Below are 144179 nucleotides of genomic sequence, written 5' to 3'. Positions count from 1 at the left end.
CTGGGGTAGAATGCTGGAGCTGGGGTAGAATGCTGGGGATAGGGTAGAATGCTGGAGCTGGGGTAGAATGCTGGAGCTGGGGTAGCATGCTGGGGATAGGGTAGAATGCTGGAGCTGGGGTAGAATGCTGGGGATAGGGTAGAATGCTGGGGATAATGTAGAATGCTGGGGCTGGGGTAGAATGCTGGGGATAGGGTAGAATGCTGGGGATAGGGTAGAATGCTGGGGATAGGGTAGAATGCTGGAGCTGGGGTAGAATGCTGGAGCTGGGGTAGAATGCTGGGGATAGGGTAGAATGCTGGAGCTGGGGTAGAATACTGGGGATAGGGTAGAATGCTGGGGATAATGTAGAATGCTGGGGCTGGGGTAGAATGCTGGGGATAGGGTAGAATGCTGAAGATAGGGTAGAATGCTGGGGATAATGTAGAATGCTGGGGCTGGGGTAGAATGCTGGGGATAGGGTAGGATACTGGGGATAGGGTAGAATGCTGGTGATAGGGTAGAATGCTGGGGATAATGTAGAATGCTGGGGCTGGGGTAGAATGCTGGGGATAGGGTAGAATGCTGGGGATATGGTAGAATGCTGGGGCTGGGGTAGAATTCTGGGGCTGGGGTAGAATTCTGGAGCTGGGGTAGAATGCTGGGGATAGGGTAGAATGCTGGGGATAGGGTAGAATGCTGGGGCTGGGGTAGAATGCTGGAGCTGGGGTAGAATGCTGGGGATAGGGTAGAATGCTGGAGCTGGGGTAGAATGCTGGGGATAGGGTAGAATGCTGGGGCTGGGGTAGAATGCTGGGGCTGGGGTAGAATGCTGGGGCTGGGGTAGAATTCTGGAGCTGGGGTAGAATGCTGGGGATAGGGTAGAATGCTGGGGATAAGGTAGAATTATGGGGCTGGGGTAGAATGCTGGAGCTGGGGTAGAATGCTGGGGATAGGGTAGAATTCTGGAGCTGGGGTAGAATGCTGGGGCTGGGGTAGAATGCTGGGGATAGGGTAGAATGCTGGGGCTGGGGTAGAATGCTGGAGCTGGGGTAGAATGCTGGGGATAGGGTAGAATGCTGGGGATAGGGTAGAATGCTGGGGCTGGGGTAGAATGCTGGAGCTGGGGTAGAATGCTGGGGATAGGGTAGAATACTGGAGCTGGGGTAGAATGCTGGGGATAGGGTAGGATGCTGGGGATAGGGTAGAATGCTGGGGCTGGGGTAGAATGCTGGGGCTGGGGTAGAATGCTGGGGCTGGGGTAGAATGCTGGGGATAGGGTAGAATGCTGGGGCTATGGTAGAATGCTGGGGATAGGGTAGAATACTGGGGCTGGGGTAGATTGCTGGGGCTGGGGTAGATTGCTGGGGATAGGGTAAATGTTGGGGTACAATAGGGTTGGGGATAGTGGGCAGAGGATAAGCGTTGGGCTTCGGGGATGGGTAAGGAGCGGGGTTGGGGGATGGAGTATAAGGGAAGAGGATAGAGTTGGGGCAGGGAATAAGGCTTGGGCCTTTGGGCAGGGTCTATGGTCTGTGGATGTGGATAGGCCTTAATGCTTTGGTGAGGGATTTGGCTGAGCCTAAAGGCTGGGGACAAGGCTAAGGCTTGGATCCGTGACGTGGCCGGGACTGGGGCTAGAGATATAGAGTCGTACTGGCTGGCTGCAAGGAGAGTTTGCTGCCGATTTTTACAAGCTAGAGAAATCTCAGCAAAGGACTTAGAAGCATTAAGATGAGGGAGAGAGAGCGCAAGCCAGAATTGAAGAGAGACAGAGTAAGAAAGAGAGGGAGAGAGGGAGAGAGAGAGCAAGTAGAGGCAGAGAGAGAGATACGTAGATCAAAGATATAAAAGATGAAGAGGGAAAGAGAGAGGATGAGAGAAAGTGTGTGTGTGTGTGTGTGTGTGTGTGTGTGTGTGTGTGTGTGTGTGTGAGAGTGAGAGAGAGAGGGAGTGAGGAGGAGCGTTGATGGACAGGGGCTTTCACACGTGGTGTGATTGAGTGTCTCCCGTCAGGCCGCAGCTGTGAGGAGGGAGGCAGGCGGAGGCTGATGGAGACAGATGGGGGCACGGCCCGGTGCTTAAACCCTCTGCTCGCTCTCCTCTGAAAGAGGAAGAGAGGAACGGGAAAGAGAGACAGAGAGGGAGAGCAAGAGAGACGGAGAGGGAGGGAAGCAAGAGAAGAAGAGGTGCTCTGGCTGTGAACCAACGCATGGACCTTCCCCGCTTATTGTCAAAGGGCAGTGAGTTGAGACAAGAGGGAGCGGATGCGAGAGAGACAGGGAAAGAGAGAGAGAGAGAACGAGAGAGAGAGGAGGAAGGGTGAAAGGCGTTGTGCGCCACTCGCTGCTTCTACGGGAGAGCAGCAGTTGCGGCAAGGATCTTTAAAGTGTGTGTGTCTGTCAGCGTGTGTCTGCATATGCATGTGTGTGTGTGTGTCAGCATGTGTGTGTGTGCTCAAGTGTGTTCCCTCCCGAGCCTGACTCTACTACACTCTCTGAGGCTCTCTGAAGCAGAGCGGCATATCTCAAAACAGTGGTCCCGGCTGCAACAGTAATCCGACACCCTTCAACGCTTGTTTACTCCAGCTTAACCCGGCCGCCAAGCGCCCACCAAGCCTCCTCCCCAGTAACCTGAGCAGCCAGTCGGCCGGCAGCAGCAGCCCCCCCCAACCCCCCCAGCACAGCACTAGGTCCCCGGCCCCCGCAGGGCTCATTCATTTTTCATTAGCCTAGCACTAACACAGGAACAACACTGTCTGCCTACTGCCTTGCTTCTCGCTCGCTCAGGTTACAAAGCGTAGTCTCTCTCTCTCTCTCTCTCTCTCTCTCTCTCTCTCTCTCTCTCTCTCTCTCTCTCTCTCTCTCTCTCTCTCTCTCTCTCTCTCTCCTCTAATTAAAGCTGTTCCGTTGCCATGGTGCGGCGGAGCCAGACGGACGGCCGCTCGCTTCCTCTCCCTGTTCGTTGTCCCTAGCAGTGAGCTACCCGCCGCTACAGCGACGGAGGCTGACGATTGCTCACCGCTCTCTCTGGTTTCCTGATAGTGTGTCAGTGTAACCGATGTGAAATGGCTAGTTAGTTAGCAGTGGTGCGCGCTAATAGCGTTTCAATCGGGTGGCAGAGGGTCCCTGGTTCAAGCCCAGGTTGGGGCGAGGAGAGGGACGGAAGCTAAACTGTTACATCTGGCTGTTTATATCTGGTTCTAACTTGCGTCCTTTGTCCTGATGTTGTCCACATTCTGACTGTGCCCACATTTTTGATAGGTGTAGACAATCAAAAGACACATTGTGATCTGATTGCGATCAGATTATCCTGCCCACCTCCAGAGGTAGTCAGACATGCATTGTGTCCTCATGTCTTATAAGTGTAGATAGATCTGGACAGAGAAACCATTTAAATAGTCAGTATTCAGCCCTCTAAAATCATTGACAGGTGGTACTGTACCATTGACTGATTACATCAATATGCATCTTAGAATGAATAAATAAATATTATTTTGAAAGAATAGCTGTGAAATAATTTGCATAAAGGAAGGGACCAGGAAATCTGGTCACAATGCAGAGACAGTGGACAGATAACAGACATAATTCTGGAAATGTGGTCACAATGCAGAGACAGTGGACAGATAACAGACTTAATTCTGGAAACCTGGTCACAACGCAGGGACAGTGGACAGATAACAGGCATAATTCTGGAAACCTGGTCACAATGCAGACAGTGGACAGATAAGACATAATTCTGGAAATTTGGGCACAATCAGAATGTAGACAAGATCAGGACAAAGGACCCATGTTAGCACCAGGTATAAACGGGGCTACTGAGGCACAGCACTAGAATAGAACCTAGTCTCTCACCGCGGCACGTCGTTCTACGGGCCAGTATTACTGCTATTATGTCACTGCTGGGTGATTTATGTTGGTTGAATGGGGGATGTCAGCGTTTCCCTGTCTCTGCCCAGATACAGCATGCAGGGCAGCGTCTGTGGGGTGGGCTGGGTTCGACCTTCCATGGATAGGTGTCAAATGTTTTTTTCAGATACCCTCTGATCCTCACAAAGCACAAGTAGAAAACTTTGAGGTTCTCCTCTGCCATAGAACTCTCTCACCGGTCGTTGCTGTAAACAGGAAGGGGTTCTCAGTCAATCTATCTGGCCAAAAACGTACGGTTAAATAAATAGATAGAACAGGAATGATTGCTTCGTAAAGGGACAATCAGCAGTTGAAACAATAAAACATTTCCCCCGCCACTGTTTTTTTGGTAATAATCTCAGGCACGGGGCTGGAGAAATACAACATAGACAGAGCTATGGATGCAAGGACTGACCACACATGATATCAAAATCATCGTTTTAACCATGTTGAGGTTTTACAGGGTTCATTTACATTTACTTTGTTTACAAACAAAGGAATAAAACAAGCTTATATTTTGGGTTCTGATGGGGTAAGGCAGTTGAATGAAGCTAATGAGGCATTCATAAGTTGGTCAGGTCCGAAATGATTGGCACCCTCGATAAAGATTAACAAACAAATTATACAAATACTGCGCTGTATTGTCTGCTTTTATACTAATACAATTGCTCAGAGAAATAGATTTAGTTTAACAAGTGATATTATTGGCACCGCTGTTTTCAATACCTTTCAATACCTCACATTGCGAGGATAATGGCACTGAGCCTTTTCCTAAAATGTTTTATGAGATTAGAGAACACATTGGGAGGGATCTTAGTCGATTCCTCCATAAAGAATCTTTCCAAATCCTTGATACCGTTTGTCTGCGCTTATGGACTGCTCTCTTCAATTCAAACCACAGGGATTCAATGGGGTTTAAGTCCAGAGACTGAGATGGCCATTGCAAAATGTTCATTTTGTATTCAATTAAGTTCTTTGTGGATTTTGATGTGTGCTTGGGGTTATTGTCTTGCTGTAAGATCCACTTTCGGACATGTTTCAGCCTCCTGGCAGAGGCGACCAGGTTTTTGGCTAAAATGTCCTGGTATTGGGTAAAGTTCATTGACCTTAACAAGGGCCCCAAGACCAGTGGAAGCAAAATAGCTCCATATCATCAAAGATGCACCACTATATTGTACAGTAGGTACAGGGTTCTCTTCTGCATATGGATCTTTGGTTCCACACAAAACACACCACTGGTGTGAATGGCCAAAGAGCTCTATTTTCATGTCATCCAACCAATGTAAACTTCTGGAATTTACTAAATGGCATTGGCATTTGTTTTGGAACCAGTGCTATGGTCAGGTGTCATGAAAATGGAGTTCTTTGGCCATGCACACCAGTGGTGCTTAATTTTTTTACATTGAAAGAAATATGAAAATGCAGAAAAGAACCACATACATGCTGTTCATCTTGCTTGTCTTTAGTAAGGGTGCCAATCATTTAGAACCTGACTGTATATTTTTCAAGAATGAATGGGTACATAAATAAAATAAAATCTTATTGGTTAGGGGCGGCAGGTAGCCTAGTGGTTAGAGCGTTGGACTTGTAACTGAAAGGTTGCAAGATCGAATCCCCGAGCTGACAAAGTAAAAATCTGCCATTCTGCTCCTGCACAAGGCAGTTAACCCACTGTTCCTAGGCTGTCATTGAAAATTAGAATTTGTTCATAAATTAAAAAAAATATTGTGTGTGTTTCACACTCACACACAGCAAACGGTACTGAATCACTGGCTTTTGGACCAACGGGCTCCAAGACAGCTTCCACCCCCAAGCCACAAGACTGCTAAATGGTTACCTGGACTTTCTACATTGACTCTATGCACAATCACAAGACTATGTATACACAAAATATCTCACACAAAACCCAAATACATTTACATAGCACACACATGTATACTAACACACAGACTTTTACACTCATCATATGCTGCTACTACTTTACCCTGCCTTCATGTACATACAGTGGCTTGCGAAAGTAGCCCTTTGGCATTTTTCCTATTTTGTTGCCTTACAACCTGGAATTAAAATTGATTTTTGTGGGTTTGTATCATTTGTACAAATATTTTGAAGATGCTAAATATTTTTTATTGTGAAACAAACAAGAAATTAGACAAAAAAACAGAAAACTTGAGCGTGCATAATTATTCACCCCCCAAAGTCAATACTTTTTAGAGCCAACTTTTGCAGCAATTACAGCTGCAAGTCTCTTGGGGTATGTCTCTATCAGCTTGGCACATCTAGCCACTGGGAAATTTGCCAATTCTTCAAGGCAAAACTGCTCCAGCTCCTTCAAGTTGGATGAGTTCTGCTGGTGTACAGCAATCTTTAAGTCGTACCACAGATTCTCAATTGGATTGAGATCTGGACTTTGACTAGGCCATTCCAAGACATTTATATGTTTCCCCTTAAACCACTCGAGTGTTGCTTTAGCAGTATGCTTAGGGTCATTGTGCTGCTGGAAGGTGAACCTACGTTCCAGTCTCAAGTCTCTAGAAGACTGAAACAGGTTTCCCTCCAGAATGTCCCTGTATTTAGCGCCATCCATCAGTCCTTCAATTGTGACCAGTTTCCCAGTCCCTGACGATGAATAACATCCCCGCAGCATGATGCTGCCACCGCCATGCTTCACTGTGGGGATGGTATTCTCAGGGTGATGAGAGGTGTTGGGTTTGCGCCAGACATAGCGTTTTCCTTGATGGCCAAAAAGCTCAATTTTAGTCTCATCTGACCAGAGTTCTTTCTTCCATATGTTTGTGGAGTCTCCCACATGCGTTTTGGCTTATTTTTGCTTATTTTTTACTTTAAACAATGGCTTTTTCTGGCCACTCTTCCATAAAGCCCAGCTCTGTGGAGTGTACGGCTTAAAGTGGTCCTATGGACAGATACTCCAATCTCTGCTGTGGAGCTTTGCAGCTTCTTCAGGGTTATCTTTGGTCTCTTTGTTACCTCTCTGATTAATGCCCTCCTTGCCTGGTCTGTGAGTTTTGGTGGGCAGCCCTGTCTTGGCAGGTTTGTTGTGGTGGCATATTCTTTCCATTTTTAAATAATGGATTTAATGGTGCTCCGTGTGCTGTTCAAAGTTTCGGATATTTTTTTATAACCCAACCCTGATATGTACTTCACCAGAACTTTTTCCCTGACCGGTTTGGAGAGATCCCTGTCTCTTCATGGTGCCGCTTGCTTGGTGGTGCCCCTTGCTTAGTGGTGTTGCAGAATCTTTGGCCTTTCAGAACAGGTGTATATATACTGAGATCATGTGACACTTAGATTGCACACAGGTGGACTTTATTTATGCATGCACCACTTTTCTGTTTTTTTTTTTATTTTTTGTTGTTGAAAGAAGTCATTTTTTCATTTCACTTCACCGATTTGGACTATTTTGTGTATATCCATTACATGAAATACAAATAAAAATCCATTTAAATTACAGGTTGTAATGCAACAAAATAGGAGAAACACCAAGGGGGATGAATACTTTTGCAAGGCACAGTCTCTACCTCAAATACTTGTAACTCTGCACATTGATATGGTACTGGTACTGTCTGTATACAGCTCCATTCTTGTGTATTTTATTCCTCTTGTGTTATTATTTGTTATTTTTGTCATTGTGTTTTTACTCTGCATCATTGGGAAGGGCTCGTAAGTAAGCATTTCCCAGTAAAGTATACACCCGTTGTATTCGGCGCATGTGACAAATACAATTTGATCTCTCTCTCTCTCTCTCTCTCTCTCTCTCTCTCTCTCTCTCTCTCTCTCTCTCTCTCTGCTTCCCTTTTTTGGGGTGCGTTCACAAACTTTGGCTCTGAAGACGTTCTCTCTCTCTCTCCCCTTCCCTTCCACATCCATTATAGATGCTGTTTGCGCTGCGTAAATGGGTCTTCCTTCTATTCAGCGCCCCTAGCAATCAGCCCTCGTTTTGTCTCCACGGGAGAGAACTGCAATCAGAGAGAGGGAGAGAGATGGAGAGAGAGGTGGGGAGAGAGAAGGAGAGCGAGGGAGAGGGAGAGAGTGATGTTTGTGAATGTGTCTGGGTAAAAGTGTTACTCTCTGTTTCTCCCTTTTAGTCGTCAATGTTTTTTGAGATGTGTAGAAAACGATGCTTTCAGCGACGGCTGATTCCTTGTCTCGAATTGGTTGCAGCCATGTGTTGCGTTGTGTTGTGATTTTTGTAGCGTGATATATTTAAGCAATAATGCCCGGGGGGGTGTGATATATGGCCAATATACAACGTCTAAAGGCTATTCCTATGCGCGACTGTCACGTTTGTTGTAAGAAGGAGACCAAGGTGCAGCGTGGTAGGCGAACATATTTACTTTATTAAAAATGAACACCGTCAAAACAAAGGAAATACAAAAATGAACGTAAAGTTCTGCAGGCTTCAAAGCCGCTATACAAAAACAAGATCCCACAAAAACCCAGTGGGAAAAAGCTGCCTAAATATGATCCCCCAATCAGAGAAAACGAAAGACAGCTGCCTCTGATTGGAAACCATATCAGGCCAACATAGAAATACAATAAGGTAGAATGCCCACCCAAATCACACCCTGACCTAACCAAATAGGGAAGTAAAAAGGCTCTCTACGGTCAGGGCGTGACAGCGACGCAACGCGGAGTGCCTGGATACAGCCCTTAGCCTTGGTATATTGGCCATAAACCACAAATCCCTGAGGTGCCTTATTGCTATTATAAACTGGTTACCAACGTAATCAGAGCAGTAAAAATACATGTTTTGTCATACCCGTGGTATATGGGTGTCGGATATACCACGGCTGTCAGCAAATCAGCATTCAAGGCACGAACCACCTGGTTCCTGCTTGTGTTACTGCATGCGGGTGTGTGGGGGGAGTGAGGTAGGTGATTATGATCATTTTGTAGAGTGCGCCGATCTCTACCTGGGGCGAGGCAGCAGTCAAAGTGTGTGTGTGTGTGTCTGTGTGTGTGGTGTGTTGCTTGCTACCCGGCGGCAGTGATGTAGCAGTCCGAACAGAATAATGAGCTAGGTCTCTTTGTGTTGCTTCGTAGTGCTAATCGTCTGTTAGTTTGCAAACGCCTTGGAGCCGTGCTGCTCTGCACTGAGCCACTCCGCTCTGCTATGGTCTGCTCAGGCAGGCACGTAAACATGCAGGCACGCACACACATTCTGCTCTTTAGCGGAGTAAGTGCAAGCTCAGGAGGCATCTGCTGCACACACACACATGCTCCTCTCTTTTGCAAAGTCCACAGTGGGCTGTATCGATCTGTTTTTCTGGCCAGCAGTAGGATTCTGTGATTGAGGATTTGGATAGAGCCAGGGTAGGACTAACAGAGGAGTTTGGATAGAGTCAGGGTAGGACTAACAGAGGGGTTTGGATAGAGCCAGGGTAGGACTAACAGAGGGGTTTGGATAGAGCCAGGGTAGGACTAACAGAGGGGTTTGGATAGGGCCAGGGTAGGACTAACAGAGGGGTTTGGATAGAGCCAGGGTAGGACTAACAGAGGGGTTTGGATAGAGCCAGGGTAGGACTAACAGAGGGGTTTGGATAGAGTCAGGGTAGGACTAACAGAGGGGTTTGGATATAGCCAGGGTAGGACTAACAGAGGGGTTTGGATAGAGCCAGGGCAGGACTAACAGATGGGTTTTGATAGAGTCAGGGTAGGACTAACAGAGGGGTTTGGATAGAGCCAGGGTAGGACTAACAGAGGGGTTTGGATAGAGCCAGGTTTGGACTAGCAGAGGGGTTTGGATAGAGCCAGGGTAGGACTAACACAGGGGTTTGGATAGAGCCAGGGCAGGACTAACAGAGGGGTTTTGATAGAGTCAGGGTAGGACTAACAGAGGGGTTTGGATAGAGCCAGGGTAGGACTAACAGAGGGGTTTGGATAGAGCCAGGTTTGGACTAGCAGAGGGGTTTGGATAAAGCCAGGGTAGGACTAACAGAGGGGTTTGGATAGAGTCAGGGTAGGACTAACAGAGGGGTTTGGATAGAGCCAGGGTAGAACTAACAGAGGGGTTTGGATAGAGCCAGGATAGGACTAACAGAGGGGTTTGGATAGAGCCAGGGTAGGACTAACAGAGGGGTTTGGATAGAGCCAGGGTAGGACTAACATAGGGGTTTGGATAGAGCCAGGGTAGGACTAACAGAGGGGTTTGGATAGAGCCAGGGTAGGACTAACAGAGGGGTTTGGATAGAGTCAGGGTAGGACTAACAGAGGGGTTTGGATAGAGCCAGGGTAGGACTAGCAGAGGTGTTTGGATAGAGCCAGGGTAGGACTAACAGAGGGGTTTGGATAGAGTCAGGGTAGGACTAACAGAGGGGTTTTGGATAGAGTCAGGGTAGGACTAACAGAGGGGTGTGGATAGAGTCAGGTTTGGAATAACAGAGGGGTTTGGATAGAGTCAGGGTAGGACTAACAGAGGGGTTTGGATAGAGTCAGGGTAGGACTAACAGAGGGGTTTGGATAGAGTCAGGGTAGGACTAACAGAGGGGTTTGGATAGAGTCAGGGTAGGACTAACAGAGGGGTTTGGATAGAGTCAGGGTAGGACTAACAGAGGGGTTTGGATAGAGCCAGAGTAGGACTAACAGAGGGGTTTGGATAGAGCCAGGTTAGGACTAACAGAGGGGTTTGGATAGAGTCAGGGTAGGACTAACAGAGGGGTTTGGATAGAGTCAGGGTAGGACTAACATAGGGGTTTGGATAGAGCCAGGGTAGGACTAACAGAGGGGTTTGGATAGAGTCAGGATAGGACTAACAGAGGGGTTTGGATAGAGTCAGGGTAGGACTAACAGAGGGGTTTGGATAGAGCCAGGGTAGGACTAACAGAGGGGTTTGGATAGGGCCAGGGTAGGACTAACAGAGGGGTTTGGATAGAGCCAGGGTAGGACTAACAGAGGGGTTTGGATAGAGCCAGGGTAGAACTAACAGAGGGGTTTGGATAGAGTCAGGGTAGGACTAACAGAGGGGTTTGGATATAGCCAGGGTAGGACTAACAGAGGGGTTTGGATAGAGCCAGGGCAGGACTAACAGATGGGTTTTGATAGAGTCAGGGTAGGACTAACAGAGGGGTTTGGATAGAGCCAGGGTAGGACTAACAGAGGGATTTGGATAGAGCCAGGTTTGGACTAGCAGAGGGGTTTGGATAGAGCCAGGGTAGGACTAACAGAGGGGTTTGGATAGAGCCAGGGCAGGACTAACAGAGGGGTTTTGATAGAGCCAGGGTAGGACTAACAGAGGGGTTTGGATAGAGCCAGGTTTGGACTAGCAGAGGGGTTTGGATAAAGCCAGGGTAGGACTAACAGAGGGGTTTGGATAGAGTCAGGGTAGGACTAACAGAGGGGTTTGGATAGAGCCAGGGTAGAACTAACAGAGGGGTTTGGATAGAGCCAGGATAGGACTAACAGAGGGGTTTGGATAGAGCCAGGGTAGGACTAACAGAGGGGTTTGGATAGAGCCAGGGTAGGACTAACATAGGGGTTTGGATAGAGCCAGGGTAGGACTAACAGAGGGGTTTGGATAGAGCCAGGGTAGGACTAACAGAGGGGTTTGGATAGAGTCAGGGTAGGACTAACAGAGGGGTTTGGATAGAGCCAGGGTAGGACTAACAGAGGTGTTTGGATAGAGCCAGGGTAGGACTAACAGAGGGGTTTGGATAGAGTCAGGGTAGGACTAACAGAGGGGTTTTGGATAGAGTCAGGGTAGGACTAACAGAGGGGTGTGGATAGAGTCAGGTTTGGAATAACAGAGGGGTTTGGATAGAGTCAGGGTAGGACTAACAGAGGGGTTTGGATAGAGTCAGGGTAGGACTAACAGAGGGGTTTGGATAGAGTCAGGGTAGGACTAACAGAGGGGTTTGGATAGAGTCAGGGTAGGACTAACAGAGGGGTTTGGATAGAGTCAGGGTAGGACTAACAGAGGGGTTTGGATAGAGCCAGGGTAGAACTAACAGAGGGGTTTGGATAGAGCCAGGGTAGGACTAACAGAGGGGTTTGGATAGAGCCAGGGTAGGACTAACAGAGGTGTTTGGATAGAGCCAGGGTAGGACTAACAGAGGGGTTTGGATAGAGTCAGGGTAGGACTAACAGAGGGGTTTTGGATAGAGTCAGGGTAGGACTAACAGAGGGGTGTGGATAGAGTCAGGTTTGGAATAACAGAGGGGTTTGGATAGAGTCAGGGTAGGACTAACAGAGGGGTTTGGATAGAGTCAGGGTAGGACTAACAGAGGGGTTTGGATAGAGTCAGGGTAGGACTAACAGAGGGGTTTGGATAGAGTCAGGGTAGGACTAACAGAGGGGTTTGGATAGAGTCAGGGTAGGACTAACAGAGGGGTTTGGATAGAGCCAGAGTAGGACTAACAGAGGGGTTTGGATAGAGCCAGGTTAGGACTAACAGAGGGGTTTGGATAGAGTCAGGGTAGGACTAACAGAGGGGTTTGGATAGAGTCAGGGTAGGACTAACATAGGGGTTTGGATAGAGCCAGGGTAGGACTAACAGAGGGGTTTGGATAGAGCCAGGGTAGAACTAACAGAGGGGTTTGGATAGAGCCAGGGTAGGACTAACAGAGGGGTTTGGATAGAGTCAGGGTAGGACTAACAGAGGGGTTTGGATAGAGCCAGGGTAGGACTAACAGAGGGGTTTGGATAGAGTCAGGATAGGACTAACAGAGGGGTTTGGATAGAGTCAGGGTAGGACTAACAGAGGGGTTTGGATAGAGCCAGGGTAGGACTAACAGAGAGGTTTGGATAGAGCCAGGTTAGGACTAACATAGGGGTTTGGATAGAGCCAGGGTAGGACTAACAGAGGGGTTTGGATAGAGCCAGGGTAGGACTAACAGAGGGGTTTGGATAGAGCCAGGGTAGGACTAACAGAGGGGTTTGGATAGAGTCAGGATAGGACTAACAGAGGGGTTTGGATAGAGTCAGGGTAGGACTAACAGAGGGGTTTGGATAGAGTCAGGGTAGGCTTACAGAGGGGTTTGGATAGAGCCAGAGTAGGACTAACAGAGGGGTTTGGATAGAGCCAGGGTAGGACTAACAGAGGGGTTTGGATAGAGCCAGGGTAGGACTAACAGAGGGGTTTGGATAGAGTCAGGGTAGACCTGATGAAAAGAGATGTGGGAGGTAGTTATTGTTGTTGCTGTTTTCTAAGCTGACAAATAGCTATATGTGGTAGCACTTTACATTACAGCATGGAAGGAAGTGGCAATAACATGGTAATAGTATGCTATATGTAATGCACCCTGTTACACAAGTTGAGACATGCAGGTGTTTAAGGTTTTCCAAATAAATAGATGTTGTAATTGACAAAAAAAAGAGTGGACATCTAGCTTGTATTGAATACAGAGAGGATGGTATCATAAAGTTAGAAGATGAGGTCACATCCCTCAGATAAATCAAAACATCCCTTTGTCATCCGTCAACTGCCATTCAGAAACGAAGCAGAAGCCGGTGAGAGACTGAACCTTAATGGTGGATACTAGGGTCGTGTTCAACTGTTCTTCAATCAACGCAGGTGTCCACAAAGGGAAAATCCTGGCAAACTTTTCAAATCATCCTCCTTCCATCTCATCTTCCATCTGTCTGAGCAGAATACAACGAGACAGCCTTGGCTTGAATACAGTCCTGATGACTCATTGATCTGAGCGTGTGTGTGTGTGTGTGTGTGTGTGTGTGTGTGTGTGTGTGTGTGTGTGTGTGTGTGTGTGTGTGTGTGTGTGTGTGTGTGTGTGTGTGTGTCAGCATACATATCAGATAGAATCCTCTGTAGGCCTTATAAATGGAGAGTACACAGAGAGGTTAGAAAATAGCAGGCGTGTCTCTCTGGAGTCAAACACTGCTGTCCTAGGCAGGGCTGACCGCTGCCTCCACGCTTCCATCGCTTTGTCCCACAGACCTTCACATAGTAAGGGGGAAAAGGAGTGAACGGGGGGAGGAGAAGGCGGAGAGGGAGAGAGGGGAGGAGATGAACCCACCGCCATCACCGCTACACACATCGTGTCCTTATAAACACAATTCACCCACTGCCAAATGCTGAGGCCAAGAATGTGTCAGTTGGGACGGGCGGGTGAGGGAGCAACTACCGCCTCTAAAATGTTGCTGTGAAGCAGCGATTTTCACTGAGAGGAGTGGAGCTCCGTGACAAAATGGAGGGAGCAGCGGAGAGAGAGAGAGAGAGAGAGAGAGGCAAAGAGCGGACACAGCCCTGTGACCATCACACTAATACACACACACACACACACACACACACACACACACACACACACACACACACACACACACACACACACACACACACACACACACACACACACACACACACACATATGCTCACTAGCCAAGGACAGAGCAGCACAGAGAAAGAAGGAGAGAGAGAGAGAGAGAGAGAGAGGAGACAGAGAGAAGGCAGATATAGAGAGAGAAGGCAGATAAAAGGAAAACAAAGAGGCAGCCAGACGAGAGAGAAAGAGAGATTTTCCAGGTCTTTCGCGACTCATTTGTGGTGGTTTTCCTCTTCTGTGCTGTACTGCTCACAGGGGCACAAAGCTTGCAACTTCCGTCCTCCTCCCTTCTCTCTCTCTCCTTGGGCCTTGCAACTACCGTTATCTGCCTTTCTCTCTCTCTCCTTGGGCCTTGCAACTTCCGTCCTCCTCCCTTCTCTCTCTCTCCTTGGGCCTTGCAACTACCGTTATCTGCCTTTCTCTCTCTCTCCTTGGGCCTTGCAACTTCCGTCCTCCTCCCTTCTCTCTCTCTCCTTGGGCCTTGCAACTACCGTTATCTACCTTTCTCTCTCTCTCGTTGGGCCTTGCAACTTCCTCCCTTCTCTCTCTCTCCTTGGGCCTTGCAACTACCGTTATCTGCCTTTCTCTCTCTCTCCTTGGGCCTTGCAACTACCGTTATCCTCCCTTCTCTCTCTCTCCTTGGGCTGCAAGACATAGGGGTTTGGCTGGCCTCACTGCCCCTCCCCAACACACACGCACACACTTGTTTCTCTGGTGGCTGAGTCACAGGATAGACACGCTAGCCAGGCAGCCCAGCCAGTCAGCCCACTCTGTCTGTCTCTCTGCCTGTCTCTCTGCCTGTCTGCCTGTGAGTCTGCCTGCCTGCCTGTCTGTCTATGTGCAGCGTGGAAACAGCTCTTTGTGTCAACAAATAAATAACGTCTCTCTATATTTATTTTCCAAGGCTGCGGAGGCGGAGGGGAAGAGAGAGAGACAGACAGAGAGAGGGAGGGAGAGAGAGACTGACAGAACTAGAGAGAGGACAGCGAGAGTGACAGAACTAGAGAGAGAGAGAAAGGGAGTGATAGAGAACTAAAGAGAGAGGAGAGAGAGGGAGAGAGAAAGGAAGAGAGAGACAGAGAGAGGTAGGGAAGCGAGAAACAGGCAGCAGCAGTGTTTTCACGGCTCTGCAGAGGGCTGATCCGACCGTCTGTTGTTGCTGTTAAATCAAACAACACGTAATCACAGGGGAAGTGTGTGTGGATCAGAACATAACAGGATGGGTGTGTGTGTGTGTGTGTGTGTGTGTGTGTGTGTGTGTGTGTGTGTGTGTGTGTGTGTGTGTGTGTGTGTGTGTGTGTGTGTGTGTGTGTGTGTGTGTGTGTGTGTGTGTGTGTGTGTGTGCATGCATGCCCTGCGTGTGTGTGTGTGTGCGCGTGCATGCGTGCCTGCGTGCCTGCGTGTGTGTGTGTGTGTGTGTGTACAGCCTCTAAATGGAGGACGGGGAAACATAGGAGGCTCGACCAGGCTCGACATCTGTTAACAGGGGACTATGGTGATGCATTATGACAAGACTGTACAAACACACACACACTCCGAATACTAACACACATAGCTCGAATGTTAGTCAGTCAAATCTCCCATTGAAACCATTGCTGGATTTCAGTGAAAGTCTGTGTTACCGTGACAATACAGACAGTACCTTACTATTCCAACAAAAGGGACACATTAAAAGCTGCAAAGTAGTCAGGAGAAATTGTTCTAGGTTGAACGTGGAGCTAAGAATCAGGAGAGAGGAGAAACACCGCTCTGATGGGAGTAGTGAGAGAACGTGTCTCCACACGGAGTTACCTCAGCGGTAACGTTTTCCAGACGCTTCGGTTTGGCCCGCGGCCCACGGCCATAAACCCCTGGCAGTGCTGCGCTGCGTTCTTGAGTGGCGGCCCGGCTTGAGCCCCCGATAGCACCCGGCGCTAACGGCTCACACAGCAACGCGCCAGGCAGGCAGGCGGACAGCCCAGAGAGAGGCTATGAGTGCTGGCAGGCAGGGAGGGAGGCAGGAAGGCAGGCAGGCGGACAGCCCAGAGAGAGGCTATGAGTGCTGGCAGGCAGGGAGGCAGGGAGGGAGGCAGGGAGGCAGGCAGGCAGGCGGACAGCCCAGAGAGAAGCTATGAGTGCTGGCAGGCAGGGAGGCAGGCAGGGAGGCAGGCAGGGAGGGAGGCAGGCAGGCGGACAGCCCAGAGAGAGGCTATGAGTGCTGGCAGGCAGGGAGGCAGGGAGGGAGGCAGGCAGGCGGACAGCCCAGAGAGAGGCTATGAGTGCTGGCAGGCAGGGAGGCAGGCAGGGAGGGAGGCAGGGAGGGAGGCAGGCAGGCGGACAGCCCAGAGAGAGGCTATGAGTGCTGGCAGGCAGGGAGGCAGGGAGGGAGGCAGGCAGGCGGACAGCCCAGAGAGAGGCTATGAGTGCTGGCAGGCAGCGAGGGAGGCAGGGAGGGAGGCAGGCAGGCGGACAGCCCAGAGAGAGGCTATGAGTGCTGGCAGGCAGGAGGCAGGCGAGGCAGGCAGGGAGGGAGGCAGGCAGGCGGACAGCCCAGAAAGAGGCTATGAGTGCTGGCAGGCAGGGAGGCAGGCAGGGAGGGAGGCAGGGAGGGAGGCAGGCAGGCAGGCGGACAGCCCAGAAAGAGGCTATGAGTGCTGGCAGGCAGGGAGGCAGGCAGGGAGGGAGGCAGGCAGGCGGACAGCCCAGAGAGAGGCTATGAGTGCTGGCAGGCAGGGAGGGAGGGAGGGAGGGAGGCAGGCAGGCGGACAGCCCAGAGAGAGGCTATGAGTGCTGGCAGGCAGGGAGGCAGGCGGGAGGCAGGCAGAGGGAGGCAGGCAGGCGGACAGCCCAGAGAGAGGCTATGAGTGCTGGCAGGCAGGGAGGCAGGCAGGGAGGGAGGCAGGGAGGGGGAGGAGGCAGGCAGGCGGACAGCCCAGAGAGAGGCTATGAGTGCTGGCAGGCAGGGGAGGCGGGAGGGAGGCAGGGAGGGAGGCAGGCAGGCGGACAGCCCAGAGAGAGGCTATGAGTGCTGGCAGGCAGGGAGGCAGGCAGGGAGGGAGGCAGGGAGGGAGGCAGGCAGGCGGACAGCCCAGAGAGAGGCTATGAGTGCTGGCAGGCAGGGAGGCAGGCAGGGAGGCAGGCAGGCGGACAGCCCAGAGAGAGGCTATGAGTGCTGGCAGGCAGGGGAGGCAGGCAGGGAGGGAGGCAGGGAGGGAGGCAGGCAGGCGGACAGCCCAGAGAGAGGCTAGTGAGTGCTGGCAGGCAGGGAGGCAGGGAGGGAGGCAGGCAGGCGGACAGCCCAGAAAGAGGCTATGAGTGCTGGCAGGCAGGGAGGCAGGGAGGGAGGCAGGCAGGCGGACAGCCCAGAGAGAGGCTATGAGTGCTGGCAGGCAGGGAGGCAGGCAGGGAGGGAGGCAGGGAGGGAGGCAGGCAGGCAGGCGGACAGCCCAGAAAGAGGCTATGAGTGCTGGCAGGCAGGGAGGCAGGCAGGGAGGGGAGGCAGGGAGGGAGGCAGGCAGGCGGACAGCCCAGAGAGAGGCTATGAGTGCTGGCAGGCAGGGAGGCAGGCAGGGAGGCAGGCAGGGAGGGAGGCAGGCAGGCGGACAGCCCAGAAAGAGGCTATGAGTGCTGGCAGGCAGGGAGGCAGGGAGGGAGGCAGGCAGGCGGACAGCCCAGAGAGAGGCTATGAGTGCTGGCAGGCAGGGAGGCAGGGAGGGAGGCAGGCAGGCGGACAGCCCAGAGAGAGGCTATGAGTGCTGGCAGGCAGGGAGGCAGGCAGGGAGGCAGGCAGGGAGGGAGGCAGGCAGGGAGGCAGGCAGGCGGACAGCCCAGAGAGAGGCTATGAGTGCTGGCAGGCAGGGAGGCAGGGAGGGAGCGAGGAGGCAGGGAGGCAGGCAGGCAGGCGGACAGCCCAGAGAGAGGCTATGAGTGCTGGCAGGCAGGGAGGCAGGGAGGGAGGCAGGCAGGCGGACAGCCCAGAAAGAGGCTATGAGTGCTGGCAGGCAGGGAGGCAGGGAGGGAGGCAGGGAGGCAGGCAGGGAGGCAGGAAGACAGCTAGGGAGGCAGGCAGGGAGGCAGCTAGGGAGGCAGGCAGGGAGGCAGGTAGGGAGTGAGGCAGGCAGGAAGGCAGGCAGGGAGGCAGGCAGGCGGACAGCCCAGAGAGAGGCTATGAGTGCTGGCAGGCAGGGAGGCAGGGATGGAGGCAGGCAGGCGGACAGCCCAGAGAGAGGCTATGAGTGCTGGCAGGCAGGGAGGCAGGCAGGGAGGCAGGCAGGGAGGCAGGCAGGGAGGCAGGAAGGCAGCTAGGGAGGCAGGCAGGGAGGCAGGTAGGGAGTGAGGCAGGCAGGAAGGCAGGCAGGGAGGCAGGCAGTCAGGCAGGACCCCCCTTCTTCTTTCCTTCCCTTCCTCCGCATCACTCTTCCTGACAGTCATATTGATTGTTTTCCCTTGCTGTGCTCATGGCAGCGCAGCGCGCTGACTTGTTTTCCCAGGGGGAAAAAGGGGGGGAATGCATTTTCAAGTCATAACAGCTCGTAAAAGCAAGGGGGTTGGAGGGTGGAGGTTTGGGGGGCGAAGGAGTGGGATGTAGGGTGCGAGCTGGCTAGGAGGAGACGTGAGGTCAGGTGTATAGAGTTGAGAGAGAGGAGACATGTGGTCAGGTGGGTTGAGTTGAGAGAGAGCAGACATGAGGTCAGGTGGGTTGAGTTGAGAGAGAGAGGAGACATGAGGTCAGGTGGGTTGAGTTGAGAGAGAGGAGACATGAGGTCAGGTGGGTTGAGTTGAGAGAGAGAGGAGACATGAGGTCAGGTGGGTTGAGTTGAGAGAGAGGAGACATGAGGTCAGGTAGGTTGAGTTGAGAGAGAGGAGACATGAGGTCAGGTGGGTTGAGTTGAGAGAGAGGAGACATGAGGTCAGGTGGGTTGAGTTGAGAGAGAGAGGAGACATGAGGTCAGGTGGGTTGAGTTGAGAGAGAGGAGACATGAGGTCAGGTGGGTTGAGTTGAGAGAGAGGAGACATGAGGTCAGGTGGGTTGAGTTGAGAGAGAGGAGACATGTGGTCAGGTAGGTTGAGTTGAGAGAGAGGAGACATGAGGTCAGGTAGGTTGAGTTGAGAGAGAGGAGACATGAGGTCAGGTGGGTTGAGTTGAGAGAGAGGAGACATGAGGTCAGGTAGGTTGAGTTGAGAGAGAGGAGACATGAGGTCAGGTGGGTTGAGTTGAGAGAGAGGAGACATGAGGTCAGGTGGGTTGAGTTGAGAGAGAGGAGACATGAGGTCAGGTGGGTTGAGTTGAGAGAGAGGAGACATGTGGTCAGGTGGGTTGAGTTGAGAGAGAGGAGACATGAGGTCAGGTGGGTTGAGTTGAGAGAGAGAGGAGACATGAGGTCAGGTGGGTTGAGTTGAGAGAGAGGAGACATGTGGTCAGGTAGGTTGAGTTGAGAGAGAGGAGACATGAGGTCAGGTGGGTTGAGTTGAGAGAGAGGAGACATGAGGTCAGGTGGGTTGAGTTGAGAGAGAGGAGACATGAGGTCAGGTGGGTTGAGTTGAGAGAGAGGAGACATGAGGTCAGGTGGGTTGAGTTGAGAGAGAGAGGAGACATGTGGTCAGGTGGGTTGAGTTGAGAGAGAGGAGACATGAGGTCAGGTGGGTTGAGTTGAGAGAGAGGAGACATGAGGTCAGGTAGGTTGAGTTGAGAGAGAGGAGACATGAGGTCAGGTGGGTTGAGTTGAGAGAGAGGAGACATGAGGTCAGGTGGGTTGAGTTGAGAGAGAGGAGACATGTGGTCAGGTGGGTTGAGTTGAGAGAGAGAGGAGACATGTGGTCAGGTGGGTTGAGTTGAGAGAGAGGAGACATGTGGTCAGGTGGGTTGAGTTGAGAGAGAGGAGACATGAGGTCAGGTGGGTTGAGTTGAGAGAGGAGACATGAGGTCAGGTGGGTTGAGTTGAGAGAGAGGAGACATGAGGTCAGGTGGGTTGAGTTGAGAGAGAGGAGACATGTGGTCAGGTGGGTTGAGTTGAGAGAGAGGAGACATGAGGTCAGGTGGGTTGAGTTGAGAAAGAGGAGACATGAGGTCAGGTGGGTTGAGTTGAGAGAGAGGAGACATGAGGTCAGGTGGGTTGAGTTGAGAGAGAGAGGAGACATGAGGTCAGGTGGGTTGAGTTGAGAGAGAGGAGACATGAGGTCAGGTAGGTTGAGTTGAGAGAGAGGAGACATGTGGTCAGGTGGGTTGAGTTGAGAGAGAGGAGACATGAGGTCAGGTAGGTTGAGTTGAGAGAGAGGAGACATGTGGTCAGGTAGGTTGAGTTGAGAGAAAGGAAACATGAGGTCAGGTGGGTTTTAAGATATACTTTATTAGTTCACACGAGATGGAAATGTCTTCTGCTTTTATCCATCTCCCCCGATACACAAACACACACACATTAGGTTGGAGAGGCTGGAGCAGAGGGCAGCTGCAGTGCAGAACCCAGTGAGCAGTGTAGGGGTTAAGTTCCTTGCTCAAGGGAACATGGGCTGAGAGAGGACAGAGGTAAGAGGGGATCAAAGGGCTCTGCCGCTAGACTGAGGTTTCACATTTCAGACTTTTCAAGCAACTCCCCACCCTCCACACACACACTCCGCTGCATATCCTCAGGGGGCTCATCAAGCCCAGACCAAACACCTGTGCGTATGCATGCGTGCATAGCCTACTCTGGGGCCCTGGAGAGGGAGCGTGTATGTGTGTGTCAATGTGCATGTTTACGTATTCTGGGGTTGTGTGTGTGTGTGTGTGTGTGTGTGTGTGTGTGTGTGTGTGTGTGTGTGTGTGTGTGTGTGTGTGTGTGTGTGTGTGTGTGTGTGTGTGTGTGTGTGTGTGTGTGTGTGTGTGTGTGTGTGTGTGTGTGTGTGTGTGTGTGTGTCAGGCGGGACCTGCATTAACATGGTGCTTGCGGTCGCTGTGTCTCCAGAGGATAATGAGGACAGGCGCTGGCTGGCGTCAGGTCGCTGTTCCATCACACACACACACACACACACACACACACACACACACACACAACCTCCCCTTGCCACTCGTCAGCGGGACAGGAGCACCCTCTCCGTGTGCAGCCAGTCTAATATCATCGTTTTTTCTGCCCAGAGATCCTCTGATAAGCAGGCAGCCTGGTAAACACAACACTTTGATACGCAGCCTGGCTCTCTCTTTCTCTGAGAAAAGAGAGGGAGGGCAGGGGGAGGGGAGGGAGAGGAGGAAAAGGAGAGGGGGGCTGCTGCGAAATTGTCTCTGAGAGATTACCCTGGCGGCGTGGCTGTGGAATCAGATTATGCGGAGAAGAGGAAGAGGAGAGAGAGGGAGAGAGAGCTGAAGTTTGTGTATCTGGAAGGTCTAATCCTCGTCCTTTCCTCCTCAGCAACATATGAATCTGCCTAATTTAACTGTCTCTTTCTTTACCTCCCTCTCTTTAGCTCGCTCTCTTTCTCTTCTCACCGTCCATGTTTTATCATCCATAACCTACATCTCAAACTGGCAAAGGTAGTTACTGCCAACCATCTACACCTCTAACAGAGACCCATGCTTCACATTATGCTAGTTAGACCAAGGTTTATATAAAGGAACATTTAGAATTTGACAGTATATTTGTTGTACATTGTTCACGACCTGTCATACTTGAGCACGTAGCACTTTGGTTCTTGTTAAGATGTTGACAGAGTAATGAAGACTGATAGCAGAGCTCAACCAATAGATGAGGACTGATAGCAGAGCTCAACCAATAGATGAGGACTGATAGCAGAGCTCAACCAATAGATGAGGACTGATAGCAGAGCTCAACCAATAGATGAGGACTGATAGCAGAGCTCAACCAATAGATGAGGACTGATAGCAGAGCTCAACCAATAGATGAGGTCTGATAGCAGAGCTCAACCAACAGATGAGGACTGATAGCAGAGCTCAACCAATAGATGAGGTCTGATAGCAGAGCTCAACCAACAGATGAGGACTGATAGCAGAGCTCAACCAATAGATGAGGACTGATAGCAGAGCTCAACCAACAGATGAGGACTGATAGCAGAGAGAATGTGTTATGAGACTACCTGGGTGTATTTTACATTTGTGTGTTTCTAAATGTTTGTGTGTGTGTTTTCTCACATGGTGCAGACAACGGTTGGAAACACACTTCAGTGAGGTGACAGTGAACAGATAAGGCAAGAGTGTGTGTGTGTGTGTGTGTGTGTGTGTGTGTGTGTGTGTGTGTGTGTGTGTGTGTGTGTGTGTGTGTGTGTGTGTGTGTGTGTGTGTGTGTGTGTGTGTGTGTGTGTGAGAGAGAGAGAGGTTGACACAGACGGGCTGCTCACCCTCCCCTGACCAGACTCAGGAGGACAGGGACCCCCTGGGGGATGGTCTCTGGAGAGGGGAGGGAACAGGGGATGGATGGAGAAAAGACAAGAGCAATAACAGAGAGAGGAAGAGAGAGCAGGACAAAGGGAGAGAAAGAGAAAGGCCAGGGAGTGGCCTTTGTAGAACAGCGCACACTCATCCGTGTGTGTGTGTGTGTGTGTGGCAGCAGAGCCAGGCAGACACTGGGGACGAGCTGTCAGACTCCATTATTCATGGAAGCCTTTTAATATTTAATATCATCAAACTGCAGCTCCCCACGCTACCGCACAGCCATCACACACACACACACACACACACTCCACCATCAGACATACAGGACACATCACCATCACACCCAGAAAGAGAGAGAGAGAGAGAGAGAGAGAGAGAGAGAGAGAGATGGGATGATCCAGCAGAAGCCTATTCACCTATTCACAGGGCCGTCAGCAGACACCTTGACAGACCCTACAGCTGCTGCTGACTGACAGGCTGTTAGAGAGAGAGGGAGGGGGGGGGTGTAAGACAGGAGGTAGGAGGAGAGGAGGGATAGAAAGAAAGCAAGAGCGAGAGAGAGATAGAGGCTAAGCCCTTATTGAGAGATACATCCTCAGATATCCCTCATTGGAGAGATTTTCCTACAAAGAACGATGTTTTTCACTCAGAATAAGCAAGGCTTAATCACATCTAGCTGTCACAAAGAAAGAGTTATACCTTCCGTATCGCCGCATGTGCTGTAATTGGATACAATTGAACATTCGCGGCAATGCGCCTGTCTGCACACACACACACGCACGCACGCACACACACACACAGACTCTATGTACTTTGCACTGATGCTGAATTATAGGAAGCATTGAATATTCTTTTATGCTCTCTTGTCGCGCACGCTTTTACTAGGTAGCTCCCTTACCTTAGCTGAACACACTTAAGTCGCTCTGGATAAGAGCAGCTGCTAAATGACTAACATGTAAGTCCGTGTCGAGAGAATGGTCTGTATGAGTCTAAAGCTCAGAAATTACACTCCTCCCCCAAAGAATTCCACTCCCGGCCTCTGCTTCCGCAGCAAGACATGCAGTCACGGGCAGATTGGAAAATGAGGGGGAAGGAAGGGATCTTCTGAAAGCAGCGGCAAGGGAAAAAACAAAGTTGTATAGAAGCTCTTCAGGAGACTAATAGGCTAAGCTGTGCCATCCTCCCATATCTCCTTTGAGTTGATGACACTCCAGCTAGCACATTTGGTTCCTTGGAAGTTGTGAGAACATACGTTTTTGGTTATCTGTTGGTTCTGGGAATGAAACCAGTAAAATGGAATGTTTTAAACATTCCGAGAACGGAAGTGTACATTTCGCTTGTTCTGGGAATGTTTTACTATGGCCCCCTGGACATTCAGCCTGCTCTGGTAATGTTTTACTATGGTCCCCTGGACATTTAGCCTGTTCTGGGAATGTTTTACTATGGTCCCCTGAACATTTAGCCTGCTCTGGGAATGTTTTACTGTGGTCCCCTGAACATTTAGCCTGTTCTGGGAATGTTTTACTATGGTCCCCTGGACATTTAGCCTGCTCTGGGAATGTTTTACTGTGGTCCCCTGGACGTTTAGCCTGTTCTGGGAATGTTTTACTGTGGTCCCCTGGACATTTAGCCTGTTCTGGGAATGTTTTACTATGGTCCCCTGAACATTTAGCCTGCTCTGGGAATGTTTTACTGTGGTCCCCTGGACGTTTAGCCTGTTCTGGGAATGTTTTACTACGGTCCCCTGAACATTTAGCCTGCTCTGGGAATGTTTTACTACGGTCCCCTGAACATTTAGCCTGCTCTGGGAATGTTTTACTGTGGTCCCCTGAACATTTAGCCTGCTCTGGGAATGTTTTACTGTGGTCCCCTGAACATTTAGCCTGTTCTGGGAATGTTTTACTACGGTCCCCTGAACATTTAGCCTGTTCTGGGAATATTTTACTATGGTCCCCTGGACGTTTTGCCTGTTCTGGGAATGTTTTACTATGGTCCCCTGGACATTTAGCCTGTTCTGGGAATGTTTTACTACGGTCCCCTGAACATTTAGCCTGTTCTGGGAATATTTTACTATGGTCCCCTGGACATTTAGCCTGCTCTGGGAATGTTTTACTATGGTCCCCTGAACATTTTCCTGGGAGGTTTTATTTACATTCTGAAACAGAATATATGGGATATTTGGAGGTCTTTGTATAACTTCCTTAAAACATTCACTGAATGTTTCAGCAATAACTCTGCTAGCTTAGGTTAACTTGTTGAACTGATAGGACACATGGTTCATGTATTTGCTTAGGCATTAATCATGCAAACGCATTTCTTTTTTTATTGTGGCACGGCATCAGTGAGATTCAAACCTATGATCTTCTGTTCTCTAACCATGGAATTAGTTCACTACACCACCAGGAGGCAGCTAGCATGCAATGTTTTTTACTCATACAAGCTGTTCATTTTAGCCTATTCAAACAGACTCCACTTTAAAGGAAACAAGAACTCATTAAGACGAGGTGTGGCCAAATATTGGCCAACACACCTAAACACAATTAACAAGGTAGAGGATAGAGTTTTGTTGACGCTGAGAACCAAAAGTATATATTTTTAAATAACATTCTTTGAACGTTACTAATGTTTTCATAATGTTCTGAGAACATGACATTAAATAGAACCACGAAGAAAATCCCACAGAAGAGCATTGTTTCTTAACGTTTTCTGAACTATTCCCAATGTCAAACCAGTTGGAGAAAGTTCCTTGAACATAACCAAAAAATGTATTACATTTAACCAGGTTTACATTTTTAGGAAACACTCTGTTAAAGAAATGAAATACCAATAAAATACATTATTTTGTCAAGTTCCTTAAATGTGCTGAGAATGTTCCAAAGCCAAGCAACTATCTTGCACCAGTCCCAGATCTTTGTGGGAAGGTTGTATGCAAAATAACCATGAGACAACCACGCTCTCACCAAGCTCTAAGAAAAGTATGGTTCTCAGAACGTTATGTGCTAGCTGGGACATGAGGTGGAGGAGGACTGTTTGCCTACTCAGCATATGACCCACTCTGCTGTCATATGACCTCTGAGAAATGCAGTGTTTAGTAATTTGTAACCACTTTCTCTTCCAAAGAGAGGTCAGAGCTGAAGGTTGTGTGTGTGTGTGTGTGAGTGAGAAGCGGAGGTTGTTCGGTGTACTATGCTCGAGTGATGAGTAGCCCAACCTTGCGTGAGAACTGAGAAATTGTGTTAGCTCCTAGACCTAGGCTTTAACTCAGTAGGCTAATACTACAGTGCCTTGCAAAAGTATTCACCCCCTTGGCATTTTTACTATTTTGTTGCATTACAACCTGTAACTTACATTTATTTTTATTTGGATTTCATGTAATGGACATACACAGAATAGTCCAAGTTGGTTAAGTGAAATGAAAAAAATTACTTTATTACTACAAATTATTAATACAAAATAAAAACAGAAAAGTGGTGCATGCATATGTATTCACCCCCTTTGCTATGAAGCCCCTAAATAAGATCTGGTGCAACCAATTACCTTCAGAAGTCACATAATTAGTTAAAGTCCACCTGTGTGCAATCTAAGTGTCACATGATCTCAGTATATAGACACCTGTTCTGAAAGGCCCCAGAGTCTGCAACACCACTAAGGAAGGGGCACCACCAAGCAAGCGGCACCATGAAGACCAAGGTTCTCTCCAAACAGGTCAGGGACAAAGCTGTGGAGAAGTACATATCAGGGTTGGGTTATAAAAAATATCCGAAACTTTGAACATCCCACGGAGCACCATTAAATCCATTATTAAAAAATTGAAAGAATATGTCACCATAACAAACCTGCCAAGAGAGGGCTGCCCACCAAAACTCACGGACCAGGCAAGGAGGGCATTAATCAGAGAGGCAACAAAGAGAGTATCTGCCCATAGGACCACTTTAAGCCATACACTCCACAGAGCTGGGATTTACGGAGGAGTGGCCAGAAAAAGCCATTGCTTAAAGTAAAAAATAATCAAACACGTTTGGCGTTTGCCAAAACGCATGTGGGAGACTCCCCCAACATATGGAAGAAGGTACTCTGGTCAGATGAGACTAAAATTGAGCTTTTTGGCCATCAAGAAAAACACTATGAATGGTGCAAACCCAACACCTCTCATCACCCTGAGAACACCATCCCCACAGTGAAGCATGGCGGTGGCATGCTTCCAGCAGGACAATGACCCTAAGCATACTGCTAAAGCAACACTTGAGTGGTATAAGGGGAAACATTTAAAGGTCTTGGAATGGTCTAGTCAAAGCCCAGACCTGAATCCAATTGAGAATCTGTGGTAAGACTTAAAGATTGCTCTTCACCAGCAGAACCCATCCAACTTGAAGGAGCTGAAGCAGTTTTGCCTTGAAGAATGAGCAAAAATCCCAGTGGCTAGATGTGCCAAGCTTATAGAGACATACGCCAAGAGACTTGGAACTCTATTTGCTGCAAAAGGTGTCTCTATAAAGTATTGACTTTGGGGGGGAGAATAGTTATGCACGCTCAAGTTCTGTTTTTTTTTTGTCTTATTTCTTGTTTGTTTCACAAAAAATATTTTGCATCTTCAAAGTGGTAGGCATGTGTAACGACTGTCGTAGAGAGGGGACCAAAGCGCAGCATATTGAGTGCTCATGATGAAATGTATTTTAACACAGAACACTAAAGAAAATAACAAAAGCGAAAACGATCAGCTCACAGTTCTGTCAGGTACATAGACTAAACAGAATACATCTACCCACAAACACAGGTGGAAAAAAAACCCTACTTAAGTATGATCTCCAATTAGAGACAATGAGGACCAGCTGCCTCTAATTGGAGATCATCCCAAAAAACAACAACACAGAAATAGAAAACTAGAACTAAACATAGAACTACAAAACATAGAAAAACACCCCCTGTCACGCCCTGACCTACTCTACCATAGAAAATAACATTTTACTATGGTCAGGACGTGACAGCATGTTGTGTAAATCAAATGATACAAACTCCCAAAAAATCTATTTTAATTCCAGGTTGTACGAAATAGGAAAAATACTTTTTCAAGCCACTGTACATGTAGGTGTGCAGAGGACCCAGGTGTACACTCATTGGCCTTCCAATAAATGATATCACAATCATGCTGAAGAAAACTTTTTCAGCAAACATAAGGAATCTTTTCAAATGACCAAACCCATTATTGCTTAGCTTTAGGCAGGAGTTAAGGTGAAGCGACCATCTATTGCAACTACTTCAAGTTGCTGTTGCCGATCTTTGTTCCATTCTGCAGCAGTTGAATCAGTCCAAGGCTCTGCTTTTATTCGCTCAAACGCATGTAAATGCAAGCACACACACACACGCACACAGTCGGAGCAAGCGTAGAGGAGAGAGCGGGTGGTGGCGCTGTGTATTCAGTGCTGGCACTCGCATTATCACAACTCCCCCTCCGGCCCTCTTTCCATTTCCCCCTCGATCTGCCGCGTTTCTGATTGTTTTTGAGCACAGAGGAAGCCGAGCCAGCGTTATCTTGAAGACGGAAAGAGATGCCTGCGCTAACTTTCTTATAAACGCCTTTTGTTTCTGAGGTGCCTGTAAACCGCTGCTGCTGTACAGTCATTCATATCAGTATGGTTGTCCAACGCAGCTCTCAAAGAAAGACCTTTACTGACCTTGTCCTATTCACATAGAACACCCTATTGGTAGACGATCAGTAGATTAAGATAAAATAGCCTTGATTAGAACACAGTCTGTGAAGAGAGAGACAAGGAGAGATGATATGGGGGGCAGTAAAACAAAGGGGGACAAAGAGGGAGCTAAGAGATGGATGAGGGAGCAGGAGAGAAAGACCGAATGAGTTAGTGAGTGAGAGATCACGAGTGTGTGAGAGAGAACCCTTACTCACATATCATTACCCCTACTGCTACCACCACCACTACTACTACTATTACTACTGTTGGTCCCACCATGGTTGTTATATGTGTACTTTGACAATGTAAGTGATTTAACTTGCCATGACAATAAAGTCCACTAAATTGAATTGAGTAAATTAAAGAGAGGGATGTAGAGGGGAAGACTGGTCCTGAATGCATTAAGGGGCTTGTGATGACTGACAGAGGTCAGAAGGTCACTGGGATTAGGGTAATGGTCCATTGATAATAACATTATTACAAGGTTATAATAGCGAATAAGCACAGAGCCTAGCGTGGCCTATTGATGGGGCTGACTGGTGCTAGGGTAGGTGGAAGGATGAGTCATCACTAAGGCCAAATCAATCCAAATGACTACTGCCACCAACACATTTAATTAAGGTAGGCTTTTAATCATACACTGCCCCTGTTGAATCTGCGTTGGCCTAGTCTTTGGAGGCTTCAACAGAACAGGCACAGATCCTGAAGTTTCCTTCATTTTCTCGCACCTCTTCCCTCCGATCCTCTCCCATCCCATTCTCTCCTCTCCTGTCCCCTCCTCTAGACCTCTCCCATCCCATTCTCTCCTCTCCTGTCCCCTCCTCTAGACCTCTCCCATCCCATTATCTCCTCTCCTTTCCCCTCCTCTAGACCTCTCCCATCCCATTATCTCCTCTCCTGTCCCCTCCTCTAGACCTCTCCCATCCCATTCTCTCCTCTCCTGTCCCCTCCTCTAGACCTCTCCCATCCCATTATCTCCTCTCCTTTCCCCTCCTCTAGACCTCTCCCATCCCATTATCTCCTCTCCTTTCCCCTCCTCTAGACCTCTCCCATCCCATTATCTCCTCTCCTGTCCCCTCCTCTAGACCTCTCCCATCCCATTATCTCCTCTCCTTTCCCCTCCTCTAGACCTCTCCCATCCCATTATCTCCTCTCCTGTCCCCTCCTCTAGACCTCTCCCATCCCATTATCTCCTCTCCTGTCCCCTCCTCTAGACCTCTCCCATCCCATTCTCTCCTCTCCTGTCCCCTCCTCTAGACCTCTCCCATCCCATTATCTCCTCTCCTGTCCCCTCCTCTAGACCTCTCCCATCCCGTCCTTTCCCGTTCTCGTGTCTGTTAGGGGGAGCAGATGGTAGCTGTTACCTACCAGAGAGAGCAGCGATGTGTGTGTGTGTGTGTGTGTGTGTTTGTACGTAGCCATACGTAGAGCCTTCTGTCTCACACCCTAGCCTATCCTCTGTGTCCGACAATGTGTGTGGAAGGGTGTGTGAATACCAATTGGTAAGTCATAAAGATTCTAGACTTCCAGAGGTCAATTTGTGTATTGGATATCATTCTATAGGTTAAACCATGTATGGTATTAATGTCAGTTTACTATCTGGCTGCTAAATCATGGAGATGCACACTAGAGGTGTGAGACATAGACCCCCCCCCCCACACACACACACACACACACATAATTCACACTTCAACTCAGAATCCCTCTCTGTCTGCTTCTCTCTCTCTTATAATATGCAGCCAAAGGCCCCTAGAGACGGCACTCTCCGATTTCCTTTGTAGAGCAGAATAATGCGATCCTTTCAGTGAGGCTCCCTCCCCCGCTTTAGTCTGCGATTGATTGCAAACACCTTAGTCCTGCTTCGTACTCCCTCTCTCTCTGTAGGCCTAGTGCTTCCGCACCGCATTGCGTAGCGTCCTGAAAGGCCTCCGCTGAATTTATTAGTTTCGAGGTTATTTAATCCACTTGAAAGTTTTTTTCCCCCCTCTCCCTGCCCAAACTAGAAATCTGCGCGGTCTCCACTACAAGCACTTTACTCACACAGCCCGACCTCCCTCTTGACAGACACATGCACATAAATACTGTATATACGCCTAGGTTCGAGAATGTGTGTGCGCGCACGTCTTTATGACAGCAGTAAAAAATGTATGTAGAGAGCGTGCAGGTCCCCCTCCCTTCGTCTCTCAACAGATGCGCCCGGGCACTGCCGCCAAGGCTTCCTTTATCTCTCCCCCTCACTCTCCCCTCTCTATACGCCCCTCCGCGCTCCAGAGCCTCCAATGTCACAGCTAATAGATAAACGGGGGATTAGCCCACGTGGTAGCACCAATCTGATGACGGGAAGGAAATAATTACCCCACTAATGTAATTTATAGTTTTTTAATTAAGTAGTTTACACACGTTTCACCCCAAAAAAGACCAGGAGAGGGAAAATCTAGCCAAACCTCGCTAATTGGTGTGGCAGAAGAGAAAACGTTACCGGTTCGCTTAATTGATGTTAGCCTACATCAAAAAACGGTTGGATTATTTCTAATATTGATGGCTGATTTTGGATATAGCCGCTAGCCTACATTTCAAATAAGCATACTTTATCGGACCATGCTAGCACACGAATACATTTGGGCTATACATATAGTCATTATTTTTGGAAATCAAATATGACGGGGGAAACGTGTGTTGCCTAGGGGATACTTTCATATACGTATACTTAGGACATAAAACACCGGAGGTAAATCAACAAGACCCACAAGCGTCAGAGCAAAGGTTTATTTTGATGAGCTAGAAAAGGACAACAGATTAAACAACATGCATCTGGCGCAAACAGGCTTTCCTGCGGATAATCAGGCGCTGCTTTGCAGGGGTAGTTTGTCAATTTGTTGACGGTGTTTGTTAGTCTGCCTGGCTTTGTAAAACACTGATCTGGAAATTACGCAAATACAAACCAGGAGATATGACTAGCAGCACACCACACCGATAATTCATCTTTCGCTATTTCAAGGCCAACAACAACCACGGAATAATAGGATAGGTCCTATTTCCCCCCACATTGTGACAGACTTTTCTACAGAGAACGGTGTGTGAAGGGAAGGGCGTAGTAAAAATGTAAGCGTTTGCGATCCTGGGGACAAGGGTTAGCCTACTTAAGACTCGAACCAAACTATTCCTGCTGGCAAAAAGTCGCACCTTCTTCCTCTTTATAAAACAAGATCAACAAGGATGGAAAGTATAGTGAGCCGAGTGGAGCGAGAGAGCCAGCGTGGCAAGTTAAAACCAGGATTCAATACAAACAAACCACTAAACCGACTGCAAGAGAAAAAACAGTGAAAGCTGTGTGGAGCACTGTATTTCTAGACTAGATTATCCAAAATTGAGAGGTAGGTTATTCATAGCGGCAAATGTGAATAGTAAAGTATTTTTCAGACCAAAGAAATAGGTGACAAACTGTTTTTCCATAGCCCTGGTTGGAAGAGTCCCAGAACAGGGAGGAATCCTACAACCAGAATTTCTGGAAAAACTGGGAATTTGGGGGAAATTACCGGAATTTCACAAACCTAAAAATGGAAATGATTAAGATGAATAAAATACGATAAAGGTTAACTTTTATTGCGATTTATTTAAAGTAACTTTTTTGTAAAATATAAATACAAATAGTGTATTTAATTACAAAGTTTAAACACTTACATTGCCAAAACAAACAAATCAATCAAACACCCCAGTCAGAAAAACAGTTACTGAAATGGTCATCTTATTTACAAGTTCAAGCAAGAATCTCACTCTTCAATTGACATGTCATGTAGTATCTTACATTTATATTTGACAAAAAACCCACATCAAATATCTTAATTCCTCATTGTCATAAATAAGAGACAAATAAAGCTAGGTTTTTAGACACAATGTCGAAAATAAAAAATCCCCAAATCTTTGGGATGAGCCATGAGTGCTAAAATGTTTTTGTCACAGTTCACCTCTATATATATATATATATATATATATATATATATATATATATATATATATATATATCTAGCACCTGACAAAGTCCGATGGGTCGGTAAAGCTCAAATCAAGTGCACTGCCATGATCCAAAGTCAAACAATAACCTTAACCTCAGAGGTCCACATTCGACTCACATTGCTCCTGACCTGTTCACTAGCCTGGTCAACCCAAACAGTGTCAAAACCGACAACCTGACCATAACATGACAACCAAAGCAGCAGATATACAGTATGGATATACATACATATATATATATATAGAACAAATAAAATTGGCTGTTAATGTATACATATACATATATAATATATTTATTTTAAAAATGCAGTTTGTGTGGCGCTGGGGTCTGTTTCCTCTTTGAAGGGATATTGTCCAGTATTCAACGTCCAGTCCTCACAGGGCATGGGAACGTACACTAGATACACATGGAGCATGTGTGTGTGTTGGCTACATCCCAATACTCTCTCCTTCCTCCCAAAGTGTTCACTTCCCTTCACCGATTTGAAAGGAAAGGACTGGTGTAAGAAATATGGTGGAAAACTACCACTAGCCAAATAACTGCACCAGATTTGTGGGAACTAGTGAAGGAGTGCCCACTTCAGGAGAAAGTAGATCTTATTGAGTCACCCTCTGTGTGTGTGTGTGTATCTCAGGGTCACGAGCGGGCTTTAGCTTTGACCCGGGCCCCTTTGGGCTCCCATCGGTTGTCCAAACACTCTAGCGAGGAGCCCAGCAGTGCAGCCAGCTCCGAGCTGGTCTCAACCAGGTCCAGCAGCTCCTTGCTGTCGGGGAGGAAGGCGGCGAGCTCGTCGGGGCACAAGAAGAGCTGCGACAGTGACGCCTGCTTGTAGAACTCTGCCTCGGCGATGGTTGCTACCTCCAGATGGGCGAAGGCTGCCCTGAACGCCCTGGAGGACATTCTGAGTCTCTTCAGGACGTCTGATAGGAGCAGCCAGTTTCTGGGACTGAGGGGGGGGAAGGAGAGAGAGAGGGGGAACGGGTTAGCACGGCTCTACACTTGTGATGTGACACTAGTGGCTTCAACACTTACTGTAATTATGGGCTGTAGCACCGTGGTTGGGGTTTTCAACATCTGTCACACACATATAAACACAAAGGCTTTTCTGGGGGCGCTCTGTGAATTCAGTTGGTGTGTGAATAATCCTTATGTGAGAATGGATGTGTGTAACCTCCCCCTCTCACACACACACACACACACACACACACACACACACACACACGGTAGGGCATGTGACGAACAACAGGCGCTGTTCAATCGATAGCACTTGAAATGGTTAGCTGTGTAGCGCTGCGGCTGGGGAGCAGCTGAATGGGGAGAGGAGTGTAAATGCAAGCGCTGCCGAGAGCCTCCGTGTGTGTGTGTGAGAGAGAGAGAGCGCAGGCCGGCCTCACAGCCCAGGAGATCCATTAATACTGCATCAGCCAGAAGAGCAGAGCGAGCCGAGAGAGACAAGAGGGGAGAGAGAACGTGAGCAGAGCGAGAGAGAAAGAAAGAGTGGGGGAGGGGAGCTCCGCTGAGAGAGAGAGAGCGGAGCGGTGCTCAGACAGAAGATTACACAGAACAGTGCTCTGCAGCCAAGACGGAGAGAACGAGAGGGAGGGGAGGAAGAGAGGGTGAGTGACGAGGCCGGGAGGAAAACGGTGTGGGAGGCAATTAGCGCTGTCTGCATTCACACACGTCTCTAGCTAACGTCTCCAGCTAACGGCAGCCTGCCGTGCTGTGTAGCGTCAATCTCCATCTTCTCCTCTATATTTCTCTCTACCATCCTTCTACCAAACCTCCTCCCTCTACCATCCTCTCTTTCTCTACCATCCTATCAAACCTCCTCTCTCTCTGCCATCCTATCAAATCTCCTCTCTACCATCCTTCTAGCAAACCTCCTCTCTCTCTCTCTCTCTCTCTCTACCATCCTTCTATCAAACCTCCTCTCTCTCTCTACCATCCTTCTATCAAACCTCCTCTCTCTCTCTCTCTAACATCCTTCTATCAAACCTCCTCTCTCTCTCTACCATCCTTCTATCAAACCTCCTCTCTCTCTCTCTCTCTACATCCTTCTATCAAACCTCTCTCTCTCTCTACCATCCTTCTATCAAACCTCCTCTCTCTCTCTCTCTCTACCATCCTATCATCCTCCCATCGTTCTCTCTAAAATCCTCTATCCAACCTCCTCTCTCTGTCTCTTTACCCACCCTCTCTGTTCCTCTCCATCTCTCTAACCCACACATTTTTCTCCTCCCTCATATCAGAGCAACCCACAGTATTAAAGAGTCTCCCTTCTTCCCTCCACATAAATCATTTCCTCCTGTGGCGAGCCCCCTGGCTAATGACACCCCCCTCCTCCTCCCTCCCCCAGGTCGGTGTGACTAATGACCCTCCCCCTTCCCTCCCTCAGGCCGGTGTGACTAATGACCCTCCCCCTTCCCCCCCCCAGGTCGGCGTGACTAATGACTTTATCGATACCCTGATCATAATGATCCCTCCTCTCGTCTGCTTAATAACACACTGGAACGGGGAGAGGAGGGACGGATGGATGAACCCAACATGCAGTGAAGTGTAGGGTTACTGGTGAGAACAGCAACACTGTTATAATGTAGCTGGGCTGGGTAAGCGTGACAATAAAGTAATATAATGGCGGTCACAGGTGGACAGACTAAAGCTCATTATTTTGCTTACTGCAGGACAGAAACCTATTCAAAACTAGAGTCAGAACCGGAAGGAAAAACTCCACACACACACTTACCCCTGTGAGAGGGAGAGCTGAATGTTGTAGCAGGGCAGGAGGGGTCGGTCAGAGAACTCAAACTCAAACCCCTGCCTCGTGTCCTCCTCCTCCTCCTCTCCTGGGCCTGGGGGGTTAGCCAGGATGTCATAGGCTGCTGGGTCCTCACCTGACTCTGCAACACACACACACACACTGTTACAACACTATTCTGCATCAGTGGCGAGGACAGGTGAGTAGTCGACACGCCAGGTTACAGAACTCAAACAGGTGGGCACATACAAACATTCCAAATGAAACGCACATGACTGTCTACACCTGCACCACCCCCCACAACACACACAGCCAGGGTTGAGCTGGAGATAAATGGCTGTGGCAGATAAGGTCAGCCTCGTCAAACAGGCACAGTCAGAGCATTGTACTGCTGGCTGCACCCCCCCTCCCTTCCTCCCTCTCTCCAATGATCGCATGAAGCAGCCAGGTGTTGCCCTGGGGCGCCTAGCTCCACTCAGCCCACCGACCCGACCGCAGGGGTGTGTGTGTGTGTGTGTATCAGTGTGTTGAATAATGCAGGTGTGGAGAGATCCTAGCAGCCATCCACCCCCACTTCATCCACTGCTGCCTTCGCCGGACTAGCTGTGGTATTAGCATGGAATATCTAGTTGTGTTCTTGCGGGAAGAGGGAATGAACAATTAGCATTGTCCATTAGGCAACATCTGAAACGACTTTGAAGAATTTCCACAAAGTTGTCAACGGTGACACTCAAATCACAGAGAAAGATGAATTATGACCTTCAACTTCCGTTTGTAATATGATGCAGGAATGTAATGCGGTTGTCTGTCCTCTCCCTGCTGTTCTGTTCTAACACGGGGGTCGGCTGTGGTCTGAGGGACAGAGGAGGGAGATTCATTGGTAGTTTGTTGTGGGTCTCTAATAGACCCTCATGACTCACATTCCTGTGATTCCAGGACTGGAGAGAGGAGGACAGCGGGAGTGGAGAGAGGAGGCCAGCGGGAGTGGAGAGAGGAGGCCAGCGGGACTGGAGAGAGGAGGCCAGCGGGAGTGGAGAGAGGAGGCCAGCGGGAGTGGAGAGAGGAGGCCAGCGGGAGTGGAGAGAGGAGGACAGCGGGAGTGGAGAGAGGAGGAGGACAGCGGGAGTGGAGAGAGGAGGAGGACAGCGGGAGTGGAGAGAGGAGGAGGACAGCGGGAGTGGAGAGAGGAGGAGGACAGCGGGAGTGGAGAGAGGAGGAGGACAGCGGGAGTGGAGAGAGGAGGAGGACAGCGGGAGTGGAGAGAGGAGGAGGACAGCGGGAGTGGCGAGAGGACAGCGGAAGTGGAGAGAGGAGGACAGCGGGAGTGGAGAGAGGAGGACAGCGGGAGTGGAGAGAGGAGGACAGCGGGGCTGGAGAGAGGAGGACAGCGGGAGTGGAGAGAGGAGGACAGCGGGAGTGGAGAGAGGAGGACAGCGGGAGTGGAGAGAGGAGGCCAGCGGGACTGGAGAGAGGAGGACAGCGGGAGTGGAGAGAGGAGGACAGCGGGAGTGGAGAGAGGAGGACAGCGGGAGTGGAGAGAGGAGGACAGCGGGAGTGGAGAGGAGGACAGCGGGAGTGGAGAGAGGAGGAGGACAGCGGGAGTGGAGAGAGGAGGAGGACAGCGGGAGTGGAGAGAGGAGGAGGACAGCGGGAGTGGAGAGAGGAGGAGGACAGCGGGAGTGGAGAGAGGAGGAGGACAGCGGGAGTGGAGAGAGGAGGAGGACAGCGGGAGTGGAGAGAGGAGGAGGACAGCGGGAGTGGAGAGAGGAGGACAGCGGGAGTGGAGAGAGGAGGACAGCGGGAGTGGAGAGAGGAGGACAGCGGGAGTGGCGAGAGGAGGACAGCGGAAGTGGAGAGAGGAGGACAGCGGGAGTGGAGAGAGGAGGACAGCGGGAGTGGTGAGAGGAGGACAGCGGGAGTGACGAGAGGAGGACAGCGGGAGTGGCGAGAGGAGGACAGAGGGAGTGGCGAGAGGAGGACAGCAAGAGTGGCGAGAGGAGGATAGAGGGAGTGGAGAGGGGAGGATAGAGGGAGTGGCGAGAGGAGGATAGCGGCGGTTGAGAGAGTAGGATAGAGAGACGGGGATAGCACGAGTGGAGAGGGGAGGATAGAGGGAGTGGAGAGGGGAGGATAGGAGGGGAGGATAGGAGTGGAGAGAGGAGGATAGGAGTGGAGAGAGGAGGATAGAAGGAGTGGAGAGGGGAGGATAGAAGGAGTGGAGAGGGGAGGATAGAAGGAGTGGAGAGGGGAGGATAGAAGGAGTGGAGAGGGGAGGATAGAAGGAGTGGAGAGGGGAGGATAGAGGGAGTGGAGAGGGGAGGATAGAGGGAGTGGGAGAGAAGGGAGTTTGCTTTCCTAACAGCTGGAGTGGGGCCCATTCTGTAGTAGCTCCCCCTCCCTCTCTCTCTCTCTCTCTGGAGCTCAAACCTCCATAGCATCACTAGTTAAAACCGGAGACCTTTCTGAGCGGCATTGAGATCCACGTATCTCAGTTGGTTGGAGCGCGGTGGGTGTCGGCAATGCAAAGGTTGCAAGTTGGATTTCCACATGGGCCATCAATATTGATCGTAAGTAATACATGGGAGAAACTTGTGGTTTGGACGGAGGAGGTGAGTTAGGCAGGAGAGGAGGGAGGCAGGAGAGGAGGGAGGCAGGAGGGGAGGTAGGCATGAAAGCGTAGCTCGCTCCGTAGCTGGGAGGGAAAATCTATCGGATACAAGAGAAGCCACTGTTCTCTTTTTCTGATTTTGTCCTCCTGGATCAATGCTGGTCTACTCCGAGAAGACTCCCACAGAGATTTACCTGAGGGTCTTTCTCTGTCTTCTTCCTGCTGCTCCTTTCGCTCCCTCTCTTCTCCTGTCTGTCTGTGTCTGTGTGTGTGTGTGTGTGTGTGTGTCTGTGTCTGTGTGTCTGTCTGTGTGTCTGTGTGTCTGTCTGTGTGTGTGTGTCTGTGTGTCTGTCTGTGTGTGTGTGTCTGTGTGTCTGTGTGTGTGTGTGTGTCTGTGTCTGTGTCTGTGTGTGTGTCTGTGTGTCTGTGTGTGTCTGTGTGTGTGTGTGTACTCACCACACACGGCGCTGCCGTAAAACTCCCAGTAGATGCCTTCGTCAGTGTCTTCACGCCCCTTCAGGTCGGAAAAATACTCTAGAGAGAGATGGAGACACGTTACAGCTATAAACAGGGACAGAGCAGAGAGATGGAGACACCTTACAGCTATAAACAGGGACAGAGCAGAGAGATGGAGACACCTTACAGCTATAAACAGGGACAGAGCAGAGAGATGGAGACACCTTACAGCTATAAACAGGGACAGAGCAGAGAGATGGAGACACCTTACAGCTATAAACAGGGACAGAGCAGAGAGATGGAGACACCTTACAGCTATAAACAGGGACAGAGCAGAGAGATGGAGACACGTTACAGCTATAAACAGGGACAGAGCAGAGAGATGGAGACACGTTACAGCTATAAACAGGGACAGAGCAGAGAGATGGAGACACCTTACAGCTATAAACAGGGACAGAGCAGAGAGATGGAGACACGTTACAGCTATAAACAGGGACAGAGCAGAGAGATGGAGACACCTTACAGCTATAAACAGGGACAGAGCAGAGAGATGGAGACACCTTACAGCTATAAACAGGGACAGAGCAGAGAGATGGAGACACCTTACAGCTATAAACAGGGACAGAGCAGAGAGATGGAGACACGTTACAGCTATAAACAGGGACAGAGCAGAGAGATGGAGACACGTTACAGCTATAAACAGGGACAGAGCAGAGAGATGGAGACACCTTACAGCTATAAACAGGGACAGAGCAGAGAGATGGAGACACCTTACAGCTATAAACAGGGACAGAGCAGAGAGATGGAGACACCTTACAGCTATAAACAGGGACAGAGCAGAGAGATGGAGACACCTTACAGCTATAAACAGGGACAGAGCAGAGAGATGGAGACACGTTACAGCTATAAACAGGGACAGAGCAGAGAGATGGAGACACGTTACAGCTATAAACAGGGACAGAGCAGAGAGATGGAGACACCTTACAGCTATAAACAGGGACAGAGCAGAGAGATGGAGACACCTTACAGCTATAAACAGGGACAGAGCAGAGAGATGGAGACACCTTACAGCTATAAACAGGGACAGAGCAGAGAGATGGAGACACCTTACAGCTATAAACAGGGACAGAGCAGAGAGATGGAGACACCTTACAGCTATAAACAGGGACAGAGCAGAGAGATGGAGACACGTTACAGCTATAAACAGGGACAGAGCAGAGAGATGGAGACACCTTACAGCTATAAACAGGGACAGAGCAGAGAGATGGAGACACCTTACAGCTATAAACAGGGACAGAGCAGAGAGATGGAGACACCTTACAGCTATAAACAGGGACAGAGCAGAGAGATGGAGACACCTTACAGCTATAAACAGGGACAGAGCAGAGAGATGGAGACACCTTACAGCTATAAACAGGGACAGAGCAGAGAGATGGAGACACCTTACAGCTATAAACAGGGACAGAGCAGAGAGATGGAGACACGTTACAGCTATAAACAGGGACAGAGCAGAGAGATGGAGACACCTTACAGCTATAAACAGGGACAGAGCAGAGAGATGGAGACACCTTACAGCTATAAACAGGGACAGAGCAGAGAGATGGAGACACCTTACAGCTATAAACAGGGACAGAGCAGAGAGATGGAGACACCTTACAGCTATAAACAGGGACAGAGCAGAGAGATGGAGACACCTTACAGCTATAAACAGGGACAGAGCAGAGAGATGGAGACACCTTACAGCTATAAACAGGGACAGAGCAGAGAGAGAGCAGAGAGAATGAGAGAAAGAGATGCATATTTTTGTAGAGACGTCTGGCTCTGCATTGGTGAGACAGACAGTGATAAAAAAGAAAGGAAAAAAAACAGGATAGAGAAAGCCGCTGCTGCAGATGAGAGGAAAAGAGGCCGTATAAACCTCCCCCCGCCCTGGCCCCCCGCCCTGGCCCCCCACCCTTCCTGTTCCCTCTGACACACACTGCCTCACGGTGGAACAGGCGGAGAGCGGCAGTGTGTGTGCGCGCATGCATCTCTAATCAGATTCCACTCGGGAGCCTTCAAAGCCGCTAGAGAGCCATGCACACTCTCTCACACACACACACTTAAATCACCGGGTGTTCATTCCACCGAGCGTTCATTTAAAAACGGCTCCGGCTGCTTGGACAGCAGGTCACTATGTTTGCATTCTGTGTGTGTGTGTGTGTGTGTGTGTGTGTGTGTGTGTGTGTGTGCTCCCACAGAGAGTGGTGTGGGAGCGGGGGCAGCTGTGTGGGGGCTTGGCGTTGGGTGGGTAGTGCCAGAGGCAGCAAGGGAGTGTTGTGGGAGCAGGGGCAGCTGTGCGGGGGCCTGGCGTTGGGTGGGTAGTGTGGCAGTGCCAGAGGCAGCAAGGGAGTGTTGTGCCAGCTACAGCCATTCAGGGATTCAGCAGTTAAGCCTCATTAAAAACTCCACGGAATGAGAGAGAAAGAGAGAGAGAGAGGTAAAGAGAGAGGCAGAGAGGGAAAGGAGAGAGAGTGGTAGAGAGAGAGAGAGGAGAGAGAGAGAGAGGTATTCGGGAGATGGAGAAAGGAGAAGGAGAGAGAAAGGAGAGAGAAAGAACGAGGCGAAGGAAAGTAAGATAGTGTGTGTTGTGCTAGCTGCTGATTAGAGCGCCCAGGGAGAGGGAACACATTGGGGGAGGAGGTGGAAATCAGACTGGCAGACAGCACATCCAGACAAACCTGACGATTTACCACGCCCCCCTTCTCTCTCTTCCTCTCTCTCTACTTCCTATCGCTCCATCTTTCATTCTCTCTCTAGCTCCTTCACGCTTGCTCAGCCTCGTTCCAGTTCTCTCTGTCACACTCCCCCCCCCCCTATATTTCATTCTCTCTCTCTCTCTAGCCCTTCACGCTCCCTCCATCTGTCTTTTAGTCGTTCTCACTCTCTCTGTTTCACACTCTCACTGTCTCTAGCTTCCTTGCGCTTGCCGTGTCTTTCGCTCGCTCGGTCTCTCTCTAACGTGGTCTTACACAAAGCCTGAGAGTTGAGACGGAGAGAGGAAGGGAACGAGAGCACGGAAGGAAGGATAAAGAGGATATTACCCAGCAACGCCACTGACTGTGTTCATTTGTTAGTGCTGGCTTGTTGTATATATGCCTCTCTGCAGTGTGTGTGTGTGTGTGTGTGTGTGTGTGTGTGTGTGTGTGTGTGTGTGTGTGTGTCAGCAGGGTATAGCTGAGCACTGCACTCCCCATAGCTCTAAACGACAGGCTGGCTCTGTGGCCGTGCTGCTCTGTGGCCGTGCTGCTCTGTGGCCGTGCTGCTCTGTGGCCGTGCTGCTCTGTGGCCGTGCTGCTCTGTGGCCGTGCTGCTCTGTGGCCGTGCTGCTCTGTGGTTTGCGGGGGAAGCAGCCGTTTTAAATGCTAAGTGGGAAGTGGTGATTAGGGGAGGAGAGCGGAGGGAGAGAGGGAGCGAGGGAGAGCAGAGAAGAGAAGAAAAGAGAGGTGCTGGGCTCTGATTGCTAGCCCCGTCCACCCCTCCTCTCCCCCGGCTCTCTGCTCTCCCTGGGTAATGTGGGTCACGATATTGCAGCACTCAGCGCTCAGGGCAGTGTGTGTGTGTGTGTCAATGGAGATACGTCTCTCTACAGACACACACCGCCTCTGTATTACATCACCACCATACTTCCAGCTCCACACAGACACACACGGCTATTTCAGCTGTTGTCTTGTTTCCCTGCTCAGTCCACGGCATTCGAGAATAAGGGATCTACCTCGCAAATAAACAACAGGATTAGGAAACAAAATCCCAGAGAATCCCTGTAGAAGGCCTAGAGGCCAGGGAGGAGAAAGAGAGGAGAGTCCAGGGAGGAGAGAGAGAGGAGAGTCCAGGGAGGGAGAGAGAGGAGAGTCCAGGGAGGAGAAAGAGAGGAGAGTCCAGGGAGGGAGAGAGAGGAGAGTCCAGGGAGGGAGAGAGAGGAGAGTCCAGGGAGGGAGAGAGAGGAGAGTCCAGGGAGGAGAAAGAGAGGAGAGTCCAGGGAGGGAGAGAGAGGAGAGTCCAGGGAGGGAGAGAGAGGAGAGTCCAGGGAGGGAGAGAGAGGAGAGTCCAGAAAGGCCAGAGGGAAGAGAGAAAGGAGAAGACAGGGAGGGAGGAGAGGACAAGGAGGGAGGGAGTGCTCCTAGAGGGTTCTGGGGTGCTCCTAGTGGGCAGGCTTATGTAAAATAGTATCAACTCATCAACACTTGAGGATTAGTGAGTGGAGAGAGGCAGAGAGGCAGAGAGGGCTGGAGCTGAAGCAGCACTGTGGGCCACCGTGGAATTCAACTGAAGGGGGAAATTCTAATCCCCCCTTTTGCCTAAATGAATTGGATTTGTTGTGCGTTCTCTCTCTCTCTCTCTCTGGGAAGCACAGATCAGGTTAGGTGAGTGGAGTGAACTAGGCACCGTTTGGCAATCGCTGCTGGAGTGTGTGTAAGAGAAGTGTGTGTGTGTGTGTGATAGTGTGTGCGCCAGAGCAGGGCTGATTAATAATGCCCTAAAATAGCCGGGGAGGAGAACGGATGGAGTGAGGAGGAGAGGGAGGAAGATAGGGAGGAAGAGAGAGAGAGGAAGAGAGAGAGAGGAAGAGAGAGATGCTAGCTCACTGCGGTTCTCTCAAGCACTCAATGGAACGCTGTCCTCTACTTCCCCTTGGTATATCACCTCACCATCCATTTAAACTGTGTGGTGCCTGGGTGTGTGTCTGTGTGTGTGTGTGTCTGTGTGTGTGTCTGTGTGTGTGTGTGTCTGTGTGTGTGTCTGGGTGTGTGTCTGGGTGTGTGTCTGGGTGTGTGTCTGGGTGTGTAATGAGGCTGTCAGTTCCCTGTCCTGGCCCCCAGAAGCCGCTGGGTTGGGCCAGAGCCAGAACACACGTAGGCAAAGCGGTGTTTTGAAAGTTCATCATTGGCTTTGATACACCGATTGGTTAGCGATGATCCAATCGCCGGTGACTTTGTTTTGTACAACAACCCTCATTTTGACGTCCCCACCAACGACCTCCCTGACGGCAGTCTCAGACTGAAGTATGTAGTGAGCATAGAACGGTGGCAGTATTCCGTTTGAGTCGTCAGGCAACCTCTCTCCCCCATCACTGCACCGCTCACAAGGGCCAGCCCTTAGAGGACGATCCCTCTACAGCTATTGCTAAGCAACCTGATAGTGGGGTAACGCGGGGCAACTCCCGAGGATGATACTGTGTCCCCCACAGATGTGGAACACAAACACACACCATCCCTAAAGCAGTCTCACCAGAGAGGAATCCCTCCATGCCGGGGGAGTGCGTCATGCGGAGGAGGCTGCGGCCAGAGTATGTAGCCAGGGTGGGGTCAGCTCCGTAGGACAGCAGCAGACGGACCACTTCCAGATGGTCATTCTCCACGGCGTCATGGAGGGGCCTGGGGAGACACACACACACACACACACACACACACACACACACACACACACACACGTTATGCACAGAGCCTTGGAAGGTAACTGTCCGTGTCCATATGTCTGGCCTGTGTGTTAGTGAGAGAGAAAGTGAGTGTCCATGCTTAAGTGTGTGTGTGTCTACCTGGTGCCTTCCTGGGCGCTACAGTTGACGTCGGCACCGTGCTCCAGCAGGTGCTGAGTGATAGCAAGCCAGCCACGTGCACATGCCTCGTGCAGCGCACAGTAGCCCGCGTTGTCACGGTGATTGACGTCACACACCCTGTTCTCCAGGCAGTACAGCACTACATCCTAGATAAGCCACAGAGAACAGAGGGGTTAGGGTCTCCAGAGACAGGGGACAGAGGGGTTAGGGTCTCCACAGACAGGGGACAGAGGGGTTAGGGTCTCCACAGACAGGGGACAGAGGGGTTAGGGTCTCCACAGACAGGGGACAGAGGGGTTAGGGAAGTTCATAGGGCTCTGAATGGAATACGGTGCTTTAGTCCACATCTTCCAGTTCCATTCAAAATTCCATTCAATGAAGCTGAAAAGAAACATGGGTACACACTGACAAGGGTGAAATTCATCAACAGCTGTAGGAAGTTAGATTTAGATCAAACCGACGACACATTTGAATGAGAACAATCTCTTGGGTTCATTAGGTTCATTCTAAGATCCAACTTAACCCTAGACCCCATGTTATTCCTCAGTATAGTACGTACGACACTATCTGTATCAGACTGGCTCAACCCTACCTAGCCCCTCTTAGCCAGTCCTTCTAATATCAGAAGATGGTGTCCAAGAGAGATCGAACTGGAACTGGTCCAGAGAACTGGATCTGTGCGGTTGTCATCCCTCATCCTCTCAACCAGGGCAGTGGAAGGTAAGCCATTACAGGAGCCTCCGCTCTGATTCCCATCTCTATGCAAATGCTGTGGAGTGGTCGCCGAGCCTTTCATTTTTCAATAAGTCTTATCAAACGGCTGCCTGGGCGGCTCAAAATAGCCCAGTCAATCTGTCCCTCCTGAACGGTCCCATATATTTTCTACTAACATCTGGGTAATGGATTTGGATGGCTGTGTATGATGGCTCAGGCTGGCCAGTTATGGACCATATCCACAATGGCTGCGCAGTTGCTCCTAAAAACCTGGGATTCCGAGCCACTGGAAAGTATGTTTGAGCCGGAATGCCTCCTAGCAGAGAGATCCTTTAACCCAACAGCAGGGAAGCAGGGGCCATTAAATTGTTTCTCCCCACCCAACTCCATTCAGTAAAGGGGATTAAACCAAATTGAATTCATGTTTGGAATTTAAAAAAACGTCCAATTATTTTTCCATTGAGGAGGGATTCAATTTCAATTCACTTACTTTCACTTTCTGTGCCTGGCCTAAAGAGGATACTTCGTGATGTTGGCAATGAGGCCCTTTATTTACTTCCCCAGTCTCAGATGAACTTGTGGATACCATTTGTATGTTTGAGTCCAGTATGAAGGAAGTTAAGAGGTAGACACTTCCAGGCATTGCGATAACTCTAGTTAGCAATTACAATTGCGATAGTTAGAAACTTCGTTCAAACCGCATGCGGAGACATATACATGGTATCCACGAGTTCTTCTGACTCCTGGGAAACATTGCCAAAATCCTGAAATATCCCTTTAACGTGTCTCATGTCATGAGTCACAGTGGCAAAGAATTAGAATTAATTGCAATTCTATAGACCGTTTGCTGACTCCAAGGCCTGACCAAAGCAAGGTGACTGTGGCTAACACAGGGATAATATTTTATTTATTTATTTAACCTTTATTGAACTAGGCAAGTCAGTTAAGAACAAATTCTTATTTACAATGACGGCCTACCAGAAGGCAAAACGCCTCCTGCGGGGACCGGGGCTGGGATTAAAAATGTAAATATAGGACAAAACACATCACGAGACACCACACCACTACGTAAAGAGAGACCTAAGACAACATAGCATGGCATATGAATGTATATACCTAAAAAGTCATCGATAACGGAAATATGTAGTCCTGTAGTATATTGTTAATGATAGAATCCAGTCAGAATGAGAGCAGCAGAATAAAGCCAAATAAGCATCAAGTCAACAGCGGTCTCTCTTCTGTCTATGTGCTCATTTACCTGTGTCAGACAGCGCTGCGCAGCGCGGCTACCATCGATTAACAAACCACACACACCCTACCAGTCAGCCCAGTGTGGCTAGCATCAAACCACACACAACCCCAGACAAACAGAAGGAACCTGGGCAGCGATGCGTGGAAAGAGAGACAGGTCCAGAGAAAGAGAGCGAGAAAGACAGACTAGCAGCAGCGCTCCACACATGAGCAGAAACAGACATTAGCATTCAGCTAGCGTAGCGCTGCTTTGACGTGCCCTCCCTCCCGACCCGTATTCATAGAATTCATTCACAGCTCCCCACCGCCGTGCTGTGAGCTGCGCGCACACACACAGTGTCTGTATCTAAAGATACAGCGTGGTCGTGTGGCTGCCGTGGCAACAAATGAGTCCAACTCCTGTTACAGCCAGTGCCGTGGCAACTTAAGCGCTAAACAGCGAGAGCTGGCATTGCGGTTGGCATGCCTGGTGGACAACAAAATAGACCATAACACAGTACACAGTGTTCAAACGACCAGCAGCCCCCACTCATCTCAAATGGACTCTTCTCCAAAAAACAGCTCACCAACAGTGCTCAAAAATAGGCCCTACAGTCCCTCTCCACTCAAACACACTACTTCAACTCCAACACTTCAGCGCTGAAAGCAAACGGTGTCCTCCGCCTTGTTGCTCAAGAGCTGCTTTATAGTTGTCTACTACTGTGGCGCGGCCGCCACTAGTCTACTACTCTGTTGTGGTAGCCACTAGTCTACTACTGTGGTGTGGTAGCCACTAGTCTACTACTGTGGTGTGGTAGCTACTAGTCTACTACTCTGTTGTGGTAGGCACTAGTCTACTACTGTGGCGCGGCCGCCACTAGTCTACTACTCTGTTGTGGTAGCCACTAGTCTACTACTGTGGTGTGGTAGCCACTAGTCTACTACTGTGGTGTGGTAGCTACTAGTCTACTACTCTGTTGTGGTAGCCACTAGTCTACTACTGTGGTGTGGTAGCCACTAGTCTACTACTGTGGTGTGGTAGCCACTAGTCTACTACTGTGGTGTGGTAGCCACTAGTCTACTACTGTGGTGTGGTAGCCACTAGTCTACTACTGTGGTGTGGTAGCCACTAGTATTCTACTGTGGTGTGGTAGCCACTAGTATTCTACTGTGGTGTGGTAGCCACTAGTCTACTACTGTGGTGTGGTAGCTACTAGTCTACTACTGTGGTGTGGTAGCTCCTAGTCTACTACTGTGGTGTGGTAGCTACTAGTCTACTACTGTGGTGTGGTAGCCACTAGTCTACTACTGTGGCGTGGTAGCCACTAGTCTACTACTGTGGCGTGGTAGCCACTAGTCTACTACTGTGGTGTGGTAGCCACTAGTATTCTACTGTGGTGTGGTAGCCACTAGTATTCTACTGTGGTGTGGTAGCCACTAGTCTACTACTGTGGTGTGGTAGCCACTAGTCTACTACTGTGGTGTGGTAGCTACTAGTCTACTACTGTGGTGTGGTAGCTACTAGTCTACTACTGTGGTGTGGTAGCCACTAGTCTACTACTGTGGTGTGGTAGCCACTAGTCTACTACTGTGGCGTGGTAGCCACTAGTCTACTACTGTGGTGTGGTAGCTACTAGTATTCTACTGTGGTGTGGTAGCCACTAGTCTACTACTGTGGTGTGGTAGCCACTAGTCTACTACTGTGGTGTGGTAGCCACTAGTCTACTACTGTGGTGTGGTAGCTACTAGTCTACTACTGTGGTGTGGTAGCTACTAGTCTACTACTGTGGTGTGGTAGCTACTAGTCTACTACTGTGGTGTGGTAGCTACTAGTCTACTACTGTGGTGTGGTAGCCACTAGTCTACTACTGTGGTGTGGTAGCTACTAGTCTACTACTGTGGTGTGGTAGCTCCTAGTCTACTACTGTGGTGTGGTAGCTACTAGTCTACTACTGTGGTGTGGTAGCCACTAGTCTACTACTGTGGTGTGGTAGCCACTAGTCTACTACTGTGGTGTGGTAGCTACTAGTCTACTACTGTGGTGTGGTAGCTACTAGTATTCTACTGTGGTGTGGTAGCCACTAGTCTACTACTGTGGTGTGGTAGCCACTAGTCTACTACTGTGGTGTGGTAGCTACTAGTCTACTACTGTGGTGTGGTTGCTACTAGTATTCTACTGTGGTGTGGTAGCCACTAGTCTACTACTGTGGTGTGGTAGCTACTAGTCTACTACTGTGATGTGGTAGCTACTAGTCTACTACTGTGGTGTGGTAGCCACTAGTCTACTACTGTGGTGTGGTAGCTACTAGTCTACTACTGTGATGTGGTAGCTACTAGTCTACTACTGTGGTGTGGTAGCCACTAGTATTCTACTGTGGTGTGGTAGCCACTAGTATTCTACTGTGGTGTGGTAGCCACTAGTATTCTACTGTGGTGTGGTAGCTACTAGTCTACTACTGTGGTGTGGTAGCTACTAGTCTACTACTGTGGTGTGGTAGCCACTAGTCTACTACTGTGGTGTGGTAGCCACTAGTCTACTACTGTGGTGTGGTAGCCACTAGTCTACTACTGTGGTGTGGTAGCTACTAGTCTACTACTGTGGTGTGGTAGCTCCTAGTCTACTACTGTGGTGTGGTAGCTACTAGTCTACTACTGTGGTGTGGTAGCCACTAGTCTACTACTGTGGTGTGGTAGGCCTAATTTTGCTATGAACGTGTACATGGTACAGTTCCACATATTAAAAGCACAGCGGGTTGTAGTGAGCTGTGGAGGTCTGTCTGTTTTCCAGCCGGCTGGTCGGTCAGGGGAGCAAAGCGGGGCATTAAACACATGATAAAGCACAGCTTTAATGGCCGCCAGAGGAGAGGAGCACAGTGGAGAGCACAGGGTTGTTGATTTCTTTCCCGCCGCAGTAAAACACCCACCTCCCTCTCTCCTTTCATAGCTCCTCTTTAATCTCTTCCTCCTCAGGGTGGATGGCCTTCCAGCTCACTCCCCACAGACTGTTAACCCTCTAGCTACTCTATCACCTAGAGAACACAACCACACACTACCTACCTAACTCCCTCACAAACCCACTCCTACGGTATGATAGACAAGTCTCACAAAGAAGTGTTAGAATTTAAATGCATATGGAGGTTAGAGCGAGAGCGAGATTCCAACCTTGAGAATGCTGAAGCCTTGTTTCTCATCTACTAACACTTGACAGACTGGGACACACACGCACACTCGGACATACACACACGTTACACAGGCATACTGTCCATTTTTCACAGTGTCCTAAGCGTCATCTAGGCCGGTGCCGTTTAGATAATCAGGAAGTGAAAAACAACAGCGTGGTTTAGAGCTCTCTCTGATGCTGGTTCTAATTTTACCCTGCATTCACCAGCAGACAAAGACTAGGAGACCACACAGTGTATTACGATGGAGAGAAAAGAACAGAGGAGCAGGGAGAAGCGGGAAAAAAAGAGGGGGAGAGAGGAGCGTGAAAAGGCCGGGGCACACTAAGTGGAGCTTTTAATTGAGCGGGCGTGATCTCTCCTTTCTCCCTCTCGTTTCTCAGGCTTTTTTCTTGTACTCATTCAGCCAGTGAGTGGGAGTACAGCGTTGAAGGGGGAGTGTTGGGAGGGGGGGGGGCGTCGAGAGAGCAGTGGGGGGCCTGGGGATATGGAGAGGGTGTGTGTGCGTGCGTGTGCGTGTGTGTGTGTGCGTGCACGGACTGGGGATGTGTCTGAACGGCTGTGTCTCTGAGGTCTGGCAGACAGACAAGAGAGGAGGATACAAGCTGAGATAACACCCTACAGCACTCTCACATCAGGGCCTGTGTGTGTGTGAGTGAGTGAGAGCGAGCGGGTGAAAGAGATGGCGTGAGCATGCATTTTTAGAGGGCAGAGCTATAGGTGTTTGTTAGCCTTTATGAGTGTCTGTATTGAATGTGCAGCACGTGTGTTTTTAAAAGTCATTCGTGTGAACTCTTGAGGAAGTAAACCCTACAGTGTTTTTTATGGATAGCATGTGTCAGGACAATCAGTTACTTTGGACACGTAAGCATGCAAATGAGTACAATTAGGTGTGCCCATCCCGGTGTGTGTGTGTGTGTGTGTGTGTGTGTTATTAGTTTTGGCAGGTACAGGACAAAGCCTTGACTCATTTTCAACCCAGACTCATTAACATATCCCATTGGCATCCTCGGCACGGCAGGATTGTGAAGAGAGAGAGAGAGAGAGAGAGAGAGAGAGAGAGAGAGAGAGAGAGAGAGAGAGAGAGAGAGAGAGAGAGAGAGAGAGAGAGAGAGAGAGAGAGAGAGAGAGAGAGAGAGAGAGAGAGAGACTACTCGTGTTGCGACACGCATCGCAAAGACTAAAGGATTCTGAAATATGCAGGAAGTGAGTGTTTGTGTATATGCATGTCAAAGGGCTTTTGGCTGGTCCCCGTGTGGGTTCTATTCCCATGGAGGACCAGTAAAATTAAAATACTAAAATATTATATTAAATGCATGTAAGTCACTCTGGATAAGCGTTTGCTAAACGACTAAAATGTAAAATGGAAGAGCGACAGCCGGCAGGGCTGTGTGTGTGTGTTGAGTGGAGACACAGTGTCGAGTGTGTGTGTGTGTGTTGAGTAGAGACACACTGTGTCGAGTGTGTGTGTGTGTTGAGTGGAGACACACTGTGTCGAGTGCGTGTGTGTGTTGAGTGGAGACACACTGTGTCGAGTGTGTGTGTGTGTTGAGTGGAGACACACTGTGTCGAGTGTGTGTGTGTGTTGAGTGGAGACACACTGTGTCGAGTGTGTGTGTGTGTTGAGTGGAGACACACTGTGTCGAGTGTGTGTGTGTGTTGAGTGGAGACACACTGTGTCGAGTGCGTGTGTGTGTTGAGTGGAGACACACTGTGTCGAGTGTGTGTGTGTGTTGAGTGGAGACACACTGTGTCGAGTGTGTGTGTGTGTTGAGTGGAGACACACTGTGTCGAGTGTGTGTGTGTGTGTTTGTATGGCGCTGCTAGCTGGTCGGTGACAAGAGAGTGACAACACAAAGACAGGTGGATCAGTCTCAGTACTATGCACTTTCTACCCTTCCCTCACCTCCTTCCCTCACCTCCTTCCGTCCATGAACATTGACCTCACATACATGACAGAAGAAAGCAACATGGTGGATCCTATCGCTTATTTTAACGGCAAACAAAGTCACAAATGATCTAAATATTCCCTATTTAACAAATACACCCAATTCATCTGAATAAATAAGACAAAGCCAAACAGCTGAATAAAATCGAAATATTATTAGTGGTGAAATGATAGCTGCTCTCTCCCAGTTCTAATAATGAATAGATGCTGTGATCAGAGAGACTATGGAAATGGCTGCCTGACCAACGTCAACCATTCAAGCAGATAACAACCACAGTAAGAAGCACAAACCAACGCCATGCCTCACCACAGATTCTCATTCCACTCACAAACACTGCACTCCAAAACCACACGCAAATACACAAGACTCACTGTAGATATATACATCACACACACTCTCCAACCGGGAATTGAGATTCTGTACAGCTGCCGGAGTGATATTCCACAATCCGAGTGTGAATTTGCATGCGTGAGGTGTGAGTGAGTGAGTGAGTGAGTGTGTGCGCTGTGAGTGAGTGAGTGTGTGCGCTGTGAGTGTGTGTAATTAAAGGCAATCCTAAGGTTAAGTGATACAAGTGTGAAGATTGCGGGAGAGATCGATCCAACGGAGCCTCCCAGTTTTGCACACTGACTGGGATTTGTTTTGGAGGGGCTGTGAAACGAAAGAAGGCGGGCAGGCGGCAAGCCCAGCGTGTGGAGTGGAGGGGGAGGAGAGGAAGTGAGGGAGGAGAGGAAGGGAGCGGCGCGTTGAAAGGCCCGGCCTCGCAGCCCTGTCGTATTTCACAGTCTTCCTCTCTCTCTTGCATTCTCTACAGTGCTCACTGTCTGCTGCGCTGTGCCGTGCTGCGTGCGTGAGAGAGAGAGTGCGGGCGGCCCCAGGGAGCTGCTTGTGGCTTATCACACGCAGGCAGTTAGAAAAGCTTCCTGTCGGGGGCCCGCTGAAGGAGGGAGGGAGAGAGAGAGAGAGAGAGAGAGAGAGAGAGAGAGAGAGAGAGAGAGAGAGAGAGAGAGAGAGAGAGAGAGAGAGAGAGAGAGAGAGAGAGAGAGAGAGAGAGAGAGAGAGAGAGAGAGAGAGAGAGAGAGAGAGAGAGAGAGAGAGAGAGAGAGAGAGAGAGAGAGAGAAAAACCTTGAAGGCTAGAAAAACAAGATGCCGTTGGGTTTACGCTCAAACACAGCAGCCATGTCTAGCGGTGCCGAGCGGGGAACGAGGGAGGGAGAGAGGGCTCACGGGCGGACAGGGCTAGCGGAGGAGAAGAAGAACAAGGGAAGGGAGGAGGAGAGTGGACGCTACAGGATTAAATCTGCCCTCCTCCTCCTCCTCCTCTCCTCTCGTATAAATCAAAGAGCTCCGTCTGGAGCGCATGCCTCACTGCCTCCAGTACACACACTACGGAGAGTACACACACACACTCAAAACCCTGGCCACAGACGCTGGTCTACTAAAACCAACCCTACCTTTGATCTAGAGGGAAACCATTTCTCCCACCTCCAAACCGTTTTATCTTCCCATTTCATAGAACACACTACCAATTCCCTCCAACACCAACTATCTGTCCTGCTGTCCACCTCAGGTAAAAACCACATTCAATTTGAGACCCTCTCTACCCCCAGCTCATTTCATCTCCCCGCGTCTCAAAAGGTTGTCTTTCTACTGCAGTCTTCTTTAAAACTACAATGTTTTGCATTGGAGAGTAAGAAGACGGGATGAAGGGAGGAGGAAGGGAGGGAGAGGACGAGTCATGCGTTCCAAACAGCATTAATGGTTGGTTTCCTGCGAGCGGTGCCAGTCCTTTCAGGCAGCCCTGCTGGAACTAATCCACAGGCTCATTAATCTGGGGGGACAAATTAGTCATGGACGGCCTTAATCCCAATGTTCCTAATATTCCCAGGGTTTAGACCAGGAAAAGGGAGAAATGGAATTTTTATCCAAGTTGTGTTTTTTTTTTCGTTTTGGGAAACTGGGTTGGATGTGGTAGGAATTAAGAGCTACTGGAGATTTGGAGAGAGAAGAGAGCAGAGCCATACTCCAGCAAGTCTGTGTGTGTGAGAGAGCGGGGTGAGTGTATGTGGGAGAGCACAGTGTGTGTGAGAGTGAGAGTGAGAAAGAGAGAGAGAGAGAGGGCAGTGTGTATGCTAGCGAGGCGACTGCTCTGAGCTCTGTGCCTGGTGGAGGGCTCTCACATGGCCTCTCGTCTCCTAGACAAGTAAAGAGATGGGAATGTGAAGGGAGGGAGGGAGGGACGACAGGGAGAGAGAACTAGCAGACAAACTGAACGAGATGGAGAGAATGAACGACAACAACCCAGGGAGAGAGAGACAGAAGAACAAACCAACACACTAGCACCCAGTTCAGCCCTTCACATCAACACACTAGCACCCAGTTCAGCCCTTCACATCAACACACTAGCACCCAGTTCAGCCCTTCACATCAACACACTAGCACCCAGTACAGCCCTTCACATCAACACACTAGCACCCAGTACAGCCCTTCACATCAACACACTAGCACCCAGTACAGCCCTTCAAACCAACACACTAGCACCCAGTACAGCCCTTCACATCAACACACTAGCACCCAGTACAGCCCTTCACATCAACACACTAGCACCCAGTACAGCCCTTCAAACCAACACACTAGCACCCAGTACAGCCCTTCACACCAACACACTAGCACCCAGTACAGCCCTTCACATCAACACACTAGCACCCAGTTCAGCCCTTCACATCAACACACTAGCACCCAGTACAGCCCTTCAAACCAACACACTAGCACCCAGTACAGCCCTTCAAACCAACACACTAGCACCCAGTACAGGCCTTCACATCAACACACTAGCACCCCACACAGCCCTTCAAACCAACACACTAGCACCCAGTACAGCCCTTCAAACCAACACACTAGCACCCAGTACAGCCCTTCACATCAACACACTAGCACCCCACACAGCCCTTCACACCAACACACTAGCACCCCACACAGCCCTTCACACCAACACACTAGCACCCCACACAGCCCTTCACACCAACACACTAGCACCCCACACAGCCCTTCACATCAACACACTAGCACCCCACACAGCCCTTCACATCAACACACTAGCACCCCACACAGCCCTTCACATCAACACACTAGCACCCCACACAGCCCTTCACATCAACACACTAGCACCCCACACAGCCCTTCACATCAACACACTAGCACCCCACACAGCCCTTCACATCAACACACTAGCACCCCACCCAGCCCTTCACATCAACACACTAGCACCCAGTACAGCCCTTCAAACCAACACACTAGCACCCAGTACAGCCCTTCAAACCAACACACTAGCACCCCACACAGCCCTTCACATCAACACACTAGCACCCAGTTCAGCCCTTCACATCAACACACTAGCACCCCACCCAGCCCTTCACATCAACACACTAGCACCCAGTACAGCCCTTCAAACCAACACACTAGCACCCAGTACAGCCCTTCACATCAACACACTAGCACCCCACACAGCCCTTCACACCAACACACTAGCACCCCACACAGCCCTTCACACCAACACACTAGCACCCCACACAGCCCTTCACACCAACACACTAGCACCCCACACAGCCCTTCACATCAACACACTAGCACCCCACACAGCCCTTCACATCAACACACTAGCACCCCACACAGCCCTTCACATCAACACACTAGCACCCCACACAGCCCTTCACATCAACACACTAGCACCCCACACAGCCCTTCACATCAACACACTAGCACCCCACACAGCCCTTCACATCAACACACTAGCACCCCACCCAGCCCTTCACATCAACACACTAGCACCCAGTACAGCCCTTCAAACCAACACACTAGCACCCAGTACAGCCCTTCAAACCAACACACTAGCACCCCACACAGCCCTTCACATCAACACACTAGCACCCAGTTCAGCCCTTCACATCAACACACTAGCACCCAGTACAGCCCTTCAAACCAACACACTAGCACCCAGTACAGCCCTTCAAACCAACACACTAGCACCCAGTACAGGCCTTCACATCAACACACTAGCACCCCACACAGCCCTTCAAACCAACACACTAGCACCCAGTACAGCCCTTCAAACCAACACACTAGCACCCAGTACAGCCCTTCACATCAACACACTAGCACCCCACACAGCCCTTCACACCAACACACTAGCACCCCACACAGCCCTTCACACCAACACACTAGCACCCCACACAGCCCTTCACACCAACACACTAGCACCCCACACAGCCCTTCACATCAACACACTAGCACCCCACACAGCCCTTCACATCAACACACTAGCACCCCACACAGCCCTTCACATCAACACACTAGCACCCCACACAGCCCTTCACATCAACACACTAGCACCCAGTACAGCCCTTCAAACCAACACACTAGCACCCAGTACAGCCCTTCAAACCAACACACTAGCACCCCACACAGCCCTTCACATCAACACACTAGCACCCCACACAGCCCTTCACACCAACACACTAGCACCCCACACAGCCCTTCACATCAACACACTAGCACCCCACACAGCCCTTCACACCAACACACTAGCACCCCACACAGCCCTTCACACCAACACACTAGCACCCCACACAGCCCTTCACATCAACACACTAGCACCCCACACAGCCCTTCACACCAACACACTAGCACCCCACACAGCCCTTCCACATATGTTATCAAATCATCTTACCTCGTATCCTAGGCGGGAAGCCCTCTGCAGCAGGGTCTCTCCTGCGTTCTTGTTGACGATGAGCCTGCGGGCCTCGGGAGGCATGGGTCGGCTGGCAGGGGTAGAGGTGGGCACCGGGGGGTTGGAGGGGGTTGGCGTGATGTCCTGGGTCTCTGTAGGGCTGGGCAGAGGGCTGAGCTGGGGGGGCAGGGTGAGAGGGGGGGCGGGGGAGGAGTGGGAGTAATCCGACAGGGATGAAGACCTCCTCCGCTTCTCGCTGCAGTGCTTTTCCTTGACCTGCTGTGTGTGATGGGGGAGGGAGAGAGAGGGAGAACATATTAAGAGTCTGCATGACAGATCTTCCATAGAAATCTTCCACACACACATACTGAGATAACGCTATCCTCTTTCCTGTGTGTGTGTGTATATGTATGTATGTGTGTGTGTGTGTGTGTGTGTGTGTGTGTGTGTGTGTGTGTGTGTGTGTGTGTGTGTGTGTCGACAAGACGCTGCCCAACAAGCTCGTCCCATACTGACACACACATGGCCGTGGAGTGGGGGAACAACAGAACAGAGAGAGGAGAGGAGAGAAAGAGTTTGAAAGAGGAACACGATACTGAGGTTATCAGAGCACTGTCCCTCTATTTTTACAGTCTGAGCTGCTCTCCTCCATCCCTCCCTCTCTCAGTCCTCACCCTCTCTGCGGAGGTTATCCTTTATGCTGTCCTCCACTTCCTTTTCTTCTTCTCTCTCCCTCCTTTTTTCTCTCCCTCTATGGAGATTAGGGTCGCTGGTCTAGTCTAGGGTGAAGTGCTAATTATTCCCGACCACAGGTTGTGTGTGCACTGCGGCCCCCCCCCACACACACACACACACACACACACACACACACACACACACACACACACACACACACACACGGTAGCTGCGCGGTGGCGGGGCTAATAAATGTCAGCTCTTCTCCAGGGGCCCTGGCCTCGCAAAGTCATTTATAACCATGAGCACTGGCTTGTCAGAGAGAGATGGGGGGGGAGTGAGAGCGTGACTTGACTGCCCACCGCCAGAAATTCCCCAGGAAACACACGCGCACCCAATTGTTACTCCAAAATGTAAAGCTCCTAACAAAAAGCTGATTTTCTCAGAGGCTGCCTTTGTAACACTGTTATAAATTAGGCAAAGACAGCCATTAGTGCAACACACATTTCTGGTTGGTTATCCAGTTAGCATCAATAGTTGATGGTCGGTTATCCAGTTAGCATCAATAGTTGATGGTCGGTTATCCAGTTAGCATCAATAGTTGATGGTCGGTTATCCAGTTAGCATCAATAGTTGATGGTCGGTTATCCAGTTAGCATCAATAGTTGATGGTCGGTTATCCAGTTAGCATCAATAGTTGATGGTCGGTTATCCAGTTAGCATCAATAGTTGATGGTCGGTTATCCAGTTAGCATCAATAGTTGATGGTCGGTTATCCAGTTAGCATCAATAGTTGATGGTCGGTTATCCAGTTAGCATCAATAGTTGATGGTCGGTTATCCAGTTAGTATCAATAGTTGATGGTCGGTTATCCAGTTAGTATCAATAGTTGATGGTCGGTTATCCAGTTAGTATCAATAGTTGATGGTCGGTTATCCAGTTAGCATCAATAGTTGATGGTCGGTTATCCAGTTAGCATCAATAGTTGATGGTCGGTTATCCAGTTAGTATCAATAGTTGATGGTCGGTTATCCAGTTAGCATCAATAATTGATGGTCGGTTATCCAGTTAGCATCAATAATTGATGGTTGGTTATCCAGTTAGCATCAATAATTGATGGTTGGTTATCCAGTTAGTATCAATAGTTGATGGTTGGTTATCCAGTTAGTATCAATAGTTGATGGTTGGTTATCCAGTTAGCATCAATAGTTGATGGTCGGTTATCCAGTTAGTATCAATAGTTGATGGTCGGTTATCCAGTTAGTATCAATAGTTGGTGGTTGGTTATCCAGTTAGTATCAATAGTTGATGGTCGGTTATCCAGTTAGCATCAATAGTTGATGGTTGGTTATCCAGTTAGCATCAATAGTTGATGGTCGGTTATCCAGTTAGTATCAATAGTTGATGGTCGGTTATCCAGTTAGTATCAATAGTTGATGGTTGGTTATCCAGTTAGTATCAATAGTTGATGGTCGGTTATCCAGTTAGCATCAATAGTTGATGGTCGGTTATCCAGTTAGCATCAATAGTTGATGGTTGGTTATCCAGTTAGCATCAATAGTTGATGGTTGGTTATCCAGTTAGCATCAATAGTTGATGGTTGGTTATCCAGTTAGTATCAATAGTTGATGGTTGGTTATCCAGTTAGCATCAATAGTTGATGGTTGCTACATCTAGATTGTTACCCTGAGTGTGACAATGTTTTATGTAAATATCACATCCATGTATGAGATTATAAAATGCTATATTTTAAAAGGGATCTGAAAACGCCTCCATATTTAGGCTCCGCATTCTGATTTGACACATTCTGAAGACACGTTAAATGAATGTGACGCTTCTAAAAGGAAAGTAACATGAAAGACGTGACGATGCGTTCATGATACAGATCTGCACATTGTGTGTGTGTTTGGACACGTCTGTCAGCGACGGCAGCAGCCAGCGAACGGCAAACAGGATACAGCCACCGCGTCTGCCCCGGAGAGATCTGTGTGTGTGTGTGAATACCGCAGCAGGCGGAAGGAGGAAGGAGGAGAAAGAGAGGAAAGGGAGCAGAGAGGCTCGGGGAGGAGGGCTGTGTGTGTGTGTGTGTGTGTGTGTGCGTGGTGTGATTTTGCAGGTGCCGTGCTGACAGCTGCTACGCTGGGTAATTCCTCAGGGCTGGACGGACAGACACGCCATCACACACACACACACAACTCACACAGCACAACTCCTGCAGTATACTCAGTATTGTGATGTGATCTACATAGCCAGAGACAAGGCTCTCACAGACATGACACACAAGCCGAGGCCCATTCCTGCTCCCTGGGGTTGCTGTGTTTTGTGGAGAATGTGCTTCCGTCACAGTCCAGACCTCTAGAGCACACTCACCCTCCACCCTCTTTCCCTTCCTCACTCCCTCACTCCTTCCATCCCTCCTCCTCTTCCAGTCTGGGGTGGATTGTGTTCAGAGCAGGGGGAGGTCACAGCAGCGACACACATACACACACACACTCGCGGTGACCCCAAGCACACCTCCCTCTGAGCTTTCCCAGTGAGCTCCAATAAGCCCCATAATTGTAATAATCAACATGGTTGTGATTTGAAGCATATTTAAAGAGCTCTGCCCAGGGGGGTTCAGCCAATGGGAACACACAGTGGAACAGAGGACTCGATCTCTCACACACTGGGAGAGAGGATGACAAAAAAACTAAGAGAGAGAATGTTTCCGCAAGAGTGTGTGCACAAAAGCGTGAAAAGGAGTGTGTGTGTTCCACTCACCTTATTCTCCCTCTCTTCCCTCAGTTCTTCATTCCCCAGCCCCAGTCCCAGCCTCTCCCTCTCCCTCTCCCTCTGGCTGGTGTGTTTAGTCTTGCACTGCCGCTTGCCCTTGGGCTTGTCCTGGTCGCCGTGCCGACGGAGTCTGGGGGTCACCAGGTCCCCCGTTGGGTTGGGGTCATGGTCGGGGTGAGGGCCGGGGTGGGGGGGTCCCAGTCCCAGAGCACTGGTCCTGCGGTGTTCTTTTAGCCTCTGTCTCTTGTCTGACAGCCGTGGAGGGCTGGGGGTGAGGGTGATGTGGGGGTGTGCAGGGGCCAGGGAGTGAAAGGGGGTGAGGGCAGGGGTGTTGGTCTGGAGGGGTGGTCTTCTGACAGGGGTGTTGGACGGGGTCCAGGAGAGGCGGTCCCGATGCGCTGGGGTCAGAGGAACAGACGGCAGCACCACTAGACAGAGGGAGGGATGGGAGAGGTTAGCTGATCAAGTCCCGGAAAACAGAACCATCTCCCACAGAGCAAATACAACCAGCTAAATTACACTACAAATACTACTTATCCCCTGGCACTACTGGGAGTGGAGGCTTTTGTTCCAGCCCAGCACCAACACACCTGGTGGACCTGATAAAGATAGAATGGACTATTGTTTGTTTCAAGGCCATGTGCAACAGCCAACACCAGAAAAAAAGTCTCTGTTCTTTCCCAAGTGTCTCTTTTTTCTAGGATGAAAACAAAACAAGCATGTACGTCGACTTTCCTCCAAGGTCTCGTTAGGGAATGTGATGGGACAGAGAGGGCTGGGGCTGAATGCTAGAGTGACGTTCTCACGAAGACGTCCGTGGTATCTGGGGATCTAGAGGGGGTTATGGGATACAGGAGGGATATATGAAATATGACAGAGGGAAAAAGAGAGGGAAAACAGAGAGAGGTGAGAGAGATCGGGTGGGCAAGAGATGGAGAGTGATTGCAAAAGGGCAGCTAGCCTGCGAGACAAAGAGCGCGCGAGAGAGAGAGCGCGAGAGAGAGAGCGAGCGAGCGAGCGAGCGGGGGAGGGAGAACGAGCAGAACAAAGAGCGAGAGAGAGTGCAGGAGAGAGCGAGAGAAAACACGAGGGAGTGGGGGGGAAGCGAGAGGAGGGTGTGTATCAGCTGTTTTCCATTGCGTGCACCAACAGCAGCATGAAACATACGAAATGACAGACCCTGGGTGCAGCTGCAACACACACCCACCCACCCACCCACACACACACACACCCACACACACACACACACACACACACACACACACGTGGTGAAGAGAAAGAGAGGCGGTTTCAGAGAGCCAGTGGGGAGGTTTAATTCGTCCATCTGGTAAATGATTTATCGTGCTGGGCGGGAGGCTCGCTGAAAATGGCCTTCCTCCTCCCCTCCTCCTCCTCCTCTGAGGATATCCAGAGGGGAGAGGCCAATCCACCACACACACGCACTCGTTCTCACACTTACCTGGTCACACACCACAGCTCTTTCCTAGTGAATGGAGGAGGGGCTAAATGGAGGAGGGGCTAAATGGAGGAGGGGCTAATGGTGGAAGACATGTTCTATATTGTGTGCGTGTCTCAAGAACTCTATGGACAGACTGGGTACCATGACAACAATAGGCACATGTTCTGCTTACCACCAAACAATTCCTATCTGCAGAGAACAAACACACACTCGAGTGTGTCCCCTAGCTACCTCTGACCCCCCCCCCCAGCACAGGGAACAGTCCCCAGAGAGGTGTAGCGCACTAAAGCATGTGTGGTGTGTAAACCGCTTCCCTTCTCCAATAAGGTGTAATTAATACCCTGTACTGTTGTGTTTCCTCCAGGGCTTAGAGGACCCACTTTAAACATCATGTCACCCCTCATCCTATTCAACCCCTTTCACACCACTCAAGGTTTAACAGGGCTCTTATCTGCCTGGGGTGCAGCTGCACATCTTCAAATTAGTCAACGCACCCTGACAAACCCTGGGACAACGTGGAGGGGCCTTGAACACACCTCTAAACGCCCTGACAAACCCTGGGACAACGTGGAGGGGCCTTGAACACACCTCTAAACGCCCTGACAAACCCTGGGACAACGTGGAGGGGCCTTGAACACACCTCTAAACGCCCTGACAAACCCTGGGACAACGTGGAGGGGCGCTGAACACACCTCTAAACGCCCTAACAAACCCTGGGACAACATGGAGGAGTGTTGAACACACCTCTAAACGCCCTGACAAACCCTGGGACAACATGGAGGGGCCTTGAACACACCTCTAAACGCCCTGACAAACCCTGGGACAACATGGAGGAGCGTTGAACACACCTCTAAACGCCCTGACAAACCCTGGGACAACATGGAGGGGCCTTGAACACACCTCTAAACGCCCTGACAAACCCTGGGACAACATGGAGGGGCCTTGAACACACCTCTAAACGCCCTAACAAACCCTGGGACAACATGGAGGGGCCTTGAACACACCTCTAAACGCCCTAACAAACCCTGGGACAACGTGGAGGGGCCTTGAACACACCTCTAAACGCCCTGACAAACCCTGGGACAACGTGGAGGGGCGTTGAACACACCTCTAAACGCCCTGACAAACCCTGGGACAACGTGGAGGGGCCTTGAACACACCTCTAAACGCCCTGACAAACCCTGGGACAACGTGGAGGGGCCTTGAACACACCTCTAAACGCCCTAACAAACCCTGGGACAACGTGGAGGGGCCTTGAACACACCTCTAAACGCCCTGACAAACCCTGGGACAACGTGGAGGGGCCTTGAACACACCTCTAAACACCCTGACAAACCCTGGGACAACGTGGAGGGGCCTTGAACACACCTCTAAACACCCTGACAAACCCTGGGACAATGTGGAGGGGCCTTGAACACACCTCTAAACACCCTGACAAACCCTGGGACAACGTGGAGGGGCCTTGAACACACCTCTAAACACCCTGACAAACCCTGGGACAACGTGGAGGGGCGTTGAACACACCTCTAAACACCCTGACAAACGAGACTAATGGAAAGGGTGGGGGGTATATGTGTAGTGTCTAGTCACTTACAAAGAGGATGTGTGTGTGTGTGTCTGACTGAGGGGTGTGTGTAGTACAGGGAATGCGAAGGAGTGTGTGTGTGTCTGGTGCAAAGTGGATATCTATTTGTGGAACGTTGAGTGGTGTGTGTGTGTGTGTGTGTGTGTGTGTGTGTGTGTGTGTGTGTGTGTGTGTGTGTTTGCTTGTAGGTTCGTTAAACAACCATTAGAATGCAACATGGCCGAGAAGTGATTCAGAGAAGAGCAGTTTGACTGACACACACCTCTGCATGTTCCATACGTCAGAGGAGCTGTGAGTACTCACACAGTTAGACTCTTTACTGAAGACAAGGAAGAAGGATACGATATCAAGGAGAGAGAGAGAGGAGAGAGGAGAGAGAGGAGAGCGAGAGGAGAGAGAGAGAGATAGAGGAGAGAGGAGAGAGAGAGGAGAGAGAGAGAGGAGAGAGGGAATGAACAGGTGACTAGCAGAAATATCAGAGACGCTGAGATGAGAAAGTGAGAGACAGAGGGGAAAAAAATACATTTGCTGGCGGAGAGAGAGAGAAAGAGAGAAAAAAGCCAGAAAAAAGCAGAGAGAGAGAGAGAGAACTGCTGGTTGAACTACAAGTGTTATTAACGGTGGAATCTCACGCCTCATTATGCCCAGGCACGAGTTGCCACGGCGATATCGTTTAAGAGCCAGAGAGAGGTAGTGGGAGAGAGAGAGAACGTTGTGTGAGAGAGAGCAAGACAGACAGAAATCTAGAGAGGAGAGAGGTACAAGCTGTCTGTCACCCAGACAACCACTAACATATCCCCAAAACGGCTGCCTACTGCCTTCGTTTCCACACCAACACCTCGTGTTTCACGTTCACTGCTCAGCCCACTTCCCTGAGCTCTGTTCTCTCTGTAACCCCAAAGGGAACATACAACATGTAGGCTACGCTAGCTAGCTGGCTACAGGCCAATCTTCAAGGTCGTATAGCCAAGGCAACACGCCCGTAGACTACAGTGAAAAAGGTGGAAATTGGGAGCAAAGCTCGTCCCCAAAATGTTTTACTAATAAAATAGGTGCAGTGAAATGCACAGTGAAATGCAGTGAAATACATTCATGGTGCTGAATGCAGTGAGTGACTCAACACTACAGCGCTGGAGTGGCTTTTACTGATGTTGAGTCAATAAAGGTGGGGTTATTGTTCTTTATGGACGGTTGTAAAGAACATGATTATCATGCATTCCACATCCACACAGCCCATTGCCTCCGTGACTCAACTGAAAACGCTTGTCAACATCTGCCAGAAAGGATGGTTGGAACGATTATTATTATACGAAAAACCCAAACTCTAGAAGACCCAAAATAAGCTATTTTTATCAACTTTATTTAACGTACCTCGCTCGCTGTCGCCGTGACCAAACGTTTCGTTGCACCAGGCGTGGCCGTTGACCTCTGACCTGCGTTTCAGGCTCCGGTCTTCCTGTGAGGCAACCTTCCTGTCTGTGCCGCCAACATCGGGGCACCCGTTGGGCAGGGTCGTCGTCATGGCGATGCTTCCATTGACCTCTGTCGACCTCTGGGTGGCGGCCTGCCATTGGCTGAGCTCCTGGGCGAGGCGGGGCTTGCTGAGTCGGAGGCCGGTCAGCTCGATACACACCTTGAGGTTCTTTAGCTCCTCTGGGACGGGCTCAGTGGGGCCTGGGGAGACGGAGATGGACCACCAGGGGTTAAATCAACATTTGGGAAACCAAGTCAGTGTGGGTTAGATGATGTATGAAGTTCAGTCAGAGCAACAACCTACTGGAGATGAAAGAGTAAAGACACCATTGAGGCTGTGTAATGGTACACTGGAAACGTTCTCCATCTCTCCCCAAATCCACCACCAACACTTTAAAATAGAAATCATCTAATAATGAATGGAAAACACATGAAAACACATCTTTCTCAAATTACATTTGGGTGGAAAAATCCAGTTGATCCTTGTACGCCGATAGAATTTCCATATAAAGAGGCACGAATTGTAACAAAATGCGCTTGAATCTAATGAATATAGTTGCATTGGAAGCTCAGCTAATAAAAGAAGTTAAACATTTGTTTTTAACTGAAAAGCTGTGCTGTTTTGAAAGAGCTCACCTCCAACACCCTGTTAACAACAAATGGGAGCATTTCCACAGAGTTGTAAATAAAGTAGCGATGCTCAGAAGGTTATTTTGGGTTGAAACCAAACTGGTGTGTTTGTGAAGCACGACACCGCAGAGCCCCTTGACGAATCACAGCTGTGTGTGTGTGTGTGTGTGTGTGTGTGTGTGTGTGTGTGTGTTTGGTTTCGTGTAGGCAACTGAACACAAATCACACTACATGAAAAGACTGAGAAAGACACCACCACAAAAGAGAACGACAGAGAGAGAGAACGAGAGAGAGAGAACGAGAGAGAGAGAACGAGAGAGAGAGAGAACGAGAGAGAGAGAGAACGAGAGAGAGAGAGAACGAGAGAGAGAGAACGAGAGAGAGAACGAGAGAGAGAGAACGAGAGAGAGAGAACGAGAGAGAGAGAGAACGAGAGAGAGAGAGAACGAGAGAGAGAGAACGAGAGAGAGAGAGAACGAGAGAGAGAGCCCAGCAACATGAAAGCAGATGAATACAGGCAGGGGAGAGAGTGATGACAGACAGGATGGGGGGATTCTCTTGTCACTGAGCGAGGGATGGGGAAGGAGGGAGAGAAAGAGGAAGGGAAGAATAAAGGAGAGGTAAATAGATCCATGCCGAGGGCCCTTACCGTTTGTTAGCCTGGCTCTTTTGGCTGGAACATCCATCGTCTCCTCCATCTCCTCTTCTCTCTCATTTTCCTCCCGCTCTTTCCCCTGGCTGTCGGCCTGGAGTGGCTGGCACGGTTCCAGGGCATACGCGTGTTTCCTGCCAGGTACCGCGGTGGGCATGGAGGCTGGCATGATGCCAGGGTTGGCATCCTTCTGGGCCAGCCTTTCCACTGGGGCCGTGGGCAGGCTGGCAGACCGCTCCTGTGGGAGCATACACACCCTCTCCTCTTTCTCCATCATCATCCCCCTCTTCCTCTCCTCCAGGTCGGGGCCAGCCTGCTCCCTCTCTCTGGGTGGGAGGCCCTCGGTGTGTGGGCATCGCTGGAGAACAGGCACTCTGTTGTTGGGGCACGTCGGCTGCACACCTGCACGCACGCACACACACACACACACACACACACACACACACACACACACACACACACACACACACACACACACACACACACACACACACACACACACACACACACACACACACACACACACACAGAAGGGGGATAATCAAATACACTGAGCAGCACTGGAGAAACCACAGCACTCTCATCAAACTAAATCAGTTTAAAATGATGACTGCTGGTCCAGGCTCAAGACGAGGTAGAAAATACTCCCCACACAAACAGCCAACACTATGTTTGGCCGAGGCCCACCATGCTCTTCCCACACACATAGGCAGCGAGAGAGGCAGCGAGAGAGGCAGCGAGAGAGGCAGCGAGAGAGGCAGCGAGAGAGGCAGCGAGAGAGGCAGCGAGAGAGAGAGAAAGAGCGAGCGACTGGGTCTTTCCGACTCCCTGGGCTCAAATTAGCTTCAAACATCAGCTCGGGCTGGCTTCCAGCTCTACCCCCTATTCCCACCCACTGCTGCTTCCAGCTCTCTCTCGCTCCCCGTCTCTCTGCCCTCTCTCTTTCCCTCTGTCCTCTCTCACTTTTCCAGCCCTCCCTCCCTCCCTCCTCTTCATGTCCGGGCTGTAAAAGGCTCCTTGAGAATGTCTCTAGGCAGTCTAAAGCAGCCGCTTGGATCAAAGGCAGCTGGTGGGGGTGTCTGCTCTCTCTATCGCCCGCTCTCTTTCCTTTTTCCCCTTCTATCTTTCCACTCGCTTTCTCTCTCTCTCTCTTTCTCTGGCTGTACCCCAGGCCCTGGCTACATGCTGTGCTGCCTCACAGGGCTTGCCCTTGTACTGGCCCAGACAGGAATACCCCGCCCTGCTCTGGGACACACACCCATCCCCCCAGGTCCTGTCCTGCCAGCGCCCCAAATATCTCTCCATCTGGCAAACAGCATTATATGACTCACGCCACTCCGCTTGGCACGGCGCGCACCCCATAACGACAGCGTCTGCGCCATGGCAACACGCCACCAAAGGGGGGGTCACCATGGCAACGCGTGCCACTGCGTGCGATGTCCACTGGTTTCCAAAACATCCAGAGAGGAAGCTAGTTCACCCGTGCCGTGCACTATGCCATAACAGCTATATGCCGTGCACTATGCCATAACAGCTATATGCCGTGCACTATGCCATAACAGCTATATGCCGTGCACTATGCCATAACAGCTATATGCCGTGCACTATGCCATAACAGCTATATGCCGTGCACTATGCCATAACAGCTATATGCCGTGCACTATGCCATAACAGCTATATGCCGTGCACTATGCCATAACAGCTATATGCCGTGCACTATGCCATAACAGCTATATGCCGTGCACTATGCCATAACAGCTATATGCCGTGCACTATGCCATAACAGCTATATGCCGTGCACTATGCCATAACAGCTATATGCCGTGCACTAGGCCATAACAGCTATATGCCGTGCACTATGCCATAACAGCTATATGCCGTGCACTGTGCCATAACAGCTATATGCCGTGCACTGTGCCATAACAGCTATATGCCGTGCACTGTGCCATAACAGCTATATGCCGTGCACTATGCCATAACAGCTATATGCCGTGCACTATGCCATAACAGCTATATGCCGTGCACTATGCCATAACAGCTATATGCCGTGCACTGTGCCATAACAGCTATATGCCGTGCACTGTGCCATAACAGCTATATGCCGTGCACTATGCCATAACAGCTATAACACACAGCATGTTGAAATATCTTCCCCTAATATATACATTCCTCTCCCACGCATTCTAATGGTGTGGCTTCATATGCAAAGCAGCTCCGTTATGGAGGAAGGATAGGGAAGGGTTAAATATGAAGGCTGTTTTGTTACAATAGAGAGAGAAAAACCCCTCCGTCAGCCCTCATGAGGAAGGGAGAGAGAGGGGGAGGCTGGGCAGGTCGGGCGGATGTGTTTACCGCCCCGTATCCGCTGGTTACGAGCTGCTGCACCGTGTTACAGCTCTGGGGCTGTCCCTAGGCAGGGAGGAAGTACGCAGCAGCTCTTTGAGGTAGGTAGGAGTCTGTGTGTGTGTGTGTGTGTGTGTGTGTGTGTGTGTGTGTGTGTGTGTGTGTGTGTGTGTGTGTGTGTGTGTGTGTGTGTGGAGCGCTCCGGGTTCCTCTTACCGTCCTTCTCAGCCTCGTCTGTGAGGGCTGTGGCCCCTGGCCCCGTTCTGGCTGGGCCTTGGCAGCGCGCCCTGTCCTCTCCTCCATCCCCCTCTCTCCGCTCGCGCTGGCTGTCTGCCAAGTCCACCGCCGCCCCTCCTCCCTCCTTCTCCTTCAGTTCCAGCTCAGAGAAGCGCAGCATAGCACGCTACAGACACACACACACACACACACACACACACAGTCATGAGACCGACCCTGCGCTGCTCTCTTTTTCTCTCTCCGCACGAGGCCTCTTTCCTTGCTCCTCTACTAAGGGTCTGCGTCCCCAAAGGCCAAAGTGACTTCCTTCCTCCTTCCCTTATTTCCTCCCTTTAGTTATCGTCTCCTTTCCGTCATTTGCACTGATGTGGATGCAAGAGCTGACAGGGTGAACGCCAGCCTCTGGACTGCTGTTTGTTATGTAGCCTTAACCGTCACCTGTCAACTTGTTGTGAGATCAGATCAGTGCAGATTGAGGAAGGAGAGGGGGCAAGGAAAGGAAGCCATTTTAGACTCTGTTGACTCTCTCTGTAGCCGTTCATGCTTTACAGTGAGGTCACCTCAACAACAGCTAACAACATTGACATCAATAAAACAGTTATGGTCTGGTAACAGTTCTCCATGCCCCTTGTCGATTTTTACTCCTGACTGGCTGTCTTTAACAGAAACACACAAAAACAACGACAGAAAAGCCTGATTCTTCTACTACGCTCCTGAAACCGCAAAAACCAAAATGAAAATAATAATTTGTCAAATTTTGGAATAAGAAGTGTAAATGAACTGACCTCACAGTAAGCAGCAGGTTGACTTAATTTACTGTCCTCTTGTGTTAAGCCTTCCATCTAAGTAATTGAATTAAACGGGTGCTCAATATTTTTGGCCAGTCATTTCAGTCATACAACTGTCATTTCAGTGATATAGAAAACAACTGACATTCATTGATATTAAAACCCATCCTATTAACATCACACAGTTATGCATATGAATTGATTTAATAAACAAGTCAGAGTAGCAAGGTAAACAGAAGTGTGAATTAAGCAATAAGGCCCAAGTTGGTGTGGTACATGGTCAATATACCACGGCTAAGGGCAGTTCTAATGCACGACGCAACGAGGAGTGCCTGGATACAGCCCTTAGCCGTGGTATATTGGCCATATACCACAAACCCCCGAGGTGCCTTATTGCTATTATAAACTGGTTACCAACATAATTAGAGCAGTAAAAATACATGTTTTGCCATACCCGTGGTATACGTCTGTCAGCCAATCAGCATTCAGGGCTCAAACCACCCAATTTATAATAGCCTATAGATCATATTCAATACAACAGGGTTTCTGCCAGCCAAATGCCAATCTAGAAAGACATGAACACTGGAGCACACAATCTTGGGCATCACAGAAACCTCCCTGTTGGGCTCCCATATAGGAACCATTAATTCAGTGGTAAATCAATGACCAGGCAGCAGAGGCAGAGGCTGAGGCTGGGGAATAGGGCTGAGGCTGGGGAATAGGGCTGAGGCTGGGGAATAGGGCTGAGGCTGGGGAATAGGGCTGAGGCTGGGGAATAGGGCTGAGGCTGGGGAATAGGGCTGAGGCTGGGGAATAGGGCTGAGGCTGGGGAATAGGGATGGGGTTGGGGCGAGAGCCGCTCTAGTTGCAGGGCTTTGTTGAGTCTGTTTTGCGGAGGCTGGGCTGCTAGCGGGCGCTAATCTCCACCGTCGGAGAAGGACTGGGAATTGGCCAGGATTCCACTAGAGCAGAGCTGAGAGAGCCAGGCTGTCTCTGCACCCCAGCGCTCAGCCAACAGAGCTAGGAGGAGGATGGGGGAGAGGGGGAGGGGAGGTTAACAGAGTATAATTTGAGGACAGAGGAGCCTTTTGGGGACTGGGAGAAGGGAGGGGGCTGGCTGCTCTACCTCTATCCCTCCCCTCCTTCACTACCATCTATCCCCCCAACCCCAGGCCTCACCTGCAGGTTAACAATAGCCCGGGGCTTTAAGAGCCCGACAGGCCGCCATGGCACACACACGCTCAGAGGCACACACACACAGCCAGCAGCTTAGCTTCTGCCTGGCTGAGCAGCGCGGGAACACACACACACACACAGCGTGTTGTGTTCACTCGCTCTCTCTGCGAACTAAAACACCACCGCAGTGGAGGGCAGCTCCACGGGCTCATAGCGTGGGCGGGGGTGAGGGAGGGAGGGAGACAGAGGGGAGGCAAGGCAACGGCCAACAGTAATTATACTGGAGCTTGTGGAGACGGGGCTTGGCAGGGCGGCTTATACAGAGCAGAGAGCTTCGTACTTCCAACTCCACTGTTCTCTATAGACCACCGTCTCCTTTAGTTTTGCCCAGTGAAACCTGACTGGCTGAAATCTTAGAAAGACCCATCCTATCAGTCTTCCTCCCTTGTGGTCCAAACTGCTAAAACACCAGATGAAAGTCATCACGAAATCCACATCTAATCCCAAATCTTGATTTTCAAATCAGGTGTGTTATTCCTGGGTTGGAACAAAAGCCAACACATACTGCCTCGCTGTAGGAACCAGGAAATGACTATTGAGGATGTTTTTAAAGACTTTAAAAGGGTTAGGTATGTATGTGTTCTGGGAGATTACCTGCAGTGCCCGCTGCTCTCTGCTCAGCTTGCTGGAGTCGGCGTACAGCTCGGTGGTGACACACTTGATGCGGTCACCAACGTAGCCAGAGGAGTTAGCGATGCGCTTGGCCAGGCTGGATCTCCTGGCCCTGGGGCAGCCTTGGTCGTCGTACTCCTCACCCTCGTGGGACTCTGTGTCCGTGTGCATGTCCTTGTCCAGGTCCAAGTAGTGGTCCATGGTCCTTTCATTCCTAAACCCAGATTCGTGCAAGGTGCGTTCCCTGGGAGAATGGTCTGCGGAGGTGCGGTCCTCGCAAGAGCGGTCCCTACATGTACGATCCACACGTGTACGGTCCCAAGAGCTGCGGTCCTTAAAAGTACAGTCCTCACGTGTATGGTCCCAGGAACTGCGGTCCCCAGAACTACGGTCCACAGAGGTGGGGTCCTCAAAAGTACAGTCCCTGCTCTTAAAGCCCTCTAAAGATTGGTCTCTACGGTCCCAAGAGGTGCGGTCTCCAGAAGTCCTTGCGCAGCGAAGGGTCTGCTCCTCTGGCAGGTCAGAGATGGGGCTGCTCCCTGCAGGGCTGGGGCTGTCCTCCTCACATCTGGGGAAAGGGCAGGGGGAGAGGGAGGGAGGAGAGGGACGGAGGGAGGAAGGGTGGAAGCCCAGCCACAGCTGGCTGCGTTGCTGCTGCTCTGCCTGCCTGTGGGCCTGGCCTGGCCTGAGTTCAACAGCCTGGCCGGTACGGAGCATGTGCTGGAGCTCTGCCTCTCTCCCCTCGTTTCTCCCGATACTCCCACTACCCACAGGTTTGGAGGGGTCTCCTCTCTTAGCACATGGAGAGACAGCTTTGGTCAGGGGAGAGTCGCTGTCCCCATCGTCTTGGATTAAGTCGATACAGACCATCTCCTCTCTAGCTCCCGTCAGAGGCTTGTGGTTGAAGCTCTTTGAGCCCAGGCCTGTGGACCTGTCGGTCTCTCTGTCCCCCCTGCGGGTGTGTTTAGTGTCTGGGGCCTGGGTCTGGCTCTTGTAGGCCGGGGCAGAGTCCTCGTGGTGCTGCCAAACCTTCTCCTTGGGCCTGGACCTGAGCTCCTGCAGCCGCTCGCTGGTCTTGAGGTCCAGGCCTGTGTGGGGGGAGGACATGAGGGGGTGGACCATCTCCTGGGAGTCATGGAAGGTCAGGTAGTCCCCGTGGCTGGGGGGGATGCCGTACGGGAGGCCGTGCTTGGGGGGCAGGCGGGGTGGGTACAGGCTGCTGCTGCCCAGCAGAACAGGGTGGGGGTACACTGGGCCTTTGCCTGGCATGGGCATGTGGGGCAGGGACATGCTCTCCTGGACCGAGTAGGGCAGGTATCTGTTAGCGTAGGCTAGGCTAGGGGGCAGATAGCCGTCACTCTGGGGGAGGTAGAGGTGGCTGGGGGGGTGGCCGGACGGATGGCTGTTGTCTAAGTGGAGTGGCTGCTGAGGTTTGAAGGGCATCTCCTGAGCCTCTGGTTTCTTGAGGGGTTTCAATGGCTTCCCAGAAGAGGGATGGCTGCCCACTCTGTTGGAAGAAGGGGCTGTCTCCGAGTAGTTAGGGGAGGATCTTGGCCAATCACCATTGACCTTGGGAGAGGGGGAGGCAGAGGACGATCGACTCCCAGAAGGAGCTACCACAGCTGGGGCATGGCTGGGGACGACAGCCCCATCGACCTCACCTATCCTGGGACAGGAAGAGCTTCGCTCTTTGTTGTGGTTGGCGTCTGAGCTGGAGCTGTCGTGGACCGGGGTCGGGCTGGGCACCACCCAGGAGGAGCGTAAAGTGCTAATGATCTCAGGCCTCTCAGGAGTTTTGGAGGAAGCCCCTGACGGGGAGAGGGTTTCTTTGAGGAGCTCCCGGCTGGGGGGTAAGCCGTATCGAGCCGCGGGCGAGTAGCCCAGCTTAGCCAAGGCCTCTAGTTTTGGGGGGAATCCGTTGGGGGAGCCTTCCAGCTCCAGGATTTTGGCTGACAGATCCAGAGGCTTGTCCGCAGGGTCTTTGGCAGGAGCCTGTAGTACTGCTGGTCTATCAGAGGACAAAGTCTTTAAAGGGGACTGGCTCCGCTTCCTTTCCCCATTCCTCTCCACATTCCTGTGCTCTGAGCTGCTGCCCTGCTCTTTGGGTTTGGCTTTGTGGGTGTTGCTGCCGGACCGCACCGGGGAGCGGTGCTCAGAGGCCATGCTGCTCATGTAGAAAGGATGGGACACCGACGGGGAGGAAGAGGTGGTGGTGGTGGTGGAGCAGGGGGGGCTTCTGAACAGTGACTTCTGGATGTCCAAAGTGCTGTTGTCTATGAGAGGAGAGGGGGGAGGGACTGAGGTCTGGGGAGGGTGGGGGGCTGTGCGGGGGGACTGCATTATAAGTGCTTGGGTGGAGTCCACTGGTAGGCTGCTGCTAATGCCAGTCCCAGCACTACTACTGCTACTACTGGTAATACTGCTACTGTTGTGAATGCTGCTGCTGCCAGAGCTCTTACTAGAGGAAGTCCGGCTGGGCTTACTACTGCTGCTGTTGTTGTGCTGCCTGTCACTATGGGACTGGCGTTGGGACTGGCACTGCCTGTCTCTACTATGTGACTGGTGATGGGGTTGGGACTGGGGCTGCCTGTCACTGTGTGATTGGTGATGGGGTTGGGGCTGCCTGTCACTATGTGACTGGTGATTTAGTTGGGACTGGGGTTGCCTGTCACTATGTGACTGGTGATGGGGTTGGGACTGGGGCTGCTTGTCACTATGTGACTGGTGATTTGGTTGGGACTGGGGCTGCCTGTCACTATGTGACTGGTGATGGGGTTGGGACTGCTGGTGGGCCTGGTGCTGCTGGTGAAGCTGGGACCCGTAGGGGGAGGACTCGTGGTGGATCCGGGGCCCCAGGCCCTGCATCGGGGAGAGGGTGTTGGGGACCACCGTGGCCATGGGGATCCTCATAGGAGGGGCCAGGGGGGAGGAGATGGGGGCCGGGGGGTACGGGGGCATGTAGAAGAGGCGCTCTGCCCCAGCAGCGCTACCCCCCGCCCCTCCACACAGGGACTGGTAGGCCAGGTGCTGGGGCAGGTAGGGTGAGGGCTGGGACAGGAACGAGGCCTTGTACATGTTGAGGGCTGCGTATTTGGAGGAGTCCAGGAAGGGGTACAGTCCGGGGTCAGCGTACGGGTTTACTGCCCAGGGCAGTCGCAGGAAGCCGTTGCTGCTGTTGAGGCCCAGCTCAGAGGGTTTATCTCCAGGCCCCACACGCCGCTCCATCCCCAGCCCCTCCCCTCCTCCACCAGGCCTCTGCAACCCGGGGGGAGAGCTCTTATACAGACCCACGTAACCGTTACCAGGCTTCCTGCCGTCCAAGGTCAACCCTTCGGGTTTGTAGACAAGGTCGTAGCCCAGAGGCAAGGAGGAGACCCCCTCCCTGGCTTTTTCGGAGGCGGACAGGGTGCGGATGCCCGGGTAGACCATCCCTCCGTGGACGCGGAGGCTCTCCCTCATCAGGCTGCTACGGTCCATGCCCAGGGCAGCTAGCGGGTTCATTCTGCAAGCAGCACTCGCATCCACCTGCAACAAGACAACACACAACGCCAAGGAGAGGGATGAGACTCTGAGCCTTATAGCACTAAAGGGATGATATTCTCATTTATACACATTTATGGTTTCTCAGTATACTGTGGAATCCTATTAGACAAGCTCTTGTGATATTACATTAGAGAATATTAAAGTGAATTAACTCTCTTTTGGAAATATAATAAGTAGAATTTCCCCTCAATAAAAACAGATCCACTATCAACTTTTAAAGCTGTAGTAAGACCCTCTTAAATAGTTAACACAAATCAAGAGACCACTAGGTATATTTTGTAGAATTTCCATTAGGAGAACATTAGTAATACATCTCCATTAATCAAGCATGTGGGGATTCATTTAACAGAGAGCTCCATTTTAAAATGCCCTGTCTCCATACTGTAACCACAACACTTAAGAACACGTCTCCGGACCCACTCTACAACAAGGGAAAGTCAAGGTCATTGGAGAGCGCCACACAAGCAGCAGAATATGGAGCCGTGCTTTGCAAATGGCACCTTATTCCCTATTTAGAGCACTACTCTGGTCAAAAGTAGTGCACTATATAGGGAATAGGGTGCCATTTGGGATGAATCCTTGCTCTATCTGGCTCTTGTAAGAGGGAAGCGCTAGCTGCAGCTGATTCCTAACAGGGGAAGAGAAGCCTTTGAGGCAGCCAGGCAAACGACATGTATCAGTCTGATCCATCATCACTAGCAGGGGGATTCATGTCTACCTGGATTGCTGATGTATCGCTACAGTAGACCAGCCCTCTGTTCTACTCCCACAGACCAAACCATACCTGGGTTCAAACAGTATTTGTTTTTATTCAAATACTTCAGCTGCACTTGATTGAGCCTGCCTGGCGCAATGGCACCAATGGAATCGTCCCAAAAGTGCACATTTTCACCCAACTCGTACTGCAAGGCAGGCTCAATCAAACACTCAAAGTATTTGAGAGATAGCAAAATACTATTTGGACCCGGGTCTGCCTGCCACAGAGCGAGTCCATGACAGAGTAGAGTACTGATGCCAGGAAGTGGATTAATTGAGTTTCCTGCCTGCCCACGGTACGATAAGGGGGCGGCTGTTTGATTCATCTCCTATTGGATCATCTGCAGGACCCATTTAGAAATGATACCAGGCAGCCCAGTGGAGGAGTAGCTACACCACAGTAATCCTACATCCAAATGAAAACCAAAGCCCTTGTGGAGGGCTCTTCCAGGTCTGCCATACATTACAGAGAGGGCTTTATATCGTAGCTTACCATGCTTTGTGTGATGTGGTGGTTCCTGGATGGTTAGGTCCACATGGGTAGTCTGCCTCCCACCATCCCTCACTGGTACAATCCTGTCAAGACAAAGACAGAACAAATGTGTGTTACCATCAATCAATCAAATTTATAAAGCCCTTTTTACATCAGCAGATGTCACAAAGTGCTTATACAGAAACCCAGCCTACAAACCCAAACAGCAAGCAATGCAGAAAAGCAGTGGCTGGGAAAAACTGCTTAGAAAGGCAGGAACCTAGACTGAGTCAAAACAGCAGGTGACAAGGTAGCACGTCGGGTGAACTGGTCAGGGGTCCTCTTAGAAAAAAAATACACAACTATCGGAACTAAGACTACAAATAATTGATGTTGGCACAAGATGGAGGGAAAGTTGGAGCATAACTAACTAAATTAGTTAACAAAAATGTACGCTTAATCCAGTATAAACTAATGTATAGAATGTATTATACAAGAAACAAAATTCACTAATTCTACAGCAGAACGGCAGTCATGTCTTCAGTGTAAAACAGCTCTAATGATGACTCAGTAATCCATGCTTTCTGGGACGCTATGAGGTCTGGAGGTTGATGACGGAGCTAGAAATGTGGCTGTCCGAAGTATAACAAAATTAAACGTACTTTTAATCCGTCTCTCTGCATATTTCAAGACCTGTCATATGGGGTCGTAGTGAAACACCCAATGGGTCGAGGAATCTCTTCTCATCCCTCATCTTAAAACAACATATACTAAAAATTTGTAAATCAATCATTCCTCCATCATTAACACAATGCTAAAATCTACTGATTTATTATTTAAATATTGAACGTGTGTGTTATGGAGAGAAACAAAATGGTGCAGTTTCAGGCCATGTGGCGGAGAGTGATGCGGGTGCTGGAGATGGGGGGGGGGGGCTAGTGGGTCTGGACAGGTGGGTTGTTGTTGATGTTTGTATGTGTATTGTTAAGGAAATAAAATCTTAGAACAAAAAAAGAAACCCAGCCTAAAACCCAAAAAAGACCAAGCTATACAGAAGCGCAGTGGCTCGGAAAAACTCACTAGAAAGGCAGGAACCTAGGAAGAAACCGAGAGAGAGGAGGAAGAAACCGAGAGAGAGAGAGGAAGAAGAAACCGAGAGAGAGAGGAGGAAGAAACCGAGAGAGAGAGGAGGAAGAAACCGAGAGAGAGAGGAGGAAGAAACCGAGAGAGAGAGGAGGAAGAAACCGAGAGAGAGAGGAGGAAGAAACCGAGAGAGAGAGGAGGAAGAGAGAGGAGGAAGAAACCGAGAGAGAGAGGAGGAAGAAACCGAGAGAGAGGAGGAAGAAACCGAGAGAGAGAGGAGGAAGAAACCGAGAGAGAGAGGAGGAAGAAACCGAGAGAGAGAGGAGGAAGAAACCGAGAGAGAGAGAGGAGGAAGAAACCGAGAGAGAGAGAGGAGGAAGAAACCGAGAGAGAGAGGAGGAAGAAACCGAGAGAGAGAGAGGAGGAAGAAACCGAGAGAGAGAGGAGGAAGAAACCGAGAGAGAGAGGAGGAAGAAACCGAGAGAGAGAGGAGGAAGAAACCGAGAGAGAGAGGAGGAAGAAACCGAGAGAGAGGAGGAAGAAACCGAGAGAGAGGAGGAAGAAACCGAGAGAGAGGAGGAAGAAACCGAGAGAGAGGAGGAAGAAACCGAGAGAGAGAGGAGGAAGAAACCGAGAGAGAGAGGAGGAAGAAACCGAGAGAGAGGAGGAAGAAACCGAGAGAGGAGGAAGAAACCGAGAGAGAGGAGGAAGAAACCGAGAGAGAGAGGAGGAAGAAACCGAGAGAGAGAGGAGGAAGAAACCGAGAGAGAGGAGGAAGAAACCGAGAGAGAGAGGAAGAAGAGAGAGGAGGAAGAAACCGAGAGAGAGAGGAGGAAGAAACCGAGAGAGAGAGGAGGAAGAAACCGAGAGAGAGAGGAGGAAGAAACCGAGAGAGAGAGAGGAGGAAGAAACCGAGAGAGAGAGGAGGAAGAAACCGAGAGAGAGAGGAGGAAGAGAGAGGAGGAAGAAACCGAGAGAGAGAGGAGGAAGAAACCGAGAGAGAGAGGAGGAAGAAACCGAGAGAGAGAGGAGGAAGAAACCGAGTGAGAGAGGAGGAAGAGAGAGGAGGAAGAAACCGAGAGAGAGAGGAGGAAGAAACCGAGAGAGAGAGGAGGAAGAAACCGAGAGAGAGAGGAGGAAGAAACCGAGAGAGAGAGGAGGAAGAAACCGAGAGAGAGAGCAGGAAGAAACCGAGAGAGAGAGGAGGAAGAAACCGAGAGAGAGAGGAGGAAGAAACCGAGAGAGAGAGGAGGAAGAAACCGAGAGAGAGAGGAGGAAGAAACCGAGAGAGAGAGGAGGAAGAAACCGAGAGAGAGAGGAGGAAGAAACCGAGAGAGAGAGGAGGAAGAAACCGAGAGAGAGAGGAGGACGAAACCGAGAGAGAGAGGAGGAAGAAACCGAGTGAGAGAGGAGGAAGAGAGAGGAGGAAGAAACCGAGAGAGAGAGGAGGAAGAAACCGAGAGAGAGAGGAGGAAGAAACCGAGAGAGAGGAGGAAGAAACCGAGAGAGAGAGCAGGAAGAAACCGAGAGAGAGAGGAGGAAGAAACCGAGAGAGAGAGGAGGAAGAAACCGAGAGAGAGAGGAGGAAGAGAGAGGAGGAAGAGAGAGGAGGAAGAAACCGAGAGAGAGAGAGGAGGAAGAAACCGAGAGAGAGAGAGGAGGAAGAAACCGAGAGAGAGAGGAGGAAGAAACCGAGAGAGAGAGGAGGAAGAAACCGAGAGAGAGAGGAGGAAGAAACCGAGAGAGAGAGGAGGAAGAAACCGAGAGAGAGAGAGGAGGAAGAAACCGAGAGAGAGAGGAGGAAGAAACCGAGAGAGAGAGGAGGAAGAAACCGAGTGAGAGAGGAGGAAGAAACCGAGAGAGAGAGGAGGAAGAAACCGAGAGAGAGAGGAGGAAGAAACCGAGAGAGAGAGGAGGAAGAAACCGAGAGAGAGAGGAGGAAGAAACCGAGAGAGAGAGGAGGAAGAAACCGAGAGAGAGAGAGGAGGAAGAAACCGAGAGAGAGAGGAGGAAGAAACCGAGAGAGAGAGAGGAGGAAGAAACCGAGAGAGAGAGGAGGAAGAAACCGAGAGAGAGAGGAGGAAGAAACCGAGAGAGAGGAGGAAGAAACCGAGAGAGAGGAGGGAGAAACTGCAGGTCCGAGACAAGGTAGCACGTCTTTGCCACAGGCAGAATTTCTTGGACTAATCAAATCTTGGCAATGTAATGCATCTATGGTATAGCAATTTGACATTTCCGTTTTGGATCAAGGAGCCAAAGCAATGATAACAAATGCCTCCTCTCAGCTCGTCTCCTAGGCAGAACATAACTCGTAATCCAACGGCCCCAATGGCTGTCATCTGTCACAGGGAAATGTTTCAGCGCTCGCTGCGCTCTGACAAAGATGCAATCACCTCGCTGCCTTATCTGGGCTTTCCAGCCACACAGCTTGCTGCCTCACCTGGGCTTTCCATCCACACAGCTTGCTGCCTCACCTGGGCTTTCCAGCCACACAGCTTGCTGCCTCACCTGGGCTTTCCAGCAACACAGCTTGGCTGCGACATAAAAAGGAGAGGAGGCCTTTGGCAGGAGATGACATACACAAACCAGACGCATGCCACACACACACACAGTCACCCGCTATTGATGGGTTTACAGACGTGGGATTTCAATAATGCAGGCCTGCCCTTATCTCCAGCCATTGAAGGAGGGGGGAGAGAGTGGCCATTTTCATCCATCAAACTGTCCCCACCTCACGCTTCCTCCACGCTCACCTCTGGCTAGCTGCTTTCGTAATTTGCATAGCAACATTGTAGCTATGAAGCAACATTACCATTGCCAAGCAACCTGAACAAAGAAATGGGTCAAAAACAACGTGTCGAGGGGACTTCCAACATTTTAGATGTATGCAAAATCCCACCTGTGGATTGGGGGCATATTCTGGTGGAATGAAAGTCTCCATAGAAAGTTCCATTTCATCATTTCAGGTGACAATCAACAATGGAAAGGATGGAAGTATGTGCACAACCTAGATACTGCAGTAGCATACATACATACATACACACAGAGAGTACCAGTCAGTAGCAATATATACATACACAACACACACACACACACACACACACACACACACACACACACACACACACAGAGAGAGTACCAGTCAGTAGCAATATATACATACACACACACACACACACACACACTCACAGAGAGAGTACCAGTCAGTAGCAATATATACACACACACACACACACACACACACACACACACACACACACACACACACACACAGAGAGAGTACCAGTCAGTAGCAATATATACATACACACACACACACACACACACTCACAGAGAGAGTACCAGTCAGTAGCAATATATACATACACACACACACACACACACACACACACACACACACACACACACACACACACACACACACACACACACACACACACACACACACACACACACACACACACACACACACACAGAGAGAGAGTACCAGTCAGTAGCAATATATACATACACACACAGAGAGAGTACCAGTCAGTAGAAATATATATACACACACACAGAGAGAGTACCAGTCAGTAGAAATATATACATACACACACACAGAGAGAGAGAGTACCAGTCAGTAGCAATATATACATACACACACACAGAGAGAGTACCAGTCAGTAGCAATATATACATACACACACACACAGAGAGAGAGTACCAGTCAGTAGAAATATATACATACACACACAGAGAGAGTACCAGTTAGTAGCAATATATATGAATGCCATTTAGCAGACACTTTCATCCAAAGAAACTTAAAAAATAAAAAAAGTAACCTTTATTTAACTAGGCAAGTCAGTTTAAGAATACATGTTTATTTACAATGACTGCCTACCACGGCCAAACCCGGGCAATGCTGGGCCAATTGTGCACCTCCCTATGGGACTCCCAATCACGGCCCATGCTCTACCAACGGAGCTACATAGGCCCATGCTCTACCAACGGAGCTACATAGGCCCATGCTCTACCAACGGAGCTACATAGGCCCATGCTCTACCAACGGAGCTACATAGGCCCATGCTCTACCAACTGAGCTACAGAGGCCCATGCTCTACCAACTGAGCTACAGAGGCCCATGCTCTACCAACTGAGCTACATAGGCCCATGCTCTACCAACTGAGCTACAGAGGCCCATGCTCTACCAACTGAGCTACAGAGGCCCATGCTCTACCAACTGAGCTACAGAGGCCCATGCTCTACCAACTGAGCTACAGAGGCCCATGCTCTACCAACTGAGCTACAGAGGCCCATGCTCTACCAACTGAGCTACAGAGGCCCATGCTCTACCAACGGAGCTACATAGGCCCATGCTCTACCAACGGAGCTACAGAGGCCCATGCTCTACCAACGGAGCTACAGAGGACCATGCTCTACCAACTGAGCTACAGAGGCCCATGCTCTACCAACGGAGCTACAGAGGCCCATGCTCTACCAACGGAGCTACATAGGCCCATGCTCTACCAACGGAGCTACATAGGCCCATGCTCTACCAACGGAGCTACATAGGCCCATGCTCTACCAACAGAGCTACATAGGCCCACGCTCTACCAACTGAGCTACATAGGCCCACGCTCCACCAACTGAGCTACATAGGCCCACGCTCTACCAACTGAACTACATAGACCCACGCTCTACCAACTGAACTACATAGGACCACGCTCTACCAACTGAACTACATAGGACCACGCTCTACCAATTGAACTACATAGGACCACGCTCTACCAACTGAGCTACATAGGACCACGCTCTACCAACTGAGCTACATAGGACCATGCTCTACCAACTGAGCTACATAGGCCCATGCTCTACCAACTGAACTACATAAGACCATGCTCTACCAACTGAGCTACAGAGGACCATGCTCTACCAACTGAGCTACATAGGAACATAGAAGACAAATACCTGTCTTTTGAACAAAATACATTATTATAATGTAGTGTAATAACAGTCCTATAAACAGTAGCACATTCATCAAATTTGTACACTCTGGACCTCAGATCACACACACAACATAGGACCATGCCTGGACAATTCCAGTGGTCTCGCATCACTCCTACAACCAAATCCCTCACCTATTCCCTATAGACATCACATGCACTACAACCATTAAATCATTTCCAGTTGTGCTCAAGGAGGAGTCTATAGCACAGAGAGAGGAACAACAGTTCAGTCACGTTCTCCACATTCATTCTCCACACCCTCCATGACCCTAGCTTTCAGTCAGCCGACAGGGAGGGAGGAGGGGAGGAAGGGAGTGGAGAGATTAACCCATTTCGTGCACCCCTCCCCCTTGCCGAGGATAAACAAACTCCGCTCTCTATCAACAGCATGTGCTGTTGAATAGGCAGAAGGAGACTTATTGCTTATTTCTAGAGCGAAAACAGGGTTTTATTTTTTATTGTTCTGATTCACAGAACTGCTTTCCATTGGCTACGGAGAAAACCTATTAGTCAGACCAGGGGTGTCATGTACCCCAAAAATGTGTGGGGGTACAAAGTACATGAGGATGGCTGGGGGGGGTGGTCCGGGGGGGGACTAGCCCGTGTCTGTAAATTGGTTAATTTTAAATTTTTCAAAGACCTAGAATTAATCATATGTAAAAAAATATAAATAATTATACACACACTACCAGTCAAAAGTTTAGACACCGACTCATTCAAGGTTTTCTTTATTTTTACTATTTTCTACATTGTATAATAATAGTGAAGACATCAAAACTATGAAATAACATATATGGAGTAATGAAGTAAACAAAAAAAGGGTTAAACAAATCAAAATATATTTTAGATTTTAGATTCTTCAAGGTAGCCAATCTGTCTTGATGACAGCTTTGCATTCTCTCAACCAGTTTCATGAGGTAGTCACCTGGAATGCATTTCAATTAACAGATATGCCTTATTAAAAGTTCATTTGTGGAATTTATTTCCTTCTTAACCTCTCTAGGCTAGGCGGGACGAATTCGTCCAACCTACGTAACAGCCACTGCTATCCTGTGGCGCGATTTTCAAAACCTTAAAAATCCTATTACTTCAATTTCTCAAACATATGACTATTTTACAGCCATTTAAAGACAAGACTCTCGTTAATCTAACCACACTGTCCGATTTCAAAAAGGCTTTACAACGAAAGCAAAACATTAGATTATGTCAGCAGAGTACCAAGCCAGAAATAATCAGACACCCATTTTTCAAGCCAGCATATAATGTCACCAAAACCCAGAAGACAGCTAAATGCAGCACTCACCTTTGATGATCTTCATCAGATGACAACCCTAGGACATTATGTTATACAATACATGCATGTTTTGTTCAATCAAGTTCATATTTATATCAAAAACCAGCTTTTGACATTAGCATGTGACGTTCAGAACTAGCATACCCCCGCAAACTTCCGGGGAATTCGCTAACATTTTACTAAATTACTCACGATAAACGTTCACAAAAAGCATAACAATTATTTTAAGAATTATAGATACAGACCTCCTCTATGCACTCGATATGTCCGATTTTAAAATAGCTTTTTGGTGAAAGCACATTTTGCAATATTCTAAGTACATAGCCCAGGCATCACGGGCTCGCTATTTAGACACCCGGCAAGTTTAGCACTCACCATAATCATATTTACTATTATAAAAGTTTGATTACCTTTTGTTGTCTTCGTCAGAATACACACCCAGGACTGCTACTTCAATAACAAATGTTGGTTTGGTCCAAAATAATCCATCGTTATATCCGAATAGCGGCGTTTTGTTCGTATGCGTTCCAGACACTATCCGAAATAGTAAAGAAGTGTCGCGCGCATGGCGCAATTCGTGACAATAAAATTCTAAGTATTCCATTACCGTACTTCGAAGCATGTCAACCGCTGTTTAAAATCAATTTTTACGACATTTTTCTCGTAGAAAAGCGATAATATTCCGACAGGGAATCTCCTTTTCGGCAAACAGAGGAAAAAAATCCCAAAGGCGGGGGCGGTCGGGATCACGCGCATAAGCCAGTGTCCCTTGATCGGCCACTTGAGAAAGGCGATAATGTGTTTCAGCCTGGGGCTGGAATGACGACATTCTGTTTTTTCCCGGGCTCTGAGAGCCTATGGAAGACGTGGGAAGTGTCACGTTAGAGCAGAGATCCTTAGTAAATGATAGAGATGGAAAACAAGTTCAAGAAATGGTCAGACAGGCCACTTCCTGTAAAGGAATCTCTCAGGTTTTGACCTGCCATTTGAGTTCTGTTATACTCACAGACACCATTCAAACAGTTTTAGAAAATTTAGGGTGTTTTCTATCCATATGTAATAAGTATATGCATATTCTAGTTACTGGGTAGGAGTGGTAACCAGATTAAATCGGGTATGTTTTTTATCCAGCCGTGTCAATACTGCCCCCTAGCCCTAACAGGTTAATGCATTGGAGCCAATCAGTTGTGTTGTGACAAGGTAGGGGTGGTATACAGAAGATAGCCCTATTTGGTAAAAGAGCAAGTCCATATTATGGCAAGAACAGCTCAAATAAGCAAAGAGAAATGACAGTCCATCGTTACTTTAAGGCATGAAGGTCAGTCAATGCGGAAAATGTCAAGAACCTAGAACGTTTCTTCAAGAGCAGTCGCAAAAACCATCAAGCGTTATGATGTAACTGGCTCTCATGAGGACAGCTAGAGGAAAGGAAGACGCAGAGTTACCTCTGCTGCAGAGGATAAGTTCATTAGAGTTACCAGCCTCAGAAATTGCCACCCAAAAAAAAGCTTCACAGTGTTCAAGTAACAGACATCTCAACATCAACTGTTCATAGGAGATTGCGTGAATCAGGACTTCACTAAAGGACACCACTAAGAAGAAGAGACTCGCTTGGGCCAAGAAACACGAGCAATGGACATTAGACAGGTCCAAATTTGAGATTTTTGGTTGCAACCGCCGTGTCTTTGTGAGACGCAGAGTAGGTTAACGGATTATCTCTGCATTTGTAGTTCCCACCGTGAAGCATGGAGAAGGAAGTGTGATGGTGTGGGGGTGTTTTGCTGGTGACACTGTCGTTGACTTATTTACAATTCAAGGCACACTTAACCAGCATGTCTACTATAGCATGTCTACTATAGCATTCTGCAGCGACACGCCATCCCATCGGGTTTGTGCATAGTGGGACAGGACAATGACCCCACACACCTCCAGGCTGTGTAATGGCTATTTGACCAAGAAGGAGAGTGAAGGAGTGCTGCATCAGATGACCTGGCCTCCACAATCGCCCAACCTCAACACAATTGAGATGATTTGGGATGAGTTGCAGAGTGCAGAGTGAAGGAAAAGAAGCCAACAGCTCAGCATATGTGGGAACTCCTTCAAGATTATTGAAAAGAAGAAGCATTCCAGGTGAAGCTGGTTGAGAGAATGCCAAGATTGTGCAAAGCTGTCATCAAGGCAAAGGGTGGCTACTTTGAAGAATCTCAAAAATAAAATATATTTTGTTTTGTTCAACACTTTTTTGGTTACTACATGATTCCATACTTGTTATTTCATAGTTTTGATGTCTTCACATGTATTCTACAATGTAGAAAATAGTACAAATTAATAAAAACCCTTGAATGATTAGGTGAGTGCAAACTTTTCATGGGTACTATATATATATATATATATATATATATATATATATATATATATATATATACATATATATATATATATATATATATATATATATATATATATATATATATATTAGTGCATATCTAACCATACCTCTTGAGCTGTCTGACTGGTGTTTCTTTTTTTACAGGAAATGAAGCGGGCCCTATTATTGGTGTGACACAAATGTGACACAAATGGCCAGAAATGAACTCATGTTTTTTTATTTAATCCAGTTAAAATGCAAAGTGCCAGCTGAGCCATTTGTTGTTTTGGCCTTGCTTCCATTTATCTTTCACATTTGGAGTCCCTCCACCCCTCTATCTCTATTTTGGCTCCAACTCTCATGACGCTTGAATGCCCTAGCAGCGCCCCAGACAAAGCAGCCTGTAGTCTGGTTTTGTTTCGTGCGACTCGCCCCAGCAGCAGCCTGCCTGTGCTCCTTAACCACAGATATTTGATAAGCCTGTTACGAAACAACTTCCCCCCTTCGTCACACAGAACAGAGGTCTCTCGTGCAATGTTCTTCCCGAAGAGGTTCGCAGCCAAGGGAATTGTCGCACTCACCGCAATGTGAGACAAGCAATTGGTCATTAATATGTCATTTGTCCCTCTGTCTACATTCATTTACATTTCAATATAACATTTATATTTGTGACATTGGCCAATGCACACATTTGTGTGATTGTCTAGGCATACTGCATTATGACAATATAGTATTATAATATGTATTAACATAATCATTAACATAATTAAATTCATTAATACACTTACTAAATAAAATGGATTAGTTGTATTCCGATTGATTAATCATTTTCAGGGAAACGGGCGTGTCCAGACTTCAGATTACAACCATGGCGCGCCATTATTCGAACGAATAAAACCTTGCTGGTCAGAAAAACAAGTCCCCTTATGCGCAATAATTTAATGGTCGTGTTATTTCGTTTCCTGTAGGCAATTCAATGTGAAACCAAACCATTGCGCTCTCCCTCACTCCTTCTGGAAGTTGACGGCTTTGTTTGTTGGTGCATAAAACCAATCCAAAATAATACGGCCCTAAGCCTACCCAAAAAGTAGTTCAAAGGGTTTTACTTAATTTTACAGTTTTTATTGCTTTTTATTGCATTAGGGGATCAGCCTACACAGACACGTTTTGGCTACGACAGTGTCAGGATTTAGGAAAGACGGCAACACCCCTGGCTGCAGGCATGGTGGTGGTTTTACAATGTGGATTCGCCGAACAAATTCATCAATAACGTAAACATGTAGGCTAGACTTTATCCAACGACCTAGGATATTTGTAGGCTATAGGCCTAGGATAAGACGAGCACCCAACAGAGATCATGCGACCTGTACGACATGCCGTCTAATTGCACAGTTTATATTACAGAATCATAGACGTGTCATTCTAAGCACGGCGTGACAAATTCTAAAATCAATGGGTGGCAAGCAGAAACAGCCAGCCAGCCAAACACCATGGAAGTGTCCCTCACTTGACCTAAAACTTGGCTGCTCCAATTCGACGGGCCCCGGGTTCCATTTAAATAAAATACGTGCCCCTAGTGTAAGGTACCTCGGGGCTGTTATCCTTTCTACTTAGGTGCATTCTGGCTGCTGGTGAGAACGACGCGTAAAGAAAACAATGTGTGGGCGTCAGGAGGCGTCCTTTTACGAGAGAGCGCAGAGAACCGTGCACACAGAGCTCCTGCTGCGGCACAAAAGCGCTCTGAAGCGGAGAGAAGAGCTCTCCTGTTTCGGGACCGCCGTCCCTGGGGAGACTCGCCTTGTAGAGGAAAAGCTTCAATCAAACTGTGACATCTCCTGCGGGAGTCGACTAAGCAATTCTCTCTCTACAGCTCACTGCAGTGCCGTGGGTTTATTTTCCTTCACAAGCGTTTCCACTGATTGTGTCAAACTCGGAAAATAGCGGACCTATATCCTATTAATAAATTCGGCATAAGTTATAAGTAGCCTATAGGCCTACAGTCAGAGAAGGGCCTCATTTAGGCCTACATGACAACAACCAGCTAATATTGTGGTAGCAGAAAAAGCTTGACAACCGTGAGTCAATCACGCTTATCTTTGATGCCTTATTACTCTTCCCATTGTTCAAAAGAAAATGCCTAAATAAATGTTTATCTGACGCCGAATGTTCTCTCGGCGGTTGGCCAACGACTTACTATTTCCATATCACATTTCAAGGTGGTGGATGAAGGAAAAAATATCCTCAAAACCACCGTCTCTCTGGACACGACTCGTCTGTCTGTCTGCGTTGAGTGCACAAAGGCTCCAGCAGACCGAGATGGCTGCGCTAAAAATAAACAGCCCGGGTTGCCAGAATGGGGGGCGTAGGCCTTCACCAAATAAATGCAGAATGAGAGTAGGGAGGTCTCTTCTCAGATAAATAATTTTAAAAAAGTATGATTTTGCCAATACCAATTGGTTAGGCAAGCCGTTCTTGTGCCCTGAAATATGTTATTTGAACATAAACACGAGTCTACAGGTACTTGCGTAACTGTGGTAATGCATGTCTTTCAAGATTTATCCAAGTTGTAGACCTAATTGTTCGTGTGTGACAGCATTCATTAGATTTGACTGTCATATGAAATATGCCTAGATAGTTGTCAACAGCATGATAGCCTTCATTTATGCCAAATGCAAACAATGCGGGTAAATTGCGCTCTCACAGCCCCCATACCAAGTTGGTTAAATTAAAATATAAACAAAAAACATTCCTAGTCTTGAAATGCAATCAGTCAGTCTGAAGTTGGTTCTTCAGTAGGCCTATAAAGGACAATCTGTTTTGAATAAGCTCTGTGACAGTAGGTCTATAAAGGACAATCTGTTTTGAATAAGCTCTGTGACAGTAGGTCTATAAAGGACAATCTGTTTTGAATAAGCTCTGTGACAGTAGGTCTATAAAGGACAATCTGTTTTGAATAAGCTCTGTGACAGTAGGTCTATAAAGGACAATCTGTTTTGAATAAGCTCTGTGACAGTAGGTCTATAAAGGACAATCTGTTTTGAATAAGCTCTGTGACAGTAGGTCTATAAAGGACAATCTGTTTTGAATAAGCTCTGTGACAGTAGACCTATAAAGGACAATCTGTTTTGAATAAGCTCTGTGACAGTAGGTCTATAAAGGACAATCTGTTTTGAATAAGCTCTGTGACAGTAGGTCTATAAAGGACAATCTGTTTTGAATAAGCTCTGTGACAGTAGGTTTATAAAGGACAATCTGTTTTGAATAAGCTCTGTGACAGTAGGTCTATAAAGGACAATCTGTTTTGAATAAGCTCTGTAACAGTAGGTCTATAAAGGACAAACTGTTTTGAATAAGCTCTGTGACAGTAGGTCTATAAAGGACAATCTGTTTTGAATAAGCTCTGTAACAGTAGGTCTATAAAGGACAATATTTTTGGAATAAGCTCTGTGACAGTAGCTAAGCTAACCCCTAGGTCTTTGAGCCACATTCAGCTTTCAGTTAGGCTACCAAGTATTCGGAATTCATTTATGGTAGCAAAGTAGGAAACTGACAACAAATGCCAGATAACATTTGTGAAATAAACAGCCTAGGCCTGTATTATATTCCTATGAGCCTAAAGCGCAGTAAGTTGCTTCTCCACTGTGTTCGCTCTGTTCTTGGAGTAAAAGTTTAAAAACAGAAATTGAGGCGTTTTTACGAGTCCAAAAACACTGCACTCCGTTGTTGCGTCTGCGCTTGCTTGTGTCTAGTACTGTATATGCAACGAGTCGAATTCCGTAGCGCAGCCTGTGACCAGAGTCATTTCCCGTCCCCGGGGCGAGGGGAGGACTTTAGTTCGGACTCGTTTAAGTTAAGGCGACAGAACACGTCAAGTTGCCAACATGACAAGAGTATATGGTGTACAAGAAAACAGACCTTGCATCATCCAATGTGGGACAGAAGCCTTAGACACGTTTACGTAGGCTTACATTATCCTGCAGGACACCTACATCCGTCTCAATGCGCTCGATCCCCGTGCCCGTTATAACAATTCATTTTAAGCATGATTGCCGCATTCTATCCATGAAGTCTTTGATAAATGGAAAACCATACAGCCCACCACACCATCATCCACTCGCTGAAATGCGCAGTGAAATTACACAGATGACCTCCACAAGCGTTTATCTGCAAAGTCGTTCCACAAGGTATATGGGATGGTGTCACAAATGGGCGAGGCACTAAATTAAGACTGAATCGTTATTTTTATATATAGAAAAACGCCTATAGGCCGATTCCCACGGAGACTCAACTAATTTGTTTATGCCAGGCCATTCATTTGAAACATGAGAATTAGATTAGCATCAATCGAAATCGCACACGCGCTACACGCTATTTTTTTATTTGACATTTTCCTTTAAATTTAGCTGACTGGCTGAAAAAAAGGTTAGCTGGAAAGTCCCGTGACAACGTTGGATCTCTCATTATGACTTACTAAGAGTTTGGATGAACGATAAAACACGTAGGCTTAATGAACACTAATGAATACATTTCCGTTACCAAATCATCCAATATCACACCATCAATAGGCTACAATTTTTCTATGAAACGGGTGTAGGCTAGACTAGGTTTATACAAAGCCTATGTGAAACATGAATTCTACTAGGTTAACACATACCTCCCAGTACACCAAAACATTGGCAAGCAACTAAATATTCCACTTAAATACGCAGTTCTTTGTAGAAGCCCTTATCAGATGGCCAAGTCTCCATATCGTCAGAGCGACGCCGAACAAGATCGAGTCTTCAGACTGGAGCAAGACAGAAAAGCAAACAAAACGAAACATGGAAAGGAAAACAAAGGCACAAACGTCCACAAAAATTATCTTAGCCTACCTGATAGAAATTCCAGAATAATTTCGATTGTCCTTGGCCAAAACACAAAATGTCCAGTTGGAACTTTTTGGCCGTGTTCTCTAGGCTCCACGAGTCAGTCAAAACGACCCGACGAGAGTTCGTGCGTCGGGGGAAATATCACTTTTGTAATTTAACTTTACAGCAAACAGGGGTGACAATGTTGTGCTTGTTAAATGACATGCAGGTAAGATTAGACTACGAAAACATCCTTAGTCTTTATACATTTCCAGTTGGTAAAAATCCGGGAAAGACGAGTAGGCGACAATCAACGACCACATCCACGGAGTCCCAGTGATAGGCTACGTTTCTGCCCCCCAGTAAATATATCCATTAGTAAAAAGACACTAAGTGAATCGTTGTTGTGAATGTTTCAAGGAGCACAGGTGGCAACAACGGTCGTAGGTCTCAATAAACAATAAACTAATTCAGTCTGGTTATGCATTGCAGCGCCATGTTGAGCTCGCCATACAGCACACACGCCACCTCAAAAATATGGCGAGAATTTCCGTTTTCAACAAATAAAGAATGCTAACAGTGCCCATTTTCTTCAGTGAGAGGCTAGGGTGTTTCTGTCAATGTTCCCATTCGTTTTTATTTCGTCCTATGTTTACTGTTCCGTTTTCTTCCGTATGGCACCATTCAGAGGACTCACAACTACCGCCTCCAGAAGTACAGCGGAGAATGAGTGCCCGCGCCTTGGTTCCAGTCGCAGACTCTACCCAGAAGGCCAATCCGGGAACCGCAATTACCATAAACCTCCAGCACGCTTCGCTCCACCAGTGCTCTCCACAGCGAAAACAAAGGGGGGGAGAGAGAGCGAGCGAAAGACACCGCCAGCGAGCGAGGGAGATACTGAAGGTAAATAGGTTACTGTGCATATTCGTTTTTTTTCTTCCTGGGCAATAGATTATGCTATATGCCTACATTTATTTTTTCCTCTCAGTGTTGGGTATGGCATATTGTCAAGTCTATGTCTCATTCCAGGGATATATAATATTATAACATTTTCTATCCCAATTATACTGTATCATTTCTATACTTCTACCTTGTAGAACGCAACAAACAGAAGACTTCATACTAGAATTTACCCTACACTCTTAGAAAAAAAGGTTCTGGGTAGAACCAAAAAGTGTTCTATGCTTGCTTCATATATGGTACCGCATATCAAATCAAATCACATGTTATTTGTCACACATGGTTAGCAGATGTTAATGCGAGTGTAGCGAAATGCTTGTGCTTCTACTTCTGACCACGCAGCAATATCTAACAAGTAATCTAACCTAACAATTTCACAACAACTACCTTATACACACAAGTGTAAAGGAATGAATAAGAATATGTACATAAAAATATATGAATGAGTGATGGCCGAACGGCATAGGCAAGATGCAGTAGATGGTATAGAGTACAGTATATACATATGAGATGAGTAATGTAGGGTATGTAAACATTATATAAAGTGGCATTGTTTAAAGTGGCTAGTGATACATTTATTACATAAATTTTTCCATTATTAAACTGGCTAGAGTTGAGTCAGTATGTTGGCAGCAGCCACTCAATGTTAGTGATGGCTGTTTAACAGTCTGATGGCCTTGAGATAGAAGTTGTTTTTCAGTCTCTCGGTCCCCGCTTTGATGCACCTGTACTGACCTCGCCTTCTGGATGATAGCGGGGTGAACAGGCAGTGGCTAGGGTGGTTGTTGTCCTTGATTATCTTTTTGGCCTTCCTGTGACATCGGGTGGTGTAGGTGTCCTGGAGAGCAGGTAGTTTCCGTTGATGCGTTGTGCAGACCTCACTACCCTTTGGAGAGCCTTACGGTTATGGGCAGAGCAGTTGCCGTACCAGGCAGTGATACAGCCCGACAGGATGCTCTCGATTGTGCACCTGTAAAAGTTTGTGAGTGATTTTGGTGACAAGCCGAATTTCTTCAGCCTCCTGAGGTTGAAGAGGCGCACGTTTAAATGTTTTACTCACGTTGGAAGTTGTTTAGTCCGATGGGAGCATGGTTCTATGGTTATGGTTCTATATAGAACCCGAAATTGGTTCCATATAGAACAGTATATGAAACCCAATGGTTCTATATTACCCAATTTTGGTTCAGGAAGAAGAACCCTACAAAAGGGTTTTATATAGAACCTTTAGGGGTGCCATATATGAAACAAGAAATATAACCCTTTTTGGTTCAATCCAGAACCTTTTATTTCTAAGAGTGTAGGGTCAATTCGAGTGTGAAGTCTTCTGTTTGTTTCTTTCTTCAAAGTAGAAGTATACAGTATACAGTATAATTGGGATAGAAAATGTTATAATATTATCTATCCCTGGAATCATTGGGACATAGTCTGGACAATATGCCATACCCAACACTGACAGCAAAACATATATTTAGGCATATCGCATAATCTATTGGCCAGGCCTATAACCACAGATCTAGGATCACCTGACCCCAAATCAATCCTAAATCTAAGGAATAGAATAAAATAGAATATAATGGAAACAGACTAGAGAGATATACAATACTTGGCGCTGTATCATGAGAAAAACGACCTATTTCGTTTAGAACTGTGCAAAAGGAAGCATCATAATAGCTCAAACCGGGTCCGCGTAATTGGATTGCCGTTATTAATGACAGACAACTCTCCCCCTACAGTCCCATGGGAACTAACCCGTGGGGTTATGCCGCTTCATTGCGCTCTGCATCGCGGTGGATTTCACATGAGCACGATGAATTCACACACAGTAAAGGCATTACATGCGATCGATACGCAGTGGGGAAACGGTTGTTGAATAGATAACGGTTCCTTTCATTTCTAAAATAAAGTTTTTTCTACCGTCACATAGGCCTATGAAGTTAAATCCAAACGTGTCAAATGTTATTAGATTAAATTGTTGACTATAATGAAGTACCTGGAGATTGGACATGTTTAATTTATTCTGAGAATTTACACACCGATGATGAGATGGGCGCGATCCGTGAACGGGGTGAGTGTCGAAAAAAGGGGTGAGGAAAAAAAGTTGGCAAAGCCCTTGTCAGCAATACTCAGCAATACTCAGCATCAAAGCCAAACTTGCTATTGACAGTGAGTGCATTTGTAGATTGCTTGTGAACATGCCCTCTAGACATTTTATGGCACATAGGCTACAGGTATGGAACTATATGGCACTGCCAGTGCGCTCCACACAAGGTCGCTTGCTCAAGTTCCGTTAAAGCCGTTTCCCCTCCGGTACTGTAGGTTTAGGCCTATGGAATTTATATATCACGCCAGAAAAACGGTGGTGTAATGGGTTGTGTTGCTTTTACATACTAAGTCGAGGCTGTGTATCTTATTTGTCAGTGCATTTGTGATGGCCTACGCATTAAGATTCGTGCGTCATTATCCTAATGGTTTGTGTCAGACGCTTGTTGATTCTTTCCAATCAACACCTAATGAAGGAACCTGTAGGCTATCCGTGTATTTAGCCCTGGTTACATGTATGTCTACACGTGTGAGCGCTATCAAAATGTAATATTCCCTTTTTATCAGCTGGTGCTCCCTAAAACACTGAGATGACACTGGACCAACATCAAGCGCATGGTCGTGGTAATGGCTTTGGCACTTCGAGACAGATGGACGCCTTGCAATGGAAAACCGGTCGCAACCCAACACCAGGTTCAAGCGAGCCCGTAATGGTGCAAACCATCCGTGATGGTGCATTACTGCCACCGTTTGGACAGTTGTGTTCATTAAGACTTGGCACACGAAGAAAATAGCGCAACACCTTAGTCTTTTACCGGTGTAGTAGCACTGTTATTACACCGTATCAACATTGTATAAACACTTGCCCCCAATCCCCCCTTCCCCAAAACACGTGTAAATATTGGACTATAAAGTGTGCCTTCCTGTATTATACTGATGCTACGATGTTTATTCTATTCAACTGAGCCATTTACTTCATGTTGTTATTCTTGTATTTTCTTATTTCTTATTGTTTTGCATTGTCGAGAAGGAACCTGCAAGTAATCATTTTGTTGGACAGTGTATACTATGTGTATCTGTACACAAGTCTAATAAAACTTGAAACAAGTGGCCTAACTGGCCCCTTAATCATAAAGTGTCTTAGTGCTGATCTATGATCAGTTTTAGCCTTTGGGTGATAATGAACAAGATCACATGGACAGGGAGGACCTGATCCTAGATCAGCACTCTTGCTCTGAGATGCTTTATGAATATGGCTCCTGGAGAGCAGTGGAAAGGGAGAACCCCCAAAGACCCAAGACAGTGACTGAGGAGAAGATGTCACAGGGGGTATTTGGATGAAGCCCAGTAGAGTCCCTGTAGATAGATAGAGCCATTTTCCTGATGCGTAGAAACTAGTCTGAAACCTATCCCTAGGCAACACAATGGTGTGGTTTCAATTAAGGACTCTTTTGGCATAGAGGAAATACGTAGTTCCTCTTTCCCAAAAACGTCCATCGTTGAAACCAGACCCTAGTCACTGTGTTACATAGGGTCAGTTTTCAAGACTATGTAGACCCCATAGCACCAGGCAGTGTCACACCTTACCCTGCCATAACACTGGCTAACTGAAGTGTCATCAACGACAGACCATTTGAAGAGTTTTATGGTGGTGGGGGTCAATTCCATTTTAATTCCAGGCAATTCCAATTCCAAATTTTCCTAATTGAAAAGCATAGAAGATAATTGGAATTTCAGTGCACTTCCTGAATTGACTGGAATTTAAATGGAATTGACCCCAACCCTGGTGAATATTGTGTGATTGGTCCAAAAGCTACGGCTAAATCATTCTGCATGATTTACTCTACACATTTAATAGTGTTCATATCTACAAGGTAGGCCTGTGTTTCTTTGAGTTTAAGACCATGTTGTTAGGAAATCATTTATTATGAAAGTGTATTGCAACAGACAACCGACTAATTCTTTCACAAACATCACTGGAACAAATACTGTTATTAAACCACTGTCACGCCCTGACCATAGAGAGCCCTTGGTTCTCTATGGTGTAGTAGGTCAGGGCGTGACTAGGGGGTGATCTAGTATATCTATTTCTATGTTGGTGCTAATATGGTTCCCAATTAGAGGCAGCTGATTATCGTTGCCTCTGATTGGGGATCATATTTAGGTAGCTATTTCCCCACTTGTGTTTTGTGGGATATTGATTGTTTGTTAGTGTGTTTGGGCACTACGTCCTCACGGTCTTTGTAAGTTTTGTTATTTTATTGTTAGTTTCACTTAAATAAATATGTGGAACTATACTAACGCTGCGCCTTGGTCCGCTCATTTCCAAGATCGTGACAACCACAGCCTGTGACCATTTACATGAGCTATGTGTGTGGTGGTGTGGTGTGTTACTTTCCACTGTGGAATATCTTTCTGACAACTGCTGCTCTACTTTACCTTCAACTGAGTGGGCCATGATTTATACCTGTCATAACTACAGCCGTGTTGAAGAGACCAAACTGCAGCAGGTGAAATGTAGATACTCATCTTTTTAATATATAAGAGCAAAGTATCCACGGGAAAAACAAACAAAACCGGCTAACAGGCTACGTACATACTAAAGACTAGCAGTGTTAGCACAACCACCCACAACCCCAAGTGACAAACATACTCCTAATTATATGACTCCCAATCAGGAACAACGATAACCAGACGATAACCCACATAGAAATACAACACCCAGAACACACATACACAGACATACTCTGCCACGTCCTGACCAAAACTACACAACAACACCCTCTGCTGGTCAGGATGTGACAATACCTTTCTTTTTTTGCTGTGATCCTTACTGCAATTTCATTGGCAATTTCCACAGAAGTCACAGCTTTAGAACAAAAAGGAAGTTAAGCAGCTGATTACTGTAATCATGACATTTTACTAGAAGATAGTTACACTAATGGATTGACCGTTCATGTATACAATAACACGTTCAGCGTTTCCCAAACTCAGGACCCCAAGGGGTGCATGTTTTGGTTTTTGCCCTAACACTGCACAGCTGATTCAAATGTTCAAATATTGATAATTAGTTAATTAGTTGATTATTTGAATCAGCTGTGTAGTGCTAGGGCAAAAACCAAAACGTGCACCCTTTGGGGTCCAGAGGACCGAGTTTGTGAAACACTGCAGTAGACCTACATCATGCGTGTATTTTAGTGCAAATAAATGTCAAAGTGGGGGGAAGTAAAGAAACACGTATTTATTAATTACTGACTAGCGGTAGAAAGGGGTGGATACAGGCATATTCACAAGCATATTCACAAGAGTATTTTAGTCATCGTTCACTGTAACATTGTCACATGACTTGTATCATTCTACAGGAAGTGATTCTAAGAATATACCTATTGCAGAAGTTGTTAGTTTGCGCCTGTGGATATATGCACTATACTGCAATTGTAATAATTATTGATACAAGTTCAGGATGGAATCTTCTTGGTGGTGCTGGGATCTGTGTCACTGATTTCTGGAAAAACAATGCAATTCATCTTTTAGAAAGACCATACATACAGTCAAAGTTACGTCATGATATGTTGTATGCTTTTCAGTATTTGATACTGTTAAGTCTAATCAAATGGTGAGGAAGAATTCTGCAACTGTTCAGGTTGTGTACATAAAGTCTCTTACCTCTGGTCTGCATCTTGAGGAGGTCTTAGTTAAATAAGACAGTTTCTGTTCTGACATGCCAAGGCCACGATATGTACTGAAATATAAACCAACAACATAGGATATGTCAATATCAACATTATCAACAAGCAACACTGGCTACTCAGCAAACAACCTTTAAATGTTAACGATTTCAAACTTTTACATTTTGATATTATCTAGTATTTCCATTTACACACCCAGGATCATAACGATCAGAATAATATTCAGAACACTGTAAATGGACAGAAGACAGTTCTCCCATGATGACCTACAGTTGGACTGCTGGCTTGGATAGTCTGTGGAAGAAAATATAAATAACACACAGCCAATGTAAAATGTCCTGAGTTATTCTAAACCACATCTAAAACTGAAAAACAGTATTTTCCATTATTGGGAACATACCCAAAAGGTAGCTCATATGTATACCATACATATCTGTACACCATACATATTCATAATTGAATGAAATGTGCACTTACCAGTGGTCATGAGTCTGGTGCCATTGCTAAATAGGAGACTCTGCTCTTCCTTCTTTGCACAGTAGAACACTCCACAATCATCTACTGTTACATTCTGTATGAACAATCTATTTCCTGTTTCTAATGAATATTTCTGTCTATAATTCTTATTGTAGTAAAAAGCAGCAGGACTACTATTAGAGAAAGAGCGGAGTATGGCCAGTGGAGGCTGTGGGTGGTGCTGAATGTACCAGTATGCACTTTCTATTTTAAGAGAACAGTTTATGATTGTATTCTGTCCTAGTTCCACCAGTGTCTCTGTCAAGCCATCAGCTCCTAGACAGCATATAATGAGACCTAGAAACAAACAGGTAATTACACATTTGACTCGTAAGTTATTAATTGTAGTAACAAAATAATTGTCTTACACAGCAAATGTCCCACAACTCTCAGCATTGTCTCAAATTTGTGTTGGTGATTGGGTTGTTGTTCTGCTTGTGTAGCAATTGCCTGTTTGAGTGTTCTTTGCTGCTGTACAGACAAACCACAATGTTGTTTTATAGGGTGCTAGAGGTCAGACCAATCATAGTCAAGTCAACTTGACTTTGCCTTATATAGGCATACTCCTTGTAGGCATGCAATATTTACTATCACAAGTTTGAAATTCAATCAAATAATTTTAATTCAAGTCCTGAATTTAATAGCAATATATTTCATTGACCCCACCACCACCACAACCACCACCTTCAAACAGTAGCCATGTCTAGATTGTCAGTTAACTTTCAACTTCAACTTACATTACTAGTGGATCACCGTACAAGACACTACAGGTAGTCATAGTTCACTTCAATCTGTCTGATCCGTCATGACATCTCACGTCAGAGCCAGGTCGAGTCAGTGTATGTGTCATTTTGAATATTTCACTTTTTTGATTTACATTGACTGTGTCAAGTGAGAATGTGTATTTAATATGTCTGGAGTAGATTGACCTCAAGAAACACATGTAAGAAGGGGTGTGTTATAATGAGGCTCTGTTGGCTGTCAGGGACAAAGTGGAGTTTTTGTTATTTCTTCTGCACTCCTCTTCTGCTCATCCCTCAACCGATTTCAGTGCAGCCGTAATCAACACATCTGACAAAAGAGGATATGGTGATTGGCGTCAACTTGTGAAATGATCACATTCTCATTCTGCAGAAAGTTAAAAATAAGGTGTTATTTTTTCTGTTGTCAATACAGCACTAATGTCAGAGGAAGGCTCAAAACATCACTGGGGCCAAGCTTCCTGCCATCCAGGACCTATATACTAGGCTGTGTCAGAGGAAGGACCAATACATCACTGGGGCAAAGCTTCCTGCCATCCATGACCTATATACTAGGCTGTGTCAGAGGAAGGAAAGCCGCACACTCTAAGAGCTCAGATGCAAAAATTGAATAACCAACGTTTCGACAGCGAAGCTGTCTTCATCAGGGTATGTGTACATCAGGGTATGTGTACATCAGCTTACCCTGATGAAGACAGCTTCGCTGTCGAAACGTTGGTTATTCAATTTTTGCATCTGAGCTCTTAGAGTGTGCGGCTTTCCTTTATTTTCTAGTGTTCTACTCCGCTAGCCAGCACCTCGCCTTTAAAGGTGTGCGTTTCTTTTTTCTAGATTGTGTCAGAGGAAGGACCAATACATCACTGGGGCAAAGCTTCCTGCCATCCATGACCTATATACTAGGCTGTGTCAGAGGAAGGCCCAAAACATCACTGGGGCCAAGCTTCCTGCAATCCAGAACCTATATACTTGGCGGTGTCAGAGGAAGGCCCAATACATCACTGGGGCCAAGCTTCCTACCATCCAGGACCTATATACTAGGCGGTGTCAGAGGAAGGCCCAAAACATCACTGGGGCCAAGCTTCCTGCAATCCAGGACCTATATACTAGGCTGTATCATAGGAAGGCCCAATACATCACTGGGGCCAAGCTTCCTGCCATCCAGGACATATATACGCTGTGGTGTCAGAAGAATGCCCAAAACATCGCTGGGGCCAGGCTTCCTACCATCCAGGACCTATATACTATGCGGTGTCAGAGGAAGGCCCAAAAAAGTCAAAGACTGTTCTCTCTGCTACCGCACGGCAAGCGGTATTGGAGCCCAAGTCTATGTCCTAAAGGCTCCTGAACAGCATCTACCCCCAAGCCATGAGACTGCTGAACAATTAATCAAATGGCCACCTGGACTATTTACATTCGCACAAAAAGGGCTTCACAGGCAAGGATATTGCTGCCAGTAAGATTGCACCTAAATCAACCATTTATCGGATCATCAAGAACTTCAAGGAGAGCGGTTCAATTGTTGTAAAGAAGGCTTCAGGGCGCCCCAGAAAGTCCAGCTAGCGCCAGGACCATCTCCTAAAGTTGATTCAGCTGCGGGATCGGGGCACCACCAGTACAGAGCTTGCTCAGGAATGGCAGCAGGCAGGTGTGAGTGCATCTGCACGCACAGTGAGGCGAAGACTTTTGGAGGATGCCTGGTGTCAAGAAGGGCAGCAAAGAAGCCACTTCTCTCCAGGAAAAACATCAGGGACAGACTGATATTCTGCAAAAGGTACAGGGATTGGACTGCTGAGGACTGGGGTAAAGTCATTTTCTCTGATGAATCCCCTTTCCGATTGTTTGGGGCATCCGGAAAAAAGCTTGTCCGGAGAAGACAAGGTGAGTGCTACCATCAGTCCTGTGTGATGCCAACAGTAAAGCATCCTGAGACCATTCAGGTGTGGGGTTGCTTCTCAGCCAAGGAAGTGGGCTCACTCACAATTTTGCCTAAGAACAGCCATGAATAAAGAATGGTACCAACACATCCTCCGAAAGCAACTTCTCCTTACCATCCAGGAACAGTTTGGTGATGAACAATGCCTTTTCCAGCATGATGGAGCACCTTGCCATAAGGCAAAAGTGATAACTAAGTGGCTCGGGGAACAAAACATCGATATTTTGGGTCCATGGCCAGGAAACTCCCCAGACCTTAATCCCATTGAGAATTTGTGGTCAATCCTCAAGAGGCGGGTGGACAAACAAAAACCCAGAAATTCTAACAAACTCCAAGCATTGATTATGCAAGAATGGGCTGCCATCAGTCAGGATGTGGCCAAGAAGTTAATTGACAGCATGCCAGGGCGGATTGCGGAGGCCTTGAAAAAGAAGGGTCAACACTGCAAATATTGACTCTTTGCATCAACTTCATGTAATTGTCAATAAAAGCCTTTGACACTTCTGAAATGCTTGTAATTATACTTCAGTATTCCATAATAACATCTGACAAAAATATCTAAAGACACTGAAGCAGCAAACTTTGTGGAAATTAATATTTGTGTCATTCTCAGAACTTTTGGCCACGACTGTACACCTATTGTATTCGGCACATGTGACAAAAAACCAAGGTTATTGTAATAAACTGAACAAAAACGAAAAACAAATGGGATTTTCGAGGTTCTGAATCTGGCGGGTGTAAGGCTACCCCCCAAGTTCCTCTTATCAACTGTATGCAAGAGGGTTCAAGTACCTCTTATCAACTGTATGCAAGAGGGTTCATGGTCTCTGGAATTCAGCCTTCTCTTTGTTGATCTCACCATCCCCCGATTCTGTCACACCTCTGGTTAGAAGAAGTTCTGTTTTTACATCCTGTAGGTCTTTTGTGAATTTTTATTAGGATCCCCATTAGCTAACGCTGTAACGTTAGCTAATCTTCCTGGGGTCCAACACCAATTAATAAGACATTACAAACAATTACAAATTAAGACTTTACAAACATTTAACAAGTAGACAATAGAGACAATTAAAATACCTGACAGGAAACATATTAAACATTCAGTTGATGCTTTCTATTTCCTGTCGAGTCATGGTCTATGGCGTTGGAGTTCTTTTATTTTCTTTCCTTGAAGGTGGATTTACATTTTGCCTGAGATATATGGATTGGTAAAGAGTTCCATTTAGCTATGGCTCTATATAAAACTGTAGATTTAAGGCGATTTGTCCTTAGCTTGGGTTGTCTTAGATGTCCTGAATTTGCCTGTCTGGTTTGGAGGTTATGCATGTTGCTACTATGTATTAACTGGCCTGAAAAATACTTGGTCTATATATATATATATAAATATTCCTGATTAAGAAAATCAGAAGACTGGATAGTAATTTGTTTTCAACGTGAAGCCATGAGAGAGTCTGATGCATTTGAATAATATTCATACGGATAGAGAAATGAATGGCTAATAGTTTCCAAATGCGCTCTCCAAGGCATGATCAGAAAGGGAGTGCCAATCTGATTGTTAGTTAACTCAATAGTAATGCTATTGGTCAACAACTCAGATTGGGAATCTAAACATGGTTAAATGGTTATAAAAGGGTCTTAGATTCATTGTCTCTTTCTGTTTGTTCCTGACCAGCTGTGGTGAGATACTCTCTTTTTGTCTTTCAGGCTATGACCTCTCTTTCACTCCCTCTCTGATCTTGCCTTGTACAGTCCATTCTGAAAGTATTCAGACCCCTTGACTTTTTCCACATTTTGTTACGTTACAGTCTTATTCTAAAATTGATTTAATTGATTTTTTAAATTGATTTTTTCCTCATCAACCTACACAATACCCCATAATGACAAAGCAAAAACATGTTTTTAGAAATTTTTGCAAACGTATTACAAATAAAAAACAGAAATACCTTATTTACATAAGTATTCAGACCCTTTGCTATGGGACTCGAAATTGAGCTCAGATATTTGTATATGTTTAATTAGCTGCTGCCAAAAATTTAGACTGGTGCATCCTGTTTCCATTGATCATCCTTGAGATGTTTCTACAACTTGATTGGAGTCCACCTGTGGTAAATTCAATTGGATATGATTTGGAAAGGCACACACCTGTCTATATAAGATCCCGCAGTTGACAGTGCATGTCAGAGTAAAAACCAAGTTATGAGGTCGAAGGAATTGTCCGTAGAGCTCTGAGACAGGATTGTGTCAAGGCACAGATCTGGGAAAGGGTACCAAAACATTTCTGCAGCATTGAAGGTCCCCAAGAACACAGTTGCCTCTGTCATTCTTAAATGGAAGAAGTTTGGAACCACCAAGACTCTTCTTAGAGCTGGCCGCCCGGCCAAACTGAGCAATCTGGGGAGAAGGGCCTTGGTCAGGGAGGTGACCAAGAACCCGATGGTCACTCTGATAGAGCCCCAGAGTTCCTCTGTGGAGATGGACTAACCTTCCAGAAGGACAGTCATCTCTGCAGCACTCCACCAATCAGCCCTTTATGGTAGAGTGGCCAGACGGAAGCCACTCCTCAGTAAAAGGCTCATGACAGCCCGCTTGGAGTTAGTCAAAAGGCACCTAAATGACTCTCAGACCATGAGAAACAAGACTCTCTGGTCTGATGAAACCAAGATTGAACTCTTTGGCCTGAATGACAAGCGTCACGTCTGGAGGAAACATGGTACCATCTCTATGGTGAAGCATGGTGGTGGCAGCATCATGCTGTGGGGATGTTTTTCAGCGGCAGGGACTGGGAGAATAGTTAGGATCAGGATCGAGTGAAAGATGAATGGAGCAAAGTACAGAGAGATCCTTGATGAAAACCTGCTCCAGTGTGCTCAGGACCTCAGACTGGGGCAAAGGTTTACCTTCCAACAGGACAAAGACCCTAAGCGCACAGCCAAGACAACGCAGAAGTGGTTTCGGGACAAGTCGGCCTCCTGAGTGCCGCAGTGGTCTAAGGCACTGCATCTCAGTGCTAGAATGTCACTACAGACCCTGGTTCGATCCCAGACTCTATCACAACCGGCCGTGATTGGGAGTCCCGTAGGGCGGCGCACAATTGACCCAGCTTTGTCCGGGTTAGGGGAGGGTTTGGCCGGGGTAGGCCACCATTGTAAAATAAGAATTTGTTCTTATCTGACTTGCCTAGTTAAATAAAGGTTAAATAAATGTTTTTTTTAAAGTATCTGAATGTCCTTGATTGGCCCAGCAAGAGCCCGGACTTGAACCCGGTCGAACATCTCTGGAGAGACATGAAAATAGCTGTGCAGGGACACTCCCCATCTAACCTGACAGAGCTTGAGATGATCTGCAGAGAAGAATGGGAGAAACTCCCCAATACAGGTGTACCAAGCTTGTAGCTTCATACCCAAGAGGACACGAGGCTATAATCGCTGCCAAAGATGCTTCAACAAAGTACTGAATAAAAGGTCTGATTACTTCTGTAAGTGGAATTTCAATTATTATTTTTTTAAATACATTTGCTACAATTTCTAAAAACCTTTTTTTCTTTGTCATTATGGGGTATTGTGTGTAAATTGATGAGGGAAATAAAAAAACAATTTAATCAAACAAAGAACTTTCTTCTGAAACTCGTTAGTCTATTCTTGTTCTGAGAAATGAAGGCTATTCCATGCGAGAAATTGCCAAGAAACTGAAGATTTCGTACAATGATCCTCTTAAGTATCGGCCCCTTTAAAAAAAAAAAGTAGCCTAAAATGACATACCCAAATCTAACTTCCTGTAGCTCAGGCCCTGAAGCAAGGATATGCATATTCTTGGTACCATTTGAAAGGAAACACTTTGAAGTTTGTGGAAATATGAAATGAATGTAGGAGAATATAACACATTATATCTGGTAAAAGATAATACAAAGGAAAAAATAAACCTTTTTTTGTATTTTGTTTTTGTACCATCATCTTTGAAATGCAAGAGAAAGGCCATAATTTATTATTCCAGCCCAGGTGCAATTTAGATTTTGGCCACTAGATGGCAGCAGTGTTTGTGCAAATTCTCAGGCTGGTCCAATGAACCATTGTATTTCAGTTCAAAATTTTGTATCAAGACTGCCCAAATGGCCTAATTTGTTTATAACTTTTCATGTTCAAAACCGTGCACTCTCCTCAAACAATAGCATGGTATTCTTTCACTGTAATAGCTACTGTAAATTGGACAGTGCATTTAGATTAACAAGAATTTAATCTTTCTGCCAATATCAGATATGTCTATGTCCTGGGAAATGTTCTTGTTACTTACAACCTCAATCCTCAATCAACAATCCTGAAGAAGTTTTAAGTTCAGCTTTTTTGTCTTTTACTTTCTGTTTTGTACACAAGCTTCAAACAGCTGAAAACACAATATTTTTGGTTATTGAAAATATATTTCACAGCGGTTTAGATGGTACAATGATTCTCTACATTCTCTATGCTTGTTTTGTCACATAAACTGAAATTAGGGGAACTACTCGAATTTTAGCAACCAGGAAATGGCGGAGTGATTTCTTCATAGTGCACCTTTAAGATTTATTTATAATTTGAACCTAACCAAACCTCTGTTCTGTCAAATGAGTTGTATGGGTTCCTCTAGTGGCCAAAAGCCTTTTTGATTGAGTCGACTTCCAACTTCATTGGCTGGTCCCTCCTGGTGGCCCAGTTGGCATGACCTGATGACTCGGTTGGAGTCGTGACAGCCAGGTCATCAGGAGGGATAAGCCAATAGATTTTACTTGTGAAGGAGAAAATGTACAATTTCAAGATGGAGATGGCCTCAATGGCACTGCTCATGCTCTCACAGACGCCATCATTACACAGATACAGAGATGTTATGTCTGTCCAAGTCTATTGTCCTGGCCCATCACCTTATGTAGTACTGCCCCCCAGTGGCAAGAAGTGACACCCCCGCAAAAAACTATAAGCCAACAATGCATAAAGGTCTCCAAGCCTCCCACAAATAGGCTACTTTCTGTCCTCAACACTAACAACGAAACTAAATAGTATAAAAACGAAATATAAATGTTTTTATCAAACTAAATACAAACTAGTGAATCGAGTCTGAAAACTAACAAACTAATCTGAATTTCATCAAAATACAGATAATATAAATAATAACTAATATTAAGTCACAAAACAATAATAACCTTGACGTCAACGCTATTGGTGGTGGTACCAACTGTATCACGTCATACTGAAAAACTATGTGGATATGAGTGAAAACCTCTATCATAAAGACCAAATATTGAGTTCCACCCCCTTTTGCCCTCAGAACAGCCTCAATTCGTTGGGGCATGGACTCTACAAGGTGTCTTAAGCGTTCCACAGGGATGCTGGCTCATATTGACTCCAATGCTTCTCACAGTTGTGTCAAGTTGGCAGGATGTCCTTTGGGTGGTGAACCATTCTTGATACACACGAGAAACTCGCTCCACTGGGATTCTCTGCCTCTAACCCTATTACAGGGGCTGAGTCACTGGCTTACTGGTGCTCTTCCATGCCGTCCCTAGGAGGGATGCGTCACTTGAGTGGGTTGAGTCACTGACGTGATCTTCCTGACCGGGTTGGCGTCCCCCTTGGGTTGTGCCATGGGGGAGATCTTTGTGGGCTATACTCTGCCTTGTCTGTCACATCCGTTGTAAGGATGGGACCAAGGTGCAGCGGGAATGTGTATGCTCATCTTCTTTTATTTAGAAGAAAACCAAAATAAACACTTAATACAAAACAACAACAAAAAACAGTCCTGTGAGGCACACAGCTACACACGGAACTACCCACAAAAACCCATGGAAAAACACCCCTACTAAATAGAACCTTCAATTAGAGGCAATGAGGAACAGCTGCCTCCAATTGAAGGTCAACCCAATAAAATAATCATAGAAATAGAAAAACTAGAACGAACATAGAAATATAATAACATAGAACATTAACCAAAAAAAAAACCTAAACACATAAAACAAACACCCCCTGCCACGTCCTGACCAAACTACAATAACAAATAACCCCTTTACTGGTCAGGACGTGACAGTACCCTCCCCCCAAAGGTGCAGACCCCGGATGCACCTCAAACAAAAAACACAAAAATAAACCCCAAAACAAAAATAATCCCAAACTAAAGGTAGGGAAGGGAGGGTGGCCACCGTCAACGACGGTTCTTGTGCTACACCCCCCCTCCCCAATCCTCCACTATGGAGGTGGCTCAGGCACCGGCCTTAGTCCCCAACCTAACCTGTCCACCCCCGCTGAAGGCTCAGGGCTAAGGCGCGTCGCGTCGCTGGAGACCTCGGGCTGAGGCGCGTCGCTGGAGACCTCGGGCTGATGCGCATCGCTGGAGACCTCGGGCTGATGCGCATCGCTGGGGAGCTCCGGACTGGAGCGCGACTCTGGGAGCTCCGGACTGGAGGGCGACTCTGGGAGCTCCGGACTGGAGGGCGACTCTGGGAGCTCCGGACTAGAGGGCGACTCTGGGAGCTCCGGACTGGAGCGCGACTCTGGGAGCTCCGGACTGAAGGGCGACCTGAGAAGGCTCCGGACTGGAGCGCGACTCTGCAGGAGCTCCGGACTGGAGCGCGACTCTGGGAGCTCCGGACTGGAGGGCGACTCTGGGAGCTCCGGACTAGAGGGCGACTCTGGGAGCTCCGGACTGGAGGGAGACTCTGGGAGCTCCGAACTGAAGGGCGACTCTGGCTGCGCCGGTTCCGGACTGTAGGGTGACTCTGGCTGCGCCGGTTCCGGACTGTAGGGCGACTCTGGCTGCGCCGGTTCCGGACTGTAGGGCGACTCTGGCTGCGCCGGTTCCGGACTGTAGGGCGACTCTGGCTGCGCCGGTTCCGGACTGTAGGGCGACTCTGGCTGCGCCGGTTCCGGACTGTAGGGCGTCTCTGGCTACGCAGGCTCCGGACTGTAGGGCGTCTCTGCAGGCTCCGGACTGTGGGCCGTCTCTGCAGGCTCCGGACTGTGGGCCGTCTCTGCAGGCTCCGGACTGTGGGCCGTCTCTGCAGGCTCCGGACTGTGGGCCGTCTCTGCAGGCTCCGGACTGTGGGCCGTCTCTGCAGGCTCCGGACTGTGGGCCGTCTCTGCAGGCTCCGGACTGTGGGCCGTCTCTGCAGGCTCCGGACTGTGGGCCGTCTCTGCAGGCTCCGGACTGTGGGCCGTCTCTGCAGGCTCCGGACTGTGGGCCGTCTCTGCAGGCTCCGGACTGTGGGCCGTCTCTGCAGGCTCCGGACTGTGGGCCGTCTCGGCAGGCTCCGGACTGTGGGCCGTCTCTGCAGGCTCTGGACTGTAGGACATCGCCGGAAGCACTAGACGGGGAACTGTCGCCGGAAGCTCTAGACGGGGCACTGTTGCCGGAAGCTCTGGACGGGGCACTGTCGCCGGAAGCTCTGGACGGGGCACTGTCGCCGGAAGCTCTGGACGGGGAACTGTCGTCGGGAGCTCTGGACGGGGTACTGTCGTCGGAAGCTCTGGACGGGGATTGCGCAGTGAAGGCCTGATGCGTGGGGCTGGCTTTGGAGCGGCAGACTATTTTCACGCACCAGAGGGCTAGTGCGAGGAGCAGGAGCAGGACAAACTGGACTGGGCTGACGCACTGGAGGCCTAGTGCGTGGGGCTGGTACTGGAGGTACCAGACTGGAGACGCGCACCACAAGGCTAGTGCGAGGAGCAGGAACTGGATACACTGGGCCATGAATAAGCACTGGAGGTCTGGAGCGCACAGCCTGCACCACCCGTCCTGGCTGGGTAGTCACAGTAGCCCTGCACGGGCGGAGTGCTGGCACAGGGCGAACTGGGCTGTGCAGAGGCCTGATGGCTGCCGTGCGTAGAGCAGGCGCAGAGTAGCCTGAGCCTAGGAGACGCACTGGTGGCCAGATGTGCTGCGCAGGCATACTCCTACCTGGCTGGATGCCCACTCTAGCACGGCACTTGCGAGGGGCTGGGATCGCTCGCACCGGACTGTGCGTGCGCATGGGCAAGATCGTGTGCACTTCCGCATAGACCGGCGCTCTCATGTTCCGCTGCTCCCCATAATAAGCACGGGGAGTTGGCTTAGGGCTCACCCTTGGCCCAGCCAAACTACCCGTGTGCCCCCCCGAATTGTTTTATTGGGGGTGCCTCTCGTGCTTCCGTCATTGGGCTCGCTCTTCGTACTGTCGCCATTCCTCCCTTGCTGTCTCGACCTGTTTCCATGGCAGGGTCTTGTCCCCTGCCATTACCTCCTCCCATGTCCATGACATCCTCCACTCCCTTCTTTCCCTAGCCCAGGATCGTTGCTCCTCCTGGGCCCGCTGCTTGGTCCGTTGGTGGTGGGTAGTTCTGTCACGTTCGTCGTAAGGATGGGACCAAGGCGCAGCGGGAATGTGTATGCTCATCTTCTTTAATTTAGAAGAAAAACTAAATAAACACTTAATACAAAACAACAACGAAAAACAGTCCTGTGAGGCACACAGCTACACACGGAACAACTACCCACAAATACCCATGGAAAAACACCCCTACTAAATAGGACCTTCAATTAGAGGCAACGAGGAACAGCTGCCTCCAATTGAAGGTCAACCCAATAAACTAAACATAGAAATAGAACAACTAGAATGAACATAGAAATATACTAACATAGAACATTAACCAAAAAAAAAACCGAAACACATAAAACAAACACCCCGCTGCCACGTCCTGACCAAACTACAATAACAAATAACCCCTTTACTGGTCAGGACGTGACATTGTCTCAGGATGGTAAGTTGGTGGTTGACGATATACCTCTAGTGGTGTGGGGGCTGTTCTTTGGCAATGTGGGTGATGTTATATCCTGCCTGTTTGGCCTTGTCCGGGGTATCGTCGGACGGGGCCACAGTGTCTCCCGACCCCTGCTGTCTCAGCCTCCAGTATTTATGCTACAATAGTTTATGTGTCGGGGGGCTAGGGTCAGTATGTTATATCTGGAGTATTTCTCCTGTCTTATCCGGTGTCCTGTGTGAATTTAAGTATGCTCTCTATAATTCTCTCTTTCTTTCTTTCTTTCTTTCTTTCTTTCTTTCTTTCTTTCTTTCTTTCTTTCTTTCTTTCTTTCTTTCTTTCTTTCTTTCTTTCTTTGATTAGCCCAATAGGTTAAATACAGATAGGCAACCCAATGCTTTACCTATTTATTTATCACCACTCTGCTGCATCAGTTGGGCTACAGGTGATATTACTTATAAAACTTGCGAATATGATACCTGATAATATGGACCATGCATAGGCTATATGCATGGTCCAATATGTTAAAATCATTTCAACAAATAATCTTACCAATACGTTATTGGGCTCATTTCTGGAGGTGAACATTTTATTTTAGATGGTGTCAGTATAATTTTATTTTCATTCATTTAGAAGTAGAATGTCCTTTTGAAAAGTCACCAGAACTGAGCTTCTCAGTCCTTCTAAATACATTTTAGTACAGAAGACACACTTACTTCAATCATTTTAAAATGAAACCAAAATGAATAAGCGAATGGATAATGTTACAGAATGGACAGGCACCACAGGTGAGAAGTGAGTGATGAATCCGAGAGACTGAACGGAGTGTGCTACAACATGATCAAACTATAGTTTGCAAAAAGGAATAGCAACAGACTTTATTCACGAGTATTGAGGAAGTGAACGTTTACTTTAACTTAAAGAAAATGTCTTAGTAAAAGAAAAAGCTAATTGAAACAAAAAACAGCACACGATTATGTTCAATCTCGAGTTCTCACCAAAACGACTGTCAATTGGCTGTAAAATACTTTAATAGACTTGTAATTGAAGCTGTATTGACAGGAGCGACACACTACACAATCCTATTTGAAACCTATTTCATTCCTATTTCATTCCTATTTCAACCCTATTTCAACCCTATTTCAACCCTATTTCAAACTTATTTCCTATTTTGATTTCACAGATTACCCAGGTTTAAAAAAGTGTTATGCATTTACTCATCACGTCTAAAAAGAGTTCTAGCAAGTGGTAGCCTATATTTGCAGTTTCATATTTCATACATAGAGAGAAAAGATATTTCAGACGATTGAACACAGAAGTTGCAAAACAAAGCCACATAAAATGGCACAATGACCACTTTCTATGCTGTGGGTCAAAGAAGGTAGAGCATTTGACTGAGGAGGAGAAACAGGAAGGGGCTGAGGTTCTGTCCTCTGGGGCTCATGCTGCTGCCATTTGTAGGCTCAGGAGTTGGTTTCTCTGTAAAATAAAGAGGGACATTTTCATAGTGTTATCATACTGTATCATCAACTTCTTAACTGTTAATGGATATTCCAATACTGTATAGATAAGAAAAAGCTGAATCATGACCATTCTCTATGAATTGTCTAGTCAAGTGTCTATGAATGCAGGCTATGCAGCTATCAAAACAGTTATGTTACACTTGCAAGTATGCAACACATGAAGTAAATACAACACATGAGCCAACAAAGATCATAGCTGCAAACCTTGGACAGAAAGGTCCACCTCGAGATGAATGTTCACTGTTTGTATGAAACATGAATAAATCCCACTATCCCTGCCATTGAGATCAATCAGTAGGAGAGAGAAGTTGCCATTTGTCCACTCATTAGAGAACATATGGGTTCTGTTGATGAACTGAGAGTATTGCTGGGCCAAATCTGCTTTTCCATCAATAATACTGTAGACATTCGCATCATCTCCTTTTTCCCAAAAAATTGTGACATTTGTAAGCGCCTTCTCAATGTATGTGCAAGGCAAGATAACGTTATCTCCCTTGAAGCCTTCAACTTTGACCTGCGAAGAGACTTCAGAACAGAGACATAAAAACAGAGACATAAATATGTGCCTCCAATGAATCCATTTGACACTACAATACTAAGTGACTATTTGAAATGAATACCTTGGGGTCCAATCAACAGGATCACACAAACCGGCAACCAGCACCTGTGGAGTAGTGATAGAGCATGTTATGGTTGGGAACGAGACCAGCAGGGTTATAAACACAGTGGCCTGGCTGAATATAAAAGAAAGGCTGAGCAACCAATCATAACCTAAGAAACTGTTAATTTACTGTGCATTAAAATTACTTTGTTAAGCAACAAAACACATTACAGACCTACTCTTTGTTTCTAAGATATAAACTAGCCAAAAGATGCGGTCTGCATGGTATAACTTGGAACTGTGGTAACTGAAGGTAATGCAGGAATCAGACGTACAGCAGTCCGCTTGCAGTACAGTTTAGCGATCCGTAGGTAGACTCATAACCTGCAGTCGCTGCGTTTATATCCTTGGGAAGGGTGGGTTTAAGGTCATTAAATATTGTCTGGATGAAGCGCGGGTGGGTGACGGGCGGGTTTAGTAAAAATAAAAAATACCTTTAAAAATTAAAATTATTGTGCTATTTATATCTATAGGCTACATATCAGTTTCTTTTTCATTATTTAATTTTTAAAAGTCTGACATATGGAATTGTTTTAAGAAGGTTATACCATGGATCATTTAGCTATTTGATTTTGAATTGTAGGACCCCTTTAGGAATAAAAAATATATTCCATCTGGCCTTTACTGCTATAGCCCATAGAAACGCATTGATAAATGGCAACAACAAAAAAGACAGTCAAAAAATAAATCATAAGGAATAAGGTTTTGAAGTGTCTGTCCTATATCTAAGAGATATAAGAAAGCTCAGGATCTCCCCTTTCTATAGAGTGATCATATTAGTTTGTAGGCCAAACTGTTCGGATGCTACAGAAGCTTTGGTGAGATGACCGATTTTCGGGATGTCTCATGGTCTGGTATTTTATCTGTAGCTTAAATTTAGGGATTTTGATAGGGATGTCTTTATTATGTTACTTTGAATATACTCGAGGGGGTTTTAAGGCTACCTGGCATTAGTGCGAAGTCCAAGGCTTAAATAACTGTATGTGTGTCCAATCATGCCAAATAACCTACATGCCTAATGCTTTTGCAAAGGGCAGAAACAGTTGTTGATCCAAGAAGGCAAAAAGGACAATGTGTAATTCAATAAAAGAAAAGCTGCGAAATGGACAGTTGAATATAAAAATAGTAGAGATGGAAGAGACAGAAATGTAGCCTAATGTTTGGGAAAGATTTGATGAAGTGGTAAAAGAGGATGCTATCAGTGCTGGATGTGTTATGTGTGATGATTGTAAGCTGCTATACAAATTCCACAGTCACAACACAGGGATTTCAAATAAACCTATGGCACATCAAGGGAACTGTAGCCTACTGTTCAGATGGGTTAAATGGAAACTGATATCTGGACATTTACTGGAGGTCTATAACCTCACACATAGCCGTATTATTAACTCTTACTGCAGAATTAAGCATTTCTTGCAGTAAAATTATAGGCCTACACACATAGGCTACATTTTGACTAGAGAACAGGAGTGGAGAATGACAGCTGCAAGTATCTAATTACAGACAAGTTGACGTACAAATACCCTACCAAAATGTCGGAAATGATAAGCAGAAACATATAAAATCAGGCAACAACAACCAAATCCTGCTACCCCCGTCAAAAAAATCCTTCTGCGGTCTCTGACTGTAGCATACATGCATTTTCTATATTAGCGGGTTTGGGATGGGTGAGGATCTCATATTTTCACTTTATCACATATAGTCGGGCGGTTGCAGATGGGTTATTAAATTGCGTGGGTGCGGGTGAACAAACAACTGACCCACGCACCACTAATACAGGCCTATCAACGTTGAGATAACAGGGACCTTCCTTACAAAACACTTCTTACATACGTAACATACATAAGAATAACTACATTTGTTCGGTAGACAGAAATGGGAGGGGCAACCCAGCATGTTTTTTTAATGAAATAATGGATTTAATCATTAATAACACACTTCTCTGAAGGCTCAAATCATATCAAATTGTATTGGTCACATACACGTGTTTAGCAGATGTTATTGCGGATGTAGCAAATGTATGTGTTTCTAGCCCCCGACAGTGCAGTAATATCTAACAAGTAATATCTAAGAATTTCACAACATATACCCAATACACACAAATCTAAGTAAAGGAATGGACTTAAGAATATATAAATATATGGAGGAGCAAGTCACTTGTCCCCTCAAAAAAGGTCTGTAACGCCATGGGCCAAAAAGGTGACTGAAACCTGTGTTGTATGATGCAAGGAACCACTTCACAATAACATTCATTATTTTCACTGGTATTGACAATGGAAGGCTGCTGGTCTCTGATCCCATGTATTATACAGTATCTCCTGCCGTTGTGGCCTTGAGCAAGGCACTTAACCCCCCACAAAGTAAAATACTGCACTGATGGGCTACTGTGTAAAACACATGTGGTCCGTCAAACTCCATCTGGAGAGCTTCTGGGTGTGCAGGCTTTTTAAAATTTATTTTTTCTTTATTTAACCAGGTAGGCAAGTTGAGAACAAGTTCTCATTTACAATTGCGACCTGGCCAAGATAAAGCAAAGCAGTTCGACACATACAACAACACAGAGTTACACATGGAGTAAAACAAACATACAGTCAATAATACAGTAGAAAAATAAGTCTATATACAATGTGAGCAAATGAGGTGAGATAAGGGAGGTAAAGGCAAAAAAAGGCCATGGTGGCAAAGTAAATACAATATAGCAAGTAAAAACACACTGGAATGGTAGATTTGTAGTGGAAGAAAGTGCAAAGTAGAAATATAAATAATGGGGTGCAAAGGAGCAAAATAAATAAATAAATAAATAAATACAGTAGGGGAAGAGGTAGTTGTTTGGGCTAAATTATAGATGGCTATGTACAGGTGCAGTGATCTGTGAGCTGCTCTGACAGCTGGTGCTTAAAGCTAGTGAGGGAGATAAGTGTTTCCAGTTTCAGAGATTTTTGTAGTTCGTTCCAGTCATTGGCAGCAGAGAACTGGAAGGAGAGACGGCCAAAGGAGGAATTGGCTTTGGGGGTGACCAGTGAGATATACCTGCTGGAGCGCGTGCTACAGGTGGGTGCTGCTATGGTGACCAGTGAGCGGAGATAAGGGGGGACTTTACCTAGCAGGGTCTTGTAGATGACCTGGAGCCAGTGGGTATGGTGACGCGTATGAAGCGAGGGCCAGCCAATGAGAGTGTACAGGTCGCAGTGGTGCGTAGTATATGGGGCTTTGGTGACAAAACAGATGGCACTGTGATAGACTGCATCCAGTTTATTGAGTAGGGTATTGGAGGCTATTTTGTAAATGACACCGCCGAAGTCGAGGATTGGTAGGATGATCAGTTTTACGAGGGTATGTTTGGCAGCATGAGTGAAGGATGCTTTGTTGCGAAATAGGAAGCCAATTCTAGATATAACTTTGGATTGGAGATGTTTGATGTGAGTCTGGAAGGAGAGCTTACAGTCTAACCAGACACCTAGGTATTTGTAGTTGTCCACATATTCTAAGTAAGAACCATCCAGAGTAGTGATGCTGGACGGGCGGGCAGGTACGGGCAGCGATCGGTTGAAGAGCATGCATTTAGTTTTACTTGTATTTAAGAGCAGTTGGAGGCCACGGAAGGAGAGTTGTATGGCATTGAAGCTCGTCTGGAGGGTTGTTAACACAGTGTCCAAAGAAGGGCCAGAAGTATACAGAATGGTGTCGTCTGCATAGAGGTGGATCAGAGACTCACCAGCAGCAAGAGTGACATCATTGATGTATACAGAGAAAAGAGTTGGCCCAGGAATTGAACCCTGTGGCACCCCCATAGAGACTACCAGATGTCCGGACAACAGGCCCTCCGATTTGACACACTGAACTCTATCAGAGAAGTAGTTGGTGAACCAGGCGAGGCAGTCATCTGAGAAACCGAGGCTATTGAGTCTGCCGATGAGGATGTGGTGATTGACAGAGTCGAAAGCCTTGGCCAGGTCAATGAATACGGCAGCACAGTATTGTTTCTTATCGATGGCGGTTACGATATCGTTTAGGACCTTGAGCATGGCTGAGGTGCACCCATGACCAGCTCTGAAACCAGATTGCATAGCGGAGGAGGTGCGACCCTGCTCAAACACCACCTGCTCGAACACACCAGCTTATCAAGGTCATGTTGAGCAGCTGATGTTTTACAATGGGGTGTGTTCGAGCAGGGCTGGAGCAAAAGCCTGCACATCCAGTAGCTCTCCTGGAATCACCAGGAGGATGGTTGGCATCCCTGCAACATTACAATTACAAGCAAAAACCTTGTCTTTATAAAATAATTCCCCCACTCAATGAACCAGGGATCAAATGGCTAAGGTGGGCGAGGTATTTTTTTAAAATATATATATTTTTATTATTAACAACAATTATAACACAATATACAAACATGTTACAAAAAAATCTACCAAATAAAAAACTTTACACACAGGGTATACATAAGTAAACAAAAATGTACAAGGTTTCACAGGCAATTAGGGTTCGTTTTGCTTTACAGTTTTTCAGATTATGCACCACTTAAAAATAACATTCGAGTTCAATAAAAAAAAAAAAAAAGGGGGGGTTTTGCCCACTTGCATGTATGTACTGTAAATAATATTTACCATGCAGACTCATTGTATATTCTTTAATCTGATATAAATCATGAAACAAAAGTAAAACACCTTTACCATCAAGACGAACCCTAGCACCAGTTGATCTAAAAAATAAATGTACATCCATCCAAAAGATCTTACTGCAAATACATTCAAAGAACACATGACTTGTAGTTTCATTCTCAATTTGACAAAACACACTTCATCGATATCAATTTGAAATTGTCAGTACCTAGTTTACTGGATATATTAAATTATTACTTTTTAAAGACACTTCACGGACTTCGTTAGTGACACAATATGTTCTCCTTAAGTTCCATACAGCATTCCAATTCTATAATTCCAGTATGCTTTCGCAGGAGGAAAAGAAGGCTCGGTACTCATCTTCCTAATATAATTATTAGTACACTTTTTATCCTTAACGCATAAAACATCTAATAGGACGCTGAAACTGATTTCCACAGTAAACGTCTTATAAGGCATGTAGCTATTGCATCAACAACGATGGTGTACTCCTTCACCGTTTAATTTAAGGGGAATTATATTTAGCTCTGTTACATTTTAGGAGAAATTCAATGCCACCAACCTTTGTAAAAACAAGATTTGGAATAATATTTCAAATCCTATCTTTAAATTGGATGTAATTCTTGATCATTCTAGTCTTTAAAGATAATAGGATGTACCAAAATCAAGCACATTTAAACCACCCATTTAAACCACCCAGTCTACTTCTTTAATTGTTTCTTTGGGAACATCCAATGCCATTGCAGTATATACTAGTCTTGATAATCCTTCAATTTTTTTGACAGCAATACACGACCTTTTAAAGACAACTCCCTTAATAACAACCAAGCATCAAGCCTCTTCTTAACATTATCAGTGGTGGGATTAATGCCCCTTTCTGTTTGGTTTGTACATATCTTAATTCCCAGATATGTATTAACATTTTTATGGGAGTAACAGCAATATCAACCAAATCATTACATATAGCCTTTAATGCAAATAAATCACTTCTTTTATTTATTTTTTTACATTTAAAGTCAAACCAAATACAGAGCAAAATACATTCAAACAATCCACAGCTTTGGATAACCTCTGTTCAAGGTGGGCAAGGTAACCAGATAAGATGTTTATCTATTTGTAAGGTTAAAATATTCAGTGTTCAGGGGAGTTCTTGACAGCATAGGAGTTACTTGTCAATTAGGCCATTCTAAGAATATTTTTAAAACTTTGTCAGAATTACATGTCCAGTATTGAATAGAGAATCCTACTCAAGTTTTAGCGCTTGAGAGATGTTTTTATAACCTGAATATGCAGCATTGGTTTCATCAACATCAACCGTGCACCAGTATCAACTGCGTTCCTGCCATTTGCGAGAGCCAGTGGAAAGTTATTTTAGGACAGGACAATGACATGAATACATGCATTGTTAACTAGCGAGAAAACCAGGCAAACTACACAATATGTTTTGAATTGGCTAGCTAGTCGGTTGTATATCATTATTTTACCTGCTGCACAAATGTCTCTCTCTCACTCTCCTCTGGCTACGCCCTAGTGGCACACACCATGACTTTTCCAGGATTTTGATTGAAGACCCCAAATGGGCTATAACTGGGCAAATAACTCATTAACTATGAATATCAACAAATGTGCACAAGGCTAGGCTCGCTTTGATAAAAAAAAAAACGCATATCACGACTGCATGATTGAAAGCCCGCTTGTGCCTGTCAATGCAGGTCTACACTCTTACAATTAGGGGTTCAACAAGGGTTCCTCTCTAAGATCCTCAAAGTTAATCGAAGAAACTTAGTAGGTGGGGTTAATCGAGGAACCTCCTAAGTAGGTGGGGGTTCTTGCAGGAACCTAACTGCCCAACTCAAACGTTTGGATTTTAATTTGAAAGGACAGCTGGTGCAGGCACTTAACTGAACAATTTAAAGATCTCCTCACTTTTGTGTCTGTAGATATACAGAAGAGGAGGCATACAAAGGTATGTCAATTGGTATGTTATACCTGGGTTTTTGTGGTGAATGAGAAAAAACTTTTTGATAATGGTTTATTTTTTTTATTTTACCTTTATTTAACAAGGCAAGTCAGTTAAGAATAAATTCTTATTTACAATGACGGCCTAGGAACAGTGGGTCAACTGCCTTGTTCAGGGGCAGAACGACACATTTGTACCTTGTCAACTCGGGGATTCGATCTTGCAACCTTTCTTGCAACTGTTTAAAAGGAAACCTGTTCGCTCACCATAAACTGCAAAATCATTCTGGCTACGGAGACAGAGAACATCAACACGCAAGGGATACCTATACCTAATCAGTTGTTCTTTGTGGAATCCCTCTGGCTGTTATGTTTATGTTTTGCATGTTACTGTTATTTTTTTAATTACTATAAAAAAAGCTGAATGCATTCAATTGAAATGTGTCTTCCGCATTTAACCCAACCCCTCTGAATCAGAGATGTGCGGGGGGCTGCCATAATTGACATCCACGTCTTCGGTACTGGCCCAACGCTCTAACCACTAGGCTACCTGCCGCCCCATTATACTTTGGGCTCTGCTTGGAGTTAACCTCATATTTTGATGTTGTAATTCTGCTTTGCCACTAAAATCATTATTAACACTGAAACTAAAATGTTGTGTAATTGTTATGCGTATTATTATTCAAAAATTAAACCCAAAAGTTTATTCAAAAGGTTGGAAGATCTATTAAAAGGGCTTCTTCGAAGAACTTATTGGGGTTCCCCCACAGTTTCAATACTCCAGGAACCTTCTTTTTAGAGTTTACAATAATTAAAGGCGCTGCATTGTCAATCTGATGTCTGCATTGGCCGTGCAGTATTTACGGTAATACAGCCTATGCAGAAGTCAGGGCATTCATGCTTCTTGCGCTTCGCCGAACAGCACAGAGCTGTTGAGCAGATCTGTTGTGAAGGAAGTTGTCAAGGAAGTGAGTTTTTGTTTTATACAGGACCTCCCGCCCCCACCTACAGTCAACCAATCATGTCAATGCAGCGCTATATGGAGCCCCCCGCATTGTTACAACGCTTCGGATGCACACAACAATGCAGTACGGAGCTCAATTTTCACATCAAGCATAAATTGGCTCTTGTACTCTGATAAATTCTGCAGATATTGGGAGGACAGTGTGTTACACGTTGCATGCAGAGGGAACTGATTTAATTCTGATCTGAGTAGCCGAGTTGTTTGATAATGTGATTTTTTTTTGCGTGATTTAATTCTATATTCTTCTTGTCCAAGCGGACAAATGTTAATAATGTCGAGCCCTGGTTATCATGTTTGGCAGATATGAAAGAAAATACATTGTCTAGCTATGGCGGAATAGAAAAATGCCGGCCATGACCACCAGGAGGAGTTTTTGTGATGGCTCCACATCTGAAAATGTTCAGGACCCCAAACTGTACAAGTGTAGACTTACCAAGTTTTATGAAAAAGTGAACAATTCAAGAATGGGAAGCATAGAAATAGCACACACAGAACAGATGTAATGCTTATTAGACTTGCTTTTAATGAGAATGACAGATCTATAACTCACATTTCTATGTGAATTTTGTTGGGTAGCCCTAAAAGTACATATTGCAGCTTTAAGCTAAATTATTGGTCCAAATTAGCTGAGACTGATGCAACTGTTTAGGATCTTTACAAAAAGTAACTTACCTCTGGTCTACTCGGCGTCTTGGTGCTAGTTTTGAAGGAGAGTTCCTGTTCTGACATGGCAAGGTCAAGATTAGCACTGAAATATAAACCAACAAAATGGGAAAAGTCAATATCAAGTTGATAAACAAAAGCAATATGTCAAATCTCTGTAAACAATTTTTTTTAAAATATTTCAAATCTCGTATTTCCATTCACTCACCCAGGATCATAACCATCAGAATAACATTCAAAACACTGTAAATGAACAGAAGACAGTTCTCCCATGATGACCTGTAGTTGGAGGTCTGGTTTGGATAGCTGGAGGTCTGGTTTGGATAGCTGGATGTCTGGTTTGGATAGCTGGATGTCTGGTTTGGATAGCTGGATGTCTGGTTTGGATAGCTGGATGTCTGGTTGGGATAGTCAGCATAAACATCTGTGCAATAATGCACATGGAAAAATCACTGTATTAAATGTGCATGTAGTGATATCCACACAATGCCACTTTACAATTAAAGTACATTAAGTTGGTGTACAGTGCATCACACATGCAATGTTGGGACTGCATACGCTTGAGAGTGTACATACTCAAAATTGGATGTATTTCAATAAAGATTTGTTATATTGAAAGGAATTCATCATTGAATAAAATGTCACTTACCAGCAGTCATGAGTCTGGCACCATTGCTGAATATCAATCTACCCTCTTCTTTTTTTGCACAGTAGAACACTCCACAATCATCTACTGTTACATTCTGTATGAACAATCTATTTCCTGTTTCTAATGAATATTTCTGTCTATAATTCTTATTGTAGTAAAAAGCAGCAGGACTACTATTAGAGAAAGAGCGGAGTATGGCCAGTGGAGGCTGTGGTTGGTGCTGAATGTACCAGTATGCACTTTCTATGTTAAGAGAACAGTTTATGGTTGTGTTCTGTCCAAGTTCCACCAGTGTCCCTGTCAAGCCATCAGCTCCCCGACAGCATATAATGAGACCTAGAAAAAGAACAGGTCATTCATTACATTACAAATTTGATTTGTTTCTTAAGTTATTAAGTACATGTAGTAACAAAATAATTGTCTTACACAACAGATGTCCCACAACTCTCAGCATCGTCTCAAATGTGTGTTGTTGATTAGGTTGGTTTCCTGCTTGTGTAGCAGTGGTCTGTTAGAGAACTCTTTGCTGCTGTACAGACAAACCACTTTCTTGTTTGTTTGTTATTTATGGGTGCTAAAGGTCTAAGTCAGATCAATCATCAGGGCCGGCCCTACCTTTTTTGGGGACCTAAGTGAGATTTGGTTGCGGGCCAGTTTGTTTCTTGGACACAGATTAAGCGTAATCCTGGACTAAACACTTTCAATGGAGATTCTCCATTGAGCATCTTTTTGTGTCCAGGACAAGGCTCAATCTTTGTCTGAGAAAGTTCAGATAAAGGCATTGGTTTTCATCATATCACATTCAATCATCAACTCCTTTCAGTGCTCATGAAGGAAAGGAGATAAGGAAATGAGCTGAGCTGAGGAAAGGATAGTTGGAACGGAGTGAGGTGAGGAGGATAGTGGATATCCAAGCCTATTGGCACACAGCCCTTGTATTTATTGTAATAGATATTTTCTGAGTTTCAGAATAAGAGCGAGCGAGCAGACACGGAGAGCATGGGCTCCTGAGTTCTTCTGCAAAAAAGATGTAACTACAGTTGGATAAATGTAGATCAACTTTTTCACAGGGACTTGTGCAGGATACTAACATCAAAAACTTCATTCCAAGTCACAATTCCATACCTAGAACCTTGATTTTGGACAAAATTACCTGAATGGAGTATTGCTACCAAGGATTATCAATAAGGGAACTTCTAACAGACGAAGACCTGCAGAGGAAACACGGCGGAATATGGAAATACCATCCAGCACAAAACTGAGTGAGCAGTGTTCAGTCTGGACCTATTTGTGGAACCAAAAATATAAGGACAATAATCTCTAGGTAATTTTGTTATATAAATCTTAATAAAATGGGGCTACTGAGCTGCCAAGCTGCTAGGAAAGAAGCTGACTGAAATTAGGGATAGTCAGGCTATCCGGATGGCCAAAGTTATTTCACTTTAAGGAGCAGTTCTCTCTCTGTGGGTCTAACCCCAAGAAGTTCTGGAAAACAGTTAAAGACCTGGAGGATAAACCCTCCTCCTCACAGCTGCCCATGTCCCTTAATGTTGATGATGTGGTTGTTACTGACAAGGAGCACATGGCTGAGCTCTTTAAATCACCACTTCATTAAGTCAGGATTCCTATTTGACTCTGACATGCCTCCTTGCCCGTCCAACATTTCCTCATCTTCCACCCCTTCTAATGCTACTATCCCCGATGCTCCTCCCTCTTTTCCCCTGACCCGCTACAAACTTTCTCCCTGCAAAGCGGTCTCTTAGTCCGAGGTGCTAAAGGAGCTCCTTAATTAAACTTGACCCCCCCAAAAAACAGCTGGGTCAGATGGTTTAGACCCTTTCTTCTTTAAGGTTGCTGGCCCTATCATCGCCAAGCCTGTCTCTCCTCTCTGGGGAGGTTCCCATTGCTTGGATGGCAGCCACGGTGCGTCCTTTATTTAAAGGGGAGATCAAGCTGATCCTAACTGTTGTAGGCCAATATTTTTTTTTCTATTTTGCCCTGTTTATCAAAAGTGTTGGGAAAAGATGTCAATAATCAACTGACAGGCTTTCTTGATGTCTATAGTATTCTCACAGGTATGCAATCTGGTATCCGCTCAGGTTATGGATTTATCACTGCAACCTTAAAGGTCCTAAATGATGTCACCATTGCACTTGATTCTAAGCAATGTTGTGCTGCTATTTGTATTGACTTGGCCAAAGCCTTTGATACGGTAGACCATTCCACTCTTGTGGGCCGGCTAAGGAGTATTGGCGTCTCTGAGGGGTCTTTGGCCTGGTTTGCTACCTCTCTCAAAAGACTGCAGTGTATGAAGTCAGAACATCTGCTGTCTCAGCCACTGCCTGTCACCAAAGGAGTACCTCAAGGCTCGATCCAAACTAACCCTGATTCAGGTGACCATCCTACCCATGTTAGATTACGGAGACATAATTTATAGATCGGCAGGTAAGGGTGCTCTCGAGCAGCTAGACGTTCTTTACCATTCGGCCATCAGATTTGCCACCAAAGCTCCTCCTCTGTATACCCGTCGCAAGACCCACTGGTTGATGCTTATGTAGAAAACCCTTTTAGGCCTCACTCCACCCTAAGATACCTACCGCAGCCCTCATCCTCCACATACAACACCCATTCTGCCAGTCACATTCTGTTCAAGGTCCCCAAATCACACACATCTCTGGGTCGCTCCTCTTTTCAATTCGCTGCAGCTAGCGACTGGAACGTGCTGCAAAAAACTCTCAAACTGGATTGTTTTATCGCCATCTCTTCATTCAAAGACTCAATCATGGACACTCTTACTGACAGTTGTGGCTGCTTTGTGTGATGTATTGTTGTCTCTACCTTCTTGCCCTTTGTGATGTCTGTGCCCAATAATGTTTGTACCATGTGTTGTGCTGCTGCCATGCTGTGTTTTCATGTGTTGCTGCCATGCTATGTGGTCTTAGGTCTCTCTTTATGTAGTGTTGTGGTTTCTCTTTCGTTGTGATGTGTGTTTTGTCCTATATTTTTATTTTATTTTTAATCCCAGCCCCCGTCCCCGCAGTACGCCTTTTGGTGGGCAGTCATTGTAAAACAATTTGTTCTTAACTGACTTGCCTAGTTAAATAAACATTTTACAAAACATTTCTTAAAAAAAAAAAAAAACTGGGAAGTAAAACTTTGCAACACCAAACTTTGACTAAACATGATCTTCTCCAACCTCATCCCACCAGTCAAGGCACTTTAGTGTTTACTTCAGAGTATTTGACCAAAGCTTACAGTTTAACTATCTGTTTACTCTCCCGTCTGTGTTTCTCTGTAATTCAGGTGGACATTGATGTCTGTCCCTGTCCAAAATTGCACCATATTCCCTAGATGGTGCATTAATTCTGACCAGAGCCAATAGGGGCGCACTACAACAAAAGTGCACTATACAGGGAATAGAGAGCCATTTCAGACACACCCCACTTTCTACTCTGTGTTTCTGTTATTCTTCTAATATAAAAATAAACCCTGTGTTCTTTACCCTACCATCTTCTTTATTCCGTCTTATCTTTATATCTGAAATGGGCAGGGGGTAAGAAACACGGTACATGTAATATCACTTGAAGACCTAGTCATGCTTGCGACTCAGTGAAAACATGTCCCGGGTTTTGGACGACGCCCACTTGGGTGAACCAATAGCTACACTGTTTGCTCGATTGTCACCGGTCTCTTCTCCGCCCATGTTTTGCTCCAATAGTCCAACCATTTAGTGCAGAGCTGTTAATTGCACTCACCTGGTGTCCCAGGTCTGAATTAGTCCCTGATTCAAAGGAGAAGATGAAAACCGGAAGTGGTTCTTCCCTCCAGGAAAGACATTGAACATCCCTGATTTAGATACAGATGTAGGATCTTAATTTGAGTCAGTTTGCTACAGCAGGAAAATAATCTTGAAGCAACAGGAAATGTGAATTATGTGGATTATAGCTAATGGACATTTTTGTAGGGGTTGATACATTTTTCGTTAGGGTAAATCAAGTCTGACCTTTTAAAGTGGAAATTAAACTTTAGCAACAAAAGCATGATCAAATTAAGATCCTATATCTGTACTGTCTGCTACTACAGTATTATAAACCAGCTGGCACGGATGTTTGATAGCAGGCTATCAATGTGCATAATACTTAACAAATCGGAGAGAGAGTAGGAAAAAATAATTTCCCTCTGCATGCTCCTGATCTGCTGCTTCCTTGGTTATTAATGTGCAGGGAGATGATTAACCTAGGTATTGCCAACCTCTAAGCATTTTAAAACATACATTTTTCCAATTACAAGTGCGCTATCATGCGATCCGTATATCAACTGTCTATTACAGAAATTATTACAAATACAGTAGGCTATGGCCAGATCAGCATTTCAGACACATCCCCTGGGTTAGTCACTGTTTTTACAGTGCTGTTGCTCAGTTTAGCAACCTACTGGTTTTTAGGTCCCTGGTCAATAGCAGTGCACTATTTAATGAATAGGGTGGCATTTTGGATGCATTGTCTGCATCTCTGTTTCAGACATTGACGTCTGGCTGCGTCCAAAATCTTTTGCATAGGTGGCCCTCATCAAAACTAGTGTACTATGTAGGGAATAGGGTGCCTCTGTTTACTCTGTGTTTCTGTACCCTAGGTGGACATTGACATCAAACGGAGGTCCTGCCAAGGATCATGCAACAGGACCTTTGCTTTCCTTATCGATCACAACAGCTACCGGTCACAACAGGACCTGATGACCAAATTCAATAACACTACCAAGCATCAGAAGAAGAAGTCCCCTGTTAAAGACATCCTGAAGATCAAACTACAAGCAGTGGATGTCGATGCTCCACCGTTGTTCAGCTACAAAACCATCCCCATCGTCCACAAGGAACTCCTGATTCAGTTTGATGACCTAGAACAGAACCAGGTGGTTCTAGAAGACGTCCTAGAAGAAACGGAATGTCTGGGTTCCGTAGGGGTGACAGCCTTTCAAGAATGTTAAACCAAGAGAGAACTCTTGCTGGATAACCAAAATATTTTTAATAGTATATTGTGTCATATTGTACCCTTATCACTTATATTAAAGGAATATTGTTTAAGTACAATTACCTGTATATGTATGATATAAACTCCGCAATAAAAGAAACGTCCTCTCACTGTCAACTGCGTTTATTTTCAGCAAACTTAACATGTGTAAATATTTTTATGAACATAACAAGATTCAACAGACATAAACTGAACATGTTCCACAGACATGTGACCAACAGAAATTGAATAATGTGTCCCTGAACAAAGGGGGGGGGGGGGGGGGTCAAAATCAAAAGTAACAGTCAGTATCTGGTGTGGCCAGCAGCTGCATTAAGTACTGCAGTGCATCTCCTCCTCATGGACTGCACCAGATTTGCCAGTTCTTGTTGTGAGATGTTACCTCACTCTTCAACCAAGGCACCTGCAAGTTCCCGGACATTTCTGGGGGGGAATGGCCCTAGCCCTCACCCTCCGATCCAACAGGTCCTTGAACAAGCATGGAAAACAGTGTTTAAACCTTTTACAGTGAAGATCTGTGAAGTTATTTGGATTAATACGAATTATCTTTGAAAGACGGGGTCCTGAAAAAGGGACGTTTCTTTTTTTTTCTGAGTTTACATGATTATATTCACTAAACAGCAAAGCACTCCATTTTGAAAGCATTGTTTTTAAGCACTTTGAACTGCATTTTTGTAAGAAATGTGCTATATAAATAACATGTTGTTACATAGTAATGTAAGCCTATTAATGTATTTGTTGTGGAGTAACAGAGTGTCTGTGGACTGGTACAAGGGCCCTAGCTGGACCAATATTCATAAAGCATCTCAGTAGGGGTACTGATCTAGGATCGGTTGTAAGCTTTAGATCATAATGGACAAGATCGCATTGACAGGGGGGACCTGATCCTAGGTCAGCACTCCTACTCTTAGACTGTGTATAAGGGCCTGAGTGGATGATGTCACAGGGTATTTAGAAGCCCAGTAGAGTCCCTGTAGATGGAGCCAATTCCCTGATATGTAGACCCTAGTCAAATAACATTTTATTTGTCACATGCACCAAATACAACCTTACAGTGACGATAGTTATGGCAGTGAGGTAGTTCCTTTATGCCAAAAGAGTCCATCGTTGAAACCAGACCTTAGTCACTTTTGCATAGGGTCAGTTTAAGACTATGTAGACCCCATAACACCAGGCAGTGTCACACCTTACCCTGCCATAACTGAAGTGTCATCAACAGACCATTTGAGGAGTTTTGTTAATATCTAATCAACTTTTATTGGTCACATACACATGGTTTGCAGATGTTAATACGAGTGTAGTGAAATGCTTGTGCTTCCAGTTCCAAAAACTCCAGAAAATGATGTCATGGCTTTAGAAGCTTCTGATAGGCTAATTGACATCATTTGATTCAATTGGAGGTGTACCTGTGGATATATTTCGAGGCCTACCTTCAAAATCAGTGCCTCTTTGCTTGACACAGTGGGAAAATGTAAAGAAATCAGCCAAGACCTCAGAAAAAAAATTGTAGACCTCCAAGTCTGGTTCATCCTTGGGAGCAATTTCCAAACGCCTGAAGGTACCACATTCATCTGTACAAACAATAGTATGCAAGTATAAACACCATGGGACCACGCAGCCATCATACCGCTCAGGAAGGAGATGTGTTCTGTCTCCTAGAGATGAACATACTTTGGTGCGAAAGTGCTAATAAAGCCCAGAACAACAGCAAAGGACCTTGTGAAGATGCTGGAGAAAACCGGTACAAAAGTATCTATATCCACAGTAAAACGAGTCCTATATCGACATAACCTGAAAGGTCACTTACCAAGGAAGAAGCCACTGCTCCAAAACCGCCATAAAAAAGCCAGACTCCAGTTTGCAACTGCACATTGGAACAAAGATTGTACTGTTTGGAGAAATGGCCTCTGGTCTGATGAAACAATAAGAGCTGTTTGGCCATAATGACCATTGTTATGTTAGGAGGAAAAAGGGGGAGGCTTGCAAGCCGAAGAACACCATCCCAACCGTGAAGTACAGAGGTGGCAGCATCATGTTGTGGGGGTGCTTTGCTGCAGGAGGGACTGGTGCACTTCACAAAATAGATGGCATCATGAGGAGGGGGAAATTATGTGGATATATTGAAGCAATATCTCAAGACATCAGTCAGGAAGTTAAAGCTTGGTCGCAAATGGGTCTTCCAACTGGACAATGACCCCAAGCATACTTCCAAAGTTGTGGCAAAATGGCTGAAGGACAACAAAGTCAAGGTATTGGAGTGGCCATCACAAAGCAATGACCTCAATCCTATAGAAGATTTGTGGGCAGAACTGAAAAAGCATGTGTGAGCAAGGAGGCCAACAAACCGGACTGTTACACCAGCTCTGTCAGGAGGAATGGGCCAAAATTCACCAAACTTATTGTGGGAAGCTTGTGGAAGGCTACCCGAAACGTTTGACCCAAGTTAAACAATTTAAAGGCAATGCTACCAAATACTAATTGAGCGCATGTAAACTTGACCCACTGGGAATGTGATGAAAGAAATAAAAGCTGAAATAAATCATTCTCTGCTATTATTCTGACATTTCACATTTTTCAAATAAAGTGGTCATCCTAACTGGTGTAAGACAGGGAATTTTTACTAGGATTAAATGTCAGGAATTGTGAAACTGAGTTTAAATGTATTTGGCTAAGGTGTATGTAAACCTGACTTCAACTGTACATATGAGATGAGTAATGTAGGATATGTAGACATTATTAAAGTGCCGTTATTTAAAGTAACTAGTGAAAACTTTGTTAAGTCCATTTATTAAAGTTGAAAGAGATTTGAGTCTGTATGTTGGCAGCAGCCTCTATGTTAGTGATGGCTGTTTAACAGTCTGATGGCCTTGAGATAGGTGTTTCAGTCTCTCGGTCCCAGTTTTGATGCACCTGTACTGACCTCGCCTTCTGGATGATAGCGGGGTGAACAGGCAGTGGCTCGGGTGGTAGTTGTCCTTGTTGGTAATCAAGCCTACCACTCTAGCGTGGTCTGCAAACTTGATAATTGAGTTGGAGACGTGCATGGCCACGCAGTCATGGGTGAACAGGGAGTACTGGAGAGGGCTGAGAACGCAACCTTGTGTAGCCCCAGTGTTGAGGATCAGCGGAGTGGAGATGGTTCCTACCCTCACCAGCTGGGGGCGGCCCATCAGAAAGTCCAGGACCCAGTTGCACAGGGCGGGGGTCGAGACCCAGGGTCTCGAGGTAATGACGAGATTGGAGGGTACTATGGTGTTAAATGCTGAGCTGTAGTCAATGAACAGCCTTCTTACATAGGTATTCCTCTTATCCAGATGGCATAGGGCAGTGTCCAGTGTGATGGCGATTGCGTCGTCTGTGGACCTATTGGGGCGGTAAGAAAATTGGAGAGGGTCTAGGGTATCAGGTAGGGTGGAGGTGTTATGATCCTTGACTAGTCTCAAAGCACTTCATGATGACAGAAGTGAGTGCTACGGGGCGATAGCCATTTAGCTCAGTTACCTTAGCTTTCTTGGGAACAGGAACAATGGTGGCCATCTTGAAGCATGTGGGCACAGCAGACTGATAGGGATTGATTGAATATGTCCGTAATCACACCAGCCAGCTGGTCTGCGCATGCTCTGAGGACGCGGCTAGAGATGCCGTCTGGGCCGGCAGCCTTGCAAGGGTTAACACGTTTAAATGCTTCTCACATTGGCCGCGGTGAAGGAGAGCCCGTAGGTTTTGGTAGCGGGTCGTGTCAGTGGCACTGTATAGTCCTCAAAGCGAGCAAAGAACTCCTTTAATTTGTCTGGGAGCAAGACGTTGATGTCCACGATGGGAATGGTTTTCTTTTTGTAATCCGTGATTGACTGTAGACCCTGCCACATGCGTCTCTTGTTTGAGCTGTTGAATTGCGACTCTACACTGCGTGCACAATTATTAGGCAAGCGAGTATTCTGATCTTATTATTTCTAGTCGCATTTTTGAATGCCAAACCATAAACTTGAATGCTTATTGGATTTAATCATTTTCAGGTGATATGTATTTGTGTAATGAGAGGGTGTGGCGAAAGTGAATAACACCTTGATATCAAGGTGTGCATAATTATTAGGCAGCCTCATTACCTCAGGTAAAATGGCCCAAAAAATACATTTAACTGACACTGAAAAGCCAAAAATGTAAAATGCCTTTCAGACGAATGCGACACTCTTTAAATAGCTAAACTATTGAGGTGTGACCACCGGACATTCAAACGTTTTGTTGCGAATAGTCAACTGGGGCGCAAAAAAACGCACAGGGAAGAAAAGGCGCAAATGAACTGCAAAAGACTTGAGAAGAATTAAACGTCAAACTACCAGGAACCCATTATCCTCCAGTGCCACCGTATTCCATAACTGCAACCTACCTGGAGTGTTCAGAAGTACAAGGTGCCAAGTGCTCAGAGACATGGCCAATGTCAAGAAGACTGAAACAAGACCACCACTGAATAAGATTCACAAGTTGAAGCGTCAAGATTGGGCAAAGAAATACCTGAAGACAGATTTTTCAAAGGTTTTATGGACAGATGAAATGAAAGTGACTCTTGATGGACCAAATGGATGGACCCGTGGCTGGATCAGTAATGGACACAGGGCACCACTTTGAGTCAGGTGCCAGCAAGGTGAAGGAGGGGTACTGGTATGGGCTGCTATCATTGAGGATGAGGTAGTTGGACCTTTTCGGGTTGAAGATGGACTGAAACTCAACTCCCAAACCTACTGCCAGTTTCTGGAAGATTCTTTCGTCAAACAGTGGTACAGGAAGAAGTCCTCAGCATTCTAGAAGGCCATGATCTTTATGCAGGACAATGGTCCATCACATGCATCCAAGTACTCCACTGCTTGGCTAGCCAGCAAGGGCCTCAAAGATGCCTGAATAATGACCTGGACCCCTTCCTCACCTGACTTAAATCCTATTGAGAACTTGTGGGCCCTTCTCAAACGTGAGATTTACAGTGATGGAAGACAATACACCTTTTTTGAACAGCATTTGGGAGGCTGTGGCTGCTGCTTCAGCAAAAATTGATCGTGAACAGATCAAGAAACTGACAGACTCCATGGATGGAAGGCTCATGGCAGTTATTGAAAATAAGGGTGGCTATATTGGTCACTGAATATTTTTGAAAGGCCAAAAATGTTATATAATTGTCATTTTGTGTTACTTATCTGTTACACTTACTCTAAAAATTGAGAATAAACAAGTGAGTTGAGAGAAATTATTTTTGTAATTTAGTTGCCTAATAATTCTGCACACTAATAGTTGCCTAATAATTGTGCACACTTATATATTTCCCTGAGAAAGACAACTCACTTTTCCTTTGTTAAACATTCAGGTTTGAGGTTCAATAACATTTTGGATTGACTGAGAGCATTGTGTTTGTTCAACAATAAAATTAATCCCGAGGAATACAATTTGCCTAATAATTGTGCACGCAGTGTATACTGATGCTTTACTTGCTTGATTGCCTTGGAGGGAATAGCTACACTGTATTCGGTCATGTTTCCAGTCGCCTTGCAATGATTAAAAGCGGTGGTTCGCGCTTTCAGTTTTGTGCGAATGCTGCCATCAATTCACGGTTTCTGGTTAGGGAAGGTTTTAATAGTCACAGTGGGTACAACAATGATGCACTTGCTAATAAACTCGCTCACAGAGTCAGCGTATACGTCAATGTTATTGCCTGAGGCTACCCGGAACATATCCCAGTTCACGTGATCGAAGCAATCTTGAAGCGTGGAATCTGATTGTCAGACCAGCGTTGGATAGACCTGAGCATGGGCGTTTCCTGTTTAATTTTCTGTCTATATGCTGGGAGCAACAAAATGAAGTCATGGTCAGATTTCCGAAGGGAGGGCCGGGGAGGGCTTTGTATGCATTGCGGAAGTTAGACTAGCAATGGTCCAGAATGCTACCAGCCCGTGTTGCGTATTCGATATGCTGATAGAATTTAGGAAGCCTTGTTCTCTGATTAGCTTTGTTAAAATCCCCAGCTACAATAAATGCAGCCTCAGGATATATGGTTTCTAGTTTACATAGAGAGAATTCTCTTGGTAGATAATGCGGTCGGTATTTGATTGTAAGGAATTCTAGGTCAGGTGAACAAAAGGACTTGAGTTCCTGTATTTTGTTATGATCACACCATGAGTGGTTAATCATAAGGCATACAACCCTTCCCTTCTTACCAGATAGTTGTTTGTTTCTGTCGGCGTGATGCATGAAGAAACCGGGTGGCTGTACTGACTGACAACATATCCTGAGTGAGCCATGTTTCCGTTAAACAGACTGATGTCTCTCTGGAAGGCAACTCGTGCCCTAATTTTGTCCACCTTGTTATCTAGAGATTGGACATTGGCGAGTAATATGCTCAGAAGCGGTGGATGGTGTGCCTGCCTTCTAAGTCTGACCAGTAGGCCGCTCCGTCTGCCTCTCCTGCGGCGACCGCGTTGTTTTGGGTCGGCCTCTGGGATAAGATCCCATGTCCAGGGTGGAGGTCCGAACAAAGGGTCTGCTACGGGAAAGCTGTATTCCTGGTCGTAATATTGGTAAGTTGACGTCGCTTTTATATCCAATAGTTCTTCCCGGATGTATGTAATAACACTTGAGATTTTCTGGGCTAACAATGTAAGAAATAATACATTTAAAAAAACAAATTACTGCATAGTTTCCTAAGGATCTGAAGCCAATGTGACCATCTGTCGGCGCCATGTTTTATTTTTTATATTTTTTGCATTAATTGTCCAAAACCTATGGCTAAATCATTGTGCATGACTTACTCTACACAGGAAACACATCTTATAGTGTTCATATCTAAAAGGTAGAGCTGTGTTGTTCTGGTTTAAGACAACTTTATTAGGACAGGGTAATAGTTCCTGTGAAACCATTCATTATGATGTGTATTGCAACAGACCACTTTCTGCCAGACAAACTATTGCACAAGCATCACAAACTACTGTTAGAATCCTGGAAACATTCACATGTGCTATTTTTGCGTGTTGTGGTGTGGTATTTTCCACTGTGCAAGAGCTTTCTCGTAACTAAAAGGCTCTACTTCAACTTATTGGACCATGAGTCATACAAGTATTTTGTTCCTGTGATCCTTACTGCAATTTCATTGGCAATTTCCACAGAAGTCACAGCTTTAGAACAAAAATAAAGTTAAGCAGCTGATTACTGCAATCATGACATTTTACTAGAAGATAGTTACACTAATGGATTGACCGTTCATGTATCCAATAACTCACTAGGACTACATCATACACGCATTTTAGTAAAGTACAAATAAATGTCAAAGTAGGGGGGAAATTAAGAAACACGTATTTATTAATTACTGACTAGCGGTAGAAAGGGGTGATAGGATACAGGCATATTCACAAGAGTATTTAAGTAATATGTTCACTGTAACATTGTCACATGACTTTGAAAAAACAAACAATGCAATTCATATTTTACAAAGACCATACATATCTACAGTCAAAAGTTATTAGGTAAGTTAATTTGTTGTATGAGTTTCAGTATTTGATACTGTTTAAGTTTAATTAATTGGTCTGTGAGAATGCTACAACTGTTCAGGCACCAAACAAAAAGTATCTTACCTCTGGTCAGCATCTTGAGGTGGTCTTAGTTTCTAAAAGCAGCTTCTGTTCTGAAATGCCAAAGTCATGATATGTACTGAAATATCAATATTACACAAGCAACATTCTCAGCATACAACATTAAAGTGTTAAACTATTTAAAATGTTTACATTTTGATATATAGTATTTCCATTCACTCACCCAGGATCATAATGATCAGAATAACATTCAGAACACTGTAAATTGACAGAAGACAGTTCTCCCATTGTCAGGTCCGTCATAAGAAGTGGACCAAAACGCAGCGGGTATATGAATACTCATCTTCTTTTATTAGAAGGAAACCAAAACAAACCACTTATCCAAATCCAATGACGAAAAACAGTCCTGTAAGGTGCTCTGACTATACAAAGAACAACTACCCACAAAACCCATGGAAAAAAAAACACCCCTACTAAACAGGACCTTCAATTAGAGGCAACGAGGAACAGCTGCCTCCAATTGAAGGTCAGCCCAATAAACTAAACATAGAAATATAAGAACTAGAACAAACATAGAAATATATTAACATAGATCATAACAAAACAAAAAACAAAACACACAAAACAAACACACCACTGCCACGTCCAGACCAACTACAATAACAAAATGACCCCTTTCCTGGTCAGGACGTGACACCCATGATGACCTGCAGTTGGAAGTTTGATTTAGTCAGTATAAACCTCTGGGGTAAACAAAACAGATTTACTGCACAGCCAACGTTGTACAGTGCATTCGGAAGGTATTCAGACCCCCTGACATTTTTCCACATTTTATTATTATTATACATTTTATTATTATGAATCAAGCCACAAAAGGAACAATTTCCTTCAAAGATATTGCTAACTGGTATATAGATGAGTGACGAAGAGCAGCATTAGATACTGTACAGTATACAAAGATATTAATATTCAGAGTTGATTCACATTATCTACCAAAGTCATATTCTAGTTCACATTATCCACCAAAGTCATAACTATTATCACAATAGCCCAGATATGTTAAACCAGATGGAAGAGGAAGGGTAAATGCAGATGTGGCACCTTATTAAGCAGTATTTGTGAGTTCAAGATTTGGAAACTGAACTCTGGAGTAAATAGTTGAGGCAATGCAGTTGGGCCTTGGTCGTCTTGGTGGGTGTACCAACTGTATCACGTCATACTGAAAAGCAAATGTGGATATGAGTGAAAACATCCCTCATAAAGATAAATATTATTTAATATTCATATACTATATATATATATATATATATTCCCACTACAGATACTGACCTCTAGACTGTCTGCCCTTTCAGGTGGTTCAGGGGTTGGAGGAGAGTCATGGTTCTTCTGGCAAGCAGCTCTCTTCCACCGCACTGAAATGGCTAAGATGACCCATATAGATGGAATTAGAATATACTATTGTGATCACACATCACTGAGTAACATCTTACATATTGCAGTGTGTATTGGATCTGCATGCAGGAAAAAGTACAGTAACAAATAGTCCTAACATTGCATGTAAAGGCAGGAAAGGTTAGCCTGGTATCCAGTCTAAAGAAAAGTTTTAGTAAGATAAAAAATATAATAATATGCCATTTATCAGACGCTTTTATCCAAAGTGACATTTTACGTATGGGAATCAAAGCCACATGCATGGTGGTGCCACCCAGATGTTACGAGGTTACTAACAAACCCCATTTTAAGAGTGTAGAAACACACCATACCACCCAGATGTTACTAGGTTACTAACAAACCCCATTTTAAGAGTGTAGAAACACACCTGACAGCAATAAAATGAGCACTGCATTTAAGACCCCGGATCCAATGAGAAGACCCTTTAGCCATGTTGTGTTGACGGCTCTGGGTTGCTCTGAAGCTTCAGGATCAACTGAAATGTGCATATGTACTTTTTTAAATTTAGTGCATTCATTTCAACAAAATTTGATATCCTATATAAGCACAATATATTTACAATAATTAAAACACTTCCCAGACTATTAAAGTTACTGTTAAATCAGTTGGAAAATTAAAGACATAATCACTTACGAAACATCAAACTTTTGTTTGTTGTTTCATTGATTGATTGATTGAAGTCCTGCAGTTTTATGGTAAATATGTGTAGCCTACATCCACTTTGAGTTATGGTACATTTCTGTAGTGGTCTTGCACCTTGCTGCATAAAACATGAACAAGAACACTTTTCAAATGTATATTTTAGAAAACATATAGTATATTGATCATTGAATGAAATGTGCACTTACCAGTGGTCATGAGTCTGGTGCCATTGCTGAATAGGAGATTATCGTTTTCTTTCTTTGCACAGTAGTACACTCCACAATCATCTACTGTTACATTCTGTATGAACAATCTATTTCCTGTTTCTAATGAATATTTCTGTCTATAATTATTATTGTAGTAAAAAGCAGCAGGACTACTACTAGAGAAAGAGCGGAGTATGGCCAGTGGAGGCTGTGGGTGGCGATGTAGGTACCAGTGTGCATTAGTTACAATAAGAGAACAGCTCAGGGTTGCATTGTGTCCAAGTCCTACCAGTGTCTCTGTCAAAGCCTCAGTTCCAACACACAGTCTTAAGACACCTAAGAACAGAAGAATCCATGAGACACTTCATTTATTGTCAAATGAAAGTTAAATAAATAGGAAAAATAAATGGTCTTACAGAACAGACAGGCAACAATCCTCGACATCCTCAGAGCTGTGATAAATCTTTGAGACTGAACTGACTTCCTCCTTCTAACAGACATCTGACTGAACACACAGTGCGACCACATGATCAAACCATAGTTTACAAAAAGCTAAAAGAAACACTCTTTAATAAAGAGCATTGAGGAAGTGAATATGTTTCCTTTAATAACACTGTGGTGTCAAAGTAAAATAACTTTCTAATTGAAAGGTTGACTGAACTAATAAGCTTTTACTGTGGAGCACATGTTCAATCTCAAGATATGAACAAAACGTCTGTCATTTGGTAGTACAATATTAATAACTGATCTGGAAATACTTCAATATCTTAGTAAGTAAAGCTGCATCTTGTTGACAGGAGGGACACATTGACTCAATCCTATTTCCAATTTGATTTTACAGATGGCCCTGGTTTTTAAAAACATTATGCATTTAAATCAGCAACAAATATTGTATTAAAAGCGCATTAAATTTAGTTCAGAAAAGCAAAGCTAAAATGTTTGGTATTTTACTAGGATCCCCATTAGGTGTTGCAGCGATCCTATCAATTAACACTGTGGCTTCAGGCAATTTGGAATAACTTTTTTACTCACCTCTAGGAAGGTGGTTCAAGCAAGATATATATTTGCAGTCACTTATTACATACATTAAAGAAAAAAATAAGTATTTCAGCAGTTTAACCACTCAGAACTTGTCAACAGTCTCATAAGCAGTACAATGACCAATTTCTGTGATGTACATCAAAGGAAATGGAGAGCTGGACTGAGGAGGAGAAACAGGAAGGGGCTGAGGTTCTGTCCTTTGATGCTCATGCTGCTGCTCTTTGGACCAATTTTAGGCTCAGGAGTTGGTTTTTCTGTAAAATAAAGAGGGACATTTCCATAGTGTTATCACACTGTATCATCAACTTCTTAAAACTGTTAATGGAAATTCCAATAAAGTATAGATAAGAGGCTGTTACACTTGGTTGTAATACAAACCTTGAACAGAAAGATCCACTTGACAAATAATGTTCACTGTTGGTATGAAACATGAATAACTCCCACTATCGGTGTCCTTGAGATCAGTCAGTAGGAGAGAAGTTGCCGTTTGCCCGTTCCTCAGGGAAAATCCTGATTCTGTTTCTGAACTGACGGTCTTGATCTGTCAAGTCTGCTTTTCCACTGACAATATTGTAGACATTACGGTCATCCATATCGCCAAAATATGGTGACCTCTTCAGTAGGCATTGCATTGTACCTAGGTCCCATGTGGCTCAGTTGGTAGAACATGGTCTTTGCAACGCCAGGGTTGTGGGTTCGATTCCCACGGGGGACCAGTACGGAGGAAAGAAATGTATGCATTCACTACTGTAAGTCGCTCTGGATAAGAGCGTCTGCTAAATGACTAAAATGTAAATGTCAAAATGTACATGGTAAAATAACCTTCAACTCTCTCCTGCAAAGAGCATACAAAACACAGACATCAAAATTATCCTCCAATGAATCCACTGACATCAATATGCTGTTTTGCACATGTAGAATAAGAACAAACAATATTAAGCATGACTGATATTAATACCTTGGAGTTCCATCAACAAGATCACATGTTATGGTTGGGAACGAGACTAGCAGGGTTATAAACACAGTGGCCTGGCTGAATATAAAAGAAAGGCTGAGCAACCAATCATAATACTGATGTGAATGGCCCATATTGGCACTGAGAGGTGAGTGCATTCCAAAGGGGTAGAGTCAACCTAAAGGACATGTTGCAACAGATGTGATGTTCCTCCCCATTGTGCATTTTACATAGGCCTAGTTTTTAATCTGCCTAAGGAATTGATAGGCCTAGTTTTTAATCTGCCTAAGGAACTGATAGGCCTAGTTTTTAATCTGCCTAAGGAACTGTTACTTTACTGTAATTGAAATGCCTTCAGACTAGACTGCATCCATATGTAAAAGTATGTGTAAAGCAACAATGTAGTCTATGTATTAACTAGCCAAAACAAGACGCAGTGAAGTGTGTTTTATAGGCTAACCTGTGAGTGCAGGTAACGAACGGTACAGTGGGGGAAAAAAGTACTTGATCCCCTGCTGATTTTGTACGTTTGCCCACTGATAAAGAAAGGGTCAGTCTATAATTTTAATGGTAGGTTTATTTGAACAGTGAGAGGCAGAATAACAACAAAAATATCCAGAAATACGCATGTCAAAAATGTTATAAATTGATTTGCATTTTAATGAGGGAAATAAGTATTTGACCCCCTCTCAATCAGAAAGATTTCTGGCTCCCAGGTGTCTTTTATACAGTTAACGAGCTGAGGTTAGGAGCACACTCTTAAAGGGAGTGCTCCTAACCGCAGCTTGTTACCTGTAAAAAAGACACCTGTCCACAGAAGCAATCAATCAATCAGATTCCAAACTCTCCACCATGGCCAAGACCAAAAAGCTCTCCAAGGATGTCAGGGACAAGATTGTAGACCTACACAAGGCTGGAATGGGCTACAAGACCATCGCCAAGCAGCTTGGTGAGAAGGTGACAACATTTGGTGTGATTATTCGCAAATGGAAGAAACACAAAAAAACTGTCAATGTCCCTCGGCCTGGGGCTCCATGCAAGATCTCACCTCGTGCGGTTGCAATGATCATGAGAACGGTGAGGAATCAGCCCAGAACTACACGGGAGGATCTTGTCAATGATCTCAAGGCAGCTGGGACCATAGTCACCAAGAAAACAATTGGTAACACACTACGCCGTGAAGGACTGAAATCCTGCAGCGCCCGCAAGGTCCCCCTGCTCAAGAATACATATACATGCCCGTCTGGTTTGCCAATGAACATCTGAATGATTCAGAGGACAACTGGTGAAAGTGTTGTGGTCAGATGAGACCAAAATGGAGCTCTTTAGCATGAACTCAACTCGCCGTGTTTGGAGGAGGAGGAATGCTGCCTATGACCCCAAGAACACCATCTCCACCGTCAAACATGGAGGTGGAAACATTATGCTTTGGGGGTGTTTTTCTGCTAAGGGTACAGGACAACTTCACCGCATCAAAGGGACGGTGGACGGGGCCATGTACCGTCACATCTTGGGTGAGAACATCCTTCCCTCAGCCAGGGAACTGAAAATGGGTCGTGGATGGGTATTCCAGCATGACAATGACCCAAAACACACGGCCAAGGCAACAAAGGAGTGGCTCAAGAAGAAGCACATTAAGGTCCTGGAGTGGCCTAGCCAGTCTCCAGACCTTAATCCCATAGAAAATCTGTGGAGGGAGCTGAAGGTTTGAGTTGCCAAACGTCAGCCTCGAAACCTTAATGACTTAGAGAAGATCTGCAAAGAGGAGTGGGACAAAATCCCTCCTGAGATGTGTGCGAACCTGGTGGCCAACTACAAGAAACGTCTGACCTCTTGTGATTGCCAACAAGGGTTTTGCCACCAAGTACTAAGCCATGTTTTGCAGAGGGGTCAAATACTTATTTCCCTCATTAAAATGCAAATCATTTTATAACATTTTTGACATGCGTTTTTCTGGATTTTTTTGTTGTTATTCTGTCTCTCCCTGTTCAAATTAACCTACCATTAAAATTATAGACTGATAATTTCTTTGTAAGTGGGCAAACGTACAAAATCAGCACTGTGAGAGGTCTCTGTAGTACAGGTCTATCCACCTTATTTGAGATTGCAGGGACATTCCTCACGACCTAGACAGGTCTACTTGCTACATGTTGAACATTAGGCTACCTAGTTACATTTGTTGAGTTGACTAACGTCGTGGGAGGGACAACACTCAACGCATGTGCCTTGGTTGGGTTGGCAAGCTAGCTAATGATTAATGTTTGGTTAGCTAGGATCAATCTCTGCCTAACTGGCCAAGGTCAGGCCTCTCACAGCCATATGAACTAGTAGCTAGCTAAATAATTGGCCACGTTTAGGCTACTTCAGCTAGCTAGCTCCTGGCAATATTATTCGACATAGTTATGTTCTTATATATAAATTCAGATGGCCAGTTAACTAAATTAGCCATATTATCAGATTAAAATAAAGCAGGACTAATGATTTTGATAATTTGTTAGCTATCCTAGATCTAACACTTCTGCAAACCTAATTTGGGTCTTGTAGCCAACGCGTTATAACGTTATCTAGCAAGAGCATCTGTTTAACTGGTACGTAACGTTAGCTAGCTAGCTACGTGGTTAGTTCACAACACCAATCTTTCAAATAAATCTACCTTTTATTCATTTATTCTTAACCTTACGTATATGACACGGTGTACGTGCTAAACTAGCTCGCTAGCAGTTTCTAATTGTGATAGCTATTTGTTGTAACGTTAATTTAGACTATAAATACGGAAGTCTGGCACAGCACAATCGCATAACCTACGTCATTCTATTGAATGTATTCTCTTTGATTGTCCAGTGTACACGTTTGTAATTCATTATCCACTTATATATCACCAAACACCGGAGCTGATCCACAATTAAATGTTTTTGTGGGTGAAGTGGCTTTGCCTACACTGCACGCCACTTGTAGGCCTATAAATATAGAAGACCTGTTTTTCGCCATAAGAGCGCAAACAGGTTGAGAGTGAACACGCTTTCAACAATTTCCTGTTACCACTGGAGTGGGTCATTTCTTCTTCGTCTTCTTCTTCTTCTTCTATGGGATTTGATTGAAGGTACGCATCCAACTTTTCAGTACATACATCGCCACCTACTGTACTGGTGTGTGAGGCCATTCACGGCCTACCGACATTATATTCTTTGATACAATAATACAAAATTGGGAAAAGGTAAATTGCCATATCGCCTATTATCCCTAGAAATGCACCACCCAATGCACTATTTAACCCTATCTAGTCCTACTCCAGACCAACGGTCTTAGAGGACAAATCACTACCACTCAACACCCCCTGCAGCTGCCACCACAGCCTCTATGTTCTGTGACTTTCAATACATTTCTACAGTGCAATGAACAACCATGGTTATACATGCAAAAGATCCCACTTTACTGAAGCACATATTATTCCCATCACTCTCTGTTGATCTCTACCTACTCATATGAATCCTCTCAGGATTTACGGCTCACCAAACTGCGGGCGTCACAGACTCCGGGAATCTTCCATTTCAACTGCTCTTCCTCAACACTTAATTAATGCCACCCCCGTTATCACTCCTTTCAACGGCGCCCTGCTCCGGAGAGCAAAGCACGGCACAATTCTTGTCCCTAATCTCATAATCCGGAGCTCCCGCTCCCTCTGGGTGGAGGAAACACAACAAATCATCACCAGTCCACTCCGAGTTACCTTCACCAACTCAACAGTCCCCAACCTCCTCCACCTAATCTGACACCACATATGGATCAACCAAAAAGCAAGGATCCATTCTCTCTACAAATCTCACTCCCACTGGGCCAAAATCATCCTTTGGACGAGGCCTGAACTCGGCGGTCCTTGCCGCAGGTACTTCACCCTCACTCTCAACAAGTTCCATCTCTGAACTACTGGAGCACGTGTCCTTATTTTTACACTTGACGCCCACCTTCCTCACTACTTCCCTATACACTCAACTTCTTCTCAGCAGTCATCACTGCACCTGCCACCACATTTAATTCATCCTCACTCTCGTCGCGAGGGGTCTTGTCTAGAGAGGGTACAGCTTCTGTCATACTGACATGAAAAGTAGATTTTTTTTGTGCATTTTAGCTAACCCTAGCCCATTTCCTAACCTTAACCTAATTCTCCAAACCTGCTATGCTAATTATCCTAACCTGCTGCGTAAGTTCTCCTAAACTTGCCGCAAAAAGTCACTTTTGACAAAGCTGTATCCCTTCTAGACAAACCCTAGGTAATGAATGACATAAGGAAAAAAAGCTAAGAATGCATGAAGATGCATACCGTAATACCGGTTAGTTTAAAAACAACTTTGGTAATACTGTATGTGTGATGCTGTTTTCCTCTCCGCTACAGTTCCGCCCGCTCTGACTCTGGTCCCGGTCTCCAGTTCCACATCTCATCATCTTGCTACTCTGTAATGGATTCTCCACTCTACTACTCCCTTGGATTCTCCTCCGGACCTGCTTACCCTGTCCCAACCCCTCTCGCTCCAGCCTCAGCCTCCGCACTTGGTTTCCTGCAACCCACCCGAGCTTCCCCTGGCCTGCACTCCATCTTCCCCGTGTTTCAATAAATACCTTGGTTACTTCATTCCAGTCTCCTCGTCTGAGTCTGCTCTTGGGTTCCCCTGTTCCACTCCGCATAACACAATGTTATATATCCTGAGTTTTTCTTATCCACTTTTACAAGACATCACACGTGTAACAGAACAAGGAAGACCGTAATAAACAGGATGTCAAAAATGTTTTGCATCCCACATTCAACATATGTTGTGACAGGATAATACTCAAAATGTGATATATTTAAATAAAGGTGTGTATTTTGATGAAATATATTTGTAATTTAACTGAATCTGCACTGGTGGTTATGAGTCTGGTGCCATTGCTGAATAGTAGACCCTGGTCTTCTTTCTGTGCACAGTAGAAACCTCCACAATCATCTACTGTTACATTCTAGAGGTCAGACCTATCATAGTCAATCCCACTTTTCCTATAGACTTACTCCTTGCAGGGATACATTATTTCCTTTGACAGTTATTCAATCCAATAACTGAATTTCAATTCAAGTCCTGAATTGAATAGCAATTCATTTGATTGACCCCCCCATCCTTTCATATAGGCATTTCTTTATGGTAAGTTAGCTTTCAGCTTACATTACTAGTGGAACACCTAACTTAAGTACTCAAGTTAACTAAGTTAAAACTTCAAAAAGTGATGAAAAAAACAATGTGTAAGGTCATTGTTAACTTGCTTAAAGTTTCCACATGAAGCACAAGTCTGTGCAAAGTGGTTACATATCTCCAGGCCCATCCCTCAGCTTTTCAACAACATTGAGACGGGGTGTCCACTTTGTTACTGTTTCAATTAAGGATTCTAGCTTTAAGACACCTAGATGACCATTTAGTGATAGGTGACTGGTACCACTGCCATTACAACATGCTGTTTATAAATGCTTTGTTTTGTGGACACTCTTACTTTGAAGGCACTGGAGGCTTCGTGCCATGGATCCTCCCTACAGGCTCCGGGCCATGGATCCTCCCTACAGGCTCCGGGCCATGGATCCTCCCTACAGGCTCTGGGCCATGGATCCTCCCTACAGGCTCCGGGCCATGGATCCTCCCTACAGGCTCCGGGCCATGGATCATCCCTACAGGCTTCTTGCCATGGATCATCACTACAGGCTTCGAGCCATGAATCATCACTACAGGCTTCGAGCCATGGATCATCACTACAGGCTTCGAGCCATGGATCATCACTACAGGCTTCGTGCCATGGATCATCACTGGAGGCTTCTCGCCTGGAGCTGGAACGGGACTCACCGGACTGAGGAGACGTACTGACAGCCTGGTACGTGGAGCAGGCACAGGGCGTAGCAGGCTAAATAGACTCACTGGAGGGAGAGTGCGAGGAGCAGGCACAGGACGTACTGGGCTGTGGAAGTGCACTGGAGGGAGAGTGCGAGAAGCAGGCACATGCTCACCACGATAAGCACGGGGAGTTGGCTCAGGTCTCAACCCTGACTCCACCAATCTCCCCAACATTTCTTCTGGGGCTGCCTCTCGTGCTTCCTTCCTTGCCTCCCCGGCAGGCTTCTATATCTGTCCAATACTTGCCCCCAAGTCCAGTCTATTCTCTCCTCCCACTCTTCTAGAGACCAGGAATCCATCTCCTCCCAGGCACGGTGCTTGATTCAGTTGTGGTGGGTAGTTCTGTATCGACCGTCGCAATGAGGGGACCAAGGTGCAGCGTGGTAAGTGTTCATCTTGATATTTATTTTTACTCAGAACACTTAAACAAAATAATAAACAATGGAAACGAAAGCGCACAGTTCTGTCAGGTAAAACACAAAACAACTACCCACAAAACACAGGTGGGAAAAGGCTGCCTAAGTATGATTCCTAATCAGAGACAACAATAGAGAGCTGCCTCTGATTAGGAACCATACTCGGCCCAACACAAAGAAATACAAAACATAGAATGCCCACCCCACACCCTGACCTAACAAAATAGAGAAATAAACCGTCTCTCTCAAGTCAGGGCGTGACAGATGCAGCATCAATACACTACAAATAGCTTAGGGGCTTTTTCTACAGGAATACACAAACCTCTTCCTAACTGCTTCACAAAGAAAGCAACAATTTACTTTTAAGACAGGCACAAATGAACATGTATTTCCAGCAATGAACAATGAAAAACATGAATCAAGACACAAAAGTAACAAGTTCCTTCAAAGATATTGATGACTGGAATATAGACAATAGTGACGAAGAGCACCACTAAATACATTATACAAATATAGGAATATTCAGAGTAGATTCACATTATCCACCAAAGTCAAGATGTGGCACCTTATTAAGCAGTAGTTGTGAGTTCATGATTTGGAAACTGGACTCTGGAGTAAATGGTTGAGGCTATGCGGTCGGGCCTTGGTCCTCTTGGTGTCTGAACCAGCTGTATCACTTCATACTGAAAAACAATGTGGATATGAGTGAATATATACATCATGAAGATAAATATGATATAAAATTCATATACTGTATATAAATCCATATTCCTACTACAGATACTGACCTCTGGCCCGTCTGCCCTTTCAGGTGGTTCAGGGGTTGGAGGAGAGTCATGGTTCTTCTGGCAAGCAGCTCTCTTCCACAGCACTGAAATGGCTAAGATGACCCATATAGATGGAATTAGAATATACTATTGTGATCACACATCACTGAGTACTATTTGGTGTATTGCAGTGGGTTTTGGGTCTGAATGCAGTCAAAAGTACAGCAACAGATTGACCTAACATTGCTTGTAAAAGCAGAAAAGGTTAGCCTGGTATCCAGTCTAAAGAAAAGTCTTAGAAAGATTTTTTTAAATTATAACAATATGCCATTTAGCAGACACTTTTATCCAAAGTGACTTATAATCATCCGTGCATACATTTTACATATGGGTGGCACCGGGAATCAAACCCACAACCCTGGCAGCGCAAGTGCCATGTTCTACCAACTGAGCCACACCATACCACCCAGATATTACTAGGTTACTAACAAACCCCATTTTAAGAGTGTAGAAACACACCTGACAGCAATAAAATGAGCACTGCATTTAAGACCCCGGATCCAATGAGAAGACCCTTTAGCCATGTTGTGTTGACGGCTCTGGGTTGCTCTGAAGCTTTAGGATCAACTGAAATTGGCAAATGTACTTATTTAAAATTTCTGCATTTTATTTCAATGTGATAGACTAAATAAGCACAATATGTTTACAATCATTAAAATACTTTCCAGACTTTTAAAGTCACTTTTAAATCAGTAGAAAAATTGCAAACACATAATCACTTATGGAGCTTCAAACTTTTGTTTGTTGTTTCATTGATTGATTCAAGTCCTGCAGGGTTATGGAAAACATTTATAGCCTACATCCACTTTGAGTTATGGTACTCAAAGTGGACGTAACATTTCTGTAGTGGTCTTGCACCTAGCTGCGTTAAACATGAACAAAAACACTTTTCAAAAGTATATTTTAGACAAAATAGAGAATGTTGATGATTGAATGAAATGTGCACTTACCAGTGGTCATGAGTCTGGTGCCATTGCTGAATAGGAGATTATCATTTTCTTTCTTCGCACAGTAGTACACTCCATAATCATCTACTGTTACATTCTGTATGAACAATCTATTTCCTGTTTCTAATGAATATTTCTGTCTATAATTATTATTGTAATAAAAAGCAGCAGGACTACTACTAGAGAAAGAGCGGAGTAT

The 144179-nt window shown here is 46.5% G+C and overlaps 2 protein-coding genes and 2 long non-coding RNA genes across 9 annotated transcripts; all 4 read right to left on the bottom strand.

Moving 5' to 3' along the window:
- Positions 1–31803: 31803 nt before the first annotated feature.
- Positions 31804–90058, bottom strand: LOC106575672 (BCL-6 corepressor). Of its 3 annotated transcripts, none has more exons than XM_045699211.1 (14): positions 89274–90057; positions 74691–74773; positions 69881–73423; positions 68048–68104; positions 67242–67428; positions 64680–65084; positions 63299–63601; positions 58872–59311; positions 55437–55712; positions 43617–43783; positions 43310–43455; positions 38042–38119; positions 34966–35119; positions 31804–33168 (listed from the first exon to the last, which is right to left on the bottom strand). In XM_045699211.1, exons 2-14 carry the CDS (start codon positions 74691–74693, stop codon positions 32859–32861), a joined length of 6069 nt encoding a protein of 2022 aa, XP_045555167.1. In that variant the 5' UTR covers positions 74694–74773; positions 89274–90057; the 3' UTR covers positions 31804–32858. The 3 variants fall into 3 exon arrangements, with proteins under 3 accessions (XP_045555167.1, XP_045555166.1, XP_045555168.1); XM_045699210.1 differs by having other exon boundaries at positions 55437–55715; positions 89274–90056; XM_045699212.1 differs by lacking the exon at positions 68048–68104 and having other exon boundaries at positions 55437–55715; positions 89274–90058.
- A 4702-nt stretch (positions 90059–94760) lies between these two features.
- Positions 94761–96960, bottom strand: LOC106575663 (uncharacterized). Its single transcript, XR_001321819.2, has 5 exons — positions 96823–96960; positions 96416–96751; positions 96134–96232; positions 95916–95991; positions 94761–95754 (listed from the first exon to the last, which is right to left on the bottom strand). It is a non-coding gene; the product is annotated as an uncharacterized lncRNA (long non-coding RNA).
- Positions 96961–108466: 11506 nt separating this feature from the next.
- LOC106575662 (uncharacterized) lies at positions 108467–119579 on the bottom strand. Of its 3 annotated transcripts, XM_014152284.2 has the most exons (7): positions 119423–119578; positions 118997–119332; positions 118556–118771; positions 118357–118432; positions 110042–110085; positions 109626–109946; positions 108467–109377 (listed from the first exon to the last, which is right to left on the bottom strand). In XM_014152284.2, the coding sequence occupies exons 1-7, from the start codon at positions 119448–119450 to the stop codon at positions 109271–109273; spliced, it is 1128 nt and encodes a 375-aa protein (XP_014007759.2). In that variant the 5' UTR covers positions 119451–119578; the 3' UTR covers positions 108467–109270. The 3 variants fall into 3 exon arrangements, with proteins under 3 accessions (XP_014007759.2, XP_014007760.2, XP_045555165.1); XM_014152285.2 differs by lacking the exon at positions 109626–109946 and having other exon boundaries at positions 118627–118771; positions 119423–119579; XM_045699209.1 differs by lacking the exon at positions 108467–109377 and having other exon boundaries at positions 109704–109946; positions 118627–118771; positions 119423–119579.
- A 12340-nt stretch (positions 119580–131919) lies between these two features.
- Positions 131920–136438, bottom strand: LOC106575543 (uncharacterized). 2 transcript variants are annotated; one of them, XR_001321799.2, is made up of 7 exons: positions 135311–136438; positions 134308–135186; positions 133892–134227; positions 133677–133803; positions 133411–133518; positions 132921–133012; positions 131920–132810 (listed from the first exon to the last, which is right to left on the bottom strand). It is a non-coding gene; the product is annotated as an uncharacterized lncRNA (long non-coding RNA). The 2 variants fall into 2 exon arrangements; XR_006760038.1 differs by lacking the exon at positions 133677–133803.
- Between the last annotated feature and the right edge of the window lie 7741 nt (positions 136439–144179).

The sequence above is a fragment of the Salmo salar genome, chromosome ssa17, assembly GCF_905237065.1.
Source record: "Salmo salar chromosome ssa17, Ssal_v3.1, whole genome shotgun sequence".
Classification (NCBI taxonomy): domain Eukaryota; kingdom Metazoa; phylum Chordata; class Actinopteri; order Salmoniformes; family Salmonidae; genus Salmo; species Salmo salar.
Note: the sequence above shows the minus strand (reverse complement) of the source record. Positions and strands in the feature narration are given on the sequence as shown.

Coding starts and splice junctions, on each gene's coding strand:
- LOC106575672 (XM_045699210.1), bottom strand. Junction 65,085..67,241: donor AGACGAGGCTGAGAAGGACG/GTAAGAGGAACC, acceptor GCGTGCGTGCAG/GTGTGCAGCCGACGTGCCCC. Junction 33,169..34,965: donor CAGCTCTCCCTCTCACAGGG/GTAAGTGTGTGT, acceptor CCCCCCCCTCAG/TCCCAGAAACTGGCTGCTCC.
- LOC106575662 (XM_014152284.2), bottom strand. CDS start 119,450: ATGCTGAGAGTTGTGGGACATCTGTTGT. Junction 118,772..118,996: donor TGCCAGACTCATGACTGCTG/GTAAGTGACATT, acceptor ATTATTGCACAG/ATGTTTATGCTGACTATCCC. Junction 110,086..118,356: donor AGACGCCGAGTAGACCAGAG/GTAAGTTACTTT, acceptor ACTACTCCACAG/GTGCTGGTTGCCGGTTTGTG.